Consider the following 144,179-nt stretch of genomic DNA (forward strand, 5'->3'; position numbering starts at 1 on the left):
ATTTCCTTTAATTTTGTAGAATAATTTATAGGTAAAGTTGCCTGCTTAGACTAATTTTTAAGTTTATATTTAAAAACTTTATTATCAAATCCTAAAAATCTGTTTAAAATTCAATATTATCTAAAAAATAAATTGAAAAGATCAAAATATAAATAAAAATATAGTAAAAATTTTAAAAATTTTGAATTTTGGTTAAAACTTTTATTTTTTTAAACAAATATACCAATTTTAAAATAAAATAAAAAGATTTATGTCATTTTAGCAGACTTTTTAAAAACTTCAAAATAGCTTAATAAAATCTTTAAATTAATAAAAAAATTCTTAATAACCTTCTTATTTAAAAAAAAATTAAATACTTAAAAGATTTTTTTTACTTAGAATAGAATATTAATTAATATTATAATAAAAATTAAACCTATAAGTAATTACTATATATTAAAATTAAAGTAAATTAATAATCTAAACTTATGGAATATATTTGCAGGCAGGTAGGATGTAACTTTTTTATAATAGGTTTGATTCTTGTAATTTTTTCTTTAAATAAGGAATACTGTTCCCTTTAATAATCTGAAAAAAAAATAAATTAATAATTATTATTTTTTTTTTAAAAAAAAACTTTAAAGTGTTTACATATACTTTATATATAGAATAAGAATATAACTATTACTAATTAAATACAAAATAAAACTCCATTCTAATTATTATTAATAATACCAATAAAAATAAAAATATAATTATATAAATTTATTAGTGAATTAAATATATATATTTATTATATTATTTTAATTAATTATTTTTTTTTTCATTTAAATTAATTTTATTTTTTTTATTACAAAATATTATCAAAATAAATAGAAATATTTTATTATCAATTAAAAAAAAATTATTTTAAAATATATTTTTTTTGTATAATATATTATATATTATAGAAATTTTCTAAAATTTTGAATTTTTACTGTAAATTATAATTTAATAGTAATATGAATTTATTTTTAATTTTAAAATCCTAAAAATATAGCAAAATACCATTATATATTACCTTAACAATTAATAAAAATGTGTAGGAATTTCTGTTATTATACAATATTCCAATATTTCCTGATTTTTTTAACAATAAACTGGTTAAATTTTCATAAAAATATTAAATATAAATAAATAAAATTTAGATTATGCAACTGAAATGTCATGTAAAAAAAAGCTTTTATTTTATTTAAAGTAATTTCTTTTTTTTTTTAAGATAAGCCAAATATACTTAATAGACCCTATAAAAAATTTTATCCGTTATTTCTATAAAAACTCCGTAAAAATGACTTTCACGGATCCATTCACGGAAAATGTAAATAAGTCGATAAATTCCGTGATATAAGGTTATTAATTCCGGAAATATGAGCCTTTTACGGAAAAAAAATGGAATATAAAAAACTGAATAACGGATCGACTTTTTTTACAGGGAGATTAAAATAGTTGTCTATAATTTTTACAGTATTCATAAGTTCAGATAGCTTCATCAGTAAATTTTTGGGACGCAGATTCCCAGAGATTTCAACAATCTTATAATTAATGAGGATCTTTAAGAAACCTCCCCTACCAAGCAAGCGAAATGCCAATTGAGGAAAGTCCACCCGCAACCTCTCCGTATAATGCCTCAAATTTGTAAGTAATTGTTATTATAGTTCAATTGTATTTTGACATTATAATTAGTGCTCTGAAAGATACGTGTCGACTTGGGTCGTTTGAAGTTCTAGTCAAGACTCCTTTCATATCGACCTTTCTTCCAACGCGAGCTTAACAAAAGGATTCGCATTTTCGTTTCTTGCTTCTTTAGAACCAACTGCTTGAACCTCTCCCCTCTATGGTCCATATGTGTGAATTACACACATGGTGAAGTTTTCTCTAAAATATTTAGTCAATGTCAAATATAATAATTTAATAGGGGCTGCCAGAGACCAGTCCATATGGTCCATATGTGTGAATTACTCACATGGTGAGTGATATGTGGAATGTTAATATTAATTATATATTTTGCTGTATAAAGTGACCCACCACATATCATTAACCAATAATGGATCCACGACTGCATTAAACAGAGGGTATATTGTTGTATATTTGAGTGATTCTTCAGTATTAGCTCCCTTTACGGAAGGTATATGACATATTCTGGTAAAGAAAAAAAAATCCTTACTAAATAAATATCAAAGGACTTCGCTCAAATAATTGATGAGCCAATTCTGCAAATTTAATATTTATGTGGAGGTTTTCAAACGCTGAATAGTCTTCAATCCTCTCAATCTTAGATGGATCGTAATTAGAATCGAAATGTTTTTGAAGGTATTTAGGAATAGGTTGTGGAGACCATTGGACATGATTAGCAAAATCTTGTGCAATTTTGTCAATTTCGTTCTGGGGAAACTCTGCATCCATGGAGACTCTCTTGTGTCAAGTCGAAAATTCCCCAGTAACCTATCAGATAGCAAAAAAATCTATGAATAAGCAGTTTCATGTTAAAATCGAAACAACAAAACTCACGTTATAATTCGACGTGTTTTAGAAATATTATTTTGATAACTCATAAATTTCTCAGAGATGCTTTTCCAAAAGCCATCTTGTCCTGAAAGCTATTAATTAGCATGCTGAAAATTAATTATAATCTCAACTGTAACAAGAAATTTACGTTGATTTTTTTTTTTTGAATTTTCTGAAGCAGGTAATGTCATTTCCTCTCTCAAACTGAATTCATCAATTGATTCAACTAAATCACTCTCATGTGACTCATCAAAAAATAACGATTTCTCCATTACATCCTTTGATAGTTCATCGTTCGCATTGTCGGTTTTTCTCTTTTGGAACCAACAACGTTCGTGGCCTTAGCATAAACCTTCTTACGTACTCGTTTGTGCATGTAACAAGTTCTATTTTGGATTTCAAACTATGCGTGTAAGTATTCCATTTAATTAGTACCAGTAAATGGTTACATCCACGAACCTTCTTTGTCCTGCCGTTCCCTTATTAGTGCTAGATATGTCTATTCAATGAATTCCATTTCCTAATTCATATTTTCATAAGCATCCTACAATGAATGAATAGATACAATATTGGTACTTACATTCATAATTTTTTCACATATGCTCTAACACTAAGGTACCTCTTGATTTTATTTATCGCACGTAGAGACTCGCAAAATTGTTCTACGCATGTGGGGGCTTGGCGTTCTCGAAAGCCCAAAACCTTGCCTGTACGGTACTAAAATATGAATGAATCTCCGAATTCTCTATATTAGTCTCAACGCTATATGACCAGGTATCATCTGGGATTTTGTTAGCGCTCGTAGAATTTGACATTTCGGGAAGTTAGAAAACTAAAACGCGAATCTTACCAACAAAAGCGCGATCTCTGCTCACGTGACGTTAACCAATCAAATCGTAATTATCAATTTGCGTAAAATGACACCGGCGGTCACTTGGGAGGCGAGGCTCTAGAATGTGAACTCCAGGTCGGCGGATTTGCGTAATCACATGTCAACCGAACATAGATTTTCCTATTTCTAAAATAAATTTATTGTAGTTAAAACTATTATAAAATGGTTCTTTAAAAATATTCTTAGGGATTCTAGGTTAATTGTGGTATAATAATAAATTTGTACAAATTATTTTGTGATGATTTTGCTAATACTTTGAACTATTCGTATGAAGAATATAACAATCCATTTAAATATTGACATTTAATTAATAATTTTTCTAATTGTAATAATAATAGGGATCATTCATTCTGCAGAATTTACAAGCATGCATATGTATAGAATTTTTATTTTGTATAACTTGCAATGTATAATTTACTGTCTATTCATCTACAACAGTATTTAGAAAATATTATATGCATACCATAATAATTTCATTTATGGAATTGTGGTATAACAAGTGCATCATTTAGTTCCATTGTTCATCCACATCTTAATATAAAATGTTCATTCCAATCTATTTTACAGTAAATCAAATTGATACCATTCCAGTAAACAAAATATGGTATATGAGTAGGTCTAACATTTGGAGGATTTTGAGAAGTAGAAGGGACTGATGATACTTCAGAATTCAGATTCTGATGAAAAAGATCTTGACTATCAAGTAATATGATGTTTCCAATAAATTCTATCCAAGTAAGATTCTGCTGAATCACAGCAAGTTTTTCATACATGAATTCATGATCAGAATCATGATTATAAAATACCTGTTAAAGTATTTAGATCTAATAAGCAAAGCCATTTGCAATTCAAATTTTTCTGTAATAATTTAATAAATTATATGCTTTAGCAAATGGTTTATGTAATTGTATATAAGTTGGCCTAATAAACTAGAAACCAACATCTGGGTTATATTTATTTCTCATCATCATATAAGATATACCTCATTTTACAAATTAATTTCAATTATGTACCTTGCCTGAAATTATCAAATTGTATTAAACTTCTGTCTTATAATCTAATATAAAATATATAGCTTGAAATAAAACTTGCTTTAATAAACAAGTTCTTCTCAATTTTTTAGTATTATATTTATCAAATATTGCCTATTATAGTGCATATATATTACATTCATCTAGCTTAGAAAAGGTAATTTTAACAATAAGTTTGATTTTGTTTTTGCATTAATATTTCATCAATTTTTATGTGATCTATTATATATAGTCGTTAGCCATGCATACTTCTTTGGTATTTTATATTTTACATTTTTTTTAAGTCTTTTATTATGATATTTATTATATATTTGATAAAAATTGTTAAATAAAAGCAAGCAGAAAATTAAAAAAATGTGCTATGTTTCCTTTACATAAAAAATCGCATACTTTTTCATAATATAGGTACATGATTTCTGTGATCTGAAAATAATTTAAAGTTTTAATTCCAATGATATGTTGTGCTTTTGCTAAGAATGGAAATCTCCAGAAAGATTCATTATCAAAAATCTGCTTAACAGCATATTGGTACTCAATTATTAATAGGATTTCTATCAATATGATTTATATATTCAATTTTTCTTTTGGAAACAAAATGCTAATGCTACCAAATGATAAATAAGATATCCTTTTCAAGCAACTTTTCAATAATCTATATACAATAAATCTTAAATGATTTTACCATTTACCTGAAAGATAAAACTCTGAATTTTCATGAATCAAGCCCTATTTCTCTTCATTCTTCATCTGAATTGAGTTTTATATAATCTTTATAATATATTCAGTTCCAGTTACCAAAAGTATTTGCTTTCCGTTACAATATTCTAAATTGCAAGATTCTGAAATTTTGAATGCAGTCAGATAGAATTTCAAATCTGAATAACATTTTAATTTAACATTTTCTGTATAGTTTTTCTGAATAAAATATAACTGTGATTTAAGAATATTCTACATTTAGCATTCTTTTTAGGAGTTATCCATTCCAAATTACCAGCCTGAATGCCTGATTATCATGGTTGATACCATTAATATGATTAATATGAGACTTATTCTCTGGGTAAAGATAAATGCTCATACAACTGAAATATGTATAGCGATAGTTTTATAAACAATGTTAACTTTCAGTTTAATTTGTAAATAACCTTTTCTTTTACAGGAATTTTGCCTAAATATTATACCTTTTTGGTTCTTAATGTGTCTAAGATTGAAAAATAATAAGTCTGAAGTAGCTGCTACTAGTAGCCAAACTTTCAATCTAACATTTGTTATTTATTATAATATCCACTTTTAAATGTGCACAGTCCTAAATTAATTTGATGGATGAAATCAAATTGTCCTTGGGAAGGAATTATTAAGCACCTGATTACTACAAAAAAACTAAGGAAAAGCACAAGGTAAAGAGACTGGTTAATGATGAAATTAGAGATCAGTTTCCAAAGAAGGTAATGAAAATTATACTCTGGAAGAAACAGAGCAGGCGTGAAAATTTTATGATTTTTTTTGTTGTATAAGTTCTAACAAAATACAATAACAGATAAGTAAGATCTTATTCTATTTCATGCATAGCAAAATTAAGCTGGGATAAAATTGATTATATAGTTAGCCAGATTTCAAAGAATACAGCATAGTATACATTTCATGTCACGTGTGTTATCCTTATTTTGAGTTGTTAAATAAAGTTCACCAATTGGGCTATCATATTAACCAATATATTTGTTTGCTAGTGTATATGTGTTACCATTAACTAATAAACATACATGTGCATCTTTAGCACATCCTCGTTACTTTCTCGTTACTCCTCTCATAATTCTCCCGCAATATAAATCATGTGATATTGCGCCCACTAATGAAAATGAATCCGCTTATAAATCAGCTATAAACCGCTAATTCTGCTATAAATTGTTATATCACCAGCAAATATGTCAGTCATAAACATGCCAATATTTATTAAGAACAAGTGGGTGATTCCTATTTCAACAGTAGAGGAATGCAACATTATTAGTTATAACAGCACAGCAAGATAGTTAGGTCATCTGAATAATGTAATGAGCGCGAGCGTCATGTTAACTTAAAGCTTACCAGTTTCGACAACAATAGGTTTATTGTAGCTCGTTGCAAATTTTTTATCAATCAACATTCTCTCAGCCAGTTTTTTTAGTTCGGACTTAATTTGTTTCTTCAGTGCATTAACGTTATTTCCCTTAAAAAAAAATTTCCACTGGCTTGCCTTTTTTATATTTGAACCAGATATTCATTATTGTGATATTTACATTTAAAAAAGAATGTAAGAAAGAAATAGGAGACAAATACTTTAAACTTTTTATCATTGACTATATTAGTAAAAAATCTATTGCGTAACTCTAATGATAAGAACTTTCCTAGATTAAATAATTTTGATCTTATGGGAAGTACCTGCAAACTGTTCTTAAAAGATTACTCCTTTCAATAATGCTTATACATTTATGAAAAGTGATAAATTAACAACATCATCAGTTGTTTCTTCGTAGGATGAGTCAGTTTGGTCCAAAAAAATTTAATGAAATAATTATAGAACTTCTTTGGATATCAGATGTGATACGAAAATCAAAAATCTAATGTGAACACCGGATTGGATTTTATGAGGATCCGGATCGGAAATATAGGCAATTCGGTGTCTTCCAACATTACAGGATCCGTCCAAATCTCGAAGCTCAGAATCCCTACTAATATTGCCGATCCAGATCAGATCCTAAATTGACATAATTACCGACGTGTTTTATTAAAAAAGGGGAGGGGTTTACTAAGTCTGTAAGTATAATAAATTTTTGGAAAATTTATAATTAGGGAGATATTTAAACTTATATATCATTATATATTTATTTAGAACAATTAATTTGGAACGGCCTTATGTATTATCTAATGAACAATCAAATTTATACGGAAAAATTAATAATAATGATTTTTGATTCTTGTAATTTATAATACTAATACAATGCACTTCAACATTATTTTTGACAAGAACATTATATTTGTTTTAGTCCAGAAAAAATAATATTTTGATGCAATTAAATGAATAATTATTTCAATAATTTGATAAAATATATAACATATAAATACTTAACATATAAATAATTAAATATCAGAATAAATACATAACGGATAGATAATTAAATATCAGAATAAATACTCAACAGATAAATGAAAAATAAATAAAAATAAAATAAATATTAAAGATACAGACTACATATTGTATTTACTAGGAAAACGGAAACCGTTTAACTAATGCAGTACGGCGGAATTTGAATTGAAGGTAAAATTATCACTAATTTTAATTGGGAAATATTTATTCGTAAAGATTCTTATTAAGTGATATTGCGGCAATTATTCAGGTATACATGAAGGTTCACATTCCAGACCACAATTGCTTCTTCCTGCTTTATCGCATTCACAGAAGCAAACGTCGCATTCAGTAGGAAGTAACACACATTTATCAAAAGAATAGACTTCCATAACAAATATTGTTAAGAAAAAAAAGTAAAAGAAGAGATTATTGAGTGAAGTAATAGAGACCATTTTTTATAGATGAATTTGAAGTTGAAAAAAGTTGAGATATTTTTTTTAATAGGTCAAAAAATCGAAGATATTTATAACTGTTATAGCCGATTGTAGTGATAATTTTTATATGAAGACAAATATATCAATTTTCAAAAAGGTGCAAGCAGATCATAAATTATTCGATTTTTTATTCACATGGTCAATTTCGCCATCGCAAATAGCAATAGTTGTATATTCCGATAGAACTCATTGAATCGCAAATCGCATATTCCTATAGAACTTACCATATATATATATTAATATCCGATATTCCATAGGATCATGTAAAGCAAAATTTTATAGCAATATCAAATATGAAATTTATTTCATTATTATTTATACACGCAATAAAATTATATTTATATACATTATCAATTCTATAAGCTAATTAATGAAAGAAAGAACATAGGTGATAAGATTATACTTTGTTAGACTATTACTAACAAGGCCTCTCGGATAATAATATAATATATATATATATGCTGACAAAAAGATTGACAAAAGATCTTAGCATTGTCAACCCATATGGTTTTAACGTAGCTTTAAAACCATTTTTTTTAAAGAATTTTTTTTGGATAAAAAAATTTCATTTTCTTATTGATAAGGGAATTGTTTTTTTTTAAATAAAATGAGAATTTTTTTATTATAGCTGTTTTCAAAAAGGTGTTGTTCGGATGCAGTCGACAGATATTTCAGTAAGATATTGGGTAAATCAAATTTGATTGGTTGGTCCAGGCTCCGCAGGAGAACTCCCCCAGCGTAACCATCAAAAAAGCTCGGGCACGTGATTCATGTGATTTGACTGTGGCTAAGTGTGGCTATAGAAATTGCAGTTATTGCTACTTACTTAACCCTAACGAAAAGTTTCAGCCTAAACTAACCTTCCTTACCTAACCCTAAGAAACTCCAACGTCTACGTTATCTTCAATAATAAGTATTTCTGCCTAAATCAACTTTCCTTACCCTAACCCTAAGAAACTCCAACGTTTACGTTATCTTCAAGGATATGTATTTCCACCTAAACCAACTTTCCTTCCCCTAACCCTAAGATACTCCAACGTCAATATTATCTTCAAAGATAAGTATTTCGGCCTAAACTAACTTTCCTTACCCTAAGATACTCCACTCCAAAGATGATTGCTTGAGAATATAATGAAATTTTATAGATGTTAATTCATAAGAGTAAAACAAATTCTTTTAAATTAATGAAATTTGAGTAATTATTTTATTAAAATAGAATGTAATATTAATTTAACAATAAAATTTATTCAATTTCAATTTATTGAAATACATTAATTTAAAATAAATTATTATAAATAATGAGTGATATCAGTATGCCCCTTCCATGTTAATGGCATGGGTCACTTATTTGATAATGTTCAACGTCTTCACCTAATTTATCAATAGGACTATGTGACTTCCTTACTACTTTATAATACAGACTAGTTTTGCTCTTTTAGAAGAGAAGGTTGCATTAATTAGGCTGTCAAAATAACAGTTGAAATTTAGTTTGTTGAACTGGTATTATTGCTTACTTGGTATTTCTACAGGTTTCATATTTTCTGCGAGTTTTGTTTTAAAAGATTTATAGCTATTGTAAAGAAAATAAGCCAACTTTTTATTTTTTTTAAAAAAATTGTATTCTTGGTATTTGGTAATGTAGACGCGAATAGAAAGCTTAAATAATAGCTTAAATAATAGCTTAAATAATAGCTTAAATAATACGCGATAAATATTTTAAATAGATCAGCCATAAACTGCGCCGTATGTAACAAAATCACATGCTCAAAAATCACATGCCCGAGCTTTTTTTGATGGGGAAGATTCCGCAGGAGCCCGAGATCAACTGATCACAAGCTACCTTTAGTTATTCGACTCGAAGTGCCGAATAAGTGATTTATCCGGTTTCCCGTGATTTGAATACACGAACCATTTTTAATTATAAAAATCACGTGATACCGGATAATACGAAATATTATTCAGAAGAATGTGAACTTGTATCTTGATTATGCAATATAATGTTTTTTTCATACAATTATTTATTTTGGCTGCACAAAATAGCAAAAGAGCGTAATGAATTACTTTGTAGTGCTTTTGTGGTACATATAGGTACAATATCAACGTGAAAAGCTAATCTTCTGCCAAAGATGAACATGTGGCTCAGAAATTAACACAAGAGCTATGGAAAACGTTAACACTGTACATGATAAAATTTTTTATTTGCTAGATTGCTGAAAATAATTCATTTAGTTGCAAATGAATCCATATCCACATGCAAGAAAGAAATTCTTTTGAGAATTTTTATAATATTTTTTTTTGAATTTTTTTTATAGGGAACACGTTTTCTTTGATAGTTTTTCCTGATTTTATTAATGTAATTGGTATAATATTTTTTTAATTTTATTCTTAATATATATTTTCTAAAAAATTTTATTTTTAATTAAGCCGCTCCAATAAATATTTTTTGTATTAAATATTATTAGTCAATTAGCTTATTAGTCACATGATCATACTTTTCCAGATGTTTCATCAATCCGTCCCGATGAATTTTCAAATCCTTAATTCCCCATTGGCTGGACTGCACGACACTAAAAAGTTCCCCGAGGTCTTTTTGAAATAGGTTAGTTATCCATAGTATGTAGCCATTAGGAGAATTAAATTCGTTTGATTTCACGTGGTGCTTCTGGTTTGATTATGGTTGGAAAAGCTTCGGTTGGACCTCCATGGGTTTGTTTTGTAGCACCCTGGTGGCACTGTCTTCGGGCGGTTTGATTACAGCTAGTTTAGGGTAACGTTTGACTTTTTTATGTATTAGTTCTTGTTTACCTTTCTGTAATCTTGATCACTTCAGAATTTAAAAATAAAAAAATAAAAAAATAAAGAATTTTCAAATCCTTAACTTTAACTAAATAATAATCATCTAAATAATATTCCTTAAGTAAAGTTTCTAGCGTTTGAACTCTTTCTCTTAAAGATTCTATAGACTTATTATCATCCTTTTCAGATATAACTTTAACTTTTCAGCTAAAGGAATACCACCAGAAGATGAAACAAGATTTTGAATATTTTATAATATTAAAAAAAGTATTTGTGCTTTTCCCCTATTAATATATGATATAATAATTGATAATTAATTAATAATTTTTATTATTATATCAGAATATTGAAATAATATATTTACCACGGTTCAAGTTTACCCGATCCAAAAATAAAAGAAAATATTCCTATATTACATACAAAAAAATGATATTAATTATAAAATTTATATAATACTTAATACTAATGCAAATGAACTCACCTTCAATAAAACTATAAAAACCTCCAAGATCAGATAAATAATCCGTAACTGTAAACCGAATAAACCGAATGTATAAAATTATTAATATTTTCAAAGAAATAATACGGCATATTACGATGAATTATATTACTTACAACCATAAACTTTATATTCTTCATACTTATTTGGTAAATTTACATAAATTCCTAATCCAACTTTATTAGTATCTAAATTTAAGGGTAATTGTTCTGATCGTAGATCTAGTTCTATTACACATTATAATTGATGGAGTGACATGTATAAAAGAAGCTTGATTCGGATAAAAATAAAACGCATTTGAATTTAGACTATAACAATTTTGTGATGTATCTGATAAATATAATGACATAAGTATAGTTAATTTCAAATTATTGTTGGGTAATATAGAGGATATGATCTTATTGAAGTTTGTTTTTTCGTTGTAAAAAGAATTTATTATATCGCCTAATTGATTATTATAATTGTGATATTATTAACATTATTAAAAGGAATATTAGCATTTACCCAAAGCCAAAAATGATGTATATTTGATGGAAAACTGGTATTGTAAAATTGTAAGGATATAATATGCAATTTTCGTTAGGTTTGGATGTACTTTGATAAAGGTAATTACTATTGAAATTGTCTAAGGGAAATTCTTGAACATCAAATCCCATTATACCGTTGGCGCACATGGATACGTATATCGTCAGTTCGGATCCTTTTTGAAAAATAAAAATGAGAGATTAAATCTAATTCGGAGAAATATCAAACGTAATCTTATTATCTTTTTTACCATGAGGAATTGTAAATTTTTGTGTAGTTGCTTCGTTAAGTATTTTACCAAAATTTTCGTAAAAACTATATTTCAAAATTAACAGTAAAAAAACGATGGCAAAAATACATCGTAAAATCCTAATTCTGGTCGAGATTTGAAAGATTCGTCCAAAAACATAATATCAAAGTTAATTTATTATTCAAACAAAAGGTAATTCGTTGTTCCTATACAATGAGTGTATAAAAGAGAATTCAGAAATTGTATTGTGACGTGCATTTATTTGACAAATATACAATTTTTAGGATTATTTGTTTGTAATGTTAATGGAATACTATGAGTAATGCAGTTACTGCACGTCCTAAAAATTGCACATCATTGTAAAAGTCCAATTTAATAAAGACTGATATACGCCCACAGGTTATTTGAAAGTCCTTTTTGAGTTTAAATAAACTCGGCAATGATGAATTGACAATCAGGGTTTTTTTATTGTAAATAATTTTTCAGGTAAAGTTAAAAAGTGCAGTGAAATTTAGATGCGTTACGCCTCATCTAATTACATGATATAAATTTGAATTGCCGCAGAAAAACTAAGATTTCATATTTAATTCTCAAGTTCTTTTTAATAAAATTCTCAAATTCGGCGAACTAAATATTCAAAAAAAAAAAATGGAGACAAAAAAAGAACAGGATATTATTAATAAACTATTTTTAGCAACACTTTTTATTGAAATATTATTTGCCATTATAAGTGTATCTATTTTACCATACGGGATGAGAATTAAATGATGAAAATTTTATTAAGATATTACTTACACTATAACTTAAAAATTAGTAATTAATAGATTATTAATGAAAATAGTTCCTTAGATTATTATATAGCTTTTTGTGAACAAATTTAGTCCCTAATTTAAATTTTATTTTCAATTTAAAAAATATTTTGAAATATGAAAAGAAGTTTATTTTATTGTAATGATATCATGTGAAATATTATTTATTATTTTACTATTCGCATATATAAATAAGTATAGCTAATGTGGTATTAAAAATTTCTATACTCAGAGTACTATACAACATCGGAGGTATATACCGGATCTACTGTACTGTTGAGTGGAGGATTGATAATTAATTTTTTATTATCTAAAAATGAGGTTATTGAATGAAATAATTTATCATGATTGTTTTATAGCTCAAAATGGATAGAGATTCATGATTGTTTTAAAGCTCAAAATGGATTATTAAATTTAGAGATGTTACAGTTCGGTTTAGTTTGGTTTCAGTTCGGTTCCATTACGTCAAACTAAGAAACTTATATTCTGACTATACAGTGTGGGACAAAAATGATCTATATCGCCAAAAATAGATATTACTACTTTTAATACATAAGCATTAATTCGTAATTCGTGCGTGCGCCAATCGGACCAACATAGATAAACCTACCGATTTTTAATGAAATAAATTGAAATTTTTTAATGTGAAATTTGATTTTTATCCAATTAATAAAAAAATATATTTAAGTATAAAATACTAAGTTGTGAATTAAAAAATAAATGCTGTACCTTGTCATTACGCGCAATGTTAAGAGTTCATTAACCAGTTTTCTTCATGACTTCATCACGTGGTACGACTGTTACGTCAAATTTTTCGTAAAAATGAGAAAAGGACAAACTAATTATTAAACTATTTAACCACAGTTCTCATTATGTGATATGAAAAAATCATGATCATTACCATTATTAGGCACTTCGTTATTCAATATTGCGGTCAATGGTTTAATGATTGTTGTCATATGCCACTGCGTGGCACAATGACAGCCAATCATTCAACATTAACCTCCACAAGCATAAATATTAACAAAATGTATTAAAGTTTTTGATTGTGATTTATCTATAAGTATGTGATTTGTTCTAATATCAAAGAATTTTCTTTCAAAAACCATTTTAGGACAATTCTAAATGTTCCATTTCTAGAAATTGATTGAATGAACGTTTTTTTATCTCGGTCTCGTCCGATGATTGTTTTTTTTCTTTTTTCTTCTTGTTAAAACATTACTTTATTGGAGATTTCTTAATTTATCTTAATTTGATTTTAGTTATAATCTAAAAGACTATATAAGCACCAGACAAAATATACAATTTACCCAAGTTACAAAAGCTACAAAAAAAAGAAAAAAAATAAGAAAACTCACCTAATCAATATAAATACATTGTTTCTACGCTTATGGGGGATTTATTTAGGCAAATAAAATATTTTATTTTTTATTTTGCGAACATAGAATTTATTATTGATAATGAGGGTTTTGAAAAATGTTGTGCAGAGTGTGGCACTATATACACAAATATACAATATAAATGGTGCAAACCATGTCAAACTAATCATCTTAAAAATAATTTTGTAAACTGGACTAGTGGGGATAAAACTATTGACCATTTTATTCAAGAAACGCAATTAAAAATCGATCCAACTGATTTAGTATTTGAATGGATACCGTATGATCAGTTTAATGACGTTGAAAAAATAGGCGAAGATAATTTTGCCGCAGTATATTTAGCAAAATGGGAAGATGGTCCGCTGATCTGGAATTCAGTAAAGTATACAAGAGATTCAAGCAAGGCAATTACTTTAATACGTATATACAACTCACAAATTATGGTGGATGATTTTCTAAATAAGGTATGAAATTTCTAAAAATTTAATTTAATACTTTCAAATGCAACAACGCAACCTTATTTTTTATATTTTAATAGGTCAAAAAATATAGAAGCCATAATAAATTTGAAATATGTGGAATAACTCAAAAACCTCATACAAAAGATTACGTTATTATTTCTTCCAATTATAAGTATTCTAATGTACACTGTTTAAAATGTGATGAAATTTATAAAGTAAAGTGGTGCAAGCCATGTCAGATAAAACTTTTAAATGATTATATAAACAGTGGAAATAAAAAAATTGATAATCACATCCAAGAAATGCAATTAAAAATCAATCTACCAACAGATTTAGTATTTGAATGGATACCGTATGTTCAGTTTAATATTGTTAAAAAAGAACGTGAAGATAATTTTGCCTCAGTATATTCAGCAAAATGGGAGGATGGTCCACTGATCTGGAATCCAATTAAGTACTATACAAGAGATTCAAACAAGATAATTACTTTAATACATATAAACAACTCTCCAATTATGATAGATGATTTTCTAAATAAGGTATTAAATTTCTAAAAATTCAAATTTTAATATTTATAATGAAACAACAATTTATTTTTTTATATTTTTAGATGAAAAAATATGAAAGCAATAATAAATATTTTGGAATATCTCAAGATCCTCAAGGAGATTACGTTATTATTTCTAATAATTATTACAATAATAAAAACTGTTTAAATTGTGATAGAATTTATACAAATACAGTAGATATGTGGTGCAAGCCATGTCAGACAAATTATTTAAAAAAAAATTTTAGTGACTGGACCAAGGAATTGATAATCTCATCCGAGAAATGCAATTAAAAATCAATCAATCAACTGATTTGGTATTTGAATGGATACCACCCCCACGTGACCGGTGATGTTTAAGGGGAAGTGAAAAATTTTTTTTTCACCACTAAAAATTTTCTAATGGGAGGATGGTCCACTGATCTGGAATTCAATTAAATATACAAGAGATTCAACTACAGAAATTAATTTAAACTTACAAGTTAATTTTTTAAATGAGGTATGAAATTCTTTAAAGATTAATACTTTTTATGCAGTAACGTCAACTTATTATTTATATTTAATAGGCCAAAAAGTATATAAGTCATAACATATATCTTAGAATATATGGAATATTCCAAAATCCTAATACAGAAGATTACATTATCATCTTTAATTATGATAAATATTACAAAGAATACTCTGAGACTTATTGTTCAAAATGTGAAAAAATATATACATATATATGGTATAAATGGTGCAAAATATGCACTATAAGTTCTTTAGAAGAAAATTTTACAAATTGGATACGTAAAGATGAAAAAATCTTTAATTTAATTCAAAACATGCACTCAAGAATCTTTTATCCGACTGATATAGTATTTGAATGGATACCATATAATCAGTTTAATAATATAAAGGTAATATACAAAGATTATTTATATTTAGCGATGTGGGAGGATGGCCCATTACTTTATGATTCAAATAAATATATAAGGAAATCAAAAAAAGTAGTCCTAAAATATTTAAATAACTTGACCTATTTTGATGAACTTTTAAATAATAATAAGGTATGAATTTCTATAAATTCAATTTAATATATTTTACACAAATTATATTAATTTTTATTATATTTTAATAGATTAAAATATATGGAATATCTCAAATTACTTATACAAAAAATTATGTTATAGTTATTGATAATGAAGATTTTGAAATTTATTTTCAAAAATATTGCATAAAATGTAATGAAATATATACATATATACAGCATGAATGGTGTAAACCATGCGAATTGAATTATTTAAAATATAATTTAACAAAATTTGGTAAAAATGAGAAAATTAATAAATTTGTTTATGAAGTTCAATTAAGAAATTAAATATCCATCTGATATAGTATTTGAATGGATACCATATGAACAATTTAATGATATTAAAGAAAAAGATGATTTAATATATTCGGCAATATGGAAAAATGGACCATTATATTGGAATGAAGTGGAATATACAAGAAATTTAGATAAAGAAGTTGTTTTAAAACATGTATATAATTCACAAAATACTATAAATGAATTTCTTGATCAGGTATGTCTTTATATAAATATATTTTATTAAAAAGATTACATTATTTTTTCAATTCAGTCCATTTCTATTTTTTGAAATAAATTTTATTTGGTGTTTTTTACTAGATTAAATATAATAGGAATAATGGCATTTTTAAAATATATGGAATATCTCAAAATTCTTATACAAAAAACTATATTATTGTTCTTGATAATGATTTTGGAAAATACTGTGTGAAATGCAATAAAATGTACTCAGATGTGCAGAATAAATGGTGTAGAACATGTAAAATAAATTTTCTAAGAAAAAATTTTACAAACTGGACAAGTGGAAATGAAAAGATTGATAATTTTATTCAAGAAATGCAATTAAAAATTTTTTTTATAATGATATAATACTTGAATGGGTTTCATACAATCAGCTTTATAATATTAAAGAAATAAAAAAAGATTGTTTTTCTACATTATATTCAGCAATATGGAAGGATAAAATAATATTTATAAAATATCTATATAATTCACAAAATTCAATTAACGAATTTTTAAATGAGGTATGATGATTTACTATTTTTTTTAATTTAATTTTTTTTCATAATAATAATTAATTTTCTGTTTTAACAGGTTAAATTATATTCTATTTACTTTGAAAGTGATAAGCCTAAAATATATGGAATTTCTCAAAATTCTGATACAAAATACTATATTATAATTTTTTATAGCAAATACTTAAAATATTGTATAAAATGTAATAAGATGTATATATTTACAGAATATGACTGGTGTAAAGTATGTCAGATGAATTATTTAAAGAAAAATTTAGCAAAATGGACAAGTAAAAATGAAAAAATCAATAATTTTATTCAAAAAATGCAGTTAAAAATAAATCATCCAAAAGATATAGTATTTGAATGGATACCATATAATAGGTTTAATGAGATTAAAGAAATAGGCAAAGGTGGTTTTGCTACAGTATACAGTCAACTCTCTTTATAGTCACACATTTGGGACAGTCCATATTTGGTGATTATAAAGAGATGTGACTATATAAAAAATTTCTTATATTTGTATATCATAATTCCGGCCAAAAATTAACATAATTTTAGCCAGAATTATACTTAAAACTTTATTGTATCGTAACTTCGCCAATATTAATCGTAGAGAGATGATCTTACCGCCATTCGATTCGTCTTGATGAGACGGTTCTAATGGTATAAAATACGTCGAAATCCAATCACTAGATTAATTTCCGAAATTAAAAAAATATTAATGGTTTTTGTGTAATAACTCTGCCAATATTGATCCTAGAAAGACGATCTTACTACCATTCGATTCGTCTTGATGAGACGAATCTAATGGTATAAGATACATCGAAATCCAATCACTAGATCAATTTCCGAAATTAAAAAATATTAAATGGTTTTTAAGTAATAACTCCATCAATATTGATCACCGAGAGATGAGCTTACCACCATTCGATTCGTCTCGATGAGGCGATTCCAACGAGCTATAAATCGTCTTTCCACAATCACTAGGTACCGAGAAATCTAGCAAAATGTTAAATGGCGCAGTAAACGTAAATCAAGAAATATTATAATGCCGATGTTTAACATTTTGTTGAATAACTCGTCAGCCAGTGATCGGAAAAGGATAAAACTAAAAAACTCTCTCCCGTTCTGCTCACTTGACAATATTTACAGAAAAAATAAAAAATTTTTTCGAAGTTTTTTATTACTTTTTCTTTATATTTTCTTTATTTTAGATAACTACGACACTTTACAAAATGACTACAGACAAGAAAAAGAAAAACAACAAGTCTAACAACGATACTACTTCTAAACGTCCTGCCTCTAGCTCTCCAGCAGGCAACGTTTCTGGTCAAGGTTCCTCTATATCTGGCCCTTCGAACTCCCCACCTTCGACCACCTCTACTAATAAACGTACCAGAGTCAGTGCTGAAGACTCTGTCATGGATGTTGATAAACCTCTCACGCCTCCTGGCCCTGTTGAGACAACTTCCGCTGAGATACCTTCTCAACCCGATACCTCCTCTCTCGATGCTTCGCAACACGCCCCTACTAACAACAACGATAAAGGCAAAAGCCCTGAAATTACTCCCGCAGTCTCCTTCCCTGAACGTGCTGCCTCTCCGGACGCGTCCCAAGCTGCAGTACAATCTCAACCTACACTTTTCTACGCCTCGGCCGCTCCTAATGACGTCGATGGCTTTTGGAATCACTTCGCTTCGAACCGCGACGCGTGCGACGCGGTTGATCGACAACTTTCCTTGTTCTCCTCTTATGGTAGTCGTGCCACGTGTAGTGGATCCAACGATTTGAAGAGGATCATCGTACATTTCCGAAAAAAGGATGATCTAGACAAAGCCACAGCCTCCCCTATGGATTCTTTGTTTGGTTTGCATTTCCATGCATATGACCCCCAGGCTATTAAGGCAGATGAACACGCGCGTACCCTGGTGGTTACCGATATCCCCCTTTTTCTAACTGACGCTCTTTTGCGTGGTACCTTTTCTCGTTACGGCAATATTACTCGTTGCCATACCCGTTTATCTAAACTTTATCGTACTGCATACATTACCTTTGAATCTACTGGTGCTTTACAGAACCTCGACTCTACCTGGGGCGTCCTTTGTGGAGGACATTGTTTGCGTATCTGCCCCGCTACTTTCTCACCTGAACAACGTGCTGAAAGACGCGCTTATGTTGCCTTACTTGCCGGTCTCCCGCGTGGCACTATAGCGGTCGATCTTGCTGAAATTGCCGATGAAATTTCCGCTAAATCTATTAATGTTCCCTTCTCTATGAATTCTTACAATCCCAAACCTTACGCCTATTGCCATTTTGCCTCTGAAACGGCTATGGAAAATGCTAAATCTATTTCATGTGCCCTCAAGAAAGTTGGCCTTACCTGGCATTCTCCGGATGAAGTCACTTCTCTTTGTCATCGATGTGGTCGCCCTAATTGTAACCCTGATCGATGTGGTTCCTCATCTAGACCTAATCGCCCTTCTCGCCTTTGGCAATCTAATGATAAATTACGTGCTTTATATAATAAGCATCTACCTCCTTCTCATCCTGCTAAACGACATAACCGTTTTGCCCGCCCTGATAACAATAATGATGGACAAAGCCGTACCAATGCTTCTCGCCATCGTTCTAAATCCAGACCTAATAATCGACAGCAATCTCGTTCTCACTCTCAACGTCGACCATGGAATCGCGATAATCTCAATAACAACAATAACAATCAACATCGTCGTATTCCTGATGCAAATGAACTTGATCACTATGCTGATGGCATGGATGTTACATACCCTGCTCCTCCTACTGTGCTTACTGATTGGAAATCTATTGGTGCTGCTCTTGAAAAAGTAGTTGAAGAATTAGCCCTTCTTACCACACAATTTGCTACCATGAACAGCCGCATCACTAATTTGGAATCTGCTATGGCTGCTCGTGCTCCTATTCCTGGCCCTTTTGTCACTAAACCTCCTTCCTACGTCCTTTCCTCTATGCAAGGATGGGATGATACAGTGAATCGAAATGATAATAATATCCTCGTTGATGTTAATTCTCCTCCTTTGCAATCAACAAGTGGTTTTTCCCCAATTCCTCATTTTGCTCCCATTCCACCTTCTAACGTCACCCCTTCCTCTCCTATTGATATGGAACAGCGACTCTCCTCTCTTTCTGACACTGTTGCCTCTTTGGCTGGCTCGATTAAAGAAGGAATCCAACAAAACAACCTCATCCTAGCTCGGCAACAAGGCCAAGCTAATCAATAATTGTTCTCTTTTTCCCTCTTCTTTATTACCGATTTATCGGGGTGTAATAATGATGGACAACAATAAATATAATTTTTCCCCTCACCCCTCTCCCCTTATTAAATTTGGTCAATTAAATGTTAATGGTTTATGTTCCCCAGTTCGACAACAACATTTGCTTAATTTTTTTCTCCACTCCTCGTTTGGTGCTTTATCTATTAATGATACGCGTCTATCCCCTTCAAATGCTAAATTTATTTTTAAAAATGAACACTCCCAACATCACTTTAAGTCCTATTGGGCTTGTTCATCTTCTTCTTCTCGCCCTCATGATGGTGTTGGTATTTTGTTACGTAATCCCCTTCATAAACATGTTCAAACAATTGATCCTTGGAACGGTCGACTTCTTAAATTAGACTTGTTCTTTCATCAAACTAAAATTTCTATTATTTCTATATATTATCCCCCTTCTGGTTCCGTTCATCAATCCATTTGCAATGATCTTATTGCCAAACTTCTTTCTTGGCTCGATTATGCCCGAGCTAATAATTATTTTGTAGTTATTCTTGGCGACTTCAATGCTGATGTAATCGCTCATTCTAATTATTCACCTAATCATTTTAAGCTTCTTCGCTTGCTTTCTTCTCGGTTTTTTACCGATCATCAAGCTCACTCCTCTACAAATGGTCCTGATCCCACTTTCTTTCATGATAATGGATCTTCTAGACTGGATTATATTTGGTCTTCACCTGGTTTTCCTGCCCCTGGTCTTTTTTCGCAAGTGGTTACTTGCCCGGATCTCCTTGATCGTCCTTTTACCGATCACAAAGTTCTTACAACTGTTTTTGACTTCAGCTCTTGCCTGGCTATCTTGGCTAAATCTCGTCTTAAACAAAAGAAAGAAATGCGTACTATTTTCTCTTACGCTTCCACTTCAGTTGAACAATGGAATAATTTTACCACTGAAGTAGATGATTCTCTTGGAGTTTATTTAGATAGACAATATCACCCTAATTTTGATTTCTCCTCTCTTTCTCTTGATCGTATGTGGCATGCATTTAAAGCTGCCATAATTAGTGCTGCAATTGAAACTTTACCCTTTCAAAAAGTCTCCAATACACACCGACATTCGTACTCTCCCTGAATTAACTAAACTTATTGCTATTAACAAGTTTTTAGATCGATTTTTATATCGCCTTACTACTCGTCGTTTTAATCGGCCTTCTTTCAGATTGCGCAAATGACTGCCGCTTTGCCCTCCCATCTTGAAAATCTTGCATCCTTACTCCCCGATTACTCAGTTCCTACCTATTCTACAACCCCCTGCATCTGTATTTAAATCGTTTTTACGATCACAGAAAAATTTAGTTTCTGCCTTTTTATCTACTAAATTCGCCCAACACCTTACGGACTCAGTGGAATATTATACCGCACTACGTGACGAACACTTTTCGAACTCGCTCGGCACCTTTATAGATTCTGCCTTATCAGTAGAAAAACGTTCAATTGTTCTTGACCGTGTTCTGGTCGTTTTGGACTCAACTCCTACTTTATTAACGGATCCTTCGGATATTAAACAAGCTGCTGTTTTTCATTTTCAATCGATTGTTTCTCCTCCGTTGGTCCGCTATTCTTCCGTCACTTCATTTCCCGCCCGATGGCAACAAGCTTACACTCCTCTTACAAATGTGTCTGCTTCATTATATGATCCTGTTTTGGCGCCTATTTCCCTACAAGAATGGTCTACTGTGATTTCCTCCATGCCAAATAACAAAGCTTCCGGCCCTTCAAAAATTTCTTATGAAATGATTAAACATCTGTCCGGGGAAGCCTTGGATTTCTCTCTTTTATTGGCCAATACCTGCCTTTCTCGCGGTGATATTCCTGCTGACTGGCGTGAAGCTGTGGTTTATCCTATTCCTAAACCTCACGAATTTGATGCTCAACTTAAGAACACTCGACCTATTACTCTTCTGGAAACAGTTCGAAAATGTGTAGTCAAGGTCGTCACTAATCGTCTCTCCAACATCCTTGCTGATAGTAAAGTTCTTCAAGGAGGCAACTTTGCGGGTTTACCTGGTGGTTCTACTGATGTCCCTATCAAAATGCTTGATGCGATTATCCATCAACATAAACATGACTCTACTGATGATCAGGAACTATGGATCGTTTCTCAAGATATCTCTAAAGCTTTTGATTCTATGGATTTAAATATGCTTAAACTAGCTTTAGATAGATTACATATCCCTGCACTTTTAGTGCGATTTATTTTAAATCTTTTTACACGCCGAAATAATAAGATTATTACTTGTCATGGCGATACAGCTGCTTATAGAGTACGTGTTGGTATCGATCAAGGAGAAATCATTTCCCCTCTTCTTTGGGTTATTTATTTGGATCCCTTACTCACTGTTTTGAATCAAGAAGCACGAGATCCTTTTATTTTAAAATCTTCAGCTCTTTTAAATTATTCTCCACTTGAATTTGAACAACATTCTTTAACAATTTCACATTTAACGTTTATGGATGATTCTACACTTATTGCTTCTTCAAAATCTGGAATAGAAGATCGTCTTTCTATTACTGCTGAATTTTATACTTTAAATAATGTTCAAGCTAATTCAGCCAAATTTGTTCTTCTTTCATCTTCTTCCCCTTCTTCAAAGGTTATTTTTGATCTTACACCTTCCTTTTTAGTCTCTGATTTATCTCTTTCCCTTTCTTCTCTATCTTCGCATGCTTCCTTTCGCTTTTTAGGCGTTTGGTTTTCTTTATCCGCCTCTTCTAATTTTGTTCTCAAACAAGCGCGCTCCATGGTTAAAGATATGGCAGCTCTCCTGGGACCGAAGAAATTATTAGCACAACATGTGGCCTATCTCTACAATGCCTGTCCTTCTTCCGCGATTGGAATTTCGTCTTCAAACTACCCTTTTCTCTGAAAGTACTATTCAATCAATTGTCAAGCCTCTGTTTTCAGTACTTCGAAGAAAAGCTGGTCTTGCTATGACTACTCCGTTGCCCCTGTTATTTCTCAAACTTCCCTTTTCGATTCAAAATGCTTTCTATCGCTTTCTTTCTTTCCATATTGCATCTTGGCAAAAAATTTTCACTCATCCTGATTTCAAAGATTTTGCCCTTTATGCTATCTCCTATCTTCAAGGATATCTGGGTGCAGAAAGTTGCCCGACTACTATTAACTTAGAACCATGGTCACAGATCGTTTCTTTGCGAACGCACACTTTGTTTAATTCGTTATTGTTTTCTTCGCGTTTGAACATCACGTGGTCTCTTTCCTTCCGGCCTCCGAGGCATGATCTACAACCTGCTCTGCCACTCCGATCTATTCTACCTCATTCCATTTTTCAATCGAGTTGGAAACTTTGGAAAAACTTGAACATATTTGTGCTTGCTCAGTTGGTTTCTCCTTGTGGACGTTATCTTATGAATTGGCTTGACCTTCGTTATCTTGGCATCGTTGGTCGTAAAGGACGAATCCCTAATTGGTTTACCTTTATCAATAATAATTTTCTTTCTTTTTCTTCTTCTACTTTACTTTTATCTTCATATTTTATTAACTCTTCTTTTACTTTAGCTTCTCCTTGTTTATTAGATCATACTGTTAAAGATTATTCTTTTTATCCTCAATGGGCTATTAATCTTGACTCTGCTACTCAAACTTTATCTGTTGGTCGTGTGTGTATCACTTACAAGAAACAAAACTCGGCTATTATGTCTCATTGGCTTCCTGTATCTACCTCGGCTGATGAACGATCCTATGACCCTTGTCCCGGTTGTGCTCTTAATATTCCAGCACTATCCAAGAAATCTGCCATTAAACAACGCTGTAATAGCGAGAAGTGTTTTTTTAATGTAATCCTATCGGATACTATGGGCTATCCTACCAGAAATGCCAAAGTTTTCGCGGCTTACCTTCCCATTACTCTATCTACTTCATGGAGCTATGCGACTTCCTTGGCTCTCGTTCAATTTTCAAAAGCGTCTCCTGCTCCTTCCCCTCTCTTTACGGATAGAATTGATAGAATTGAAAACACTATCTTACCACTTTCTGTGCAATCTTTGTACACAGATGGTTCGTTCCATCCTGCCAATGATCCTTCGCCTCCATCTATGACTTCTGCTTGGATTGCTCTTGATGATGTTGGACTTGTTCTGGAATCTTCTTCCATGCATCTCCCTTCTTACTTTCCTTCCGCTTTGCGTTCCGAAATTTCTGCTGTTCTATTAGGATTGAACGCCCTTTCCCGTGATTCATCAATCTCTATTCATACTGATTGTAGTCAGTTAATTTCACTATGGACACGGTTTGTTGATGCTCCTTTCTCACCGAAGTTGCTCCGAGAACCTAATCATCTTCTTTGGCTTTCTATTCGACAACTTATCATGGATCGTAATCTTAATGTCGATTTGATTAAAGTCCCTGCTCATGGCGATGATATCTACAATATACAAGCAGATTCTTTGGCAAAAGATGCTCATTCGTCTTTACAACCCACTACTTTACTTTCAACATTTTGTTATGCTCCATGCTTGTTGACTTTTAACTCCTTGCCTATTGACGTGAATATTCGACATTTTCTCCGCTCTATTGCAGATGCTCGTGCTCTTTTATCTTTCTGTTCACTAGCGCGTTTTACTGCTCTTGGTTCTCCTTCACTTTTTGATTGGGCTGGTATATATTTTTGCCTTTCACAAATTAAAGGTTTTGCTTCGCATAGGAATGGTCGTCCTGAATTTTGGATCTTCCGCATCAAACTTCTTTTGGATATGTTGCCTACCTTAACTACTCTTCAACAACGCAAACCCTATTTATACTCTCCTGATTGGCTTTGTCCGCAGTGTAATTCTGCTCCTGAAGATTTGAATCATCTTTGGACTTGTCCTTACATTTTACCGGAGTTAAATCCGTGTTTAACCCACCAATCTGAAGTCGTTAAGTTTAGAGACTCTTGTTTATCTTCTTTCCTATCCTTGAAATCTTTGGATATTTCTTTTCAAACCGAATTTTTTGCTTTGGATTGTTGGAACTATGAAGCTCCTTCTTCATCCTGTCTTTGGCTTACTCGAGGATTGTTGCCTGCGCATTTAACGGCATTTTTGAATCAACACTTTCCTCTCTCTGTTATATACAAGATTATTTCTCCCCTTCTTAATGACTTCCAAGTCGAATTGTATGGTGAAATTTGGCTGTGTCGGAATGTTCTTTTCCATGCTTGGGAAGAGTCGCAGGGTATCTCGGCTGCTTCCAAATTACATGGCCCATCTATAAATTCTTCTCCTATTGTTTCTTCTCCATATACAAATAACTCTTCTTTGGCGACAGTTTCTCAGGATTCCTGGATTTCTTGGATATCCTCTTTTATAATTCGGGGTGGATCATGGATCTCGCACTTGGATTTTCTGCGCCGCTTAACAGTTCAACCTCTTAGGATTTCTTTCTGGTAATGGACTGGATTTTTGGATGTTGGATAGTTGACTCACACTGGCCTTCGGGTAAAGTTGGGGTATGCGATTCTGTAATAGTCTAGTTTTTCTTTGCTTTAATTTTATTTTAGTTTAGATTTCTTTACTTGTATGAATTGTGAAGCTACTCTTTTTATTTTATTAGTTTATTTTCTTATTTTTGTAATATTGTTCGTTTGAATTTTCGATGTTTAAATATAAATAAAATAAAGTCATAAGACTGTTTGCACAGGAAAAGGATAAAACTACCACCATTCGATTTGTCTCAGTGAGACGATTCTAACAAGCTATGATACATCTTTGTACGATTATTAGATGCCAAGTTATTTAATATATTCTTTATATAACTGTGATTATAAACGGTTCTTTTTAATATAAGATTTTTGAGGATAGGTGTGATAGTGACTATAGATAGATTGTGACTATATAGGATAGATTTTAATAATAAAGTGTTTTGAACATTCAACTGGTGTGACTATATAGTAGAATGTGACTATAACGGGAGTGACTATAGAGGGAGTTGACTGTATACAGGAATATGGAAAGATAGTCCATTATATTATAATCAAAATAAAAAACAGTATACAAGAAATTCAAACAAAATAGTTGCTTTAAAACTTTTACATAACTTACAAAATAATATACCAAATGATTTTTTAAATGAGGTATGAAATTTTTTATTAAATTAATCTAATATTTTATTTTAAAATAAGAATAAATAGTAATTATTATTGTTTTAATAAATTTTAATAGGTCAGAGAATATTCAATAACTAAAAAAAGTAATATTATTAATATTTATGGTATATCTCAAGAACCAAATACAAATAATTATATTATAGTTCTTGATTATGCAGAAGGTGGAAAATTTGATAAATGGATGAATAAAAACTATAAAAATTTTTACTGGTTATGTAAACTAAATGTATTACTTAATATTATTAATAGTCTTAAAGAAATTCATCAAAAAGGAATGGTTCATTGTGATTTTCATACAGGAAATATATTATTTTTAAAGGATAATATATGCGATCTTGGTAATGATATATTAATTTCAGATATGGGTTTATGTGGAAAAGTTAGTAATATAAATAATACAAATGAAATAAAAATTTATGGAGTTATACCTTATATTGCTCCAGAAGTACTAAGAGGAAAACCATATAGTCAAGCAGCAGATATATATAGTTTTGGCATGATTATGTATTTTACAGCAACAGAAAAACAACCTTTTTCTAATCGTGCTCATGATGAATTTTTAGTATTAGATATATGCAATGAAATTAGACCTGAAATAAATGAACCAGAAGCTCCAAAATGTTATATTAACTTAATGAAAAAATGTTGGGATTCTAATTCAAATAATAGGCCAAATGCTATTGAAATAGAAAAGGAAATTAGTTCATTTTATACTTCATGTAATTCAATATTGGGACAACGTAATTATTTTAAAGTAGCAGAAGAATATAGAAAATTTTTTAAGAGGAATAAACAAATTACTCATCCACAAGCTATTTATACATCATCTTTATTGCTTAATCCTTTTACTATAAAAAATATTAGTGACTATTTAGACTGTGCAATTCCTGATTAAGTAAAATAAATAAAATTGCATTTATTAAATAATATAAAGTAAATTATTAATAGATTTAATATATATATTATATCATAAATAAACACAAATATAATATACTTTTATTAATAAAATATTTTAATATATAATAATAAATCTTCTGTTTTTTTTAATAAAAAAAAATAAGAACTTATAATAATATCTGTTTCTTAAATAAAAATAGAAGATGCCCATAATAAAATAATAAAATTTGTCATAATTATATATTAATGTTATCCTTTAAATAAGGCCATATTAATTTAATTTTTCATTTAATATAACTCTTTCCCCTCTGTTTTTGGATTTTTTATATAAAAAAAGTACATGTAATTTAGGCCGAAATTAGACAAATCTTTAAGTCTTAGCCAGAATTATCATTTAAAATTTTTACTCACTTTTTTGGTCAAAATTTTGGCCAAAATTAATAGTAATTCTGGCCATGTATTGTATTTTATGTATTATTTTTTGTCTCTCCCTCTTCCTACTAGATTAGAACCTCCTATGTTATGTTAAACAAAGAATTAGCTTTAGCCGTTTATGACTAAATAATATAATTATATTATTTAGTCATAAACGGCTTAGACTAGGTTATTTAGTAATAAAATAATCTAACTATAACTAAATAATCTAAGTATGACTATAAATAATCTAAATATAACTAAATAATCTAAGTATGACTATAAATAATCTAAATATAACTAAATAATTTAAATATATCTAAATAATCTAAAGTTAATAACCTAAATATGATTAAATACTCTAACTAAATAACCTGTTTGTGACAATTTTGTATACCTAGTTATTTTTCTTACTATATTCCTTCCCTTTGAATCCGCTTTTCTTTAGCTTTTTCCCATTTATTATTTGTGATCATGTGATTAAATAACCTAAATATTACTGTTACTAAATAATCGAAATGTACCTATTTTTGTTTGGTTCTCTGTGCCAATAATCGTTTTCTAATATAATTTATGTTATTGGGGTTCTATAGTTGATTGGTTATTAAATTCTATGTTGGAGGTCCAGCCTGTCTGCAATTATTTGGATTCTAAGTTTTATGATGAAGTTTTTGCCATTCTGCGCCTCTTTGGTTGCCTGTTAAGGATTCGAGGGTGCTTTTCTTTTTTACCTATTTTGTTATTTATCAAAATGCTGAAATATGGTAAAAAAATATCATGTTAGGTGGTGCAGTAGATCTGCGATTAATTTTGGCCGGCACTATATCATAATTTTGGCCGATCTTTTGGGCATGTGATTTGAGGATCCAGCTTAGTACCATGATGGTGACTTAATAGTGTCCTGGAACTTCTGTGAAGCTGTCATGGAACTAGTGAGGAACCATCATGGAAGTGTTATGGAATGTCAGCTTGGATGTCGACTTTTTATACCCAAAGTTCTGACCGAAATTATGGAATAATGCTGGCCGGTACTGCGCCAGACACGTGATACTGTTCCATCACCAGAACAGCCATTCATAGTTACGGGCTAGTAACGGGAACATTTCTGGAACATTTCTGGAATCCAATATATATGCATTTGTATCACATATTTTTGTATCCATATATTTCTGAAATCTTCACGCTCCAGTCTGGCGGATGGTTGGTTAGTAAAGAATTGGAGGTGCAATATGTAAACATATTTTTGAGATGGATTTCGTTCTAAAAATTCCGTCCTAGTTGTCTAAGTTATTGGGTCAACTAGGACGGGAACTAGGACGGGTTTTGATATGTGAGAAAAGCTAACAACTTTCTTTGATCAAGCTTTGTTCTTATATACTATGTCCAGATGTCTCAGTGTCCTAGTAAAAGTAAAGTTGTAGGAAAAAATTCGAAACTTTTCCTATGCTACATATGTATGCTATTTGTATGTCATTTGTATGCTATTTTTTGAGCGTCACTAGTGTCATAAGTTTCATATACTAACCTGTGACGCAACCTGTGACATGTTCATTATGCTTTTTGAGATTATTAGGCTATTTTATTTCTTTCTTGATTACTGTCACTAGTGTCACAAGTAAAAGAGTAATAAATTCTAGGAAAAAAATCAAAAATTTTCTATGCTATCCTAATGCTATATATGTATCGTGATATAGTATATGTATGATATATATGTGGTGTATATATGCTATAAAAAATAAAAAAAAGTTAGGATTTGGCCGATTTTTCCAGTGACGTCTATGCCACCTGTGACACTCATCAAGAAAACTTTCTTTCGGCCTAGAATTCCTAAAGAGCCTATCATCTGCGTCACAAGCTTCTGTCACAAGTTTTTTTTCTAGTGACAAGTTGTATCATTTTCGTTTACCTCTAAATTACCTACCAGTATCTCCGCCGAAGCTAAGTCTACTATCCTTTTCCGATGGTATTGTTCCCTTTTACGGTGCTTTCTAGCATGATCATCGCAATATCCATATCCGGAATAAGATAATTTTCCACATTCTTTGCAAAATACCTGAGAAGGAGAATTGCGATGAATAAAACATCCTTCCGGATGGTAGCATCCTCGATTGCAAATCTTACCACTCCTGTGGATATAAGTACATCGATAAAATACCATTTTTAATAACTATGGATTGTTGATTTATGTATCGATCTATATAGTTCAGAATTAATTTTCATTTTAAACTTTTTTCTCCCAGAGTATATAGTTTCTCTCGAACTGTATATTTGCGATATAATATTATGACCGAACAATCCTCGCTTTCAGAGTTCTTCGACGCCTCCGCCCTGTACTATCAAGGATACAGAGCCTCTGATATAGGTGCATCTCTATATAAAATTCGAGATGATAGTGTTAAACCAAGGCATTTCCTTGGTGCAGACAATGCGGATGAAATAGAAGCTATACTAACAGAGCGTGAGGACCACTCCTTACACGAAATTATTGATGGAGATGAGCCACTCCGTCCTGTTATAGACTTTGATTTGCCAATAGAAACATTAAATGCTATAACTCCCAAGCTTTCAGGCGGTCAGGCGAAAAATTCACTTTGTTGTGCCTTTAGAGATACTTGCCTAGAAATATTCCCAGAATGGGATAAAGAAACTTTAACTATTGCCGAAAGTAGTGATGAGAAAAAAATATCTCTCCATGTTTCAACCTTTGGCATGAGACTTCCGAATATTGCTCAGGTCGCGATGTTCACTGAGCTTATTCGTAAAAAACTTCCGACAGCTCTACAAGGAAATAGCATTATCGATAACATAGCAAACAAATGTTCATTCTCCTTGCGGATGCTTGGATCACCCAAATACAATGAAAAAACTGGAGAACATATTCGTGTGAAAAAAGCTATTTGTCCCAAAGATGGAACAATCTTTGACTTCATGATTCGCCCACCCAATGATGAATCAGAAGTCATCAAGAACAGTCCTCTCTTGGTTGTTCTGAAAGCAAAAATGGAGGGATATCCTAGCACAAATAATGTTATCACCGATGCTGAATTCGAACTAGTAGAGACATTACTTCAAGAAGCTAGCATCGAAGGGTATAGTCTCTCATATCCATCTGAAAATTTTCCTAACAAATTTCCACTATCACGCATCTCCCCATCGCACTGCCCAATATGTGACCGAGAACATGATAGTGATCATGGATATATTATTCGAAATAAAAAATCCTACAGCTTTTTCTGCTACCGGGCAAACAATGATAGGGAACCCGGCTCTAGAAAACCTTCGAAAAAGCTTACTATTAGTGAAACTGCCTTGGATCGAGAACAAAAGTTCCCAAGTCCTACAAAACTAGACCGATCCAGAATTTCTGACCCAAATGACCGTTTCGTATGGGGAGATTTAATTGATATGAGCACCTCTGGGCGAAAATTTTCTCGTAATGAAGTTTATGAAGCAATACAGGCAACGGTCGCCTGTATTCAAACAACATCAAGATTATGGGTGCTCAAAATAGAGGATACGAATGGTGGACTCTATTTTGATATGGCGCCAAAGCTAGATCTTGCCAAGTATGAAGTTAACTTGCTTGAGCTAGGTGGGGAGGGGGTGAAGTTAATTAACTTAATAGATCGGGCGGTTACCAAAGGTCTAATCCTTTACCACAATATTAATTTTCTACCGTATCTGCTGAATAGTCCAGTTCCCAATACAAAGTTCTTTAACCTTTTCATAGGATTTTTGGCTAAGCCAGCGGTGGAAATTAATCCCGAAATCATGGATCCTATTCTCTGGCATACGAAGAATATAATCAGTAATGAAAATGTGGAGCTTCATGAATATCTTTGGAATTGGTGGGCATATTTAGTGCAGAAGCCAGAAAAAAAGCCTCGGTCAATCTTAGTCTTAAAGTCTACACTACAGCAGTGTGGAAAAAATATTATCACTGACTTTATTGGTGACAAAGTCCTAGGGGGACATCTCCATTATGCTACATCGGATTTGGAGAAAATTCTTGGGCGATTTAATAGTGCTATTCAAGCTCGAAAACTTATTGTTATGAACGAGACTGAAATGTCTAGTGGGGAATGGCATAAATTTAACGGACATCTTAAATCCCTTATAACGGAAGGAATGGTGTCTATAGAGCGTAAGGGTATTGAAACAAAGCGAATTAGAGATTTCACCAGATTTATGGTTACAAGCAACCAGGATGCTCCGCTCAAAATAGATATAGGGGATTCTCGTGTAGTCTGTTTTGATGTATCTTCACGATGTAGAGGAAATACAGTATATTTTAAGCGACTAGGAAAAGTTCTTGACTATCCCGATGCACCAGGAGTAGTCATGAGATATCTTCTTAGTCGCGACCTCTCAGACTTTGAACCACAAGAAATTCCTGTAACTAAAATGAAGATAAAAACAATGCGAGACCAATTACCTAATCCCATCCGATTTATAATTGACTATATTTCTTCATGGTGTGGGGTTAAAATAGCCAGTCCAAGTCGTACATTATTATATCAGAAGTATCTTGAATGGTGTGGAGAGAATGGTGAAAAGCCATTTTCTAATAACATTACCGGGAAGAAATTTTCAGATATTGGTATTGAGAGCAAACAAGCGCGAACAGGTGGCGGAAAAAGGGAATGGCAATATATACTTGACCGCTCCAAGATCGTAGCCAAGCTCTGTGAATCTGGCCTAAGTGATATGGAAGAATTTTCCGATATACCTCAAGACGACTTGCCCGAAAATGAGACTACAGACATACCCATATTCAATGTGCCAGAAACGGTCCTAGAGGGACCAACTATTCCACAGAAAATAATCCCACCTCAGCCAGAGCGCCATAACAGAGTAGCCGATAGAAAGAATAAGCTTTCACCTAATACCAGTAAAGATAAGAAGGCCAGTAATCAGGATGATTCGACTCAGGCACTTTTCGACTATATGGCAGAAGATACACGTGCTCTGGTCGCCCCAACATCTGGTACATCCGAGACTTCTAAAAGACCTGAACCAGTAATCGATGAACCAGAGACTTGTAAGTCACCCAAATCTATTAAATCTAGTAACGAAGTATCATCTACCATACTTCTGGCTAGACAAGAGCGAGAAGAGTGTCTCAGGAAATGGGCTATCGATCATGGCGAAGATCCAGACGTATTCGTGACCATCACAGAAAAAGATATCAGACTATCTCATGAATATAGGGACAGAATGATGTCGGACGCAGATGCCATCGATTTCGTGAAAGAAGACGGTATGAATGTAAACGATATATTTTATATGTCTAGGAGAGAAAGGCTAATAAGTGAAGAAATATATCTCCGCAACTTCGAGAATGCAGGTAAGCTCCGGACATATGTTTATGACGATGAGGAGTGGCAAAAGGGTATTAGCATACTTCAAGAGAACGGTCACCTATGGTAGGTTTGATATCGACAAGAAATGACAAAAAATATAAGCATACTCAGCGCAAGCGCGGAGAATGGTATGCTTTGGTAAAGAGCGAATAAGAGTGGGTTATGAAATATTAGTAGGGATGGGACTTTCGTTCTTTACAATTAGGCGATATAAAATCCCAAATTATTATTATTTTTTTCGCATATCCTATCTACCCGCAATTTTCAAATATATATATAAAAGATATTCTGGCCGGAGCTTGTGACCTCATAGAGAGCCCGCAATAAGTTATAATATTCTTTTTGCCCACCGACCATGGATGTCAGAACAATTATTTATTTTTCGAATTGAACTTTCTCCGCATAGTATATACCAAACAACCTAGGTATAACCAAATATCCTACATATTACCAAATAATAACATGGCTGGCATCGCTACTAGATATGTAACAGAAAACGAGTTCAATAACGAGATGAGTATCGAAGAGCTCAGTCGACACGCACTGGCGTTAGACATCCTTTTGACAGATAAAACTAAGAGGGATCAGGCACGACGTCGTTTCAAGAAAGGATATAACTTTAGCGAAAAACAGGTATTTGCATTAATTCCTAAGCAGACGGCTGGTCAGAAAAAAGAAGGAGCCGTATCCAATACTCCTGATACCACTCAGGAAGTAGAACCAAAAGAGGGGACAGTGAATATGTGTCAAATTTCACCGAAAGAGACTATTAGAGATTTGGCCGAACGTATTATCCGAGATAATATTAGCGAAAAAGAGGTAGAAGTTATAGCCAAGGCCTTATCTGGAACGGCCTCTAATGCCAGCGCTGGCCTATCACGCCTCACTAGACTTCGAAGAGAACTGAAAGCCCCTCGGAGCCTCAAAAAAAATTATCTCGGCTACATTTATTCCAGACATAACTTGTTCGGCTAATAAAAATTCAAAAGGAGAATAGATTGTTACGTGAGAATGAAGGGATCTATTATCCAGACCACTTCTCATTAGAATCGGTTAAGGAAAGACTGGATTCATATGTTGTGTCAAATATACCCGATAAACAAGCCCTAGCCGATGTAATGATAATGCTTTGTATTCGCCCTGGCGAAATTAAAGACTTGCACATATTCAATGGAAACGTAACTGGGTATGGGAAAAATCGAGATCAACAAGACATTCCTCGAGTATTTAGATCACTAGAGAAGAATGAGGAACGGGCGAAGCAATTGCTTATATGGATTCAGGAAGCAATTTCTTCCAGACAGTTACGAGACCCAGGAAAGCCAGGCGTATTATGGTTCAATACATTCCTAAAAAAAGATGAATTTCTCCCTGAAATAGGTAAACCGCTACTCCCTAGTTTTTTACGCAAATTAGGGGCAGTATTTGCAGTTGTATCACATGGTTCAAAGAATTTATCAGAGGCTATGACTATCGCTAGTGAAGCACTTCGCCACAGTGCAGACAACCATGTCTCCCCTGCAAAAAACTATACTATAGTCAATTACAGGCCCCGTGGGGTACCTTATGATCAGGCAAAAGCATTCGAGTTCTTTGACGAAAACTAATCACATACTGTAAACGGGTTAGATGATTAGGATCGGGAGAGCGTTACCTCCGGTAACCCTGGTATCATTTATTAATTTTATTTTTTCGCCCAGGCAATATATAGCATATATAAAGTATCGTAAAAATGGTAACCGATCAAAATCATTCATCCGACGTATCCAGCGAGCAGGAAGTAATCAGATATACAGAGAAATTAGCCCAGTCATTAGGACTGGATGAGCAGAATACAAGAGCATATAAAGCACTCTCTGGACAGATTTGGGCATTAGAAAAAAAACTGGAAGATTATCATATCAAATATGTAAAGCTTAAAAGGAAGGTCAATTTATTGGAAGATGAATTGGAAGATGGATTGGATGATCTGGGCGAATGTGTAGATAGGGGAGCTGTGGTCAACTTAATACATGAAATAGTTCCCTCGCTAATTAGTAAAAAAGGGCCGAAAGGCAATGTGCATAAGGATTCCTACTATTCGTCTGAGTCTTCTGAAGATTCCGATTCGGTTGAGGTAAGAGAAAAAAAGGCTGTCCCTCATAAGCAACGAAGAAGGGCGTGACCAAAGAAAGTTAAGACCCTTCAATCAGGATGAAAGCTTTCCAATATTGTATTTCACTTTTTTGATTGAAAGATATTCTAACCGTATATAAATGTATACAGTTAATTTGCTAGAACAACTTCCGCCTGAACTAATACCATCCATTTCAAAGTACCTCCCAGAACGGGATCTAAAAAATGCCCGCAATATAAATAATATATGGGAAAGAGAGGTTAATCTTGAATGGACCAAAAGAAAGGAATTTTTATTTGGGAGAATAGTTCAAGGTAATTATATAGTAAAGGAATTTTATTCGAAACTGAAAGAGTGTAATTTAAGCAATGACTATCCAGAATGGCTTCTTAAAAATCTATTCATCGGAGGATTATCACCCGAGAATAAGACAAAAGTTCTTATGGATGGGTTACAAGCACTTGCGTTAGATGACATAGTGGAAAGGCTTAGTCCGGAGCAGTAATTGTGTAATTTTATTTTTTCGTTTAAAGATACAGCATATATTATTTATGGTCCATACAAGCATTTTTAATATACAGGAATTACTAGAGCAGATTTTACATTTCTTATTGATAGATAAATCTCTATACCCTGCTCTATTTGTTAGCCGGCTTTGGTACAGATGTGGTGCCCCTATCCTATGGAGGCATATTGAGCTAAAAGGATGGGAAGAAGAAGATCGAACTCGATTAGAAAGATTTTTAAAAATAATACCCGGAGGAGGAAGAAAACCAGTTTATAGCTCAAAACTAACCCATCTTAAAATAACACACTACTATTCACTTTCAAATAAAAAAATCAAAGGTATTGTGCATACTTTCCAGAATATAATTCATTTAGATTTTGAAGGAAGTACGGACTGTATTGGTAAAACTCTAAAGCTAATAGCGAAATCATACCCAAATTTGAAGTATCTCAATATATCCACTTTACGGGGATTACGGGGAAAAATGATATAGGTCTAACTGCAATCGCAGAATTATGCCACAAACTAGAATATCTAAATATCTCTAACCATACAGAATTTTCCGAACAATCAATTTGCAATATTATTCGTTCCTGCCCAAGGCTCCAGCATCTCTACCTTGGCTTTTGTGAAATTACCGATATAACTATCAAAGAAATTGCTAGATCTTGTCTTAACATAAAGTATCTCAATTTGGAAGGGTGTATTTATATTAGCAAAGAAGCCGTAGATCAGCTCATTTCTTTTAATCCAAATATCCATGTAGAGAATTTTATGGAAACTTTAACGCTTCCTGATCTCATTGGACTGGTTAGAAATCATCTTACACAGAACAACGTTGTTAGTAGACAGATTTTAGCTCGGAGTCTTCAGAATCTTTTAGGTCGAGGTAACTTGCAGTGGTATTCCGATCCAGGGTTGGCTAGATCAATAGTCCAGAGCGATGATCATTAATTAGATTTTTGCTGAGCCACATGCATGTACAGTGCTTCTGTACGACAAAAAATATAGATTAGCTAACCTGTTCTAGACATGGGCACTGATCAGTGTTAGCTGGATTTTTGACGAATATTTCGTGCAATTGCTGAGGAGAGAGCTTCGGAAATAATGGAAGCCCCTCTCCAGTAAACCGAATTTTCTTTACCCCCATTTCACCATATTTCGGTAATATCACACCTGGATCATCTTCTAAGGGACCGTGAAATTCCTTAAGCTTTCGTAGTTGTGCTCTTACATTCTCATCGACTTCTTCCGCCCTTGCTTGATTGGTATAGCCAATAATACCGAGTTTATCCTGAATTACTACTATATCATCTTCTAAAGATAAAAGCAAATCAAACAATCTAATTGGTTTATCTGAAGAGGTTTTATCCCTTCTAAGTTCCACTTCTAGAACAGGATTGAGATCAATACCAAGTTTCTCCTGTATCGGAATTAAATCCCCCACCAATTCTAACAATAGCTTGTAAGAATCGGCAAGTGTTTTCCCCATGAGCTCGGAATCTGAAGGCACTACTAATTCATTTGCATTGCCAGGGCCAATACCGAGTTTCTCCTGAATAGCTATTATATATCCTTCTTCTTATATAAAAACAGTCCATAAAACTGAGCAAGCGTTTTGGGATCATTATTTGCCATGATTGCTATAATAAAGTAATATATTTAATGCGGAAAATTTTACCGAAGGTGAGTCCGGAATACTGATCGTCAACCCGGGATAGTGATCATCAGCTCGGAAGAATTTGCTGGGCCACTCCTGTGCGACAGAAAAATAAGTGGATCATCAGTCAGGTCTTGTGCGACATATTAATTTTTGCATATATTCGAAAAAGAAAACATACTAACTAGTACCTATATTTTTTTCCCGAACAAATGTGAGAAAATGGCCTGCTTCACAGGCGCTTCGCTTGAAAGGAGGTCTACATGCAACACAGGATCAACTCTAAAAGTAAATAGTGACGACAAAAGCATATGTTATGAAAGGCTGAGGGACACGCAATTCCGAGATCGCCAGGCGTAAAACCAACTATGTCTTTCCGGTAGATCTACATGTGAAAAGGTATGAGAATTCTATTTGCATGTGCCTTCATAGAACTCTTGGCATCATACGACAATGCTAATCACTATTCTTATCTCCTTAACTTCGGCTTGGCGCTCTTTTTCCAGCAAGATATAAAGCATGTAGGAGTATGTGGAAGTTCAGCCAACTTTCCGCAAAAAAATTTAAGGTGCGTATGTGATAGAAGTTATGTATGGGAGCGAAGTGCGACATAAAAAATACTCACTATGGGCTCTTAAATTTAGGAAATTCGCTACACAATGACCGATAACAATGATAGGGATGGTATTGATATCACTCTCAATTGTCTTATCGTTCCCATAGGGAACCTCTTCGATCTTCCAAGCAACCAAGTAGCTCAAGAAATTACAATCAACACAGGTCGAACGGTTGGCGGACTTGAAATTGCAATTCGTAACCGGTTAAACCAGTTAGGCCTGTTGGGGGTACAATTTTCTAATCTTTCTCTAAGAATTCGTCAGATCCATCCCGGAACAGTTAGCGAAAGACCAATGAACTCTCATGCCTATATTTCTTTTTTTTTTAATGATCAATTCCAACCTCGAGCGGGTCACTTCCATGTCACCGTATATTCTCCATAATTTTAGTGTCATGTAGCGCTATAGTCGCAATTTTTATGTATTGTAAGCCGGCTTCCGGCAACGTTTTTATTTCATAAATAAAGTATTTTTATCGAACGTTATGAGAAACGGGTCACGTGTAATGATATGGGGTGCGAACCCGATCACTATGTAATATCGGACTATAAATCTAACCAATCTAGCCTATATAAAAAAGCGTAGCACTATATCAGGTGATAAGTGAGAAGAGTCTTCACAGTTAGGGAGGCGCAGTGATTAGGCGATTGTTGCACCTATGATGCAATGTGGCCGATCATACGGCAGGCTTGTGAAACAGATAATTTCTCACATATAGTACTCACTCAGTATTTTTTTCGCAAATAAAATTCTTTTTACTCTTGTCCTCACATACCGCACTTTGAGCCAATAATATTTCGCAAAAAATACTATATAAGCCGAAAACATGTCTATCACTTTACTATGTCTCGTCAAAGGAAATACGACCGCTAGTGCTTTTCCTGTCGATATTAATAAGGACCAGCTTGTAGGCCACCTCAAAAAAGTTATTAAGGCAGAAAAGGCACCAGAGTTCGACAATTTTCCTGCAGACAAGCTCAGGCTATGGAAGGTGACGATCCCTGGCGATCAGGACGATCAATTAAGAAATCTAATACTCCAGGACAGTGACGAGCTGTTGGCAATAAATGATATTGGAGACTACTGGCCCACTTCGCCTCCTAAAAAACATATCCATGTTATTGTAAAATTGCCACGTAAGTGTTTGGTATAGTCTGTGCAAAGCGCCTTAACGGCTAATTTTTCGTCATTTGTCCTAGTAATAATAACACATATTCGTTTCCAGTTCTCAGCTTGGAAGAGGCGTTGTCGTGTATTCCACCACCCATAACATATTCTCCGGACTGCGTTACCTCGAAGACCACTACTAAGGCTGTAGGTGACCCACCGGCAAGTGTGCAACTTTGGGATGACTTTTTCGATAAAGTGAATAGCTTTCATTTCGACCAACAGCCGAGATTCGAGAGGCCGAGGTTTGTGATGAAAGAGGTAGTAGATGAAGAGGATGTTCGTAGTGTTTTAGATTTCAATATTTGTCAGATATTGAATAAACTTATGGGGCCAGACTGCGTATATTCAAGGCGACCTACTGACACTCCCGGCATACCAGACTTCAACTGTCATCTCATAGGTTCATTGATCTTGGTGATGGAGGCTAAAAGAAAACATGTTTTAGAAGATATGGGGGAACAGACATTTCCCGAGTTTTATAATACAAGTAAGGGCAAGGATGTGATTCAGCAAATCTATAATTATATGGGAGGAAACGAACTTAGATACGGTATTCTTACCACCTATGATAATCACTGGTTTCTATGCCGAGAACACACGAAGCTCTGGATCTCAAAAACCCTTCCACTACAATCCGAATCTCCACCAGTTCTCAAGGCATATGCTTATCTAACTCGACAGGCGAAAGAGAATCCCAACTCTCCTAAACCTCAAGTACTAGTGCCGGCTCAAGGGGATAATAATTCACGAACTCTTCGATCAAACTCAAAATCATCATCCAGCTCTTCATTAACTAATCAGGCTTCCAGCACCTTTTCAAATCAACAATCATCTTCTAACGTCCCAGTAAACCAGCAAAATCTTAGCTTCACGGACTTCAAGTTTAAGGGTATACTAGGTGAAGGACGAAGTGGTAAAACGCTCCTATGCGAGTTTCGTGGTGATATGATTGCTTTGAAGAGTGCAGACTTATCTAAGGCCCCATCGTATGTCCTGGAAGAAATGCAAAAAGAAGTCGAGATTTATAAAGACCTAGCCGATATTCAAGGCAAGTATATCCCAAAGCTGGTCTGTTATGGATATTATGGAGGAGGCATGAGCTTCGTTATCGGCTTAACCATTGTTGGCACTATGTTGAGCGACCAAAAAATTACGGAACAGCAAAAGTCAAGGGCTATTAAGGGATTAGAAGCAATCCACAAGCATGGTATCCTCCACAATGATATTCGGGAGGAAAATATCTTAATTAACGATAAAGGTGCCCTATACCTGATTGACTTCGGGATGGCAAGCCGGGAGGACACAAAAAAGAAGAGAAAGCTTTTTGAGGAGGAACAGCTCAAATTATCCCAATTGCTAGATAAATATATTGTGTAAGAATCTATTATTTCGCAAATTCCTGTATCGTGGTTTTCTGTAATCCTAGTTTCTTATAATTAATAATCATGTATTTTACAGACATTTCGTAAAGAAGGAGAGGCAAATTACCAAGTCACGTAAATGTAAGGTGGTTAGTTAGACTGTAGGATTAGACATTAGCATAGACGTCATGTATCACGGGCTACGTCCCGATCTTGTATTTATTTCAGCATGTATTAATAAAAAATTTTCTTGGCAAAAACCGTTCCCTCGGGGAACGATCAAAATCACGTGAATTTTTTAAATATGAAAGTGAGCATGGATAATAAAGAAATGCCTTGTAATTGGTTATTAGTTGGAGAGACCCGTTTCTGTAAAAATTCGACACGAGAAAAATATTGTGCCTCCCATGCGTTCAAAATACGAAAGGGTGTAATAATCCCACAACCATGTAAAGGATGTGGTCGGGGCACTAAATCGAGCCTTCGGCTCTGTGTCCCATGTGGTCAAGGTAAGGAAAGAGCATATATATACTATAAACGAAAGTACGCGGAAGGAAGGGTCCCAGAGGGACCAAGTCGGCTTAGATCAAGCTAAAGATGTTTGAAATTAATTTACTAAAGTGGTAATTGAACATATCCATTTTCATAAGTAATAATCAACTATTATCAGTTTCATAAATGTTAATTTCGAGAATTAGTAATCAAGAATCGGTCACAACTAACGAAGTACTCAACCTTCTAACGGGGCGTTGGATCAAAACTAATGGTAAGCTATTCCAGAAGCTGATCCACGAAGGTTATAGATGCGCTAATAGACTTTCTGATTATTTGGAAGATATTGGAACTATATCTGTTGGTGAATTCGAATTAGATCCTTTAGCTGACTTTTACCACCCAGCCTTAATTCCGCCCTTATCTACCTTAGCAGAAAGAGCAGATATTCGCGAAAATTTCATTATTAGCGTAGAATCCGCCGTCGTGGGAGGAGTGAGTTTATTTACCCTCGAAAAAAATAAACGTTCCTCACTTCAGAATTTAATACAAAAGAATTACAGTAACTTGTCTGTATTAATAGGAATTACTTGGGAGCGTAAAGAGATGAAAACTTGGAGGGATGACTTACTCGTGAAATTTCTTCATCACTCAAATTTAGCTCCTGCGAAGTATAGACCAGAGGCCTTATATGATGCGTTTTCTAGAACGAATGTTTTGGGTCCGGAGCATATCTTAGCTCTAGCACGAACATTTTACTAAATATTACTATGAGTCTGATCATTCATAGCCTTGGAATGAGGGTTCCATGACTATATACTCCGTGGCTGAGGCCTATTTTTTGCGCTTATTCTATCTACCTGTAAATTTCAAATCGATGTAGCATGCCAAAAATTTTTCTTGGCAATTTAATAATAGAATGTATATATACTAACGGACTTTTGAATATTTCATATCTTCTATAAGAATATTATCGATCATGTCATCCGAGCTTGAATTATTGAAACAGCGTATCACTGAACTTGAGGCTGAGAATGTTGAGATTGCAGAGCTTAGAAAGGAAAATACTGATCTTAGAAACAAGCTCTCAGTGTCTGATGCTGAAATAGCTGAACTTAAGTGCAGTAATAACGAATTTCTAAGAGCGAATAGGGAATATAACGAGAGGCGTGATGCTGAGAATGCCAAACTCAAGGCCAGAATCGAGGAGCTGGAATCTGAGAATATTGAAGTTAGAGATAGACTCACGAAAGTGGAACAGAAGCAGTCGCAAAATGATATTACCCCTAACAATAACTCATCTAAGTTCAATTCGGGTGCGGTCCATCATGAAAAACTGTTAGAGGAGAAAGAGATGGATAGTTGCTTGCTCGAGGCTCATAAGAAAATCGTCAGCGAAGATATTAGGCGACGCAATAAGGAGAAGAAACTCCAGCGTGAATCAGCTAACCAGGATGTTACCTTTGGTAACGCTTATGTATCAGAAACTGTGGTGGTTGCTCCTCAATTGGTCATTGCAGATACCCCTCAGGAAGAAATTCCCACGGTGGATTCGAAAGTGACGCACGATATAAAAGCCGTTAACAGGCATCCTGAAAATTCATATGAGGATGCGCATCGGATGAGTTCGGAAATTTCGGAAAAGTTCGAAAAAACCGTTCCCTCAGGGAACGATCAGAGTCATGTGACTTCAGTTAAGCCAGATCTCGAAGTATCCATAGAGCAAGATGATGAGCAGGAATCACTAGATAAAAATCAAATCATAGAACAGGGTCTAATACAAGAGCTGTGTGGTACCTTGCCTTTAGCGCCTTCGGCTGACACCTGTTCACCCATATCCAGTGATGACAATATCAGCTCTACCAATACTAATTCCTCTTGCAATGGATCAGAGAATATGATTTCGGGTTCTGCCCAACACTTGTCCTATCTATTCGATACAGCAATAAAGTCTGGTCAGCAGGAAATCTTAGACTGGTATAATTATTCACTTGAATTCGAGAGCAGGGTAGATGCTCTTACTGCTGATGGTAGAATCAAAGATAAAACGGCAAGATCAAAGATTTACAAGGAAATGAAACCATTTCTCCCTGCTAAAATCACACAAGATAACTTGCGCAAGAAAACTCTTAGGGCTAGAAAACACCTCACGTTATTTGGAAAAAATGGAGTTGGGATAGACAAAATCAAGTTGGTCTCATATAGCGCAACTGAGATTTCGAAACTAACTAATGCACAAATCCAAAATGTCATAGATCAAGTAAAAAAATATATTAGTGATCATCAGTGTCATGTGACTTTGAAAACCGTTCCCTCGGGGAACGATCAGATTAAGGATGAGATGAGTACATCGGCAAGTGTATCATCTGCATCCCAATCCCGCTCTTCTGGAGCCTCTAAGCCCGATCATTCCTATTTTCGCAACAAGATATTGGATCAATATCCTAATCTATATAGAGAATGTAGTATTGAAAATTTCGACTATTATGGGATTACTGATGAGACAACATGCAGGGACTACATCTGCCCATTATGCAAATTAGGTCATGATGATGAAGAAATAGAAGGTACGTATAATACCAGATCTTACTTTATTAAATGTGAACAGCGTGAAATTGAGATAACTGCATAGTCTTACCCCCTCAATCAAAGATTTCGGGGTGGGAGAAAAGTGATATATTTCTTACTTGCAGGCTCGCAGGCTCCGTATAACAGGTAGGTTTTTTTCTCACCCTGCAGTTCGAAGAACAAAGGGGCGGGGATTTAAATTGATTGCAGTCATATAAAAAGGAAAATGACTGAGTCTGATAAAATACTAACCGCCAAATATCTGGATTGGCATACCAAATTAATTGGATTACCAAGTATTTTGACAGATAAGATTCGTTCCAAATTATACAAAAGATATAAAAAACAAACTGGAAATGAGCCATGGCAACTAACAGAAGTACATGAATCGGAAGTTATAAATTCAAAGCCAGAAAAAGGGCCTATCACTTTCGAAGCCAGACCCGATCCAGAATCAATTATCAAATCCGTCTTAGAGCACCTCCCATACTTGAAATTCCGAAATAGTTTTAGAGGGATTGACAATTATAATTTTGAATCACCTCAGCCGTGGAGCTCACCATGTCCTATTTGCGATGGAAAACATGGGAATTATGGATTACATGGCGAATGGTGTAGGAATGGAACAGAATATTGTCTTACTTGCTTCACTTCAAGCAATAAATTCAAATTCGCGATCGTAGCATAAAAACTCTGTCATGTGAGACCAATCACCTGAAATGCGCAGTATGATATTCTTGCCGAATGCGTTCATTTCTTCCGAAGTCTTGCAAATACAAAAATAGGGCATCGTATCGCAATATGAAAAAAGTGTCGGTGAAAAAGAAAATTCGTACGAAACATTGCGCAATTAAGGTGGGAGTACTCCGGTTGTGGCTATGCATTTCAATGAAGTGACTCAGGATTACAAGCTAATGGTATTTTTCGTTCCGGGATTTTTTGAGGATCACGAAGGCACAAATGAAACGGATTATGGAATTAATGATAGGATATTGTATTAGTACAATGTATAGGATAGTCCTTGTCATATATCACAGAATAGCTCTCGATTCTTGTAATTTATTTTTGTATAGATCATAGTATCTACAGTTATTAGTTATAACTTATTTATAACCGTAGTATAGCATTTGTTCTCGAACTTTCCCGCATGTACTCAATGAAATTTATTAATAAAAACTCTCCCTGACGATCTTTATATACTATTGTTAAATTAAGGAGAGGCCGTTGATCAGATTTTCGTGATTAATCATATTAACGTAATTTGCTCCAAAAGTGTATTCCAAAATCGATCCTGCGAATCATATAAAAAGGTGATGTCCCGGTTAGTGAACTCTTTTATCTGTCTTGCGCAACTAAAGCAAAAATCAAACGAAAAATAAAACTTACCATTATTAACATCATCGAAATCAACAATCAAAACGAACTCGCATATTCCGCAAAGTTATAATAAGGTAGGTTGGTTTTATTGCTCGGCTAGCTTCTTGAAACATGTCATCACGATGTTAATCTATTTTTCCTCCTCTATAGATGTTCCAAAATAAAACGGACACATTACTCTTCTTGTTATTTATCGGCATTTTGATCTTCGCCGAGAAAATCTTTGACAATCATCATGCGTACAGTATTACAAAAATAAATTCCCGGGATGAGATATTATTATCTTATCTAATCAACTCCATATTTATCATCAGCGTATTGATAACATGTCGAATTCTTAATACTTGGTGCAGTATTGTACTGGTCACAAAAAAATTAAGCGTCAAATTTCAGGCGGACTGGAATATTCTGAAAATGAATCATGGTAAGTATGAATTGGAAATATTAAATATTGCATTTCTTATTATTTTACCTCAGTTGCTAATCCCCGAATTTATGCTATAGATTCGATTAATCTCGTTGAAGTTCTCTTACATGTAATAATCTTTTATATAGTTTGTGCGAGTGTTAGTGATATAGATAGGCGTAGATATGGGTGGGATAATTTATTTGAAAAATCTAGTGTATTAAAAGAGTATGGGTGTGAGAATCTCGTAGTTAGCAGGCGTATAGATAGAGAAATAATTTTATTAGTTATAGATACTTTATGTAAATGTGAGAGCAAAGAAATAACTCGATGCTGGGACTCGCATTAAATGGCCTAGGATCCGCGTACTCCCTCCCTCTTTGATAGCATCATATATTTCATTCACTACCTCTGATCCATGTATCTGAAAAATTATTAATAAAGTTTCGCCCACTTCGGGCATTTGCAAAATTCTTTAATGTGCACGTGACTAAAAATTCGGATATGCGAGATATGATATAATTTCTAGGGTGGAGATAATTATGCTCAGCCACATTTTGTGCTAACCATGTGTCTGCCTTACGTAACTTGTAAGTTATATGTACGATTCATGTCCTCAAAAAACCACTATACAAAACGATTCAATATGTCCGCATCTACCACTGAACCTAAGAAGGTACGAAAGTTAAATACGGATAAACTTTGCAGTTTTGCAATTTCACGAATTTCATGCAGATAACTTTTTCCTTTCGTTCATTTTCAAAAAACAGATACATGAATACTTCGAGCGAAAAACGTCGGAATGGAACATTATTGGATTCCTCAATGAATGCAATATAGAAACGTTTAGACGTAAAATATACTGCTATCTTAAGTCCCTTGAGAATATCGCTAACACAGAAGAAGGTCGAAGACGTAATAAGGCACAACAGTTGATTAAGAACTATAACCAGGCGAGTTTAAACTTTTGTATAAAGGAATGAATAAAATAAATGGCGTGAGGACCCTTCGAGCTCCTCTATATTTCGACCGAGCCATAAGCTAGTGTTGAGGCATAGGTGACCCTTCGAGCTCGCCTGTGTTCAAGCCTTTCAAGCCGACTTGACACTAGCCCCTCCAGAACACAGATGACCCTTCGAGCTTGTCTGTGTTAAGTTTCGAGACAACCACGGATGCAGATGACCCTTCGAGCTTGTCTGATGTTCGGTCTTCGATCCTGCCTGGTGGGATTAAAATCGGGTAGAATGCATGAGAACATGATATTAAAGATAATACTAATTTATCATATTCTTCCTTTCAGGGGCAAGACGAAGATCTAGCAAAAGAGTGGAAGAATGAACATGAAGCAGACAACGAACCAGCTAATGAACCAACTAATGAACTTTCAATTTACGTTCACCAACCGAAATTTATAGGCTGTGCTAATAATGGAGGGAACATATACGGGGAAATAAGTGTGGCTGAAAATATAGAAAATTCGAGTATAGTTATGACTAACAAAAGAAATCAAGAAGAGGTATAAAAGTGCTTTTTGTTAGAAGTTGTGAGAAATAGGACTAATTATTTCGTGGTTTAATTTTTAGAATTTGGATGACGAAGGTGATCGATCATGCAAACGTAAACGTAAACAAGGGAACGAAGATGAAACCGAACAGCCACGAACACCAAAAAATAAGGTAATTGCATTTTTTCATCGTTTTTAATGCAAAATGCCTTGTATTTTGTATAGATCGTTTATTTTTATTATTTTTAAAAGCATGAACAGGATTTAGAATCAAGTAATGATTCGTATTTTAGTTCTGATGACGAGATCCAAGATAATAGATATGTGTCTCCAACATATTCTCTAGAAGATCCTTTCACCGAGGATACTGAAGACGAAAATGTCGTTATTACTAATATTCCTCAGAATTTTTCATTATCAAAGAGTTCAGAATCCGATTTGTTTGTAAATGGTGTTAATATATCAGAAAAATTTAGAACATATATTAACGAATCCATATTACACGCTAACAACAAAGGCCTGTACGTTGAAACACACTCTCACGAAATATTATCATTATCGTCAATTCTTGTGCTCATACCGAACTCTTACTCCACTAAGATGGTAGAATCGTTTGGTTTAGATGTACTAGAGTCAATTTACAGAGAATATACACCAAAATTATCTATACAACTGGATATAGAGATCGAAAATATGTACAGGAGTGTGGTTAAAACGTGTTTGAATGATTCGCGTAATAATGCCATTAAATTATTATGTGCAAAGATTGTACAAAAAAATGAATTGATGAATAATTTCTGCTTCCTAATCTTAGACTTGATAAGAAATCTTCCATATGATAAGATAAGGAATGAACCAAGTGAATTAACGTTGATAACAAACTATTTGGACAACATTATGAAAAACGCGTTCCATATACCTGACAGACACGTAGTCCGATGGCCAAACACGGCCTTAACAGAAAGCAAAGTACGAAAATTTGATGGATCTAGGGCGAAGCAACCAGATTTTGTTGTTTCAGTCAACTATCAGTCTCGGGCATCAAACGTGATTTATGTTGGTGAAGTAACTGGGCCATCTGAGCAAGGAAACGTATATAAAAATTGCCTTGATTTAGTGAGAATTGGAATTTTTATGAAAGATTGTATGGATTCGGCAGTTTCACAAGGGGCGGAGATCAAGATATTAGGATTTCAATGCATTGCATATAGAATAGATTTTTACATGCTTGATCTAAGAGGTGATGGACTTTACACGATGAATCATATTGCGCAGATATCAGTACCTGCAACGATTAAGGACATATATATTTTAATAGATGAAATTTATATTCTATTAAATCTACGGGCTATATTGTTGGAGTCTTGTGATACTTTTATTGAAAAACTTAAAAATCCGGGATTAGCTCCTTTAGAACTCAAATCATCCTTCAGAAAACAAACGTTAGATACCCCTGAATTTAGAAGACTTGTTAGCAAAACTCATTGCGTCAAAAGGGAATGTCCATTGTGGTTTGGAAGATATTAATATGTTCATTTATCTGACGGTTAGCTACAACAAGTAGTATTATAATGTCCTATGTAGTATATTAGTTGTGTCAATTTTTAACGTATTTTTTTAAAATAAAAAATATCGGGCAAAGTTTATAAAATTAAAATCACATGACTCTGATCGTTCCCCGAGGGAACGGTTTTTCATTTATACTGTTAAGACAAGAAAGAATATTTAAGTCATACATTAGAGATTCATTAGACCAGAAACGCAAAGATATGGATCAAAAAAATCATTACGCCCTCAAAGCTGGCCGGGGTATTATCATTGCCAATTATAGATAAGTTGATGCCACTACCTGTGATTATGAGGGTGAAATTAATTGCCGGGTTAAAAAGGAACTTATATTTTATATCAAGCATTACTTTGCAAGCGTTTCCCGAAATAGATATTGACTCGGTTAATTTTCGTGAATTAAATAACGGGATCATCAAAGCTGATGGTGACAATAAAAAATCGTTCTCACATTATTATTTTGGGAAAGGGGCGAGAAGGTCTAAGTTTTTAATGGCATTAGTAAATCGAAAATAGCACGAATTAGATCTTTTCCTGCTAGATTTATATTAAATTTATCTCATAATAATGTTGACCGTGTTATTGCTGGAGATCATTACTGCGCCACATTACTGCGCAATTAGCGGACACGCGTGTCCAGCATTTTCATTTTTGAGTAGTTATGCATAAATAATAATAAAAGTTTGGCCGTATCAGCCCTTTCTCCTTTTTAATTCATGTATATCTGCAGTATGACCACTTATCGAATAAATAGCAAAGCACCCTTCGGGGAAATGATAGACTGCTTGAATCATGAGGATCGACAAACTAATCCTGTATAAATAAAAAATTAACCGAATTTTGTTAGGCAAAGAAACAATCCAAAATCCGATTGGCCGATCGTCTCGTGATTTGAGTTGCGGGAAGATTGCGAGGAAGTGCCGGGACTGTCTGGGAGCTAGGGTGATACAAATTTTTATGTTATACATCATTCCGGCTAATCCCTGTTAATCAGCTATTAACTATATAATCGCTATATCTATTATAATCTATTAAACACCATTAGTCCATTATGGATTTAGATAGTAGAGCCGAATATAAGCTAATTTCTGTACGCTATGGTGATATAAACTTTAACAAATATATAGATATACTTGATAGATTAGGCCCTTTAACAATAAGACATGATCACGAAACACCAGAAATGTGGTGCTCTCGTATCCGTAATCCATTTAGGAAAATACTAGAAGAGAACTATTCCAGGGGAATCCTTTCTAAGAATGGATATATTACGATGTATGGAAATTTAATTGAAAGAAGTGATAGAGTTCATGGTCTTCCATCAAATTACATATATTGTAGTGTATGTGACTCCTTAGTTTTCATATCTGAAAATGGACGTGGTGGTCATGCCTCAACCTGTCGAGATAACCACTTGAAGAGATGCATTTCTGGAAATAGTATTTCGAATGAACATGCAAGAAGAAAAGAAATTCTCAAGTCTATTGATAGGAGGGAATTTCAGATCTGGCAATATAAGCAATACATATTAGAGGAAGAGGCAAATATTAAACGTCTCCAATTGGAACTTGCATCCCAATCTTTTTCACACTCAGAGAAGGATAAATTGGCATCCGTATCATATGATCATGATGCATGTTTGACAAGCTATGAAACATATAAGCAGGATAAAATGACTATAGCTGAAAATATTATGCCAAGTGCTCCAAGTTTCGAGCCAGCTTATATTTCACCTGCCAGACAAGAAATGGTTTCGCCAATTTCACATCAATCATCAAATTCCAAAAGTAATACAAGCGAAATATTTATCTCATCTCGGTATGCTAAACAAAATAACTTATTACCATCTATAGACCATCTTAATCAGCCCGCATTAAGATTGAGAGATGGTACAAAAATCACATTTGTTTAACGACTGAGAAATATATTAATTATAGACTATTGAAGATTAATATCATTTAGCTAAAAGCGCAATGTATAACTTATTCTTTATTTTTTATGCTAAATAATCTACATACATGATCGCCTAGTAAAATTGGTCGAAGGCACTATAGATGAAATGTATCACCTGCCAAATTTTCTAGATTAGTCCTTAACCCAGATCTCGAATATTGCCTTAATAAAATAATATATTGTTCACACCTTATGGCCTAGGCATGTGTGACATAAATTTTTGATCCATCTAGCGTGTCTCTTCTTATTTATAAAAAGGCCATAAATGTATTATTTGTATTATAATAAAACTGATCCTGGTGGTCTATTTTTTTGAAATTTCATGGAATTCCATTTTTTTTGCGCCATGTATAAATATATAATGGCATTTAACCAAGCATATTCTGAATTGCTAGCTAAGTTACCAGCTTCCATAATAAATGAGGCATGGATTCGTCTCACATCACGGAAGCGTAATCCATTATCTGAGAAAGAGGCCAGTGAAATTAATCCAATTGTAGAGTCGTTTTTAAAACATGAAGCTATTAGATATCAGAAAAGATTAATGCGCCAGAAACGAACTCAAAGTTGGCCGGAGTGCCCAACATTATTACCATTCAAAGAAATATCAACTATATACGTTGCAGATAATGGAACCCAAACTGATGATAGTACCTGGCGGGGTTCTTCGAACCAGACACTAAAGCATGATCATGAAGAAGAGAATAATCGCCAGGTTATGAATGAGCTTAAAGTACTATCCCAGCACCTGATCGATTATAATAGACGAACTTTTGAGAAATTTATGCATGACATAGAAAAGGAATATAGGGAGCGGGTTAATGCAAATAAGAAATTACGAGGCAGAATTGAGGATCTGAAGTTGCAGTTACAGGAGGCAGAAAAAGAGCTGGCATCTATGAAGTCAGATTCTACTCATTCAATATTAATGGCGTATCCCAACCTAGCCTAATCGCTAATGGATCATCTACTGGTCTAGTAAAATCGAAGACCACGAAATTCCGATCCCGCAGATGTTTGTCAATAATTTTGGATGCTTTTTTTGGATTATCTGTGTATTGGTGCACAATACGACTAATATCGTCCCGACTACCACTCCCTCGACATAGGGCTAAATGCGTAATATTTTCACGGATTATTTTAGGAGTTTGCGTATACTTCTGACTCACATATATGCTCGATATTCCTTGATGTCGCCCGCTAATGAAATATGGGACAATCTGATCCTGAATCTTTTTTGATTCAGCGCAAAGGTCCTCAAAGACAACAACTGTATTTCTGTCTGAGGAAAACTTAGTTACATCTGGAATAGCGTTCGCCTTTAAGGCCCGAAATGTAACATTCTCCCGAGTTGCTTCTGGAGCATTTGCAAATATCTTATAGCAGTTTTTGACCAATACCCATTTCGGTTCATGAATATGCTTCCGATAAGGACCAGATCATCATTCTTGACATATCTTTCCCCTTTTCTTTTCTTATGTAATCGCTGGATTTTATTACCAAGAAGAAGATTAAGGATCATATTGGTCTTTCCACTATCAGATCCACCGCAGATTAACAGACGAAAAGGAAATGCAGGACTTGCAGGGTGATTGGTGTTCTTCATACTTTTAACCTCATCGAGATGATAAATATAATATTCCATTCTTCTCATTGTGATGGGTCACTGAATTACTATATACTATAAAATGTCCGAACATTGTTTCCCAAATCATGCGACTTATTGCTTTGGTAAGAACCCTTTCTCGATTAGAGTATGCCTGATATAGGATAGGAGATCAGCGGTATATGGAATTTCGATAAGGCATATATTTTGCTTCTTGCATATATCCCGCTTCTTCTGATCACGAATCTTTTGTATTTCTAAAGTTTCATTCTCCCGATGATATAGGCTATTGTGATGATAGTGTTGAGGGCCATGGTATTCGAAAGTAAGACGCAATTCCTCATTATATCCATCCAAGTGTAGTCCATCTAAGAACTTAGCCCTACATGGTGGAAATTTCTTGCCTAGTAGATCCTTAAAAATATATCGTACAGTTCTTTCGGTAGTATGATGGCATAGAGGGCACCACTCGAATTTTTTCATGATATATTTTAGTGGATACTCCCACTGGTGTACACCATTTTCGCAAGACCAAAGATATACATCATGATCATTTATTTGACCAGTCCTTCCTGTGCACTGACCACCACGTCTTCTGGCATAATCTTTAGCATGATCAAACTCGCTATTGATAGAGGAGACATAAACGAAATTTACAGATAATATTCTTTGAGGGGGAAGCTCAGGATCACGAGTCAAATGCATGAGTTCTTCTCGCACAAATCCCCGCTTTGGAGCAAATTCATTGTCATCACTCCCGAGATAATATAGGACAGGCTCCTTTTTAGAGACCACATTTTTTCGGATTTTATGAATAGAAGGCGAGTATATGGGGTCTGTAGCCCTTTTCTGATTCTCCATTCCTCCCTCCCATTCAGCATTTGCAAGAAGATAGCGAACTGAATCACCTTTCTTCAAAGTTATTTCATCTTTGCCAATAGGTCGCTTTGATGATATTGATGGCTTAGATTCAACCTCTTCCAATAAAATGGCTTCTGAAGGCGCTAATCCCCATTTTGAGCTCTAATAAGGCGTGTGGGGTAATTGTTTAGGTAATCGACAACCTTTGGCAAATGCCTAACCCGTGTTCTTATTAATCTTGGATCAGAAGATATAGACTCAACAGCATACTGAATTTTATAGAGCATTTCCCCTTCTGTCTTATTGAAACGTTCCACCATTCCATTACCTCGATGGGAATATGGACCAATCACTCGAATAGTGACATTATGCTCTTGCATTAGCCTAGAGGTCTCGCCCATCCATTCTCGCCCATTATCACATTGAAGAAGTTTTGGCCAAGTTAATGGGTTATTTCGATCTCCATATTTTCTTTTAAATGCTTTAGTGACTTCTGAACTTTTCTTCGATGTGAGTGGAACCGAAGTCTTATATCGGGAAGCGCAGTCTATTATATTAAGTACCGCTTTATAGGTCTTACCTTTGTAGTAATCGTGGGTAAGGAACATTATATCGCACTGGTGGACACAATTTGGTCGTGTTATTTTCCCATAACTGACTCTAGGGATATGTTTTGGTGGGGGCATATAGATTTGGTGTGATTGCTGATTTTCTAAAAAATCTTTACATTCACTTAGGCGGAATTGGTACCCCTCTTTTTTACATGCATCTCTTAACGATTTGGGATTAGAATGATAGCCAGTTGGGTGATAATATATTCCACGCAATATGATATTTTTTTCAATTCTCTGAGCCTCAATAGGGTCTATCAAGATTTGTGGTTGGCTCATTCTGATTCTCTTTTATAATCACAAAAAAGAATGGCATTTCGGAGGCCCCATCCAAGGCAGAGAAGAACATGTGAAGAATATAAAGCTGAGTTGAAGGAGGAGAACTACCATCTTCATAGTGAATTGCAAGCAGAAGTTGATAATAACTGCCAAAATGAAAAGCAGATCAGGGAGCTGGAACGTGAATGTGTCCATTGTGAACAAGAAATCCAAACTCTTAACGGTGAGATAGAACGTCTTGAGAATGCTTCGAAAGAGGAGATAGCAGAGCTAAAATCCGAAATCTCCAGCCTAAAAAAGCAACTATATCAAGCTAAGAAGGATATTCGTGATAATGAAAAACATATTTCTAGTATAGAGAGTCTGTTAGTAGATTCCGAGGAGCAGGTAAAGAAATTGCGATGCTGGATCAGGACTATCTCATCACGAAAAAATTCACCGGAAAGAGGTAATTCTCCGGACTTGTATAATTCTGATGATAATATGGCCACAATCACAGAGCTAGCAAATGCTATAGATGGTTATCTAAATAATAGGACAACGACCAGAGATATTCTAATAGACCAAATAAAAAGGGCGACAAGGTAGATACGTCGAAAAGAGAATAATTTGCATCAGGATTTAGTCCGTGAGCAAAGAAGGCGCTATGATGCAGAAGGTGAGCGAGATCTTGCTATTACGCGAAGAGATCTTGCTGAAGGTGGGATGGCTAATGTTATTGGTGATCTCCATCAGTTGCGGACCAATGCTCAAAACCAGATAAATAGAATGATAGCTAATATAGCAAGAAAGCAAACCCGTATAGGTGTACTGATACAAGAAAAATTTGCCTTACAATTATTGTATCAGCGAAATACCCACCACTTACAGCTAAGTAGAGGGGATATAGATCTGTTAGAATTTAATCGAGACAGGTTATATGAGCGATATGAGAAATGGAAAAATAAGACCCAAGCAGAACGCCAGAATAATTTAAATTTGCAAGGACAAATATTCGCATTACAAAATAATCTTCCACATTTAAGGATGGCAGGATATGCACCAAAAAGATTCTCAGGTAGAGCGGATGAAGATATAGATGAATTCATAAAAGATTACAGACTCTATCTTACGGCGGCCAATATCACTACTGCTAATGCAGGTGGTAAACAGAGAGCTTTAGAGCTATTCTGGTCCTGCTTGACAGATGAGGCATCACGTTGGGCTGAAGATAAGCTTAAAGGTAAAAAATGGCGATTGAATCATGTAAGATGTGGGAATGCTTTAGCAAATATGGCCGCTGTAGTGGCCCTAAATAATGCTAACATAACGGCCGCCATGATTAATGCGCCTGATGGTACTCCACCACCAGGATTGCCAGCTGGAGCTACTGGCGCTACAGTTATCCCAGCACATAATGTTCACGCAGATGAAGATTGGTCTCTTGCTGGTGGGTGTCCCGTCGATGCTGGTACAGCAACCAATGCCCCGAATGGAGCTTTAAATAATAACAATCATATAGTCCTTCCTGATATCAATATTAGTCAGGTCATCTATTGGTTTAAAAGGAATTATCCTACAGTTGTTCGAGAGCAACAGGAATTGATCTTTGGCACTTTGACTCAAGGATCTGATTCAGTTAGAAATTACTATAGAAAGATAAATAAATATGCTAGCTGGGCTCGAATATCTGATCGTAAAAAAAGAATACAATTTATACGTGGCTTGACTCCTGAAAACAAGCTGGAAATGAAACGACTGGGTTTAAACAGACCTTTAAATGATAAATTGATAGTTGAGCACGCTCAAGGAAGATTGAAACAGAAAGGAATAATTTGCTTCTGGGTGAGGATATTTATAACCAGCCAATTATCAAGACAAAACCAAAAGCGCCTGCCCACCAGAATATTACTACAGAAGATATTGATAGGATTGTAAATAGTAGGATTCAGGCGTTACAACAATCGGTGCCAAATCTATCACCGGTATCTTCTTCTGGTCAGGAAAATATCACTAAGGCTGATTTACAAGAAGCCATAGCTAAATCCTTTCAAGAGACTATGTCTCGAGCAACTAAGACTCTAGATAATAGTAAAAAATCGGCCAATAAGAGAGGGGAAGACCTTATTATTAGACGATTTTTAAGTGAACTATTAAGAGGGAAAGGTAGCGTAGCCCCTAGCGATGATTATAATTATGATCCTGTGGATGATATTACTGACAGTATGGCTGGCATGACACTAAATAGTGCCACAATAAATGCTATCAAATCCGCCGTTAAAAGTGCCATTAAGAAATGTTCTAAGTGCGGTAGATTTGGACACACTTCTCGTAAGTGCTCTGTAAAGAAGAAAAAGAAAAGTAAGAAGTCTAAAAAGGGTAAGGTTAATCTCACTATAGAACCAGATTCAGATTCAGATTCTTCTTCCAATACCTCATCTAACGATAGTTCTGATTCTGATTCAAGTTCAGATGATTCTTCCGATTCTGGAGGCGATATTACTGTTAATATTGCCAAGACAAAAAAAAAGTGAAGAAGGGGAGTGAATCCGAGAAATTATCCTCTAAAGAGATGTCTAGTGCCAAGCTGAGAGAAATACCACTAGAGGAGACTATTCGTAAAGTCCTTCATAGTGAGCTTAAACTAATCTTCCCCTCACATTTTTTTCAAGATTCTGGTCTCATTGCGTCCAAACAGATAGTGGCTTCTACGGAGGCAAAGATAGTATCCCAAAATGATGTATCATCATCTTCAAAAGATTCGGATGAGTCCAGTCTGGAAGAGGAGTCTTTAGATGATCCTATGGAGATTGACTTCGTCAAGAAGAAGGAGCCGAAAACCAGTGTTGCCACTATAAAGTGCAAAATCAGGCGCTTGAAGATTCCAGCCATGACTCTAGACTCCGGAGCTGAGCCTCCAATTATAACAAAAAACATTGTTGATCGTACTAAGGACAAAATAGATAAATCTGAAAAACATGATCTTAGCGGTGTAGCTACTGTCCCGATTGAATCTATTGGTATTGTCCGCAATCTGCCCATTACTCTAGCTCCTGGATGCATCATTTATGAAGATTTTGTAGTTGTGGATTATCACAAGCCAACGCTAATATTTTCTAATCAACTCCTAAAGAAATATGGATGCGCAGTGGATTGGGCTACTAACGAGCTAAAGATCCCTCTTAATGGAAAGGATTATATCATCCCAGTGACTATGCATAAGATCAAGAATAAGCTCGAGGTGAATTGTGTGAGGACTACTCCCGAATGTGATGATCTGCCAGCTCCAGACAAGATTTCACAGGACTTGGATGCAGATGTGACATTAAAAAAAAAGTGAGTTATGAGGAGCTTGAAAGAATGTTATATAACACTCTTAAGTCTAAAGAAAATCTCAATGAATCATGTGAGGAGTTGTTATTACGTTATAATGAACTAAATGAAAAATATCTTTTACGTGGCTAGTATCCTATTCATTTCTTCTGTGATTTTTTCGCCTCTCTTATCTTCTTTCTCACAAAATGCTTTTAATTCCTCATTGCTTATATTTAAACTTTTTGAGCTTATTGAAGCTAGTGGTGTCTGAATAACAGGTAATTCAGAGATACGAATGGATTTAGACTTAGTTTTTTTTCCTCCAAACTTTTTTACCTTACTTCCAGAAATAACATTACATTCCACAGGGTCTGCTTGCTGAGGCGAACCAGGTTCTTCCGAAAATCGATTTATGTCTTTAGGATCTATTTGTGGATGGGCTCCTCTCCATATTTGATATACCCGTCATGATGATATTTTGTACTTGTTAGCCATGGCTTCCGATGCTCGCTTCATTGAATTTTTAGCTTTAATAATATCCTGAATATCTTCAGCTGATAGGGGGGTCACATCTGAACGTAGATACCGAAGCATTTTTTACAGATAGATATAAAAAAATCTTTCGAAAAATTATCGGTGTATTTTCAATATAATTTCGATATTCAATCAATTTTTGTTCGATATTATCGATTTATTTTTGGTAGATTCGGTACATTCGATCCATCCGATATATTCGGTATATTCAGTACTATCAATATATTTTCGGTAGATTCAGTCCAGAAATTTTTAGACACATTTTTTATATTAGCAACTAAGCCGAAAAAAAAAGGCTATGACCAATGTATATACCTTGAAAAATATCAATAATAAAGATAATGATTCCTTTAAGGGGGTCGGACAACGACTTGGTGGTACATATGAGCAAGAGTTTAAAGAAAAATTATATTCCACTATTAAATCTAAAGCCGAAATTAATGATCTTAGCGAAAAGCTGGTAGATAAGTACAATGAGCGAGAAAAGGAGTTTGAAAATAAAGCTAGCCAATTAATTGCATCCACTACTAAAGTTAGATCCCAACTTATTTCTGAACGAAAGTCTCATACTGAGAGTCAACGTGAGCTTGAAGCCAAATATACTGCCGAAATCCAATCGCTCAAATCTAAGATTAAAACACTGAAAAGAGAGGGGACTTTAGCCCGGAAAGCTTCGTCCGCCGACAAGACCAAGATTCTTTCTCTTGAAACTAAAGTACGTGAATTGGAAGGTAAGTTGGATGACTTAAAACTAGAACAGGTGCTCCATGATTCGAATGCAGTGGGAGGACTTCTAGAGGAGCCGGTCCAAACTGATCCCAAAGAAATCGATTCTCTCAGGCTTGAATTAGAACAGATAAAGGAGGACCTTAATTCAAAAGAATATGAAATAGAATGTATGGAAAAAGGGAAAGAGTCATCAGATAGTATGTACAAACGGGAAATAGATATTCTGTCTTCGGGGCGATTAAAGTTAATAGATGAAAATAGGTCCCTCAGGGACCAGTTAGCGTCAAAGAAAAATAATGAAGTAGATACTCCACCCCCGCCTATGAATGATTCATCGCAACTTGATCCTGAAGGGACCCTTTCCACTTTTAATCCTTCGTCCCAAATAATTTCTGTAGGTGGTGCAGAAGCAGTATCTTTACCGGTGACTGCTCCTATCATTGCGAGTTCCTCGATGTCGTCTATGTTAATATATTCTATACTTACCCTAGTACTTATTACAATTATATACTTCATGGTCAGGAAATGGCGGAATTCACAGAAAAAAAGTAACCAATTTTTCACCTACGAAAATTATATAAATAGAGAACATAGACCGGATTTTTATTATCTCAAATCCTAATCGATTACCGTATAAGTACTGGAGCTAGTGGAACTTCTTCGAATCTTTTTTCGATATGAGACAATATCGTTTCTGCTAAATCTTTGGGCGGATTAATTAAGATCTTTTCAGCATCGGCTACCGTACATCCTAATAACCATCCAATATGAATCCGGTCACCTCTCTTACCATTATGCCCATGGTGTTGTAAAAATCGATAGTCTTCCATTACAATGTCTGTCATTTTCTCCTGATCAGCTATTATTTTACAAAATTCCTGTCTATCCTCTTCTGTGATTGGGAAATGGATTTTGTTGGGTTCGAAGCCTATGTACTGGGAAACTTGGTCACGTAGTTCGGCCATTATACCAATAAAGCTTATCTTTAAAATATGTGGATTTTTCGTAAACTTTGATATGCAAAATACTAATAATTATCTCCGGGCATATCCGAGGTCGGGCTGTATGATCGGAGGGATGGATCTCTCATGTTCAGGGTCGGAAGATCGATTATAGGAATTGAAGTTAGCTAGTATTATTGCACGAGAAAAAAATATGCGGTCATAAATAATGTTGCAAGTATTCTAGCAGAGGTGTGGTAATTTCAGCTAAGAAAACTTGACAATATAACCTATCTAATAAGTACTTTCAGTCACATCCTCAAGATGGAAATACCATAAATTACTAATCTCGTCTAGCGCTCCAATTTCTGATATGTGAGGTAAGGCTGGTAGGTTAGCAATTATCTCATTTTTTCGCATGGATGAGACTGGTCCGATTTCTTCTGAAATTGATACATGCTCTTTGTAACGCATATGATAGACCAATTTGTGAAAGAATAAATTATACTCTTCAATGCATTTTACAAGCTCACTAGGATATCGAGCAAATTCAGAGCATATTTTTTCCTTCATTTTGTCATCTACCAAGAGGTTTTTATCTTTTGAAATTTTCCTAGCGCATTTCATAAATTTCTCCCATAATACCTCGATAGGGTTACTTACCATAAAAATCTCGTAGCTAAGCCATTCGCCATGAAATATTTCGTATAAGTACTCTATCTTTTGATACAACATTTCTTGTGCCTTTTTGACCGCAGTTCTGTAAGCACGCTTGTAAGCAATCCCACGAGATTCCATCATCTTGGAAGTAACACCATTGACTATGATATTTTCTTTTACGAATCCTTCAAGCCATGACTTGGCCTTGTTTTGAGCGTAGTCATCAATTTGCTTATATTTCTCATCTGGGTCTTCGATTCGCATGATTCGACTTGAGGGTTCTGGCTCATACTTCTTGTCGTACATGATAAATCGGGCACAAAGGCCAATAATAGTTTTTTCGAAATAATGGTATAAATCTAGTTCCTTTCCCAATTCCTTAGCTATATCGGCGAATTCCATTTTTTCGCCTTTAGTTGGTTTTAGCTTTCTGCCATACAAATCGAAAGTGGTCTCGGGGTGGGCCACTATATAACTAAAGCGTCCACCTGGTACTGGGATTTTACTATCATATTTCCCTTGCATTCGTACCATAAATCGCTGAACGGCTTTGTTGTCTTTATCGGGTTTCCATGCATCAGTCTCTATAAACTGCTCGAAATTCCATTGGTTGGGATTGATTATAGCATCCCTGAGAACATCCTCAACAATTTTATGGAGAGAGCGCTCGTTGTTGATATCCCTGACTTCACTCATAATCCGCTCACCTATGGTTTTAAAAAGCTGGGATATGCCCTGTTTCACAGTATCAATTCCTCTTATGAAAGGATCCTTCAGACCGAAGTTTACTGCATCTTCATGCTTGGTGCCAAAATATTTTTTCTTCCCAGTGAAGACTACTGGGAATAGCACTTCTTCATAAGCCATTTCGAGATAACCCGATCTGGTTTTTAGCCTAAGAAAACTGTTTACTTCATTACGCAATTTCTCCATTACGCCCATAGTAATTGTGACCATTTCGGTCCAATACTCTAGTTTCGAAATTGTGCCTTTCCCGCCATTGTAGGCCAGATCACATTTCTCATAACAAGAATCTGGGCAAGTGAGATATAGGGAATCAGTATCCCCGTATTTTATCCCAAAACCCTTCTTTTTCACGAATTCTGCGACGAGTTTGATATTCTCTCGCCCAGCTGAAGTAACACCCCCAGCAAGTGCTAGTGTATAGAACGGGGAATCACTTTGGCCGGTCACACCATAGAACGAATTCATATATAATTTAATCGCCTTCTGCTTCGAATTTAAAGAATTGTATTCAAAACAAATAGAACTATATTCTTTCATAAAATCATCATATGATAAATCAGCTCCATCAGAGCGCTCCTCCGGAACAATAAAGGGACTTAGGATCTTGGTCATCTCTGCGTGCCTCTCAGTATTTTTTACAGAGGATAGAACATCTTTGATTGCATCCACTACCAGGAAAGATCCGCCAGCTAAATCCATTTTACTTTTAACTTTCCCCATATATTCCTTTTTCTTTCTGAGAACTTTAAGTTGGGCCTTTAATTCATTCCGTATATTGAGCAGATTTTTCAATATTTTTGTAAATAGACCTTCCTGATCAGATTTATTTCCATGCCGTATGGTCCAGGCTCGCACAGGTTTACCGCCATACTTGAACTCGATACTGTGAAGCACTTTATTCTCTCTCTTTAACTTATCTACTTCCGAAAGTGTTGAGACCATCTTCTCGGGTGAGAGGTTGTAAGTCATAATTATGCTAGGATACAAGGATCTAAAGTCTAAACCAGTGACAGGGCGCTTATTTTCAAGACCCTTTTCTGGCGGGAACACATACGCTCCTGGAAACTTCCCAGATGCTTTCTGATTGGAAATTTTCGTGGTGTATAAAATGTCCTGCGTCCAAGCTTCAGCGCCTAAGAGATTGGATACTTTCGTTCCTATAGCATAATAATGTGAGTCGAATAATGATATATGAGCGATTGAGGCCACCTCTCTGTAATCATTTATAACATTAGATTTGACCATGAGCTCCTGACAACGTAAAGCATCTATAACACAATAATTTACGATTTCATGCATATGTTTTTTGGAAGAGTCGAAAGCCCTGTCTTTCGCTTCCGAATAATACTTCCATAATTTGCTCATGGGCATATCGGCTTTACCATCGAGACCATATTTTTCTAAGAAGTATTTTAGTGATGTTTTCTCAGAGCGGGGGTGAAGTTGCATAAAACTTGCGCGAACATCGATCGGTACACACCCCAGAAGTTTAAGAAAGGAGGATTCGAAAGTCAAAGAGGGATTGATTTTAATATTAATAGATTCGCGACCTTCTGTTTTTCTGAAATTCCTATCCGTTTTCTTCGCCCATTGGTCCCTATGGAAGTAACCACTGCTTAGTGGCTTTCCAGTTCCACCGAAATAATTCCAAGTGAGAGTGGATTGAGTATTGGCTGTCTTATACGGATTTGCTGACATTTGTTGGACCATCCAGTCGAAAACATTTAACTTGGTGGCCTTTTCTACGATAAAGGGCCAATCATAACCAGAGTCATTAAAACCGAGCTGGATGTCTGGAGCAAAAGATTTCCAGCATAAAGCGAAAGCTTTTAATACATTGGCTTGGTTTCCACATATAATAGTAATCCAGTCTGGGTCTGGTGCCGTCTCAACGTCAACAAGACATATCTGTTCTAGTGGTTTCGGGTCGTCTTTCCAGTGAACTGTCATACAGATCATAAAAACTTGAGCTGTATCATTTTCTGCTTGTGGGACATTACCTAACCCACGCGAATCGTATATTTCTATGTCCCATGTTAGAACTAATGCTCGGTCACGAGAAAAGAGAGAAGATGGATAAATTTTATAAAGTGGTCCAAAATCAACTATGGGTTGGAAATTACCAATGTGAACATAAAATGCATGCGGACAATGTTGGGATTTCGCATAATAAGGTGCACTGAAATTATATTTGTAGTCGCTTATTAACCCCCATCCAGAAAGTGGTATTCTATACTCTCTTGCGACTTTACGGTAATATGTGCCCGTATCATCTGAAGCGGTTTCTATCCTATTTTCTTGATCGACCTTCGAATTATAATTTGAAATGATATCGAGAGCAGTGAACCTTATATCTTTATTAGGTGCAATGATGCGAAGATAAGACTTTTTTTCCGCATGGTAGCCACGAATAGGATATGCCTTTATGCACTCCCTTCGGATCAGATTCATGTTTACTCTATTCCCCTGGCTGTCTTTTTCAGTAGCGAGTAAGTGCTTTATTTTGGACCAGAATTTAGGAATACTTGCATTTTCAGGAACGCGAATATCGAAAAATACCTTGATACCAGTAATGGTGACGACTGCCTTCTGGCCATTAACGAGATGTCCATAGATTCGAAGAACATAATGGGGGATTTTATTAACATTCTCTTTGGCTTCTTCTATGTCGTATGACACGAATGGAATATCTCGATGATTCGCTATCTCAACTTTGAGAGTTGAAGTTGACCCCTCATCATTTCTCATAGCTAATTTGTTACGGGTTGAGAAACCCGCCAAGTAATTCTCACCGCCATATCTGATTACCTGACCCAATGATGTTTTTTCTTTTTCAGCCTCTGGGTGAAAAAGGGCGGAGGCGTCGAAGAACTCTGAAAGCGAGGATTGTTCGGTCATGATATTATATCGCAAATATACAGTTCGAGAGAAACTATATACTCTGGGAGAAAAAAGTTTAAAATGAAAATTAATTCTGAACTATATAGATCGATACATAAATCAACAATCCATAGTTATTAAAAATGGTATTTTATCGATGTACTTATATCCACAGGAGTGGTAAGATTTGCAATCGAGGATGCTACCATCCGGAAGGATGTTTTATTCATCGCAATTCTCCTTCTCAGGTATTTTGCAAAGAATGTGAAAAATTATCTTATTCCGGATATGGATATTGCGATGATCATGCTAGAAAGCACCGTAAAAGGGAACAATACCATCGGAAAAGGATGGTAGACTTAGCTTCGGCGGAGATACTGGTAGGTAATTTAGAGGTAAACGAAAATGATACAACTTGTCACTAGAAAAAAAACTTGTGACAGAAGCTTGTGACGCAGATGATAAGCTCTTTAGGAATTCTAGGCCGAAAGAAAGTTTTCTTGATGAGTGTCACAGGTGGCATAGACGTCACTGGAAAAATCGGCCAAATCCTAACTTTTTTTTATTTTTTATAGCATATATACACCACATATATATCATACATATACTATATCACGATACATATATAGCATTAGGATAGCATAGAAAATTTTTGATTTTTTTCCTAGAATTTATTACTCTTTTACTTGTGACACTAGTGACAGTAATCAAGAAAGAAATAAAATAGCCTAATAATCTCAAAAAGCATAATGAACATGTCATAGTTCTTGCATTAAGGGCATTTAGTATATGAAACTTATGACACTAGTGACGCTCAAAAAATAGCATACAAATGACATACAAATAGCATACATATGTAGCATAGGAAAAGTTTCGAATTTTTTCCTACAACTTTACTTTTACTAGGGACACTAGGGACACTAGGATATAGTATATAAGAACAAGTTAGATCAAAGAAAGAAGCTTTTCTCCCATATCAAAACCCGTCTAGCTTCCCGTCCTAGTTGACCCAATAACTTAGACAACTAGGACGGAATTTTTAGAACGAAATCCATCTCAAAAATATGTTTACATATTGCACCTCCAATTCTTTACTAACCAACCATCCGCCAGACTGGAGCTGTGGAAGATTTCAGAAATATATGGATACAAAAATATGTGATACAAATGCATATATATTGGATTCCAGAAATGTTCCAGAAATGTTCCCGTTACTAGCCCGTAACTATGAATGGCTGTTCTGGTGATGGAATAGTATCACGTGTCTGGCGCAGTACCGGCCAGCATTATTCCACAATTTCGGTCAGAACTTTGGGTATAAGAAGTCGACATCCAAGCTGACATTCCATAACACTTCCATGATGGTTCCTCGCTAGTTCCATGACAGCTTCACAGAAGTTCCAGGACACTATTAAGTCACCATCATGGTACTAAGCTGGATCCTCGAATCACATGCCCAAAAGATCGGCCAAAATTATGATATAGTGCCGGCCAAAATTAATCGCAGATCTACTGCACCACCTAACATGATATTTTTTTACCATATTTCAGCATTTTGATAAATAACAAAATAGGTAAAAAAGAAAAGCACCCTCGAATCCTTAACAGGCAACCAAAGAGGCGCAGAATGGCAAAAACTTCATCATAAAACTTAGAATCCAAATAATTGCAGACAGGCTGGACCTCCAACATAGAATTTAATAACCAATCAACCATAGAACCCCAATAACATAAATTATATTAGAAAACGATTATTGGCGCAGAGAACCAAACAAAAATAGGTACATTTTGATTATTTAGTAACAGTAATATTTAGGTTATTTAATCACATGATCACAAATAATAAATGGGAAAAAGCTAAAGAAAAGCGGATTCAAAGGGAAGGAATATAGTAAGAAAAATAACTAGGTATACAAAATTGTCTCAAACAGGTTATTTAGTTAGAGTATTTAATCATATTTAGGTTATTAACTTTAGATTATTTAGATATATTTAAATTATTTAGTTATATTTAGATTATTTATAGTCATACTTAGATTATTTAATTATATTTAGATTATTTATAGTCATACTTAGATTATTTAGTTATAGTTAGATTATTTTATTACTAAATAACCTAGTCTAAGCCGTTTATGACTAAATAATATAATTATATTATTTAGTCATAAACGGCTGCTTTGTGTGCAAATTTGTACGTAATTTTCAATATTATTTAATTAATTATATACGAAATTCCAATAATTAACCTAGATTTTTTTTTATTTTTGTATAGAAAACATCATAAATATTATATTAAAAATATTATTTTATTATTTAAATCATTTTTTTGTATAGTTGCCTTATAGATAAATTTTTGCATTTGTAAAAATTGGCAAAATTTATGAAATTTTACAAAGTTAATCACATCGCGTTTCTCATCTATATATCCTAAAAGTCCAAATTTTATATATGTTATATATTTCACCTCATTATACAACTTTTATTAAGCTTAAAAGAAGATTTAAAAGACCAATTTAGGCCTTATATATAAATAAAAAGTTGCTAATAGTTAAATTATTAAAAAAAATTGCATGCAAAATTGCATGCAATTTTCAACATTATTTAATTAATTATATATGCGAAATTCCAATAATTAACCTAGATTTTTTTTTATTTTTGCATAGAAAACATCATAAAGTTTATATTAAAAATATTATTTTTTCATATAAATCATTTTTTGGAATAGTTGTCTTATAAATGAATTTTTACATTTGGGGATAAGCACAGCAAAACAAGGGGATAGCCTCAAAAAAAAATTTCTTAAGTTTATATGATAATTATGCTCCAATTTATCCAAAAATTACAGTTGTAATGAAATCTCAAAAAAAAATTTTTAGATCCTATCCCCTTGTTTTGCTGTGCGTATCCCCATTTGTAAAAATTAGCAAAATTTATGAAATTTTAAAGAGTTAATCGCATTGCGTTTCTTATTTATATATTCTAGAAGTCTGAATTTTACATATATTACATATTTCATTTTTCTTTACAACTTTTATTAAGCTTGAAAAGAAAGTTTAGAAGGTCGATTTAGACTTTACATATAAGCAAAAAGTTGCTAATGGTTAAATTATTAAAAAAAAAATTGTATAGCAAATTTGCCTAAAACTTTAAAAAACCATAAATAATAATTACTTGCCATTAAGTAATCATAAAAATTAATTAAAGTTTTTAGATTTATTACATCATGAATCAAATTTATGTCTTTAACATCAACAAATAATAAATTATCAATAAAATTTCATAAATCTTTAAATTACTATTACTTGTTATATATTAATGTTATGGACATATACTAGTACCATTGAATGTGCCTTGATGAGATAAATCTAATGAGCTATTGTATAATCTTGTATGACCACTGGATGATGAAATAATTGAATATTTCTATATGATAAAATTTTAGTATTATTTTTTATATTTTATTTTTAAACTGTTATATATAATAAACTACACTAAATAACCTGCTATTTTTTTTTTTATTTTACTTAGAAAACATCAGTAATTTTATTGAAAAAATGTTGTTTCTTTTTTAACAAATATTTTTCATATTAAAATTTCTAAATTATGTATTTTTTTTTAAGATTTCTAAAATTAAACTAGATGTGTACTTATTATAAAGCTGTCAAAATTAATATTATATGTAATTTCATTTTCTCTACTACTTTACTTAAAAGTAAAAAGTATATTTAGAATGTCAATTTTTATTTTTATATATGGTATATTTTTCTGATCAGCAAATTTTAAAAATGAATATCATTATTAAATTTGGTTGTATTACTAGTAAATTTTATGATTGAGCGTCAAATTTATTTTTATTAATTAAATATGATTTTGACTTTTAACATAAAAAAAATTTGTACCACCTAGTAGTATGAAAATGCCAATTCTGGCTCACCTACTTATCTCATAATCTAAACCGTTTATTAATATTTTCACCTACTTATATGCTACATATTTTATAACCTAAATCACCTTTTTTATATTTTTACCTACTTATCTCATAATCTAAACCGTTTATTAATATTTTCACCTACTTATATCCTACTTATTTCATAATCTAAATCATTTATTAATATTTTCACCTACTTACCCCCAACCGAACAAGAAATAGGATTTCAAAGCCAACAGAGCCAAAAAAAGTAAGGAAGTATTAACCCATCCAGGAAACCAGCCATGGAGTCAATAGAGCGGAATAGCAAGGCAAGCAATTTCCCTTATACCGAGAAAAAATGTAATTGAATAAAAGATTCATATATAAAAGGTTTACAAGATGTCACAATACAGACCATCACTAAGACGTATACTAGGCCAGTTTGAACTCAACATAGAAGAATGGGTAAAGGAAATAATGTGGTATTTAGATATAGCATATTTAAAAGCTTTAGATTCTGAATTTAGCAAAGAAAGTATGTTAGTATCTGGATTAGAAGAGCTAGTAGAAATATTTGATGAGATGTTAGAAGGTGATGATATATGGATACATCCATCACTTTTATCACGAATAAGATATTCTATTCTACCAGATGAGATGGCAATATATGAAAGATTTTCAGATATCATTAAGAACTTCTCAGAGGATAAAGAATTAGCATATGCATTATTAGACTTAGTAGAAATATTATCAAAAAAGAAACCTACAACATTCAACATTATAGATTACAATATACAAAGAATATTCACGAATCCTAATGATGAATATAGAAATGAATTTAGCATCTACCATATTAAAGGAGATGAAGATATGGACGAAGACACAGATGAAGACACAGATGAAGACATAGATGAAGTAGAGCATGCAGAATGAATTCAATGAATACTATCAGAATCTTGCACCGACCACCGAGAGTCAGCTGAATAGACTAAAAAATGAGTTGGCTATAACTCTATGTGACGAATGTCTTATACCAATAAGAAGCCAGGAATGTGATTGCTGGATTTTACAAATAGAGGGTTTCTAGTTCCCAGTAAAACCATTTTTTACCTCTCACAATCTGGAATAGGTACATCACAAATAAAATCCCCAAAATCATTCGGATTAGAAAACAACTTCTGTAAGAACTTATAAATCATATCAGCAGCCAATTCAGTCTTAGTGCCAAATATATTAACCTTACCAGATTTAGGCCAGATATGTACCCGAATCTTTGATGTGAAGACTATAACAATTTTAGAATGAATATCACCCGCATCATTCTTAATATACTTTATCGGAAAGGGGAGAATCTCACGAATACCATCTACAGATTCTAAAGCATATGCTAAGGTAGAAAGATGAATAAACTTATTACTCCCGATATTAATCACAAATTTGTAATTACACAGGAGAGCCTTATTTCCACCCACAAGTTCTACAGAAGAAAACTCAGGTAGGGAACATTCAGAAAGGTAACGTAAGAAGATAGCAACAGGATCAAAAGACCCGAAAACTTGTATACTACCAGATCTAGGAAAATAACGAATGGTATGTACAGAATCAGCTAAAATGATAACAAACTCAATGCAAGCATTAAAAGTGCTACCATCCCCAGTACGTCGCCGTCTATTTAATGGATTGTCAGGTGTACTTCGTCTGCATCGCCTCTCACCTTTTGGTTTAGACAAGTACTGTTCATAACCCTCAAAAGCTTTATGAATAAAGTTGCTATTAATGGCAATAACATCCTTAGTAGGTTCAAGCTTATGACCAAGTACGGTGTAATCAAGCCCTTCAACATTGATCTTAAATTCAGTAACAGTAAGAGATGGAGTAAGTTCACTAAAAGTAAGCATGTCTGGTTTTTTCTATTGATAGAAAAGAAATGTTCAAATTATTTTATCCTAAGAAAAATCTAATTAAATAAAACTTCTTCATCAATATCTCATATGAGATACCATGACAAACAATAGCTTATCTTTCGAACTTTTAGAAAAGATATTCAAAACTTCATATGAAGGTAATTACTCCCGTTGGCATTATCTTTGCAATTATGCATTAGTGTGTCGAAAATGGGCTGTAGTAGCAAACTCTCTCCTATGGGGTGAAACAGACCTTTATAACCGCTATAATATTAAGGAGTTCCAAATGTACAAACATCTCACAAAACCAGGGACAGTATGTGGAAAATATATCAGAAAGCTTAATATGGATGGAGTATTTTTATGGCCTATCTGTATTGTAAAAATGCTACAAGCTTGCCCCAATATCCAGGAACTTAGCATAATAGATTATCAATACAATGGTGGAAAAGGTGACGTTAGAGATTTGCTAAGTGAAATTCTGCATATATTACCAAACCTTCGAATGATAGATATCAGATATAGTCGATATTTTAAAAATAGAAATGCCATTGAAAAACTCATAGAAACCCGTAAAGACCTAGAAATCAGAGTAACATGGCAAATGTAATATTTGTAAAGGCTAATCACTGCCAAAAAATTTGGGCACTGCCCTGTTACTGCCTGTCACTGCCGAAAAAATTTGGGCACTGCCATGTTACTGCCCGCCACTGCCCATCATTACCGCAGAAGTTTGGAAAACACATGGATTTTTCCTAGCAAGATGACGCTTTAACTTAGAGGGAAAGTCAAAACTTGCTCTACATAGATGACAGGTTAATCTTCCTCGAGAGTGTAAATTTTTTTTAAGTCGATAGTATCCATCTGCAAGGAAGTCACGTTAGTTTTCCGTTTATGTAAAGAAATTGGAATGGTAATTTTTTTACGTGATGATAGAGGGATGGTCAGTTGCCGATTTTGGAAATCTAGAATGACATTAGCACAATCAATCCAAGGTACACCCAGTAATAAAAAGTCCTTATCACTCTTAACAACCATGAAGTCATCTTCAATTTTTTTAGAGTTCTCCCCATCATATACAAGAATACCAAGACCATATACTGTCCCAATAGTATCAGATTTTGTTGCAACACCACTAAGGTCAGGAGCATTACTTCTATCAACATCAAGATTTAGGCGCTTTTACAATATTGTTAGATATCAGAGAACTATCAGAACCAGTATCGAAAATTGTCGTAGGAATAACTAAAGATTTTTCACTCTCAGGTGCGACTACTTTGGTCTTAATAGTGACTACATCACTAGCAGACTTGCGGTTAACAATTCCAATACCTGCTATAGAAGACCATAAGTCATTATTACATATAACATCATCATTTTTACGGATTAAATTTGCAGCCATACTATTAGTTACAACCGAAATCATAGGATGAAGGATAGATGTGAAAAGGTCCTTAACATTATCCCAAACTTTTTCACGTGTTTTTATCGAGGGTTCTCCTTTAAGCTGACTGAGTACTGGTTCTTTATAATTAATGAATTCAGCATTCAGAGCATTGTAAGCAGATATAACAGTCTCTTTTGGTACAGCATTAACGAAGGATTGAACCAGAAGCTTTAAGAGTTGTATAAAAACCTCAAAGATAATACGCTGCCTTTCAAGTTGTGATTTTTTCTTATCAGTAGGCTTTTTATCTACACGTTTCCTTTCTGTAGGCTTTTTTTTTAATCCATAGCAGGCATGTCCAGAGTCTGAATCACTATCAGAGGAGTCAGAGGAGTCAGAGGCGTCAGAAGAGTTAGAGGAATCAGAGGAGTCATGTGCATAATTTGTTTTCCTCTTTCCCTTCTTAGATTTTGGACAGGAACTCTTAGTATGACCAGATTTTCCACAACTTGAGCATTTCTTTGATTTCTTTGGTTTGCATGTACCTGAACTTATACCAAATACCTGATTACCACGGTAAATATGGTCAGATGGTAAATTTTTATTAAGTTCTGTATCAATAAATATTTCAAGATCACTAAGGGTTACTTTACTTATATCAATATCTCTTGGAAGACCTAATTTATATGCTAAAGCAAGTAATCTCTGAAATGATGTATCATTTTGAGGACTTGAAAATGGACTAGAAGATGGTACTGGTACTGCAGATGATCTAGCCGTAGTCATAGGAATTTTAGAATTTATAAGATTCTCAATATCTGCTAAAGTTGGACCCTGATATGTAACTATAGGAGTAGGTGGCATATCTGTCCTGTATTTCTCAACTTCTTCCAATTTATTCAGAATAGATGCAACTGAATTTTCTAAACCAATACGTCGCGCATCCAACTTATTTTCACTGGAAAGACTATTTAAGAACTGTTGCCGTACTAATTCATTCTGATTTACCTCTGGAAGAGTTGGATATGCAAGTCTAACCATTCTTCGTAATTTAGAATAGAATCGGCTTACAGTATCACTACCCTGAACAATAGCATTAAATGCAAGCTTAGACTTTTCAGATGTTATAGTAGGGAAGTAATGCTTAAAACGATATATTAATTGTCCAATACGTATTCCAGGAGCCACAATTGTACCTCCATTATTAGCATTAGGATTATTAACAGCTATATCAGTAGGACGACCTCGGCTATTGACCAATCTTCATCCCATACAGTATGATCAGGTATAAAATTAGCACCAGTAATAGTATTAACTGCAGCTGCTTGTCCATGTAATACACCAGCCCCTCCACGAAATTGATTCGCCGCTACAGCCTGTATAGCGCCATTATTCAAAGCATTAAAAGCAGCAAGATTGGCCACACCAGTATTATCCAGAAGATTTACACATTCCCAATTTTTTCCTTTGATATGTGTTTCATACCAATCTCTAGCATCATCTTCAAGTAAAGTCTCAAAGACCTACGAATCCTAACACGAGGTTCTAGCATTAGCAGCAGGATCAAGTCCAGCAGACTCACACCATTGCCTGAATTCTTGAAGCCAAAGTTCTGGATCTTCACCAGATGCTCCTCTAAATTTTTTAGGTGCATATCCTGCCATTATCGGTTGTTGTATTACCGGAGGGTTATTTTGTAATGCTAGAATCTATTGATTCAAATTATTGACCTGATTTTGCAAATTTTGACCATGATTGTGACAGTTTAAAAATTGCCCTCTCCATGCTCGAGCTTGCTGAATGATACCATTAGCCCGCCTTCTACTTCGTTCTATTTCAGTATTATAGCGCTGTAATAATCTATGAGCATTTCTTCTACTCTCATCACGTTCTCTCTGGACATTAGCTAGTTGGATTTGACTGTTAGCATATTGAGCCTGGATGTTAGCCAATTGGATCTGAGTATTTTGTGCAAGGACTTCCCAATGTTGGCGATGACGCACTTCATTTGCATATGCATCCTCATGAAGTACGTCTTGTTCTCAGTATAGTAGCACGTGTATTATTAAGTTCATGTCTAAGATATTCTTCACGGTTATGTGCATCATCTAACAAACCTTCAAGTCTATCCTCCATATTATCTTGATCTTCTATAATATTTCGCAACTCATTAGCATATCGGATAATGGCATCAAGACTATCATTTGCAGTGTTAAATAAATGATTTATATGAGGGTGTGCTGCTATAGTTGTACGATCAAGGTGAATACGAATACCAGCTACACTATTTGCTATAGTTGTCCGATTATTTAAGATTTCTGTAATAGGGTCAGGAGGAATTGCTGCCATGTTTTTCCGTTGTCTATTAGCAAGTTCTTTTATTCGATCTTTAAGTTGAATATTTAGAGTATCAACTTCAATCAGCTGACGTTCTAATGCTTGAAGTCCTTCCTCCTTTAGTGATGCCGTTTCTAATGCTTTTTTAAGCTTTGCACGCAACTCAGCATTTTTTTGCCTAAGTTCTTCTATCTCAGATTCATGACCCTCGATTACACCATACAGGTATTTTATATATTGCTCTTGTGATTGCAATGTATGTGCAAGCTTTGTAATCTGTGTCTTTAACGATGTATCTTCCATTGCCAGTTCCACAGATTTTTATAGACCCTACATTTAATAAACAAATCGAATAAAATTATATCCTTCAACAAATCTATTACCATCCATGTGGATATTATCGTACTCCTGAAAAACTTTGGGCTAAAGTGCAAGCTGAGGGCCATGATTTTAACATATCTGATATTACAGAGTGGTTGCATAAACAGGCTATATGGCAAATACACTCACCTATACCCAAGTATGTTCCACAGGTTTCTTTTAATAAGATTACTCGACCAAATATATATCATCAAGCAGATATCTTATATATGCCCTATGATACTGTAGATAGAAAGCTGTATAAATACTGTTTGAATATTGTAGATGTTGCTAGCCAATATAAAGCTTCAGTACCTCTAGAAGATCGCAGCTCTGCACGTGTTGCTAAGGCATTTAAAAAGATTTATAGTAAAGCAGACTGCCCGCTTATTTGGCCAAGAGTTTTACAAGTAGATGGGGGATCAGAATTTAAGGATGAAGTTATCCAATTAATGGATGAAAAAGGTGTGCGTATTCGGGTGGGTACTACTCATAAGAGTCAGGCTATTGTTGAACGGTATAATCGAACTTTAGCAGAGAAACTTTTCAAAATACAGGATGCAAAGGAACTCCTTACAGAAGGTGTGAATACTGCCTGGGTTAAGAACCTTTCTGATATTGTGAATGAGCTAAATAATTCTAATACTCGTCTGCTAGGTATGTCTCCAGTTGAGGCAATCCAGAAAGATCAAGTGTATGCACTACCTTCAAAAATTCGGAAGGATAGACCTGTAGGTGCAGAAGAAATACGTTTACCGGCAGATTCTCTTGTGAGATACTTACTTGATAGCTCAGATTACCGAGGTAGGAGACGTGCAACTGATCCAATATGGTCTACTAAAGTTTATACAATTGAATCTTCCACAGTTGTTGATGGACAGCCGGTTATATATAGGTTATCTGATGGACCTAAAAAAATATTTACTCGAGAAGAATTATTAGTTGTGCCATCTGATACTATGCTGCCTCCTACTCATATATTATATTAATTTTTCAAGTTGTGGTATCCTATAATCTCCATGTGCATACATTGTGATATTATCTTGTGCAATCCATTTTTTATCATCCATAGGGGATAACCCCACCTTCGACATTTCTATAACATTTATGGCATGTCTATCAGATCGGATTGCTCTAAAAAGGTGACTGTATCATTATGTTTAGGATCGAAAGAGTGCCTTATTATACCGCTCATGGGTGGAACTCTTTTTTAACTACCTTTGAGGGGACACCTTTAGCTTTACGGATACCATGTTTTGGATTGGTAGTCTCATCCCCTACCTTGAGAATGGAGTACATTTTGGGACGGAGGCCAATAAATTCTGCTATAACTGCTCCATTACATTCATCCTTAAATTTCCCTGGGATTTTCATATTTATGTTAGTCTTATCACCTAATGCTTTTCGTACAGGATGATCTTTAGGATAATCACTGAAGTCAAATTGGTCTGCCATATCTATGAGGTCTGCATTGATATCCTCAGTTTGGATTTGTACAAGAAGTGAGTCTGTGTCTGTATAACATAACTGGATTTTTTCACCATATCGTACTTTAAGAGTATCATAGTAGAATTGATACATACAGAGCTTTGAGAGGTCAAGTACACTCATACCCACATATGTTGGACGGTTAAGCATTACCTCCACTTTTAGTCGGTGGATTGCAACAAGATTTTCTGAGAATATTTTACGACCCTTGAATGCAGGATCTGAGGTAAGCTTTTTATATTTCTTGGGATGGGTTTGGGGTTGTACTACTGAGACACGTACACGTTTCCTGAGATTTTCCATAGTTTTACCAAATACACTATTATTCATGAGTTTATAGAAGTCCTTCTCAAAATCATTCTTAGCCTTAGCACGTTCGGCGGTGTTAAATTCTATATATGGTTTCATCCATGGAGCCTGCTCGAATTTTATAGCTTCATAGACCTTCTTGATTACTAAGCCCTGGCTAACATAATACTGGAGATTTCTATAATGAACTACATATTCATCCTTATCAAATAGGTTAGGGATGAGCTTATCCGTAGGTGTATATCGTTGTCCTGAGCGTGCTATTATTTCCTGCTGCTTTTTACTAAGCCATTCCTTCTTAACCTTCATTCGTTCTGGTGCAAGGGGGTAATCTGTGTGTTGTGAATGGAGGGCTTGGAGATATTCCAGTTTAACTTTAAGGATATATCCTTCAGAAGAATCGTCTGGTATTTCATTACTCTCTATTTGTTTTTGAATGTTAGATAACTTGTTTTCCTCCTTTACCCAGTGGAAGTTACCTGTAGGTAAGTATTGCAACATGGCCCATCCATATAGGTTATTTGCATCTAAGTATAGAATAGATGACTTGGGCTTTTCTGCGGTCCATTTACCTTCTCCCATATCTGGGTTATTTGCACGAGCATATCGTTTACTTACCATAGAGATTCCACCACGTAATCCTTGTTCTACCATCATGTACATATCCTGGTCAGTTATAAGATCCAATCTTTGTCCTGTTATGAAGAATAGTGCATCCCATGCAAAGCCTGGTGTTGAGTAATACCAGAGAGGATCTAACCCATATTTTTTCAAGGCCATTTCTCGGAAATTCTGAAATATATCGGCTAGTAGAAGGACGTCAGTTTTGAGATAAATGTCATGATAATCTTGCATTGTTTTACATCCTGCTTTTTCCCATACATACTGTGCATATTCGTATTCTTTATTACTAATGTGGGTTTCATTAAGTTTGCTATAGAATGCTCCTTTAGGTGGTAAACTAGTTTTCTCGAACTTTTTCCAGTCATCCATGTATTCATACGGGTAGACACCTTTCTTAAGATAAATCTCGAGTAATTCAGGTGGTATTTGACTTCGTGTTATCTTAAAGTTTTTGGGATGTGCAAAGCATCTATCTGCATCAATTCGCCATAAGTGTTGTGGATTACTACATTCTTGTGCTCTACATTTTTCTGCGCCTAGGTTGGATGCTAATTTGTCGAGACTTGATTTCATGAATTGTAAGCTATCTATAAATCGGAGGGAACCTAACTTGAATGCCATATACTTTTCCATGTTATAAGGGATAGGATCAATATCATCCTCACATCCCATTGCACCAATTCCTTGCATAATTATGTGTCCATCATATCCTGATAAATTGTGAAAGATTACTGGGATATGCATTTCACGAGGTTTTATGGATAAGTCAAGATTGCATCCTTTATGTGCTGCACCTCGATACCTTCCTGTAATATGGCAGTGGTCTCTTACTTTATTTCCATCTAAGGGGTTACGACATATCCAGCAGTTTATTGCATTATCATAACTTGCTTGCTCTTGGGTTGTTAACGGCATCATTTCCATTGGGTTTCTGAATTCATTACGGATTGCTTCAGCCTCATTTAGCATTTCGATTACAAATTTTTGTGCTGCATTTTCTCCTGTAAATATCTTCTGTGATTCACTTACACCATCATATCTTACCTTAATATACAAGTATGAGCAGGGGATTTGCTCTTGTACTTTCTTGGTTTTCTTATCTTTGTCTTCATCTGTGGGTGGTATGTCCATTACTAGGGCTTCAAAGTCTGCAACAAAGTAATATGGGACTTGCATGCGGCGTTTCCAGTTCTTGAATTCATATATATCATTTCCTTTCTTTACTGATGGCATTCGGTCTGCTTGTGGGGTTTTCTTTAATCCTCGACATATTGCTACATGTTTGTCATGGATTTCTTGTTGATGTGTGAAGTGGGAGATACACCATCGGCAGACAAATATTGCATGTCCATTTTTTGTACGTTTATTTACTAAACGGCTCATATTCTTAATCCAGCAATAGTGCTGCTTTTCCCCGTTACTGATAAGTACTAAATCTATTATTTTACGGCCCTCTGCATCATCCCTATCGGTAACATATATTGGACATAGGCGGTGGTCACGCCATTCACAGATGCAGAGGGCAATAGTTGGGTTCTGTCGCTCAAATCTTCTTAGAATTACCTTATCAGCTTGTACTGGAAATTCGATACCTTCAAAGTTTAACTCATTTACATACTCCTTATACTTGGAAATTCTTTCTGCATTCTTTTCTACTGGATGTAATGCTGCTAGGATTGCCCACTGGAAGCATTTGTCATCATCATTAGCTGGATTTACTACTCCCTTTTTCGTGGCAAGATCTTTTGGGAGTGGTATATGTCCTGCTCCTGTGGGTGGTTGGAATTGCGAGATTTCTATAAATATTTTTTCTACACGATAGAATTCCCAACCTGATCCGTAATTTACATAGTCTTCTACTTTCTGCATGATTCTTGCTAATGCAAAGTTAAATGTACCATTAATATCTGTTGATGGTAGGATTGGCATATTGCGAGTTTTAAATGGTATGTTATATCTGTAGATATACTCTACTCCATCATCTTCACTAAAGTTACCATCTCTGAATAATCCCTAGCCTCAAGGTAAGAATCTAAACGTCTTATTGTGGCAAATATTCCAATTCTTACTTTTATTGATCCCAATCGATTTCTTTCATCCTGAAGAATATTCTGGATTGTTTGACTGTGTGCTGTAAGAAATGAAGCATAGTCATGCTCTCCAGGTGTTCCTATAGCAATATCAGCCGTAAAGTTTGAGTCTGTTAACTCCTTTCCTATACGTACCTGATCACGACGTTCAAAGACTACCTCATAATGTGTGTCTGGGTCAATTTGCATCATGCGGGTTATCTCTTCATTGGTTACCACCGCTTGTGCTTCACGGATTTGGCGAATCTCATCCTCATATTCCTGCAATTTTGCATTTGAGCGGGGATATGGGATGGACTTGACAGGTACCTGCTTGAGTTCAGCTAAAACTGATCGGATGACTTGTCTGTGTTGGGCACTTCTTGCTTGATGTGTTGACATCTTGTAAACTTTTTATACTCCTCTTTTATTCAATTAGATTTTTTCTGAAAAATAAAATTAATTGTCTGCCTACCCTATGAGGGTAAAAAAAGAGGGAGACAGATTAGTACTGTCTTCCTAAACTATTCCTCACCATCTGAGTCATCATCATCCGAGTCACCAAACACATTCTCGTCCCGATGTATTCTCTATCCTTAAGTAACTTATAGTTGTAAGTTACAACGGCGAATAGCTTCTTTTACTATAATATGCTTTACTGCAGCATTTGTTCTCTCTTTACAAGCCTTTTGATATGCCTCCCATTCAAGTTCACGGAGGATACCCTCCTCCTCCAATGATTGGCCAAGAGCATCATTTGCTTTTTCCTTCTTTTCTACTGCTCTGTCGTATGCCTCCTCGGCTTTTTTATACCGCTTCCAGAGTACTCGTTTAGCTTCAGCTCTCCAGATTGAACTGACTTCTAGAAGATGTGTCCCGAAATTTCTACTTGGAATGTATTCCAGGATATGGCCCACAAGTTCGGGGATTACTGATACTGCGTACGGGTTTTGTTGGCTTTTTAGGATCTCCCTATTGATAGCCATAAGATCGGAGACTGTGCAGCCGAAGATTGTTGCTAACTTTTCTGCGGTATATACCATGTTATGTACTATTTATCTGTATAGTTACTTGGTACCTACCTTTTATTCAATTACATTTTTTCTCGGTATAAGGGAAATTGCTTGCCTTGCTATTCCGCTCTATTGACTCCATGGCTGGTTTCCTGGATGGGTTAATACTTCCTTACCTTTTTTGGCTCCGTTGGCTTTGAAATCCTATTTCTTGTTCGGTTGGGGGTAAGTAGGTGAAAATATTAATAAATGATTTAGATTATGAAATAAGTAGGATATAAGTAGGTGAAAATATTAATAAACGGTTTAGATTATGAGATAAGTAGGTAAAAATATAAAAAAGGTGATTTAGGTTATAAAATATGTAGCATATAAGTAGGTGAAAATATTAATAAACGGTTTAGATTATGAGATAAGTAGGTGAGCCAGAATTGGCATTTTCATACTACTCCACCTCAATTATTAATAAGTTTATTTTTTTAATAATTAAATATTATTTTTAAAAATTGCATGCAAATTTAGGTACAAAATGATAAAACACTCTAAAAGATACTATAAAATACAATTTGACAATTTGAATATTAATTAAATAATTATAAATTCTGACTTTTTTTGTAAAATTCCAAAATTTTATTTCTTAAATAATAAATATCAGCTTTTAGTCTTTTATAATCATTATTATTATAACAATTTGCAGCATAATTTATATTGCAAATATTCAATTAATGACAATTATAAATTAAAGTAAAAGTTATGATATTTTAATTTATCTTTATATAGAAATAAATTATATATATAAATTAGAGTAATAAATATTTTATAAGTTTCTTAATTTGTAATTTAAATAAGCCTTTTTTTTATAAATTCATTTAGTTATTAAATTTTTTCTTAAAATATAATTGTAAAGTTAAATAAATATCTTATAAACAGAAGAATTTATACTGTTATATATACTTTATTAAGTAGTTGATTAAATTGTAATGCTATTTAATTTGTTGTTAAAGAAATATTATAATAATTGCATTTTTTTTGTTTTGTTTCATCTTAGTTATAAACTTATAGTATATTAAGAAAAAATATCAATTTATATAATAAAATTACAATGCAATAATACTATATTTACTAAAATAATTTTTTTTTATTTAAATAAAATGTATTATATAACTATAAAATAATTTACTAATTTTTTATTATTATTTTTAATTTCCAGTAATAAAATTTGTGTAATAGAATTTAATTAGTCTTTACAATAAAAAAAAAGAAAACTACCAAAAAAATTAAATTTATATTTATATAAAATTATTTTAAGATTTTTCTTGTAGGTTCTTATAAGATAATTAGTTAAAATCAAGTTTTGATATTATTTTTTTTAATAGAAAATGAAATAAATTATTTAAATATAGAATTATTATTTATCCTATATTTTTATAAAAATGAATTTATAAATAATTGGATAATAATAATAAAATTTATAAATTTGATAATAAGATAATAATTTATTTTTTTTTTATTAATTTATATAAATGTGATCTTATTTTAATATAACTATGCTTACTTACATATACTAAACTTATAAAAATAAGAAAAACATAATATATATAAGAACTAAGCATTATGAAAAAAGACTACTCCTTTGAAGAAAAAGTCAACCTGTCATCTAGATGATTATATCACTATTACAAACAATGATACAACCAAATTTTAGGTAACTGTTAAAATCTACCTAAAAATTTGCCCAATGATACACCCCAATGAAATGTTAAATCATTCTATTTATTCCAATTAGTTTTACTGAGCTGTTTCATTATAATATACTTTCCATCACACTTTTTACTTTTTAACTTTATCTTTTTTACACGCTATAAATAGCATGCATATATAATTCTTTCTTTATTAATAAAAGCTGTATGATGAAAAAATAAAAAAATACAATTTTTTTACCAAAAATAATTTGTTAAAACTACCTAAAGGAAGTTTATATATTTTTTTTTTCAAATAAAATTAACTATAATTAAATATGGAATGATGTAAAAAAAGTAAAAATTCAGTAGATTGTCTATCTATATATTTTTTTTTCTAACTAAATAGTCTTATGTAAATATTATCAAATAAAGAATGTTGTGAGATTAACAAATAATTATTCATTTTTTCCATTTTGATAATTTGTTTTTTAACAATTAGCCATCCCATAAAAGAAAATAAAAAACCAAAATAAGAATAACTAATTGTATATTTAACCTTCTTCAATATCACAATCTCTTTTCAATTTTACGACTTCTAATTAAATACTGAGTAATCATATAATTAAGAGTAACACCATATGCTTTTTTTTTTCTTTTAACTCCATTACAATAAATTTAATGTATTCAAATTTCTAACACTATTCAATCCTCTATGAAATTCTGATTTTGATATTGGTAACATTTTTTCTAGTATTTCTTGCCAGAGAGCAAGATTAACTTGTTCGCTGATTTTTAAAGCTTCTAGATCTTCTGTTACTTTGTTAATTATAACATCCTCACTGGTACTTATTAACTGTTCAGTTACAGTATTGTCTTCTAGATCAAATATTACTTCCTTTTTTCTTCTTATTTTAAAAAAATGCTTCTTATTGAAAAAATGACCAATGAAAATTTTTTTTTTCAACATATTGTAACCTGTTCTACTTAATACTTAGTCCATCAGAAATTCCATTTCCTTTACCGATATATATTGTTTTTTAAGGATATCTTCTCTACGTCTCAACCAATATTTGGAAATATATGTTTTTGATTTAAAACCATTACCTATATCCCGCCATTTGTTCTTATTACTTTTTAGGTTATAGAAGAATTTTTTTTTATATTTTTCCTGTTCTTTACATAAATAAACTGTTTATTAAAGCCTAAATTTGTGTATATAACTGCGTAATTATCTGTTATATTATTTTTTTTTTTTTTTTTTTAAAACTTTATTATAGATGCGATCATGTCTTATTATAATCACACTTACTTACATATATAAACTTACAAAATATAAGATAAACAAATACATATAAGAATTAAGCATTATGAAACAAGACTACTTTTCATAAAGAACAAGTCGACCTGTCACCTAAATGATCACATCATTGTTAAAAACCATGATGCGACCTCAAATTCAAAGGTGACTGTCATGATCTACCTAAAAATTTGCCCAGTGACCGCCACGATGGAACGCCAAGTCATTCCATTTATTCCAATTACTTTCTAACATATTACAGTCAACATTTTTAACACCCACTTCAGTGCGTTTACTATAGCCCTGTTCAGTTCTAGATCGTATCGGATTGACCGAAAAAATGTATAACCAATCAGATCATAGTTACAATTGAGCACAATTTTGATTGATCGGATTGGTTTATATATCCATAATAGCTTATAGGGCAAAAACACGTAGTTGTTGTTTATTATGTTTATTATAAAATCGATCAGGGAAAAACACCAATTTTTGTAGATCGGCTTGACTGACCGCTGACCGCATCAGTAACCAATTATTTTGGGGTACAAATTTGCGATCAATCCGGTCCGATCTAGAAATGAACAGGGCTTATGTGACTTAGCTTTTTTATCTTTACCGCTAATACCGCACCGCTTTTCTTCCTTTACTACACGTTATAAATAACGTGCATGTATGATTCTTTCTTTATTAAAAAAGCTGTATGTACATACTATCGGATACAGAATGATAAAATAAACAAAAACAATTTTCTAAATAATTCGTTAAAACTACTGAAGAAGTCTATATATTTTTCTTTCAAATAAAATTTGCCATATGTAAATATAATCAAATATGGAATGATGTGAAACTAAAAATAAATTCAATAGACAAAACTGACTATATATTTTTCTATCTAACCAAATAGCCTTATGTAAATATTATCAGATAAGGAATGATCTAAAATCCTAAAATAATTATTCATTTTTTCCCTTTTAATAATTTGTTTCTTAATAATTAGCCATCCCACAAAAGAAAATAGAAAAACAAAACAAGAATAACTAATTATTTATTTATGTCCCCTTAATATAACATACCTTGATCTAATTTACGAGCTTTAATTGCACACTGATTAACCACGTAGTCGTAAGTAACACCACGTCCACGCCTCCCTCTTCTAACCCCATTACAATATGTCGTTAAAAGACTTTTATCTCTAATACTATTCAAACCCCGATGAAATTCTGCCCTTATAATAGGTTCTCGTCTATTGAGTATTTCTTGCCAAGGAGCGACATTATCCTGTCCACTAATTTCCATTTCTTGAAGGTCCGTAATAATATTGTCTATCGTAGCACTTTGACCAGCACTACTCGACTGTTCTGCTAACTTACTATCTTTTTGTTCAAAAGAAGCGTCTTTTTTCTTTCTTAATTCGAGGAAATGTTCTTCGTTAAAAGAATGATTAATAAAAATATCATCTATTAACATTTTATATCCAACTTCACTTGTAACTTGATCTACCAGAAACTCCATTTCTTTTTCTGATATGTATTGTTTCTTAAGGATATCATGTCTACGTTTCAACTTATGTTTGGAAATAAGTACCTTTAATCCAATTCCATTATTTGTGACCTGCCATTTATTTTTATTACTCTTGAGGCTGTTTTTAAACCTCTTTTTATACTTCTCTTGTTCTTTCAACGTCTTAAATTGCTTGTTTATCTGCAAATTTGAATACGTAACTGCATATTTACGTGCTCCACCATCCATCGAAACTTTTTTTGTATAAGACACGCCAACACGTTTACTTATTACTTGTTTAACTTTACTAAAATCCTTAAATACATTTTGCGGCGGAGGTGTCGGAGTTACTATCACCTTCGAACGACAATTTTGACAAACTTTTCTATTTCTTGACATTACGTAAGCACAGACGTTACTACAAAATGAGCATGGGATGTAGAACCCCAAATACCATGTTCGTCTACCATGACTAAATTTAATATAAGTTGTAGTTTGCCTGTTCTTTTCTTGTTTCTTCAATCTATTTTCAATAACTACAAGTTTATCCAATAATAATTGACGTATTCTTAAAAAATACTTGTTTCTAGTTTCTATGTCAATAGGTAACCCACAAAATACACTCGTCAAGTATTTTGAAATTCTGTATTTAGTATTCATCATAGGCCGATCTGAATTAATCGAAAAAGGCTTATCATATTTCTTTATTATATGTCTATTGTTGGTAACAATCGTCAACATATCTTTCTCTTTTTGTAACGAGTCCACATGTAAAAGGATGTAGGACTTTCCTTTTCGGGTGGAGTATATCGTATCAGCCCCTGTGTACCGTTTCACTTTTTCTGGACGGAAAAAAGTATAGCCGATAAAACTTTCTTTATTCGGCATCTTTTATCTGATTGGTGCACTGTATTTACGCCTTCTTTTGAAAAAATTTCGCAAGAAAACAAAACTTTTATGTCTTTAAAGGACTATTAAGCCCTTGTACTAAACTGGTTCGAACTGAAAAGAGTGATAATAAAAAGTGTGTTGTTTAAACCAAGGAACACTTTTATCTTAATACTGAAGTGCTATTTTTCTAGTAATTTAACGAGAAAAAGCGTAATATTTCTTATATGAAAAATGGATGTGAACGGTACAGGAAAGAGTTTTTTTTTCTTTATCTGTTCTATTATATCTTGAAACTTTTTTTATATAAGTAATGCCTATACATACATTTACTTAATATATGTTTAACCTGACTATAATCTCTGAATATATTTTGCAGCAAAGGTAAAGGTGTATCTATTACCTTTGAGTAACAATTTTGATATATTTTTCTATCACGTGATATAATATAAGCACAAATAAAATTACAATAAGAGCATACATGGAATATAATATCCTAAATACCATATCCTTTTCCACAGCTAAATCTAATATGGTGCAAGTAAACTATACTCGATAATCACGTGATGATGTTTCAATTTTCTGGCATAAGTTTAATATCACGTGATCAGACATTATCCAATAAAAAATGAGAATTTTTATATGTTACACTATTTCGTACATAATATTTTATGTCAAAACGAAAAATTTATTCGTTAAAACTCTTCATATTTGAATTACATGGTATTGTAATATATAATGACATTTTTTTCTAGGTACTTTACTAACTTGTTGTTGTCATTTTATTTTACGTGGCATCAGTAAAGTCAGATCGAAATTTTCTCATTCACATGTGATGATTTTCTCATGAATCAAAAGGTTTTCTCATTGTTAAAGAAATTTTCTCATGATTAAGGTTGCTTGTCTAAACCTCTTCAAAATCCTACGATTAGTTTCGTCAAAATTTTACTATAGATTTATTATAGTTTCGGCAGAGTTTCGGCAGTTTCAGCATTTATAATAAGTTTCGGCAGTTTCGCCTTTCTCCAAAGTTTCGCCAGTTTTTTAATATAACTTTAATATAGTTTCGGCAGAATTTCGCTTTTCGGCGAAACGCCATCTTGCCTAAACCCCTAGGTTTCGGCAAGCAACCTTACTCATGATCAAATGAATGTAATAATTCGGGCCAGCATTGAAATATCATAATTTCAGCCTGAATTATAAAAATTTTTGACCAATAAGATAGGGCACATGTGATTCAATTTGTTTCAAATTTAGGCTGATCATATAAAAATCGGTTAGTTTTAAATGCCTATAACTTTTTATACAGATCTTTTTTCAAAAATCTGACTAGTAATTTGATAGTACTTGTCTTGAAAAATAAAACTACCAGTTTATTTTCTTTAAAATTTATTTTTTAAAATTTTATAAGATTTTTTAGTACTACAATTTTATTTATTGTTGAGTATAGTTTACTTGCACCATATATATTATAGTTTATTTGTTCTTATTCTACTTCTTTAATCTTGTCTCTATTGCAACAAGTTTATTTAATAATAACTGACGTATTTTTGAATAATATTTATTTCTGGTTTCTAAATTAATAGGCAATCCATAAAATACACTTATCAAATATTTTAAGATCCTATATATTCTGTATTCATAATAATCCTGTTTGAATTAACTTTAAAAGGTTTATCATATTTCTTAATAATATGTCTATTGTTGGTTAAAATTGTTAATATATCTTTTTCTTTCTGAAGTGAATTCATGTGTAAAAGGATATAAGACTTTCCTTTTTAAGTGAAATATAATATTAACTTCAGTATACCATTTTACATTTACTACTAAGTGGAAAAATATATAGCAGTCAGCGGTCATTTCAGATCACTTGCTGATCATTAATTAAAATAATTTCGTGTAACTATAATTGAATATTCCATCATATAGCTAAAAAAAGAAATTCTTAATACAACACTTATACAAATTAAGTAAATTAATAGTTCGTCATGTGTATTATAAATTTTCATCATCATTTCCTCTTTAATAATAATAATTTTTTTTTTTGTATATACAAGAATGTTCGTCTCAAAAATGAAGTTTTCCTTCAGATGCAACTTAAAAGTAGATGTAAAATATAGTTTAAATGATAAAAATATATGTAATTTTACGAGAAGAAAAAGATTTACTAAGTTGAAAAAGGTAGTTATTTAGGTAGTTTTTATGTAAACCGCAAAAAGTCAATTTTTATAATAAAAAAAAATTTTTTTGATTTCAATAAAACTTTTAGCAAAAGCTTTTTTTAACCATTAATTATTTTATTTTTAGCTATAATTTGGCGAAACAAACAACTTTTGTTAAGCTTAGAAGGGTGATTATTATACCAGATTTTTTTTTATTTATAAATTTTGTTAAAATTTTTTAATTAGAACGCTAATAAGAAATTTTTTTTTATTAGAATAATATTATTAGGTCTATTTGGATGTTATAAATAATTTTAAATCACAAAGCTAGTCAAAATTTAATGTTTTTTTGTTTATCTATATTAGACCTTTAATGCTTAAATCTTGGTATTGTAGTAATCATGTAAATTTTTATAATTTATTAAAAAAAAACTTTAAAATTTTTAAATTTTAATTCATTTAACAAAAAATAAAGCAAAAATTATTTATTTATAGAAAAATTCATATTGGATATTAGGTTTGCTTATCTTGTTAAATCATAAATACAAATAGTATAATATAAATAAGTAAAATGTTTTTTTTATGTTTAAAGTAATGTTAAAATAAAAGATATTTATAATATATTTAAAAAAAATAAGCAAAAGAAAAAAGTTAAAAAAGTTTTCTTAATACTTTATTAGTTTGCTATATCAAAATAACCATATAATTGACAACCTTCACTGGCCAGATGCAACTGAATAAAGTGAAGTTTTTGACTTTTAAAAGGTTTAAAAATATTTTTCAAATCTTGAATGAATATGTTTACTATTGTTGGAAAAAGTGTTACATTGCATAAATATGGTGTTACCTTTGACTAGTATTTGTATCCGGATATCATCCGGATAAATAAATCCGTCTCTGTTAAGAATTTTCAAATCCGGTTATCTGATAAAATATTTTTTACAAATCCGGATATCCATCCGGATTAATCCGTAATCTTCGTGGATGTCTAACGGGTCATTAGCGAGTTTATACCTGGATAAATTCCGTGAACTTAATATAATTTATTGTATTTATACATATATCATTAATATTGTATAATAATTTGTAAATATAAAAAAAATAAAATTTATCTCAAAAGCATGAATTTATTTGTGTAATTTATATAAGGTATAGTTTAAACATCAATAGGAGTAGTAGTTAATTGTTGAGCTGGGTGAATATTAGCAAAATGGGAACTATTCCGTTTTAAGAACATAACACGACTAAATAACTCAGGTTTCATTCGTGTTCTCTTAACAGTTAAAAGATTTCCCGCGTCGAGAACAGTCATTCTGAGGGAGTAGATGCCGCATTTGGAGAGGGAGAAGTCAAAAAAAGTAATATCGCTTTTGCGTTGTGTCGTACTGGAAAATGGAGTATTACAAATGACGATAAGCAAGATAAAAAGTGGTTTAACGCGTTTTAGTATTTTTATTACTTGGTGATTCATGTAGCGAAATATTGGACATTGAGACAATTATTACTACATTGTGCAGATTGGCATTTAATATTTCTTAAAATGTATTTGATCTGCTAACATAAACGGATATATCCAGAGGATCCGTTTAGACTAAAATTGTATCCGGATAACGTCAACTCAAAAAAACCTTTATCCGGATACCCACTTCTTACCGGATATCCATTAATACAACCAGATTTGCTATATCCGGATACAAACACTACTTTTGACCTGAAAATTCTGATTTTAATGAAATTTAAGCCAGCATTATGAATCTGGCCAGAATTAAAAAAATTTTGGCCAGAATTATAATTTAAAAATTAATGAATTTTAAGCCCTAATTAAAGCTAATTTAGCAATTTAAATATTAAATATATATTATATACTTAAAGACTATATCGTATTAAGAATTTTTATTATAATATTACTATAGTACAAAAAATCTCACCACTAATTTTGCTGAAATAACCAGTAACTGATAGCTGATAGAAATTTTTTTATTCAGCATTGTTAATCTAATTAGTATACTATATTTATATCTTTTTTTAAAGAAAAACTTTGCAAGAAAACAAAAATTTATTTGTTAAAGAAAATAAGTTCTTATGAACTCTTAATAACCTAAAAGAGGAATAATAAAAGTGTGTTATTTTAACTAAGGAACACTTTTATCTAAATATTAAACAACTAGTTTCTTATTAAACAAACAAGAAAAAAACATTTATTTCTTATGTAAAAAATGGATGTGAAGTTGTAAATGATATGGGAAAGAGTTCTTATTAAATTTGACAATAAGATATTAATAATTAAAGCACTAGATAATTATTATAAAGTGATAGTAATATGTATTAATAAAGGAAAATTTTATAACTTTTTTCTTTAATTCTTAATTTTCCTGAAAATATTTTATTATTGATCAGTTGAAAAGAATTTTTGAAAGGACTATTTGGCTAAAACAATTCTACATTCATTTCAAACATTAAAGTATAAAATAACAATAATAATAACAAAATTAATTTAGAAAATATTAATAGTTTTTTACTTAGTCAACATATATAATATAAGAAATAACAATAAATAAATTTAGACATGTTATATCTTATACTTTACATTAGAACTTACAATATTAATGAATTGGTAGGGAACTATGCAAAACTTTATAAAATATTAAATTGGATGCATGCAAAAAAATCAGGTGGATATTATAACCTTAAACAAAACTAATTTAGACCAAAAAATAGTTTTTTCAAAATGCCTAACAGTTTTAAAAAGCAATTTTATATTTATTGTTCAAGTAAATAGTATAACAAATATAAGGGTTCAGAAGTGATGTTAATATATTTATAGAAATAGAATAAGCATTATCAAGGATACAAAATTCATTTACCAACTTGTATTTGGAACTGTTATTACCTTGATGATGGATTTAGAATATATGGTGGTCTATGGTGGTAGTAGCAGACTTTTGAAATTTTTATATAAATCTGTTAGAGTTTGGTCTAGTTCATTAGTAATAGTTCTATTCTGTAAGAAAGGTCTTTATGAAGATGCAACCTGCTAATATTTGGCTCATACTTAGTATTAATACTAAATTAGTTTTTATCAATATAGTCATAAATAAAATATCTAAAAAAAATAATTAGAATTTAATCAGATGTTAAAGTAATTAGATAAAATCAGGTAATTTTTAATAAATTTTATTTATTATTATATTTATTAGATAATTTTAATTAAAATTAATATAATCTTATTAAATAATATAATCTTAGTTAGAATTAATTAAAATTAATATAATTTTAGAAGTATATAGTAGCAGAAATCAGTTGATTTGAATATTTGATAGAAGATTAGATTTTACAATCAGATTTTACAAGCAATATAATTTACATTTTTTATTAATAAATTATACATACAATTATTTTATTAAAAAAGTTTTTTGTGTATTTAGTAATTCAATTTAAAAAATTTTTTTATTTTATAAAGTTTAAAAAAAGCTATAAATTATTATTTAAATTAGGAAGGAGTAAAGTTTCCTTATTGCCTTAATTGAAAAGTTAAAAATTTATTTAATACTTTTAAAAGTAATAAAACTATTATGTTTCAGATTAAGAGTACTAATAAATTTATTTATAATGTAAATAAAAAGAACATCCATATAAATTAAAAGATCTACATACTTATTGCACAGAAAAAAAAGGCGACAAATACATGACCAAAAATAGAAAGTATATTTTGTGGGATTACTGCGTCAGTGACTCACTATGACCTGCTGACCCACTTACCCACTGTACTGTCCTTACTGCGAGTCAAATGTATCTGTGAGTATCCTTATAATATGAAAACAAACATATTCGGTCAATATGTCAACGTGGCTTATTCGTTTGCAAATTATGAGTGAAATACTATACATATGCAACAAACACTATATTGTATTAGTTTGAAATTTTCATATTGATTTAACAAATATGTTGCCATCGTCTTTTGCGACATATAATTTTTTAAAAAAACAATTCCAAATTCATTAAAGCACTTTTGTAAAATTGTCTAAAAGTGTCATACATGTCACGTGAATTACGACTCTCCACGAAAAAAAAGGACAGAAATAAATTTATTTTTGTGGGGAAAGTTACTATTAAAGAATCAAACATTCAAATATAGTTTTAGTTTATCCGAATGGTCGATTAAATAATTGACGCCACATTAAGCCCACCTTTTACCTGATAGGGAACAAGTATATTTATTTTTTTTTTTGATGGATCTGCGGCCAGAAAAAAAAAATTGGTTTTGTGTAAAAATGTGGCAATAATACAATAATATTATAGTAATGTAATAACCAGATAAAGTTAGAGTTTTGGAGATTAGGAAAGTTTGAAGAACTATATGTAATCATAACATTTATTCTGTAGCCGTAGCGCAGCAGAATCGCCAGATGATTCATTCAAAAAAAAATCAACCCGCTCGAGTGACACATTATTAATAAAAGTAGATTACACGACTCGTTTGTAATGCTATAATGTATATAATGTATATGACATCAAAGGTTGCCATAAAAGCCATAAAAAAACACTGCTCACATGGCTTACCTTGATAAATTTCTTTTATTTTAAATCTGGAGTCAACCATCCCGAAGTACACATGATCTTGCACGCCAATTATTCTATTCTTTAATTAGTTATAATTTTGTTAATTTGGCTGTTACAAATTTGTTCAAAAATAAAAAGAAATATGCGACACGTATACACATATAATATTGCTTGTGTGGAGTAAATTTAATGATGCACATGCCGGGTAAGGTACGGAAATTTGTGAAACCTTCATAATATTCAACTTCAGTATCCCAACAAACGCTTAAAAAAATAATTTCAACCCTTATTTTTTTTCCTTTCATTCACTTTTTTTTCGGAAAACCTTTTTTTTAGGTTTTGTTTTTTTTTTTACAATTTTTTTTTTTTTTTTTTTAAAAAAAATTTCAAAACGATTAAAAATTTTATTATTATCAACTTTATATTATTAAAAAAATATTTCATATATTTACCTATTCTTTTTTCCTTTTTTTTTTAAAAAAAAAACTGATTTATAAAAAAAAAAAATCTTCCTTTAACAATCTTGATTTTAAAAAATTACTTATATAAAGAATTTAGTGTAATTACTAATAGCAAGCCTGGACTTGGCAACATAACAACAAAGAAAAAAACCAAAAGATATTAAGAAATATTATATATTTATTACGTCGAGAAAAATTTACACTTTTTTATAATAAGATTAATTTACTCAACCAGCTTTGTTTCTTCATTTTTTTTTTCTTTCAGATTTATTCACTTTAGCCTTTCCTTGACATATATTTACTTGGTTTTTAAACTATACATTTTATAATAAACGCTTTCCCCTATTTCATTTATTTCTATTCTTTTTTTTTTTTTGAGGAGGACGAGTGGAAGAGAGATCGGTGTGTCTTGAGGTGAATCTTTATTATTATTAGTACATTTTTAAAATAGATCTTAAAAAAAAAAAAATCCTTTTTTACAATAAAAAGAATTAATTTCTGTTGGTGTGGTTCCAGTTCTGTTGGTTTCTTTGCGTTTATTATTGTAAACCTTTCCAACTCAGGATCCATACAAGGCAAGAAATTGTTCTTGAGATAGGATTAAAAAATAAAAATTCTTTTTTTTTTATAAAAAAAAGAAATAAACATTAGAATTAAAAATAGCATCAATAAAAAACTCTCCAAAATTTCAAATGCCTCCCCATACTTCATTATATTATACAATGCCACCTAATACAACAAATTCAAAGTCCACAGCAACGACAGCCAATAGCGGCACAACTCAAATGAATACCAGTAATAAATCTTCTTCCACGCCATCAAAAACATCCCGACAAAGGAGAGCAGTCTCATCATCTTATGTTTTTGCACCTAGTTGGTTAAATTTAAATAATAATAAGTCTGGAACCCCTACAACAGTATTAAGTTCAGCTTATGTATCAACAACTGAAGAAAAATCTGTAAAGGAGGAGGTAAAGGGGGTGGGTGCGTCAAAGAAGGAAGGACTTGGTGGTATTCGACAGTCCAAGGAAGGTTTAGTAAAAGGTAAGAATCATTTTTTCCTGGCCTATATTTGTAAGATCAAGAATTAAAAAGAAAATAGGAATTAGGAAAAAAAAAATTTGGTTGGTGGTTGAATTAGTTTCCAAAAAAATTTTTTAGGTTGAGAATCTTGGCTTTCCTTTATGGAATGCTCTTGTGACACGGACCCAACTCTTATTTTTTAATTTTTTATTCTCATACAAAATGTGAATTCTGTGAATTTGCATTTTCAGATGGCAGTTCCTCTCTCAATCGTTCAGCTACCCCACTTTTGTCAACTCGATCAAAATCACGAGATTTATCTAGTTCTCGGTCATCAGCTTTTGGCGAAACGGAAAATCACGAGGTTGTACTAGTATTATTTATTATAATTTTTTTTTTTTACTAAAAAAAGGTTATTTATTAACATAAAACTTTTAATTTCACGTTTAGTCATCAGTTAAGTTACATGGCCGATCCCGTTCTGTTTCTCAAGTTAATCAACCTACTTCATCAACCTCATCAAGCTTTGATAAGAATTTTGTAAGTTATTTAATTCTATTATTATTTTATTCAAAATAAAAATTTTTACTAAACTTTATATAATTATAATTATTATAGCCGACATTGGCGAAAAAGAAACAATTGAATTTGTCTGTAGATCTTCCGGCAAAAAATGTTGAAAATATTTGGGGTAAATTTCTTATATATTTGAAGATTAGAAATTTCATTGTATTTTTTTTATTTTTTTTTTTCGATTCGTACTTAATTTAATTATTTATCAATATTAGCAAATTTAGAAGCAAAATCAAAGTTACTTTCACCGACTTCTACACCAAATGCTGAAGAAAATATAAAATTCAGTATTCCCAACATAGATAATGAACCGGAATTGGAGAGACGTATGTCCCTGGTACCCAAAGTAGAAAGCGGTAAATTAGATGGAAAAAGACCTAAGCACTCCATTAAACGCAAAACTAGTCGATCATTGTCAGTAGATAGTGTAGCTCGAGGTACCAACGGTAGTTCAGTTTTTGGATTTGGTGTAGGGATTGGTATACCAAACGGCCGATCCCTTGGACAGACACAGAATGCTAGATCTTATCTTAGAGAGAATACAGCTAAACCTATTAGCTCCCAACCTCAAAGACAAAGAGCGGCATCTATTTCTGCATCAAATGGAATAAAAAAGATATCAGTTACAACTCCTCGTATGGGTAGTTTTGGTCAATCAACTATAACAGGGAGAAAATCGAGCATTGGGGGTAATTCAAAATATTTATGGAGTAATGCCACGATGGGAAAAATGGGATCTTTCAAAATTTTTACAGAGGAGGAGGAAGAAGAAGAAGAGGAAGAACTCTTGAATGATAGAAAAGAAGTTAATGTTAATGATTGTGATCACATTGAGGAGGAGGAGGAGGAAGATGAAGAAAACATTAACAATAATACAGGTGACAAAAAAGCTTCGGTTAAAGTTAATCAAAATAATTATCATACCGATGAATCACCATCATCATCACCTACCTCCTCCTCTCTTGAACGTGAAGAGAAATTTCTTCTTGAATTAGGATGGAAAAAACCATATAATAAAGATACTGATAGCAAAGAATGGGCCATTACAGAAGAAGAAAAACGATTCTTTGTGAATTTTGTCCGAGCTTTGAATGGCATTTCAGTTTCAGAAAAAAATGAAGCTGAAGAGTTATCTTATAATGAGATTAATTATGCAAAAAGAAAATGGGCGGCTTTATTAAAGAATTTTAAGAATATGAATAGGGATAAAGTTTTTATGGGATGTTATCAATCCAATGGAAAACGCGTCACATTTAATGATGAGAATTAAAGAAACAGAAATAGCTAGCTATTAATACAAAAAAAAAATTATATATATTTTTTTATTATTAGGAATTTTTTTTTTTTCTCTGAGAATGTGTAGTAAAAAGATTTTTTTTTTATTAATTGCGGCCTAAAAAAAAAATCACCATTTTTGGAAAATTTATTTATTTTTTTTTTTAACATGTCTTTTAACTTGATTTTGCATTAAGATTAATTAATTAGTTGAAAACAAAAAAGTCAATTAATTAATCAAAGTTTTTATGATTTTTTATTATTTAAATAAAATCAATTTTGCAAGTGGCACAGTAAATGTACGAAGTGCTCACATGATTTTTAAAAAAAATAATGCGCAGCGCAGATAGATTTTTTTTTTTTATTATTTGTAATTGAAGTTAAAAATGGCTTAGTCAAATATTAATAAATATTTGTGGCAGTGTGCTGAGCCACAAGAAATAAAGACAATTTGGCTTTGGGCAGCCCGAATGGCTGTTTTTTTTTTTTTAAAAAAAAAAAAAAAAAAAAAAAAAGCAAAAAATTTAATTGTGGCGAATGAATTACCTATTTAATCGTGACCCTTATATCAAATGGAAAATTCTATTATAATCAAGTTGTAAAACGTATTACTATTTATTAGTGTTAACTGTATTATTACTTTCCTTGATCCCCCCTTTTTTTTAATTTGGAGGATAGGAATGTTTGTTTGTTACTTTTTTGTTATCACATTAAATAGATAATATTTAAAGATCGACATTCGGAATCTATTTTCTCAAAAAGATATTTGGCTGAAAAATAATGTAGGACGAAAGTTTATTTATGTACAACTTATACAAGTTACCAATAAGTACTCTTAAAGGTTGCAAAAATTGAATCATTATGCAATGCAACGAAATGCAAACGATATTTTTGTCCTTTTGAAAATGTTTGTTGAACATCATATTTTTTTTTTTTTTTTTTTAATAATTAAACTTTCTTAAAATATGAAAGTGTAAGTGTTTCAGATTCTTTTATTTATCTTTAAAGTAGGGAAATTAATTAAGAAACAATGTAAAATTTAAGAATAAAGTTATTGCACCTTGCATTTAATACATTATATCGTCATATGATTTTAAGAGACGAGTAAATTTTTTATCTTTCGTTTCGAAATTGAAAAGATGACAAGAAAATTTAAGAAGATTAAAAAAAAAAAATTTAAAAATAGTTTAATCTTAACTATAATAAGAGGAATGAGTTATTATTACACAAAAGTTATGCTGTGGCTAACAATTTTTTTTTCTTTTTTTCTACGGTAAAATGGAAGAACCATTATGATTATTTAATGATTATCCTTTTTAATTAATTTATTTAGTAATTTTAAAAGAAAACGGCTAAAAATATTTTAATGAATTTTAGTTTTTTTTTTTTAATATCAATGAAATCATTAAAAATTTCATTAAATTAACAATTTAATTTACCAAATCGAGAATGGATAGAATGAACCCTTTTATAAATTTAATATAAAAAAACCAATCATGGTAATATCATTAATTCTAAGAAAAGATACAAATCAAATCTAAACTTTTTAAAGTAATTTTAAGTCGATTTATATAATAAAAAGTGAAAAAGTTTTTTATTAAAAAAAAAAACAATTGTTTTACAATTAAAGTTACACTTATTTATACAATAATTATTATTAAAAACTTAAAAAAAAAAATGAAATGAAGTGATCACAAGAGAAAATTCTTGGAAAAAAATTTCAATATAAAAGTGAGCTCGAATTGACCTTCTCTCTCTCATAGTCCTTTTTCAAAAAAAAAAAAAAAGACTTTCAAAAAAAATAATTATAATAATAACATTAATAATAATCCCCATTTTAAATTCTTTTTACCTTTTAATTGTAATATTTTTCTGTAAGTTTACATTTACATTTATAATTAATACCGTTAATTTGATAATAACTTGTTGACCTCTTATTTTTTTTTAGACAAAAAAAGATCTCGGTAATAATATAAAAATATCAAAATGCAACAAATTCTCAAAGTATTTATCGTGCTCGCTTTCATTATTGCTGTAATAGCAACCCCAGTACCTATTCAAAAACGTCAAGGTAAAACACCTAAATGTCCAACACCTCCAAAAGAAAGTTCACAATCAGATAGTTATCCAGTATATTCAACTGGCGATGAGCTTATGCCAGTCAATTGCCGACCGGCGTAAAAAAAAAAAAAATATTTTTTTATTGTATTATAATCAGATATTTGTATAAATTTAATTAATAGTGTCTATTTTCGGTTTTTTATTTTAATTATTTGTAATTATTTATTTTATTTTTTTTTCTCATAAATAAAAAATATATTAATTAAATATTTTTGATCTTTTTAAAAGCCACACTTTTACTTTAATGTGTAACATATTTTTTTTAAAATAAAAAGTACAAAAAGAAATCGTATAGAAATAAATATAAATGAACTATGGAGAAACATAGAAATTCAATTTTTAGTAAGAAACTTCCAAATGAGTGAATTGATTGACAGCTATTGAACAATGATTTTTTGAACATTTTTTAACAATGTTTTTGCATTAAAATTTACACAAAAAAAGATAAGAAATGATGGAATGATATCATTCATAAAAAAAAAAACCTGCATTAAGGTTTTTTTTTTTTTTTTAGGCATTTTTTTAAAAATACTTTTTTTAATACTTTTTTTAACTTTTTTTAAAATTTATAAATTTTTAATTTTAGATCAAAATTTTTGTATATATATGAGTTCAATTTGACAAAGTCTTTCATTATAGTCTGAAGACTTTTTTTTTTAAAACAAAAAAAAAATCCCCGAAATTACGAAAAAAATAACAAACAATTAATTTTAAAAATAATTAATTAATTAATTTAAAATAACGTAATAACGTAATAACGTAATATTATAATACTATAATAAACCGTAAATATCATAATATCGTAATTATTCGGAATATCCATATATCGGAATATCGGAATATCAAATAATCTATTTTTTCTTTATAATAAGTAGGTACCCTTTTTTTATATTAGACAATTTTTTTAAAAAAAACTAATTCTAATATTTCCTTATTTCCTTTTATTTTTAGACGAAAAAAAAAATGCAACAAATTCTTAAAATATTTATTGTGCTCGCTTTCATAATTGCTGTAATAGCAACTCCAGTACCTGTTCAAAAACGTCAAGGTAAAACACCTAAATGTCCAACAACTCCAACAGAAAGTACAGAATCAGATACTTATCCAGTATCTTCAGATGGTAAAGAACTTAAGCCAATCAATTGTCCGTGATTGAATATATTTTTGTAATTATATGTACAGTACTAGTTGTATTTATATATATATATGTATATGTATATGTATATTCTTTTTCTTTTTTTTGTTTTTTTTTGTGGAAAACTTATTTTAATATTGTTAGAATTATATGAATTGTATCAAATAATAAATTATTTTAGCCACACTTTGTGGCATAATTTTCTGTGTAACGTTTAAAAAAGAAAACAATTATTTACTGTGATACTAAAGAATCATTTGGAACTTTTTGATAAAAATAATTTGATTTTTTTTGAATTTTATTGAATTTTATTGAATTTCAAAAAGTTCAAATTCTCACTATTATTCTGATATTATCTAATATAACAAAAATAGCTACATACAGAACAATGAAATGTATTTAAATATCCGGAATTTCGAAAAAGATCATCTCTATTAAATGAATTTTTTTTTTAAAAAAAAAATTTATCACCATATTTTTTTTTTTTTAATTAAAATATTACCGCCACATACGCCACAAGAAATGATCAATTCATGCGATAACCCTTTTTTTTAGTTCTTTTCGAAAGATTTTCTAAGCCAATCTAAGCTTTTGTCATAACACCTTAAAAGCCAGTTTTTGGAATTATACGTATTATTTATGTTTTTAATGAAAAAAATATGAAGAGAAAAAATATATATATATATATATATATATTTTAAAAAAAAATTTCATATATAAGCGAGCGCGAATCGACTGATTTTTCATTATAGTCTGAAGACTTTATTTATTTTCGAAAAAAAAATATAAATATAAATAAAAAATATTAATCAAAACACCAAAAACATCAAAAACGTCGAAACATCAAAACATTGAACATCAAAAATCGAAACATCGAAACATCGAAATATCGAAATATCGCGTATTTTTCTAGTAAGTTTCAAATTCACATTTCACATATTTCACATTTGGATTTTTAAAAAATTAAAATTGTTAACTCTACTTTTTTTATAGAAAAAAAACGTAACAGAATGCAACAAATCCTCAAAGTATTTATTGTTATTCTCGCTTTTATTTTTGCCGTAATTGCATTACCTATTCAAAAAAGATGTTTCCCATGTCACCCACGAAATTGTGGTAGTTTACTATCAGATAAATGTCCAGTAAAATCATGTCGTAATGGCAAACTCTGCTATTATTAATTACTATGTAAATTAGGAATTTATAGGAAAAAATTCATAATCATTTATGATTTCATCTTCATCTTCATCTTTATTTTTACTTTATTTCTTTATTTCCTTCTTTTTTACTTTTTACTTTTATTATTTGAGAAAACATTTCATAAATTAAAAAATATTTTCTCAAATCGCGTCAATAATTCTGTGGACAAGACAAGCCACATTCTTATGTGGCATAATTTTCTGCGTGTAACAATGTGTAACATTTAACCTTAATAAAAAGCAACCAAAGGAAAAACCGTACAATACGTAATATTAATAATATTCAAATAATATCTAACAATACTTAATAAATAATAAAATTATTAAGAAAAGTCACTTGTCACATGAAATATGAAATAACATATAGGTCATACACCCATTACACCTTTTTGATTTTTCTTTCATTTGTTTACATAAAGATGCAAGCCATTTGCTCTAAGCCAACCTAAGCTTTTTTTCAAGGGAAGCCATTGAACTTTTCTCCCCATGTTACACTTATTTTATTCAAAAGAAATAAAATAAAATAAAATAATTTAATTGTAATTTAATTATAAAAATAATAAAAATAATAAAACGAAAATTTCGTATATAAACGATCTCAAATCGACCAAGTTTTCATTATAAGTCTGAAGACTTTTAATACAAATAATAAAAACATTGAAATTTGAAAAATTTGAAAAAAAAAATATCGCGCATAAATAATAATATATGTAAGTTTAAAATTTAATATTATTGTTAGACGCTTTATCGGTATACATTTAATGTGATAACTTTCTTTTTTTTTTGTTGGACGTGTTTAGAAAATCAAAATGAAACAAATTTTCAAAGTATTTTTTGTGATGCTCGTTTTCATTGTTGCTGTAATGGCAACTCCGGTACCTATTCAAAAACGTCAGGAAGCAACTGAAACAACTGAACCAACTGAACCAACTGATCAAGGCGATCAAAGTGGTCAAAGTAATCAAAATAGTCAAAGTAGTGCTGATCCATGCAGTGAATCCGCATTGGATGATAACGTCCCTACAACATCAGAAGGACAAGATGTTAAAGTATACGGTTGTTCATAAGTAATTATAAGTATTATTTATTTATTTATTTATTTTTTTACTTTTTTACTTTTTACTTTTTTTACTTTTTATTCCATGTATAGAAAAATATTGTTATTAATTTATTTTTAAATCAACGTCAAATAAATATTTTTATTTTTATTTTTATTGCTTTGCTTATTTTAAGTAATTGCTGTGGACAAGCCACGATTGATTTTCACTTTGTTTGTGCAACATATAAATATCCCAATTATTAATTACAATTATTAAATTATCGAACAACCGCAAATATAATTTTAAAAAGAAACTGAAGCTTTCAGCTTGTGAATTTCATTTTTCAAAAATTCCAACTTCCAAATTACCTTCCAATCGAATTAATCGAATTTAAAAAAAAACTATATATAAATATTCGCGCATAAAACAATCAATCTCGTTTATTACTATGTTTTTTTTTATTGGTCACAATGCCGCATGAATAATGTTATGCGGTTATACAATGAACTTTTTTTAATTTTTTTTTTCATTAATGGTTTACACAAAAAGAATGATAAGAAAGAAAAAATGCATTATCATATTTTTAAATTATTCTTTGACCAGCCCAAAAGCCTCAACCTTTTTTTAAAAGCCGAGTTTTTTTTATTGAAAATATACAAAAATGTGTATTACATATGCCGCATTTTTTTTTTTCTTGTTAAAAAAAGTAAACTTTAATTAATATCTAATTATAAATTTAATTTTTTTTAGATCGAAATAGATCGAAATTTTTTTGAAGAAATTTTTTTGTATATAAATGTGTTCAAAGTTGACCTTTTGATTTTTTCTCTACAGTTCTTTACAACCTAAAGAACTTTTTTTTCAAAATAACAACAACAACAAAAAATAATAAATAAAAAAATAAAAAACGAAATTAATAATTTAACGAAAACAAAAACGAAAAATAATTAAAAATTAAAAATACGAAATACGAAATACTAGTATTTAGTGATAAACATTTTTAGTTATACGTAAGTTTTTCAAATCCTTTGAATCTGATTTTTTTTTTTAAAAAAAAAATTCTTTTGTTACAACTGTTTTTTAAAAAATTTATTTTTTTAAAAAAAATTTCCTCAGTTTTCAAGTATATTGACATTAAAAATTTTTTTCTTTTCAAAAAAAAAAGATAAAGAAACGAGACGAATCAAAAATGCAACAAATCTTCAAAGTATTCATTTTGTTCGCTTTCATAATTGCTGTTATAGCAATTCCAGTACCTGTGCAAAAACGTCAAGGCCATAATTGTCCACCATCATCACCGGAAATTAATCAATCGGATACTTTTCCAGTAAGCTCCGATCCTAAGTCACCCGACGGACTTAAACCTTTTAATTGTCCCTAAAATAACAAATTATTTGTAACAAATGTACATTTTCTTTTCTTTTTTTTTTTCTCTTTAATTTTTTGTATTAGAATTCTAGAAAATACTTATCTATTTTATTAATTAATAATATTGATTGAGAATATAATCGTTAAATAAAATAATATTTTTTTTTACATTTGAATTTTTTGAAGTCAGTGTGTAACATTTGTCCTTTTGTGTAAATACCGCCAAAGTTCGGTTTCTTATAAAACAAGAGAATTAGAAAAAATTATTCTTTTTTATTTTCATTTATGTGGAATGTTGCAGTAATGTTGCGGTAAAAAAAAAAAAGAATTATGTAAATAATATATTCATTCATTTATTTTAAATAGGGTTTACTAAAAATGAATAATTATTTTATTTATTTATTTTATTTATTTATTTTTTTTTTTAAACTTTATATTTTTAGGAACTATTATTGGAAAATTTAATTTTTTTTTTATTTTTTTTTTTTCAGTCCAATCAATCTTTTTTTGGTATAACCGGAATTAACCTTATCGTGAAAAGAAATATATATAATATATATATATGTATAATAGAAATATATTATTTATATATATATATGTGTTTATTACGTAATATATGCAATATCCATTCATTCATGCATTTTCATGCAATATCTTGACATGTTACACTTATCTCAAAGTTATTATTTCAAAGAAAAATAATAAAAAAAAAATACCATTTATCGTAAAATGTTGTACATAAAAGTAATAATATATTGATTGCAAAAATAACAATTTTTTTTTATTGTATTAGTTTTATTGAGCTCGCTTTTTCATTCCTATTCAAAGAACGTTCAACTCAAAAAGCAATTGTTATACAATATATACCAGTCAATTTTATACCAGTCAATTTTATACAGTATAATAATTATGACAGTTTAATTCTTGTATTCAAATAATAATACTGTTGTGACAGGTCTGTTCTGTTTATTTTAATGTTGTTATCTCTCTCTTTGTGTAATTTAATATTACCCGAATCTCAAAAATAATATCTTTTCGTGAACATGTTACACTCCATTGTCTTGGCATTTGTTGAATCGAACCATACATAAACTTTCCGAATCTTTTTCACATTCATGTGAACCCGTTGCTCAAATGATTCGATTTTTTTTTAAAATTTATCGTTGCCTTGTTGTCATACCAGCAAATACAGCAAATACTCGGGCTAAAATTCAGGGTACTTACGTGATTACAGTTGCCACTGCACCTGCTGTTAAATAAATATGGAATCATTTATTACTTTTTATTAATGCTGCCTAATTAGTCGTGTGAACTTTTTACCTAATATCTTAAAATAGAATACAGATTATAATTAGAAAATAGTACGATCAGCATCGATCATCACTCTGCAGATGATATCATTCAAATATTGTTCATATATATGTTGAAAAATAAATATTATTTATATAAATTAATTAATTTAATTAATATTTTAAATCTAATAAATTATCTAATCTCTATATCGACTATTAACCATATTACTTAATTTCATTCTAAGAAAATCCAGAAAAATCAGAAAAATCATTCTTCAAAACTATACTAGGTCCTTTACTTAATTCTAATTGTTCATTAACTTTTCTTTCCCTTTCTTGTTGTAAACGTTGTTGAGTAGCTTGTTCTTGTAATACATTAAATCTTATAGCACTCTCTAATTTTGTTTTAAGTTGAGGTGATAATAATCCTATCGCTTCTTTAAAATTTAATGGTTGACTTGTTGCTAATGAAAGAATATGTTTAACTGAAATTGTATGTAATTGTGGAAGTTGATAATATGATTCCAATGGGGGATTTTCTAAAAGATTAATTAATGTCGGTAATATAACCGCTATAACCAATGATTCTTTTTAATTAAGAGAAAATATGTAATTAATTTCATCATTTTTATAACAAAAAATTATATATTCTTTTTTTGAAAATGTACTTACTTTGAGATTCATTAGCAACTGTATTTATCGTTAATAAAGTTTTAATAATTTCTTCGACAATATTTGATTTATCATCATTTTGTTCTAATCCTGATTCTTTAATATTTTGTAAATAAATAACTAGTTGTGGTATTAAAGCTTTAATAAAATTATTACTAATTTCCATTGAAGCTGATGTTGTAGTACTTTCTGTTGTATTGATCAAGTCATTTGTCGATTTCGTTGAAAGTAATATTAAGGTACGAATACATTGTAATGAAGTTACGGAGACCTAAATCAAGTGATTTAACCAATTGAGCTTTTTTTTTTTTGAATTAATGCTCCCTTATAATTGCTTATAGTAATTACACTTACCGTAGCATCATTAGATTGAAATCCTTTTTTTAACATTTCAATTGATCTATCTTGTAATTCCTTAGATCTTAAACATGATTTAGGATTAAAAGTGAATAATAATGTGATAGCCAATAAACAATTTTTTATTGTTGATACTTCTTCTTCCTTATATACTACTTTTTCACTATAACGAAAAGAAAAAAAAAGATTAAATATTATGTATTCAATCAAAGTTAAAAAAAAATTAAACATACCTGACAAGCAGAGAATTAATTTTAGTTAAAATAGACCAAATAGAAGAATGAATTATTTTAGAAAAATTATTAACATCTTTTTCTTCTCTAAATGATTTTTCTAAATTCCCTCCATCACATAATAATTTTACGTTATATAATATATTTTGTATTATATCATTTTGTTGAAATTGTGAATCTTGAATTATAGCTATATTTTGAAATAAAAGAATTTAGATAATATATACAAACAGACATATACATACATGTATATACATGAATACTTACATATAAATATATAAAATGCTATCGCGATAAAATCATTTTTATATTTAATTGGTGCAACAATAATAAGTGAAGTAAAGGCTTCTATTGAAGCTTTTAATATTGTACTAATTTGCTGAGAAGTTTGCCCTCTAGCATTACCTATAAAAGAGAAAAGAAAAAAAAAACAATTATTATTTAGTCATTCCTTATATTAACCTCTATTTAATACTAGTAAAAAGACATATTTTGATCAATACCTTGAGGAGGTCTAAATATTCTTAGAGATGCGGGTCTTGTAGAAAGGGATGGGACTTTTTGGAAAAATATATTAACAATTAATCTTAAAATATAAAATACTACTGTTCGTGATTTGTCATCAGTTTCATCATTTGTAACAGTATCATCTGAATTTCCACTAATCGTTGCACTATAAAGTAAATTAAATAAGTTAAATTTGATAAATAATTTTTTTTTTTAAAAAAAAAAGAATAAAAATACCTCTCTTCTTCCGTCGATAATAAATCTTCACAAAGATAAGTACTACCATAATCATTAATAATATTAGCAACGATTTGTATAATATCATATTGTACTTCAAATCCTTCAGTTAGAATTAATCTATCAAATAAATTAATTAATTCAATAACCATTTCTTTCTCTAAAAATACGGTTCCAGCTACACTTGGTCTAAGGAATGCTTTTAAAGCATTAATACAAGTTTTAACAACTTTATCATTTTCATTTGTATTATTAGGATTATTTACACTTGAATTGACACCTAATCCACTTGATCTATTACTACCTCCAAATGTTTTTGATAATGCTTCTACACAAAGACCAAATAATATAAAAAAATCTTTTACTGCCTCTTTTTTTGTTGAAGTTTCCGTTGCAGTAGTGAAATCTGTGAAATCATCAAATGATTCATTTTCCTTCTCATTCTCGAAATCTGTGAATTCTTCTTCATTAACATCACCACTTGACGTAGATGAAGAGTCGCTCCCATTTAATGCGCTAATAATTAATGGATTTCCGCTTTCCAATAAACTAGCAACTGCTCCTAATATTGTCAACCAAGACATATTATAATACTACACCCCCATCACGCCCAAAAAAAAATTTATATGAATACATAATAAAAAACGCTTATAAACTCAAGCTTGAATATACATACCGGAAGAATAACTTCCCTTGTTAATCCACTGTACATAGAATCAAAAACTTCAGTTTGTGCAGAACCACCACCAAAATTCCCCCCGCTTCCTCCAATTTTTCCATTTCCAATAATATTAGTTTGTGCCTCAGCTACATCAGGCTCAACTTGTACTCGAGCATATTCTTTTAATGCTGATACCCATAATGGACACAACAACGACAAGTTACTATTAAAAAAAATTATTATTAATTAAGGAAAACTTGATATTGAACAAATTTGTTATGTAATCATTAATGTAAGAAAGGATACGGTTCAATAACTTGTATTAAATAAGATTGTTTAATACTAGAAACTTGTAATTCAGCCCATGCATTTAATACAGATAATTTAATCATTATGGCGGCATGAGGACTCAAATCTTTAACGTCACCAACGGTTGTAACACTAACATTATCTAACATGAAAAAAAATTTAGTAGTTAATTAATAATAATAGATCTCGCCAAATATATAATATTTATAGTTACCTTTACAATTTTCTAAGGCAGTAGTTAATAATTTCAGTATACGACCCATACGATATAATTCTTTTACTATACCGCTACCAACAAATACAGCACATACTTTTACAGCAGCTGATAGAATTTCAGGTGAAGATTCTGCCGTGAAAGCTGGTGTAAGTGCTGCTCCTATTTGTGCCTATTATAAAGAAATCTCTTGTTAGCACACATAAATGAGCAATTTTTTTATAAAGTAAGTCCTAACCTGATATTGTTCTAAAAGAGCAGCTTCTTCAAAGTCTGGATCAGGTGTTGCGGCAAATTTCTTTTTTTTAAAAAAAATAAATAAAATAAAAAATATAATAAATAAATAAAGAAAAAATAAATAAAGCGTATGTTTTATAGGGTGTGTTATATAATGTCCCAGAATAAGTGGTAAAAATGAAACATAGATAGTGTAACACATTAACCCTAACCCATCCTTAAATAATTACCTCAATTACGTCTCTTAATACAGTTAATCCTTCTAATCTCATTTCACTAACAACAGCAGTACTAGCAATAAAAGCCATTTTAATTAATTCTTGTACTCTTAATACTAAGTAATCTTTTCCAGTGGCTCCTTTTTTCTTCGCAATAACTAAATCAAAATGATCTTTATCACCAGAACTACTAATAACTTCAACAACTTGACGTAAGCATTGTAAAGCAAATAATTGAGTACGCCATCTTGGTGGAATTTGTACAGAATCTTGAATTAATTTAGTATTCTTTTCTAATTCTCTATTACGAACTTGGAAGGTGTTGGTTTTTCCTTTTTCTACCTTAACTTCAAAACCTTTGACTTCATCACCGCCTTCATCTAAGTCATTTTCATTACCAATTCCATCTAAATCATCATTACCAGATATATCTAAAGAAGGAGGTTCGATTGGAGCACCTGCACTTGCAACGCTACCAGTTTTTGACATTACTTTTCTGCATAATTCAACCCAGAGAGAAGGATTATCAATTGCTGTTTGATTTAACCAACTCTTTACTATATCTTTAACACCATCAATAGTTGGATCAGTATCCAATAAGCTAAATAATTGATTATCTAATCCAGGTACTGCAACTTCAAATACATGTTTAGCATTTTTTTGTACTAATTGATATAAACAAGTAACCGCAACTTCTTTTAATGGTAAATGTTTACTACTTAATTGAAATTGTAAAAATGCCACCAATCTAGGTAAATCAACAAATTGTTGAGCAAACATAATAAAATGTTGTAAACATCTAATTGATTCTACCACAACCATTTGTTCTTCATCATTTCTCAATTCAATCATCAAATTTAAACACAGATTTCTTACTTTAGCGCTTGATTGTAGTTCTGGACCCAATGTACCAATCAATCCATATATAATTTTACCAAATTGTTGATAAGCGGAAAATCCCAACCCAACATTTGTTGTCCCGACACTACCACCACCTGGTTCATGAGTATCTGCCATATATAATTTAGCAATAATACCCAAAGTACTACTGACATATTGAGAAAACATTAATCCAGCTGATTCAATTACTTTTGCTAATGCATATAATGCCCAAAAATGTACCACCGGGTGAGGATCACTGCTCAATGATAATAATATACCAACTAACGTTTTGAGGTGACTACCAGCCGCCATTCCTCCTACATGACTATAAATACATCCAAGTGCCAACGCACTACCTGCTCTAGTGTCAGGTTCCCTATTATTAACTACTTGATCAACCAATAATTGCATTTGTGTAGTTACCAGATTACCTCCAACGATGCTTAGTAATCTTCCTAATGCTTCGCTCGCCGCATTTCTCAAGTATGGATCAGGATGTATAATGGCTTCTTGTAACATGTCCATTGCAATACCTCCAATTCTCTTGTCTGCAATACCATTATTATTTCTATTACTATAATTTTTATTCATTATATTCTTAAATATTGCCAATAATCCAATTACCATATTAACTTGTACTGCCATCTTTCTTCCTGGACTTTTCTCTAATCTAGGATGTTTTGTTGATTTAATTAATTGATCCAAAATAACTTCTTGTACTTGAGCACTCTGTGCCGGGAATACTAATCCGAATAATTCTAAACTATAATCTACTAATGCAGTTGCTGCTGGTACTGGTTTTGGCATTTTATTATTGTTGTTGTTACTATTATTATTATTTGATGATGATAACCAATAAGTTGTATAAATCATTAATGAATCATATTCAGGTGCTCCTATAATTGGTTGTTCTAATTGGTTTTCAACTCTACTTTCAACTAAATCCCTATTTAACCAATCTCTTACTCCTACTTTTCTGCCATTTCCTTCTTCATCATCATTATCTACCAGATTGGCGATATCAATATTCATTCCCTGTAATCTGCTTGTAACACCGTAAGCATATTCATCTCCTGTTGTCCATACACTTGTAAAACTACCAGAAACTGCTGCAGCGATTGCTGCTGTAATCGCACTTCCAACATTCTTTTCAGGATCCGCAAATTGTGATACACTTAATTTCAATAATTGTGTGCTTAAATTATCATAAGTGCTGATTGGCCTTATGACTACAAAACATTGAAATATCCTTCGTTTTAGCATATTTTCCCTATCCGAGAATTTTAACGATGAAAATGGCAATTGTGGTGCAATTGAAATTGATGATGAATTTGGTGTAGGATTATTTGGAAATGAACTTGGAACCAATAAAGTGAACGTTAATGCATTATTTAATAAAGCTACTAATCTTTTTGATACATCTGATGTAACTAATTTAGAATTATGTAATAAGAAACTTAACATAGCACCTAATACGCATTCTCTAACATGAAACATGAATGACCATTCAGTTTCACTTCTATTTGATACTGACTCTTTATTACTATTTGGTTTAGGTAAAGCCATCTTCCATAATATTAATAATTGTGGTAAATGTAATTTAACAAAATTAGGACCTAATGACATTAATGATCCGATGAGTATCCATGCTACTTGTATTTGTATGCTCGCAACTGACAAATCTTTATTCGCACTTGTTTTAATTAACTGAGTTGATAATGAAAATATCCTTGCGCTCACTTCAAATGATACATCCAATGGTCTACTTGGTATAACACTTAATAATGCTGCTAATCCATAAGCATATCCAAGTGTCCTTTTCGGTAATTCACTCGACGTCACTTGATTTGATAAATTATTCAGATCTTTACTTAACAATCCATGTACTTTCGTAATTAATCCCGATAATTTTATTGGTAATGAATAACATAAACATCTAAGACACCATGCTGTTGCTATTTGTACCGAATAACTTGAATGACTCAGCAGTGTAACCAATGGATCCGCGACTACATCAAATACTGTGCTTGCTGCTCCTCCTAAATCTAATAATAATCCTGATATTTCATTAGCTGCACATACAAGTGATAACTTTGATGGCTCAACTTGATTTGCCGACCATTGTTTTAACCATCCATTAGCCAATTCACGTACTGCTGTAACTTGTCCTTGTTCACTTAATAATCTAGTACCGATAACATCACGTAATAATAATTCACAATGTTCCCGAACATTAAGTGCTTCATACCGTGATGAAGAATTTTTTGGGTGTGATACAAGATCCTTTAATAAATGTTGTGCGATAAATGAATAATTTAATTCAACGTATTTTGTACCCAATTGTAAGAATAATGCTGAATATGTTTCTATTATTGCTGCTCTAACTTCTCTTGATGTTGATTGTTTATTATAAATTGTTGATAAATTAGTTAACATTTCTTCTACTGATAATATTACTTTTGTTGAAGATGAAGAATCTGATTGCTGTAGACCATCATCACCTGATATTTGCGATGGTAAAGTGGATGATTTTTTCTTTGATGAAGTAGTTGAAGATATTGCTAAAAAATCTGCTTCACTTTGTGTTCCCGCTAATAATGTTGCAATATATGATGAAACTGAACGACGAATTGTTTGATTAGATCCGTCAAGTAATTTAACCATTTGATTAAGTAAGTTATCTAATTCATTAGACGTAATTGGATATTGTTGATGTGTATACTTTGCTATAGCATGCATACACTGTTATATTATATAATTAATAAAGATGAGAAATGGTAAGTAAAGTTAAAAAAATAATTTCATTTACAATTAAAAGTCAATGTATAACTCCAAGGATTCTATATTATTGATTTGTGTATTACATATACCTGAACTGAAGCTACTTTAATGATCAATGCTTTGTCATTTAATCCTGATCTCATTTGTTTCATAATGTCTTTTACTATAGATTCTGTTACTCCTTTACTTGCTCCTTCAAGCGATCTATTTATTGTATAAATAGCTTCCAATCTAACAATCAATGCCTAATAATGAAATTAAAGGGGGTTAGATAATCGATAAGTTGTAAACCAAATTTCTACTGAATAAAAACAATTACATTACATTGGATGAATTCTTGATTGTTTTCAAACAAATATTAACAGTTTCAGGAACAAGTGATAATATCTTATCTCCTAAAGATTTTAAAATTATACCAATACAATGTAATGCGGCTCTAAATAAGAATTTGAAGTCCCAATCAATATAAAAAAAATGTAAAAAATATATATATATATATATAATAGTTGATGAAATACTCACAATTTAGTCTCTTTTTCTCCAACATTTTTACCTACACCAACTAAACTTTGAAGTGCTGTGATAGTATCAAATAAAGTTCTAGAATCACCTTTAATATAAATAATAACAAAAATTCTTGCTATAAGTTGTCTAATCGGTCTCTGTGGTTTTGGTGTTATTGATGATATAAATTTTAATAATTGTTTCTCAAGATTTGTCTGACATTGTTTTATTGTATCCTTGATGAAATCGAAAATAAAAAAAAAAATTTAGTTTAGTTAAGAGAGGAATTTTGATTGCAAACAAAAAAAAGTTAAATCAATTACTTTATCGATTTTTTTAATCTCCCTTTCTAAATTAGCCAACCAATTAAAAACATATAATTCCTGTTTTTCAGGATTAGCAGCGTAGGATGCAAGTTTATGCTCATCAAATTGAAAAGGTTCATTAAATGTTGTTGGGTTTGGTGAATCTCTTCCTGTTGAAGCCGACGATACTCTTGGCGAGGCCATCAACTTTAAAACTTGTACACTGTAGAATCAAAAATTGAAGGTTTTAAAGTTGATGGGAAATTATAAAATATCTATTAAATTTCTTCAACTCTCAAAATATTTAAAAAAAAAGCAAGAAAGAGTAATGAAAAATAGTTAATGGTCGATATTTTTTGTGGCTTGGATGTGTTACGCAGATCCCTCTAAGGAAGAACCGGTTAATTACTAAATCTAAATCCAACCAAAGGAGCTGCGCATATAAGAAATAGTTGACGTTAGACAAACAATCAAACTGGGTAATATTTAAATTAAATGACGCGATTTGTCAGAAATTATGGGGATTCAATTATTATTTTTGAATTTATGGTAATGTCTTTGCATGCACCGTAACTTTTCACAATAGACAAGTAGTCGACAATCCACGGATGAGCATATTTTGGGTAATACAATGCATGCATTTAATCAATAACTAATGAAATCCCAAGACTGTATCTTTAATAATGAGTATGAAATATTCAATTCGCTGTTAATTTATTTTTTTACTAGATTCTGTCCGGAAAATATTTCTTCTAAATGCGTATTTAAGTTTCCGAAATGCGGATCATCGGATTGAACATGGAACATTGCAATTTTTTCATTCAGAGTTTATTTATTGAGTTATAGACCAATAATTTTATAGGATCGTATATGACAATTGCAACCTACGAAATGAACTACTACTTTGTAAAGGTAATATACAAACTAATTGAAATGAACTACTACTTTGTAAAAATAATATACAAACTAATTAAACAAAAATTTCTGGTGCCTTTATAGTTGCGATAGTCCATATGAAGCAAAATACTACAATATAAAGTTCAAAGTATTGGATTATGTACTTTGATTTTTGCTTTGATTTAATACGAATATAATTATTATAATAATACGTAACCAATTGTAATTTCCCAAGATCTTCATAGAATTCTAATGTGTTTAAGATTTTCTTCATTTTTAAAGGTTAATTCAGAAGGTTAATGAATTACTTATATGAAATAACTTTATTTCTTTATTTGCAAATGATTCTTGCAAAAAATGTTTGATTGGTTGTATGACGATAATTAAAGAATTTTCTCACTTGTTTTCTCAATTTAATTATTACCTAATCTTGATTTACAATAGAAATTTTTAGTTAGACCGTTCTCATGTGATTATGTATCTGTATGATCTTACGGTAATTTATCACCTTTTTTAGTCAGAGAATTTCTGCCTTCTTGCCAAAAAATTAAATTCCTTTTTATTTTATGAAACATAGAATATTTATATAAATTAACGATTTTAATCAAGCGATTTATATAACGATTATTTAATTAATTAATTAATTAATTAATCGCTTAGTAATATACTGTTGTATGTACAGGTACAAAAAATAATCTGATCGTGAGAATCCGGAAATGATGATTTTTAGAATTCAGATCTAATTTCAAATATCTCGGGAGATTACCTTTTTTTGGAGTGGGTGGATCAGACAATCATAAATTTTAATGGGATCATTTAATAATGTAATACAGAATCCAGCCCACTGATTTGTTAATTTAGACGTGAAAATCACAATAGTTTAATTAGGATCTACAATAAAGTTTCGTGTAGACCGTAAAAAAGTAAAAAAAAAATCATTTTCTTCGGTTTTTTTTAGAATTGCGTAAATACGATATTTTCATTATTTTTGTTTTATAAACAAATTAAAATAAGTGAACGTTTTTACTTCAAGATCAAGTACAAAACAAACGGATTAGAGAAAATAGAAAAGAGCTTCTATTACGATATAATACTTGCATATTAAGATATTCATGATGCATTGTAAATCTTTTACAACTTGCAGATTTTGAATTAATTATGTGTTCTATTATTAGATTTTACTCTTGGTTTATCCATATAAAAAGTCTTCATTTTATCTCTCTCAGGGTCTGGTACTTTTTTTCTGACGACTTTAAAGATTTTCATTCTTTCTTTTTTTTATCGCTATAACCCATAATCAAAATTTTTCATATTTACGACATTTGTTACATACAATAATCTACATTCTTCGTTAATGAATATAAAATGAACGGACGACTTTCTTTTACATCTTTTACATTTTTCTTGTTTTCGATCATACTTGTAATTTTTGCAAGTGTCCCTGTAATAGCTATTGATTATCAAGCTAAAAGTTCAATTATAGAGAGTCCACTATCAATTAACGGAGAATGCCCATATCCGTTAGTATCATTGAAATCAACGGGATTATCAGAAACGAGTACTTCATTTTGTCAAAATGGTTGTTGTTTATCATGTCCTATAGCGAATAACTTTTATAAAGAAAATCAAATTGATTTGATATTTTACGCATTAAGCGTAGTTAGAGCAATATCTTTTATTTGCGTATTAATTATAGTCGTCAGTTATATTGTATTACCTAATAAACGAGAACATCCTGCTATAACTGTTCTCTGTTTTAATATAAGTCTTTTAATCTTTACCAGTGTGACTTTCTTTTATATGGGTGATATAAGAAAAATTCAATGTGCCGATTTAATAACTCAAGCAACTATGAGAAATAATGCTTTATGTGGTGTACAAGGTAATGTTATAAATAATTCTTACTTTATTAATAATAATAAATAATAAATATTTATTTATCATATATTATATACAGGAATGGTCGTAGTGTTTTCAACGTTTCTTCTCATATTATGGTGTTTCCTTTTAATTTTGCATCTCCATTTTCAAACTGTATGGGGATCAAATATCGTTCAAAAATATCATTTAATATCACACATATTTGTGATAGCTTTGTCGGTCACGTTTACAATTTTACCATCTGCGATGGGGAAAATTTCATTTGGTTTTGGTGCCGTTTGTTTGGTCTCACCAGGTTATGATAACACATTATTTTGGTATCCTTTGGCGATTTTCGCTATTCCAGGATTTTTGATACATTTTTGTACTTTTTTATTTGTCGGAAAGGTAAAAGAATATTACTATATCATAAATTTCAATTATATCTATATCTTAACAATTTATATTTTTCATTTTGTAGTCTCAATTTATGAGTTCCCTAGATTATCATGATGATTCTACAATGTCACAAGATAATTCAAACTCATCAAGATTAATGACAAATGTCACAGGTCAAGAGATAGTAAGAGCAATTAGGATTCAGTGGCGCGCCCTAATGTTAGCCTTAATCCTTCTTATCACTTATGTAATATATTGGGTATGTATTCTTTATAGTATAATAAAAGATTATTCATGTTACGTATCTAATTACTGACGCGTTAAAATATTTTAGACTTATGTTACAATTGAAATAGGTAAAATAGCACCAAAAAATTTCAACCCTCCGCAACCATGGATCCTAAATTGGTTGAATTGTATTTACGAAAATGGAATGAAAAGTAAAAACGCACAAAATATATGTTCAAGTTACGCAATAGATAATTTACCAAAAATTTCACATTTAGCTGTTGCTGAATCTGCAACGGCAACATTAGGTATATGTGTATTTATCATATTTGGTACAAGTGTCGATCTTTGGACAGAATGGAAATTATACTTTGTTAGAAAATTTAGATGCGTAACACATAAAAATTCAGATGGGGTTACTTGGGCATAGACATTTGTAAATTTTGGGTTTAATACACGAAAATTTAAGGCAATCATTGCATATTTGTATCATAATTAAAAGTTGAAAAAAAATATAAAAAAAAATTGTATTATTTTCATCACACATTTACAATAAATATATTTGTTACACAACCACTTTCACGACTAGTTAATTTATATAGTTTTTATTAAAGAACTGGTAGAATAATTTTATCAAAAACCGAGAACATAGTATAAATTATCTGAATGAGCTAATTATTTATTATAATAAAAAAAAACTTTTATTAATAAATGTTATAATATAAGACTATATTAAAGGTTAAAAATTTTATATAAAAAAAAAGTTCTGAAATTACGAAAATGAATAAAATATTATTTACAGTATATTATTATATATATATAATATCTACTTTTTAGTAATACATCCAATTATAATACTAAAATAACTACTAAAATATTTATTTAGCTTAGTTTAACTATTTAATTAATTTATCAAAATATTCAAATTATAAAATAATTAAATTTTTGGATGCTATCCAAAATCCTAAAATTCAAAATCCTGACAGATTCAAAATCCTAATAGATATAAAATCATAACAGATCAAAATCCTGATGTATCAAAATTCTAATAATATATTTTTGTTATATATATTAGATTTAAAGTAATTAGATGTATAAATATAAATTAGAAAATGGAAAAACAGCATATATATAGCAGAGTAGTTCAGAAATTTTAGCAAGAATTTTCATTAGTTTTTAGTTAGTCTTCAGTTGATTAGAATTAAATTAGTATTATAAAGTAACTGTTGGGCAGTATTAAAATTTAATATAAGTTAATTTTTCAGTATTTTGTACTTATTAGAATTTTGAATCTATTGGGATTTTAGATTTTAGGATTTTAAATTTCAGGATTTTGAGTTTTGGAATTTTGTACTATATCCAAGATTTTGATATTTTAATATAACAGATAATATATATAAATTAAAAGTTTTGAATGGAAATTATAAATATATATTAAAATAAATAAATAAAACAATGTAATTAGTTTTAATAGGATTTTGAATATTATTTTTACAATCTATAATTGATTTACATTAAAATTAATATTTTTATTTTTTTATTATCTTAAAATTTAGTAATAAACTTTTTTGTTTTATAGAATTATTAATAATTATTATTTAAAAAAAAAATTAGCTAAATTGAATTATAGAATGATAAAATAATTGCAAAAACTAGTTTTTAAATTTTTAAATTTGGTTAAATTTGCTTTGTTTTTATTAATAAAGTTAAATTATAATTTATTTTATATATATTTAAATATTAGATAAAATTTAAATAATAAAATATAAGTAAAAGAAAAATACTATTAAAAAATTAATTTTTTTTATAATTTTTATTTTTTTCTTATAAGTATATTTATATTAGTTTAAATTATAATAAACTTATTAAAAAAACTTTCTTTTTAATTACACTATATATATATTATATTTTTCCAAAAAAGGGAATTTTAAATAAAAGTTTAAGAAAATATTTAATTTTAAAAGTTTTTTTTTATTAGTATTTTAAAAGATATTTAATATTAAAAAAATATATTAATATTTTTATAATTGCACTATTTTTTTTTTGATTCCAAAGGATATAATTATATAGAAAATCAACTATATTATAATTTTAAAATATATAAATATTAAAATTTTTAATATATTGCAAATATTTTTTTTTAGTTTAATTTAAATACTTTATTGAAATATAATTAATTTTATATAAATACATAAAAAATTAAAAATACAATTATACACAAATTTTAAAAAGTTAAAATAATATATTAATAAGTTTTAAGTTTTGTAAAAAATATTTATAATTAAAAAATAAAAACTATTATAAATTTAAAATAAAAAAGATAAATATAAATTTGCAAATTGCAATTTTATTAAATGATATTATGTAAAAGGAATATGTTTTTTTTCGCACTTGTGATATGTCATATCTCACTTTTTTGGTAATTTTTATATATTAATTATATCGATCATTTTTATCACATGACTTTATTAAGATTTTCCATTTTTTAAAAAATCCTGGCATGAAACTTTATGCACTTATTATATACTATAAGAAACCTTGCTTATACTATGCATATTTTTAACTATTTTACAAGTTTTCTTAATATATCAAAAAGGATTTAGAATGTTATTTTTGACTTTTATATGTAACATATTATAGAGGTGTGACATAATGCAAATGTGATAAAAACAAAACCCTATGTAAAAAATAGAAAAAATTTATACAATTAATTATTTTTTTATAATATATATTAAGATTAATATCTCAACTGTTTTTCAAATAGTTGTATAATTATAGCTATATAAAAAACATAAAATTGCAATTGTAAATTGCAGATTATGATTAGTAAGATCTAGTTGTTATCATATTTTTAATATATATATAAATATATAAATATATATAATTTTTACTTTATTCTAAATAATTAGATATTTTACTATTAAATTATATTAAAATAATTAAAAAAAATATAAATTAGTATTAGAAAAAATAAATAAAGTAAACTGAAATAATATATTTAATATTATTAGGGCACTGTCAGATATTACCTAATATTACTTTAATATAAAAGCTTACCCCCCTCCTCTAGGTAAGATATGTTATATATATAATTCCTTATATAGTATTGTATATAACCTAAGATCTTTAGTTACCCCCTCCTCCTAAAATATTAGGTAATATCTGACAGCACCCTTATTATAATTGGTTATTAAATGTAAATAAATAGGTTTTGAAAAATACTTAAATAAGTAAGAATATAAGATTTAAATAATAATACTTAAAATAAATCTAAAGATTTTTTTTTTTAAAATAATACTAGTATGTTGTTAACCGATTCTGTATGTTGAATAGATTAACTATGATTTGCAGTTAGGGAGATTAAGTACGTTTAACTATGACTGAAATCCAATCAAACAAGACACGCTTAAAATAGGGAGTTCGTTTATAGTGTAAAAAGTTATACTTTATTATAGAACTTTATAATTACAAGAATAAGAACTAATAGGAACTAAAGGTAAACTAATTCGAACTGAAGGAACTAAACTTATAACGAAGGAAAATACCAACGTTATTTATATAAAAGTTACTACATATAAAGATATAATAAATATAATAGATATAATAAATATAAGAAATATAACTAATATAATAAATATAACTAATATAATAAATATAATAAATAAATTAAATATAACTAGGAAAACGGAAACCGTTGAGGGTCCGTCGCTTAATACGTTTACATACATATATAAATGGTTACACAAAATGTGTTGCTAAAAATAAAGCGTTACAAAAAATGTGATACAAACATAAAAGGAAATAAGCAGGGGCTAAATTATAGTGACGTAGGTGGAAGGAAGGAAAAATACATGGGTTAAACCGGTACTGCAAATTTATCTAGTTCCGTACAATAAATAGTCCTTCGCTACGCTCCGGACAATAAATAAAATAATTATATCGATTATATTAAATATAATTAATATAATAAATATAATAAAAATAATAGGCTAAGTAGGCTGCAGCTAGATCGGCTTGGCACAGTTGGGCACAGTAGATCCTAATTTTCCACATGATCTTCTGGCGCAGTAAGTTGTAACTCTACACGTGACTAGGGGTAACAATGTAATTTATTTATTTTTTTAAAAAAAGTAATTAGTATTATTATAATTTAGCTTTGAAAAAATGTTTAAAGCTTATAATAATTTTTTTTTAGTTAGATTTTATTAATATTTTTTTAATTACAATACATTTATAGATTTATTAGTACAGGAAATTAGCCAAAAATTATATTAAATAAATATAAATTAAGCTATACTAATATTATTAATTTATGAACTATTTGTTATTTATATTAAAACTTATTTTGATATAGTAATTCTTGCAGTTAAAGGATTTGGCTAGGTTTTACCTTTATGTATTTTCTGGGATTCTAATAAAATATTAACTTTTGTATTTTTTATAGTTTGTATATTCAATTTTCTATTGATTTTACTTTAATATAATTGAAATTTAAAAATTTTTAGTTAGAAAAAATTAGATTATAATAAAAGAGCAGATTTACTGGTTTAATAATATTAAAATAGCAATTAAATATTTTTTTAATTAGATGCAAAATAGGTTAAAATAAAAATATACTTTACTTTATAGATTTGAATTCAAATATTCTTATTTTTGGCTAATAATATTTTTTATTATAATTACTTCAACTAATCAGTAAATGATGTTATATGAAATATTACTTAGAGATATAACAGGATATTTTACAAAATATGTAAGATAATTATCTAATTCATCATCTATTTTGGAATCAAATATCTATTTTATTGTTTAGTAAATTATTAAAGAAAGGGTTTTTTCATGATTAGCAGATTACAAAATATAAATAAATTGGAAGATGGTATACTTTATTCTTCTTAAATGTTTAGAAGTTTGTAAGAAACCAAGATCTGATATGGAAAGTTAATATATCAACTATATCAACATGTAAAGATATGGTTGCATGATAAGATGTTTGTATGTTACAGATCTTTTTATTATATTATGTTGATTGACCTAACTAGAATGAAAAAGCCAATATAACTGGATGAGTGGAGTTGGTATGCTTCAATTCATTAACAAATTTGACCTGATCTGGAGAATTCCTTTGGGACTTTATAAATGAATCCAAAAAAGTAAGGAAGCTATCATAAAATGGGAAGATGCACATGTATGGCCTGCGTTAGCTTTTTTAAAAAATGAAATCTAATTTCAGATGGTATATAAGAAATGCTGAATTATTTCAATAAATTACTTGGGTAGTTTAATGAGATTATAAGCAACTTCTTCATGACACCATCAATAAGACATCATACTTGCCTCCTTGTATTTGTTGAGTGTCCAATAAATATTCTGATCATTGGACACTTATGTGGCATGTATTACCTAATTTTTTCCAATGCATTTATGGAAATTGTGGAAATTGCCTTATGTAAATATATCTAGATCGATCCACTTATCGAAAGTCGAAACTAACTAATAATATAATTTGATTTCCGAGTTTATGAAAACGTCATATATCTCACCAAAGAAATCTTACACAATGACATTTAATGCCGCCTAAGTGCTATCACGTGATATAAACCAATAATTTTTAAGAAAAAAAAAATTTCATTTTATAAACTTTCTAAATTGAAAGAGAGAAGACATGCATGATTTACTATTTATTCCATAATTTTTCATATGAATTAAATAAATAATAATATTATTATGTGATAATTTTGACAAATATTGTTCTATTATGCTTTGTTTATAACTAAGTCCCAATTAATTACAATCTAAATAAAATTTTATAATATTTAAGAATAGGTTTTTAGTTACTGAATTATATCTATAAATTATTTTGAATTTTGAAAACATCCCAAGCATCATTTAGTGCAGAAAATATACCATTTGCTAACAATCTTTGTTCTATTGTGGTTGCTGAATTTAACTAGAAGAAATAAATTCATGTTAGTACAGTCTTTATAGAAAATCAAATCAAGAAAGAATAATAATATGAGAATATTAACCTTGTCTGGATGCACTTTAGCAATAGCTTTTATATATCTAATTTTAACTTGTGAAGATGTTACTAATTCATGTAACCCTATTGTCTTCCATCCAATTCCGTCCCATAAAACAACATCAAGACTACTTATTAAAGCTCTAAGATTTGTCTCTTTGCCTCCTTTCCATTGCATTATCTTTTGATCAACGTGATCTTTCAACCTAAACCTTTCTGCATCTTCAAGTTCTTGCTGTCGAGCTTGATCACGTAATCTAACGACGGCTGGATTATTTGGATCAACATAAGTCGAAGACGTTGACGTGGACGATGTAGGATCAATAAATCCAAATGCGTTTAGAGGCACTCCAAATGTACTCTGAGATGTTGATTGTGTGGGCACCGAAGTATCGAACATGAACTCATTAAAGTCGTATTGATTTGATGACTGATTCGATGATATTAGAGGAGAATCATTTTCATCCTTAATTTCTGATTTACTGTCTGTCGCCATTTTTATAGCTTTTTGGCACCGTCTTAATCCGTCACTTACACTTTTGCCAATACCTGGATCAGCGTTAATCAACTTTTGATAATCATCTTTTGCGCTATCATATTTCTCCATGGTTTCATAAGCAGAGGCTCGTCGAAGTAATGCTTTAGTATATTGATCCTTTAAATTAATTGCTACTCCAGGTGGCGGGGGTAACGTATAATCATCAATTAACTGAAGTATTAGAGTACAGTCTTCCACACATCCACGATGATCACCATTCTTCAATTTAGTAGCTGCTCGATTATTATATAAAATAGCACGTAATAAATGCTTAGTTGGAAGAGAATCTACAGCCAAAGAATAAAATTTTTCTGCTTCACCAAATTGACCAAGTTTAAACAATTCATTTCCTTTTGCTTTATGAGCCTCAGATTTATTTAGTTGTTCAGGCGAAACATGAACCACAAGTCTTGGAGGTTTTGAAGGTGTTACACGGGTTGGAGAAGAGTTGCGAACAGGTTTTTGAGAAGGCGGACGTCGACGAGCAGGTGAGATATAAGCTGAATCCGATGAATTCACATCTGGCTTTGTAGACCGTGAAGGTACAGCTGGCTTCGGTGGTTTTTTTGATTCGTTCTGATGCAAAGAACGGTAATGATCTTCATTACTTTCTTTAAGCTTAGAATTTATTGAAACAAATGTATTTCGTCCTGACAATATGTCATTATCACTATCTTTAAGTTTTGATGAGACCGGTATAAATTTATTTCGACCAGGATTTGGTAGCTCATCATCACTACTGTCCTTTGTTTTTGAAGAAACGGAAACGAATCGATTCCTCCCAGGTATCTGATGATGATAATCATCATCATCGCTGCTGCTATCATCATAACTATCCTGAAATTTTTCTTCAACCTTAACATTTGGAAAATCATTATACCCGGATTGAAAATCATTATTTTGCATCCATCTAGGTCTTCTGCTACTATCCTCCTCAGAATCTGGTTGTTGTAAATCTTCCAGCGCCTTATTCACCACTTCTTTTGATTGCTTATAAAAAGCACTTGCTTTTTTGAAAGCATGTATTCCAAATTCACTTGCAGTAGAGATAAGTTTTTCTTTTTGCTGTAAAAAATTAGATGATACTGACGACGAAGAACGATCACTACTTTCTCCATCAGAAACACTTATACCATAAACGTTTCGCCTCGGTACATTGAGAGTATGATTTTTTGACGAAAAACGTCCTTTCTCAATATAGCCATGTTCATTATCATCGTCTTCTCGATGAGGATAATCAGCAGTGTTTGATCTTCGACGTCCAAAGTCACTTTTTTGTTGTTTAGAAGTTTGATTCATAGACATATTATTCACAACTTCACGTTGTTGAAAGAGGATTTCAATAGCAGATGAAACATCATCGTCGTTATCTGTAACAGCCAACGCAGCTTCCGCCTCATCCGCTGAGAAACCCATATCGACAATTTGTGCAATAAGATGATCCTTCAATTCGTTTCTTGATGTTGAACTGTTATTAGAATTCCTTTCACTATGCGGTGAAGCATCTCTTTTTTCCGAAACTGGTTTTTCCAGTTCACCCAAAGGATTTTCATCATCCTCAGCATTAAGGATATCACTTTTTGCCGAAATTGGTTTTGCCAGTTCACCCAAAGGATTTTCATCATCCTCAACAGGAATTGATGATGAAGAATTATTTTGTTTTTCAAAAATTCCAAAATCCATTAAATTATTATTTGCTGCTGCTGAAGAAATCTAAGATTTTAAATAGAAATTAGTAACTTGCAAATAAAAATATTAATAATCCAAAAAATCATCGTTTGCACCTTATTGTTATTTGTATTGTTGGATAAAAAGTTCAAATCCCACTGGGTTTCCTCAGATGAAGGCTTCCTAATTAATTTGTAATGATAATTTGAGTTAATTATATCATGGATATCAATAAATAAGGGAAAGGTAAATATTACATACATCTGACTACTTGAATTTCTGGATATCGATTCAGAAGTTCCGTACTGATTTGCTCCCAACAAAATATCATCAAATATATCTCCGGTTGGTTGCCGAATTCCATTATTCCCTGATGAATTTGAACTTTTACCTTCTAAAGAATCCCAAAAATGTGATTGGTCATAATGTTCTCTTAATTTTTCATTCTCTTCTTGTAATTTACGTTGTTGTTCTTGTTCTTGTAATTTACGTTGTTCATCCAAAGATAAATTTGTCGGTTTCTTATTAAAAAGTAAAAAAGTATCATCCAATGAATCTGTACTATTATTGTTGGAAAATGATGTTAAGCTTGGTGAAATATGTGGTGATCTATTGTTCGGAGAATTTGAAGAATAAATTTTCGTTCCACTTGTAGATGATGATGAAAAATTTTGATTATTAACAGAAGTATTTGAATCAGAATTATTAATTTTATTTAATCTTTTAAATACAGGTGAATTAGCATTTATAGCTTGAGAAATAAAAATATTTTGATCAGATGAATTAACTGTTGTAGTTTGTTTGATTGGTGGTGTAGGAAATGTTGTCGAATTTTTTGATGAAAGTTCTGTTGTACCTCTCATTGCATTTAATGGAGTATTGTTATTTTTTTGATTCGAAGATCTATTGGATCCAGAACCCCAAATTAGTTCATTCAAATCATCCATAACTTAAAATGTAATATATAAATATATTTTTTTTTATTCGAATAATTCGATTATTAAAGTTCTAAAGAGAATAAATATTTGTAATTTTGGATTTTACTTTCTAATAAACTGTTATTAAGGTATGAAATTAAGTTATAATAATTCAATGTTAACTCAGATTAATATTTGTTATAGCCATAGAAATGTTAAAACTATATATATATAAAAAAAGAAAATGTAAAAAATTAATTGAGAAACATAAAAAAGCAATGAATAAAGCTTTATGTCGTGGCTAAGTCGTACAGAGTTAAAGCCACGTTTTTTGAATTCTAATTGGATATTTTTGATTAATCGTTTTATAAAATAGTAGAAAAATACGGGAAATTAACTACTCCAGTTACTCCGCTATTGTGCGTATCACGTGAAATGTTGTAATTGCATAGCCAGATTCTAAGCCTCAATTGAATTCAAGAATGGCCCAGAACGCTTACGCCTATCAACACGTGCTCTATTGAAATATACAGTCATTATACTAATATCAAATATACAGCTTACTTAATATATATATTTTTTTACTATTTTTTATAATATATAAAGTTAAGAAAAAATTTATCCAATAGCAAAACTTATGTTTCAGTTATTTACTAAAGTAATTTAGAATAAATTATAAACTATGCAAATTAGTATAGTTTGCAAGGATCCCACTTACTTATAAAATAGGTCACCCCTAGGCCTAAGGTAAAAATCATATATAAAATTCTTTGAAGATCCTACTATAAAAGGAAATTTTATATTATATTGTTATGATTTTTTTCCTTTTTAGCTAATTAACAAATAGAATTTAAGAAAAAAGTAAAGTAAAAATCATCAGTAAAGGGTCAATTTTCTATAGTGACTTTTATTATAAGTAAGTGGATCCTAGTTTGCATTATTTTAAATTATTTATAATTTGCAAGTATATAATAGTAATAAATTAATTTATTTTAATAAGTTTTAATATTAAAATATCAGTATAAATAATATTAAACCTTTACATAACGATATGTCAGGACCTATATAAAATTTTTAAAAAATATCATTATATTAAAGTTATTCTGATATTTATATATCCTTATATATAGTAGGAAAATAAAATTTTATTGGTATATCAAGTTTTTAATAATATATCGATATATCAAATATCAGTATATTAAGGTTAGACTGTACTTTTTCTATTAAAATAATTAATATTTTTATTATTAAATTATAATTAATAATTAAATAAGATATTTAAAATAATTGAATTTGTATAATTTTAAAATTTATTAAATAATTTTAGTAATTTTATTTCAAAATTAATATATATTTCTTATATATTTTATTATATTTTTATTATATTAAATATATGTTACTTTTTAAATCTTTTTAAAAGAAAATTGTATTCTGTTTTTTAAAATGGCAGTAATTTATTTTAGTATTTTATAAAATTATTAAATAAATGTTTAATTAATTTAATAGTTTATAAAATCTTTTATAATTTAGGAATTTTTATATTCTATAGATCTATAGTAATGGTAGTATTTTCAAACAATATTTGAATTATACTTTCCAGTAAAATAAAAGACATTGTTAAAATATTAGTAAAATCAATTATATCAGTTATAATTATTATTAATAAAACATATGAATTACAGTCAAAAAATTAATTCTGCTAGTAAGTATAATTTAAATATAGATATCACTATAATATTTAATAGTATAGATAGTATATATATTATTGCCAATAATATTAGAATATATTATAAATATTTTTTTTTATAATCTAAAGAATTTGAATATATCATCTAATTATTAAATTCCTTCATAAAAAGCATTTTTAGTTTATTCAATGAATTCATTCATGTTTAGTTAGCATAAGTTTTTATAGTATTTTCGATAAATAAAAAATTTAGGTTATAATTCTAATACTTCATTTTATTAGTTATATTAGCATGTATTTTTGTTAATTATTATAAGTTGCTTCAAAATTCAAGTGGATAACCAACTCTATTTCCAAATGTGATCTCAAAAATGAAAATTTCAGTAGGTAAATCTATTTAAAAACAGAAGAGAATGCTTTTCCTTCAAATTATTAAGAACTATAAGTACTTCTTTTTATAAAAAAAAATTTGCTTAAGAGTTTTCTAATAGCTTAAGAAATATGAGAATCTTGGTTGCCTTATTTTTAATTCAAAAAAATTCAAAAACCTGAGTTTCACAAATTAAAGAATAAAGAATAACCTTGAATTATTAAATTATTCATCTCAATTAAGAAGACCATTATATATTGTTAATGTCTTAACTGTTTGTCTTACTTTATAGTTCTCTAAGTAAAATATACAGTATAAAAATGTATGATAACTGTTCGAAATTATTATTTTCAAATAGTCAACAGGACATAATTTGCACTTGTTTTTATTTAACAGATAACAGTTTGAATTTCGGTGATATTTAAATTTGATTGGATAGCTGAATAATCACGTGATCACAAAAATTTTTTGAAAACTGGTCAAAATTGGCATTGTGGATCGGATAGTCAACGAGAGGATAGCAGGAAGACTTCTTATAGAAAACGTATATGGCTTAGATGACCTAATAGAAAGAAATGTTCATGACATATCTAGGTTGTACAGGTGACCAAAATTACGAGCATTTCCTTTTACTTTTTTTGTATAGTACAATTTGACTGTCACGTGATCGAGAAAAAAAGTGGAACGAAGGACATATAAAAATCCAATAATTCCCTAGTTTTTATTTGTGTAAAAATTTTTTAACGCTTAAAATTATGCAATATGTCGCACTGATCAAATGTGATATTTCTTACTTTTCCATAATGTAGACCTTAGCACACGCGGGTTTATTTTCTTCACCTATATTATACGGCGCAGCCGTGAAATCACCCACTTTAAAATTGCCTTTGACTTTATTGAATTTCAATAAAACGATTAAGTGGACCTACCGGCTACCGATAAATATAATAAAGCTAAAGCTAATGATTAATTTACCATGATCGTTACACCCAATAGTAAGCGTAACCAGAGGTATAATACCCTATAAAAAATTTTTATCCGAATATTTCCATTATTTCTCCGTGTCTTCCGTAAAAATTCCGTGAAAATGATACATTCACGGATATCTGTGTTAGCGAGATGAAAATTTCCATGATTTAAGGTTATTAATTCCATGAAAATGATACATTCACTGAAAAAACATGAAAAGATAAAACACGGATCAGATTTTTTACAGGGATACTTAATTTTTTGACATAAAAGTCGTTTATTAAATTATATTGAGAAATTTCATTTGAACTAATAACTTGGATTTTCCGAGAGCTTATTTTCAAGAAAAAATTTTTCATTTAATTATTAATAGAATAATGTACGATTTATCACAATTAATTTTTCCCTATTGAACAATAGTAAATTTTTACTACTAAAAGTGTAATAAAGAGGAAAGAAAGAAAAATAAAGACCTACCGCCATCATACTCTAGGATTAGTTACAAATTTAAAATAAGGTCGGAATAAATCAAGATCATTTTTATCTTATCGCGTTGCTAATCTATTACCCCACGTAATATATATATAGGTCATAGGAAATTTTGAAAATTTTATAATAGCGCTACGCAAGAGTTTTTACTAAGATAAATAAGCAAATTCAACATATGACCTCAAATTTTGCCAAAAAATAAGCAAACTAATCATATGACCGATATTATTTATATTTAACTATATGTACAGATCACTTCTAATATATTTATTTATTTATCGTATTATCTTAAATTTAAGAAGCTTTTTTTTAATTTCTATAACTACTACTGTATTATGTATATATTTAAAACCTCCTCATTTTTTCAATAATATCATCCCGACCATAATATCTTTTTTCATCCCCTAATATGTTACCATAGAGATCGGCCAAAATTATCCTAAAAATAAGCAAACAAAAAATATGACAAAAAAAAATATGCCGAAAATATGCAAACTAAATATATAAGTATAATGAAAATTTTTATTGATTCTAAGCAAATCCTTCTTCTAACTATACCTAAATTCACACATGGCTAAGCAAACGTTCCTATGACCTATATATATATTACGCGGGGTCCTATTCTATCTACCATCTTTGTATTGTGGATTATTAGGCCGTTCCAATTTAATCTTTAGTTTAACGTCCTCCCCCCCCTCTATTTTTGAAAAATTCAAGGGTGATTTAAACATATATGTTTGATATGTTTAAATATGCTTAAAACACCCCTTCCTTTACTAAAATTTAATAGTACCGAGAATTTCCGATTTTACCAAAAATTTCCGAAATTTTTAATGTTTAATTTTCATGTTTGTTTAAATTATCCCCTCCCCCCCCCCCTCAAAATTTTTGGCCGGAAAGGACGTTAAACTAATTATTAATTTGGAACGGCCTTATGTGTAATAACCTCTTTTCTATCTTTTTTATTATTACTTGTGCAATTCCTTTCTCATGAGCATCTTTAATTCCATATATTATTATGCTTTCGTCACGAATATATATGATTTATCATTTATGAATTATGACAATTTTATCATTTATGACAATGTATTCATCAGTAATTATAACAAATTATATCGAATTATAATACTGAATTTTTACTTCATCTTGAATATATATATAATAAATTAAACTTTATTTTAGTATTGTAGATGTTTTAGTAAATTTTTATCCACGTTACTTTAATATTTATTATTCTGTTACTTTCAGGATTTCCGATCATCGAATCATTTGCAACACCTTAATCTTGGATGTTAATTTGTTAGACATGATAGAATTGAAATAAAGATTATTTTTTTTTTTTTGATTTTATCTCAAGTGGAAGTATCCTAGTGAATTAGAACTGAAATATGTATGAGAAATTTTACACAAAAGATATTATCCGTAATCTGTAAAGAAAGAAACTAGGACCTAGATATCTTCAACATTTTAAATAACAGCAATAATATTTAGGAAATTAACTCATCCCAGAAACTGGACACAGAACTTGTGCATACTTCTGCTTTGATAAATTCTGATTTTTGAAAGAAAATTTCTTCAGTATCAATCGTTCCATTATTATATAAATTCGAAGAGTAGCAAACACTTGAATTAAACTTGTTATTTTTTTGAAACACTTTAAAGTCTTTAATATTCCAAGATACAGTAAATGTGGTAAAAACTTACAATAGTTTTACAACTTTTTGAAATAGCACATAGTGACGATGATTGGTTAAAGAAATCAATGGTTAGATAAATAGTTTTTTTGCTTTTCTTGATAAAATGAATGTTGGAAATTGATAAAAGAGTATCAAAGTATCAAACGCAGATGACTTATATGTTTTTAAAGGAATTGCCGTATATGATATCAAAAATTGATTGATGGTGTTGAAAGATTGATCGCTTATTCAAATCAAGCATATTTTATTACCTTTTTATGAGCAATAATAAAATTGAAATATTCCTGGTTTTTTAACTTCGCCATCAAATGTTATAGGCAGAAATCCCACTTTAGGGAAAATATTGCCTTTAAGTCCTAATGATGCGGACGAATTTTACACAATGTTCGAAATGCTTGTTGGTGTTCTGAATTTCGTGTGTTTGTGGAGAAAATAATGATGCTTCCGAATTGGTTTGTAGTATGAGGAGAATACTTTTAATTTCTTCTCCTTACACTCCTTCTTAATATTCTAAACCCATAATCTTGTTTGACCATCTTGAGGAAATCATGACCATTATTTCTGCTTGACAATAATCTACAATCTACTTCGTTAAGTCACAAGTTTTTCTTAGATATATCAAATTAATTATCTAGTTATGTTTATATATATTGAAATCAATTTAAGTGAACAAATCGATTTATGACTTATGTAATATGTAATTACTATTTGTTGCTGACTTAGCCAAGTCTTTTAAAAAACTTGTTGTCACCTGATCACCACGTTGAGGTGCAGCAACATTGATCAGGGGGAAAGGGGAAAGCGAAGGGAAAGGGAAAGGGGAGAACGAAGGGAAAGGGGAGAGGGAACGTAAGGGAAAGGGGAGAACGAAAGGGAAAGGGGAGAACGAAAGGGAAAGGGAGAACGAAAGGGAAAGGGGAGAACGAAAGGGAAAGGGAGAACGAAAGGGAAAGGGAAAGGGAACGTAAGGGAAAGGGGAGAACGTATGGGAAAGGGGAGAACGTAAGGGAAAGGGGAGAACGTAAGGGAAAGGGGAGAACGTAAGGGAAAGGGGAGAACGTAAGGGAAAGGGGAGAACGTAAGGGAAAGGGGAGAACGTAAGGGAAAGGGAGAACGAAAGGGAAAGGGGAGAACGAAAGGGAAAGGGGAGAACGAAAGGGAAAGGGGAGAACGAAAGGGAAAGGGAGAGGGAACGAAAGGGAAAGGGAGAGGGAACGTAAGGGAAAGGGGAGAACGTAAGGGAAAGGGGAGAACGAAAGGGAAAGGGGAGAACGAAAGGGAAAGGGGAGAACGAAAGGGAAAGGGGAGAACGAAAGGGAAAGGGGAGAACGAAAGGGAAAGGGGAGAACGAAAGGGAAAGGGGAGAACGAAAGGGAAAGGGGAGAACGAAAGGGAAAGGGGAGAACGAAAGGGAAAGGGGAGAACGAAAGGGAAGGGGGAGAACGAAAGGGAAGGGGAACGAAAGGAAAAGGGAAAAGAGAAAAGCGGAAGAGGGAAAAGAGCAAGGAAATACAAAACATATATACCACCCACACACAAACTCACGCACAAACCTATACACAAAAACCTAACTACAACGTATCTAAGAATAAAGGGAAGACCTACAGACCTAAAAAGAAGAAGATAAAGAAGACCTAAAAAAAAAAAGAAAACCTGACATATTTATATTATTTAAATTATATATTCATGAGTCATAACAAACCCACATCAAGATTATGTATTACATGTCATAAGGAATTATTACATATTTGCATGAGCAATTTTATTCGCGTAATTATATTTATTAAGTCCGAAGTGCTGTTCAAATATATCGTCATGTGCTGGACGGAATAGAAGTTATATAGTCCTTCGTCAGTGTTACAAAAAAAAGAAGGGAGACGTGAAGTTAATATAAATATTTCGATTCTTATTATCGAATAAATTGGAGGTTTACCATATATTAGGCGGAAATTATTCTTGATTCTTTTCAATATTGGCCCATCAACAATATTATAATTTTGAAATAAGAAAGATCCTATTATCCTAATTCTACGGACATTGTACGTTTATGCGAATTAAGAAATTTCTCAATATCTATAATAGCTAATTGGATTGAGAGGAAAAATGCAAAAGCGATTCATTGTAGAAAGGATTTGCAATCAATTTAGACCTTCTTTATCGCAGTAGTCGGGTAAGCATATTATTTATTAAAGATAAATTACTTGAAAGAAAAAAAATGAAGAAAAAAAAGAGAACTCAAAATTTAAATTATGCAACCTAGTAATACCGCTCCAATTTCCAGTTTAAAGATCATTATTAGGTAATCTAAAACGATGGTATCTGGAATTTTGAATTGATTCACGTGATGGCGCAATATAACCGGTTAATGTAGGCCAGAGATGTATCATAAAAAAGTTTCTGTAAAAACAATTATAAATAAAATTATTAATTTTTGACATGGCTACGCAGGCTACGGTGCGTGATGTAAATCAATGACGTACTCTTCTTGTATCATAATTTTTTATCCGTTTTGTGGACAGATCCAACCTCTATTTGGTTAAAATTAAAATAATTTTTCCTGAATTATAAATACGATCAACACGACTCGAAGTTTAACATCTTCCGCAATTAAAAATTTTTTTCTTATTAAAAAACTTATATTCTTAAATATTATCTATTATCGCCGCAATTGAAAAAGCCGATACATTAATAGATTATAACGTTCATTATGACATAACCAAAGAACATGAATTTCTAAAGCTTATGATAGATGAAAAAATGGAAGCAATAAAAAGAATAACGAAAAAATTGTGACCAAAAAAAAAATTTTATTGAATGAAGGAACAAAGAGATTATATGAAAATGTTTTTTAAGAGTGTTTTTGTACGTCATATTGTGAATATTGCATTCAAACCTATTTAAATAAGAATTTTTCAAAGTGGACGTCGAATAATTGAATGGATACCATACAATAATTTATAAAATATTAAATATATGACTAAAGGTACATTCAGCGAATTGGATCATGGCGGATGGAATTCTAAAGAGTAACAATTAGAAAGGCCAGAGTAAATGAGTAGTACTTAAATAAATTGGAGAATGTTAAAAATGTCAATAGAAATTCTCATAACAAATTTATGATCCTCAAAACTTCCTCAAACTTAACCTCATAACAATCTCACCGAATCTCTTATTTTCCCTTGTAATTCCTTTTCTTTCGCCAAACCAACTTAGCCGCAGTCCAATTTTCTTACTTTGCCCATTATGACCTTACGTTCATTATTTATTATGTTATACTTGTTATGATATTTATAAAATTCTTATTTGTTTTATACACAACTATCACAACAGGATTAACTGGCCAAGGTTGGTTCGAAGAAGTATATATTTTAATTTTATTTACAAAATATTAACCCATAACTAATAACTTAATATAATTATAGGCAGGATCGCATTTGATACTATGTAGTAAATATATAGACTTTGTCAAATGTTACGGTTTAACTCAAGATTCAAAGGGAGACTATATGCTCGTACTACATATAATGGATACAGATTTAAGAAAATATTTGCAGCATCAACATACATGGAAAGAAAAAAATAAATGTAGTATGTCATGTGAGGTACTTTATAGAATTCATGATAATAATGCGGTTCATAAAGATTTGCACTCAAAAAATATTTTGTATTCATAATATCATAATTCCTGTTATATGAATGATTTTTGATTTTGTGGACCCCGCTGATAAACCATCAAAATATATGGGAATCTTCCTTGTATAGCATCCGAGTTATACAGTAGTTGGAAAAGAATATACTTTTACATCTGACATTTATAGTTTTCGTATACTTACGTTGGAAATTTCATCAAATCAGATACCTTTTGAACGTGATTATGATCTTGCAATGAAAATAGTTTATAGCATGAGATCAGAAATCAAAACATTTCAATATATACTAGTATCTCCTATCGATTTTTCTAAAAATGAAGAGAATTCGTAACTTTTGTTCAGTTGAAAGAGATTTATCTGTCACTAAATCCTGTAATCCATTTAGAAGGCAATTTAAGCATTTCCCCTATATTAAAAGAAAGTGGATAAGATCCAAGCTTATTAAACAGAACAGAAGTTTACATAGCTTGTTAATGTTGAAGTTTGGCTTAGGTGTTATAGTAATATTTCTGATGTGATAAAAAACCAATTTTGGTGTGGGTTAATTTTTTAACCGCTAAAATGAGTTTTAGATCAGGTATGTTGTAGCGCACAAAAAAAACATAATAATGTGATAATGTGATATTTAATATAATAAATATAAGTATATTGTGCAAAGTTGAAATTTAATTATAAAATGAATAAAAATGTGTTAGAAAATTTTTTCCATTAAAACTTGTTTTCCATAAGAGAAATACTAAGATTACATATACATACATTTTATAAGAATAAAGGGTCATGACTTTGATGTCTTCTGTAATTAATTATAAAACTTTTTATTTGCATATATTAATATTTATTGAATGCAATTAATTTATTCTATGAAAATGAGAGACTTTCATTCAGTTAGCATATTATCACTAATCTAAATTTCTAAACAGACCGGCAAGGCGGCAATCATTATTGGACATATGGTCTACTAACTGTCCATTAATAGACCCTCCGCAGGTTGGACGTTACATTATGTATATACAACTGACGCGAATCATTTAACTGTTTAAAATATATTTATTAATTTAATTTTTAAAATTTTTCTTACTTTAAGAATCGAACAAAGACCTAAATACTTATTTTTCGATTTCAATTATTTCAATTATCATCACATGATTGAAAATGGGCGTCATAATCTAATATACATTTGTAAAAATTTTTTTATACCAGTCTAAATTAGTGTAAATTGTAATCGAACTTTGCGTCTCTTAAACGTCTATGTTTGAAAATTACGTAAAAAAGAATGTGAGAATCACAGTATACAGTATGTAATACAAGTATATTATTTCTATATAATTTTATTATATTGATTTTTTGGTTTATAATTAGAAAATTTGGTACATTTAATGTTGATACTCACGTGAATGTTTAGTCATTCAAATACATAAAAAATTTTAATTAAAATTTGTAACAAAACTATAAAAATCATAATCTGGAGTTGGATTTTAATTATAAATTTAGAATATATATGAAATTAAAGTCAAACAAGATTATTGGTGATAAAAAAGCAATGTATGATTTAGCCATGTTTCATTATAATTGAGAAGAACAATATTAAGTATGATTATAATATATGTAGTAATTAAAATATAACCTAAAAATATATATATGTGTGTAAATAAAAGCTTTTAGAATAAATCATAACTATTTCCTAATCCTAACCCTAATCCTAACCCTATTCTTTAAAAAAGTATGCAGTTAATTGCTACGCGACGAAGAATAATGCATGCAATGACCCACAACTAATGCGAACAATATCTTTGCCTTCCCCAAGTCCATTTAAATCTGATATCTGAAATGGTGATGTCACTTCATTTTCTAAGACCAAAGTCTCTCCAAACCCCCATGCATAAATTTTGTTAACTGTATCAATAGCTATTGAGTAATGTTCTCTAGCTCCAATAAATTTTATTGAAGTAAGATTCGGAATAACAGTTGGAGTCACTATTCTTTTATCAGTAATAACATTATTACCCAAACCAAGTTGTCCACTATCAGAACGTCCAAAACTAAAAACTTGTCCATCATGCATACGAACAAGTGTATGATGTTGACCAGCAGCAATTTCATCAACATTTTGGTCAACTTCATTAAAAAATGAATGCTTTTTAGGAGTAATATATTTTTTTGACTCTTCAAGACCACATTGTCCCATATTGTTGAGGCCAAAGACCCATACATTATTATTATCATCAATCGCAAAGTTATGATACGCACCAGCATATAATTGAACAATATGTTTTAATCCTAGGTTGAATGGCACGAGCAATTCGCATTCCTTTAATCCAAGACTACGACCTTCATTACTTCCCCATGCATATACATCTCCTTCCCTGGTAAGTGCTAAAGCATGATTTGCACCTGTTACTATGTCAACTATTGATAAATGTTCCAAAGGAGTATACCGTGTAAATATTGGTTGTTCGATTTTATTATTTTGGGAAAATCCAATAATTCCATCTTTACCCTGATTTTTATGAAAAAAAAAAAATTTATAAAAAAATCACTAATTTGGCTGGAATTATTGATATTTAAATTGTACAAACCTTAAAAACACCCGTCGCATATAAATGACCTTGATCAGATATAGCAAAGGTAATATTATCTCCACAAATTACTTTTACAATATTGATATTATCAAGACCTTCAGCATATGCGGGTTCATTTTCCTCATATATGTTATAATTTCCTTCTTTTAGAATTTTATTCGCTGCTGTTGAATTAGGAAATTTGGTGAAGCGACCAAGCGTACCTGAGTTTGAAAATATAACTATATATTTAATTGAAATATAATGAAGGCGTTACAATAATAACATTAAATGATTAGTTTTACCATGATCATTACATCCCCACGTTACAACTTTGCCATCAGAAGTAAGCGCAGCACTATGAAGAGCTCCTGCGCTTATATCAACTATGTTGAATTTTTCCAAAGGAATAATACTTAATTTTTTTATTTCTGATTCTTTTATACCACCACATTGAGACATATCATTTGAACCAATAGCGTAAACCTGACCAATTCGTTTAGGAAGAGTAGGAATCGGTACAATAAAAGTGTTCCACTTTCTACGTTTAGAATTCAGTATTTGCGTGTTATCATCCTCTACGACATTATTGCCACGTTTTCTAGTAGGTAACAAAACACTTGAAGTTGCTTTACCCCACTTTTGCTCAGCAATAGTAGTAACTTGGGGAGCTGCATCTTGAATGTCGACTGAAACAACTTTTGTTTCATGAATAGGAATGATAGCTTTTCTTGAAGTAGATGTGATAGCCTTTCTTGAAGTAGTTTTAGATGGTTCTACTTGTTTAAGACGTTTATCAATATTCCGATCAGATGTACCTTCTTCATATAGTTCAACTGAAACAACTTTTGTTTCATGAGTAGGAATGATAGCCTTTCTTATAGCCTTTCTTGTAGTAGCTATTTGTTTATGACGTTTATCGGTATTCTGATCAGCTTCGTATAGTTCAACTATACGCTTTCTTTTGTTATTTCGTGCAGCTGTAACGTTACGTCCGTGATGGGCTGACTTAGAGGTAACACTAGCATTGGATGATGTAGTGCGTGCAGCAATTCGAGCAGAACGTCTGGTAGCTTGTTGTTGGACAGTTTTGTTATTCTTAACCATTTTAAATATAAGGATAAATAAAGGAAAAAAAGTAATTGGTAAGTATATTATTTTGATAATTTTTTTTTGGGGTAAAAATACTGAAAAATCGAATTTTTATGTGAAAATTTTAATAACATAATTATAACCATATCATTAATAAGAATGACTATTCATTAAGGAAATTTAATCATAATTATATGAATCTATACAAGAATACATTATATTAGTCATAACGATTAATTTGTTATAGATTTTATAGATTATAAATTATAACCGCGACACCAAGAACAAACACTTAAAAAAGATTTCATTTTTTTTTAATTTAATTGTTTCACATTTATATTATTGGTTATAATTTGTATAATACAAATACAAGTTTACGTAATTATAGTGATATAAATAAGTATTTCCTTTTTTGGATAATTCCAGGCAAATTACAAAATATGTTTGGATCCTTAATTTTGGTTATTCTTAATAATATTACGTTAGGTTTTATTTATGTATTTAAATTAATTTAAAATCATAATATATTACCTAATGAATAAGTCGTAAAATAATCGAAAAACATAATTTCTATCGTTACGTAATCTTATCTAAATGGTAGGTAATTTTATTATATTTATTATTGTTTAAGTTTTTTAATTTTTAGACAAGTTAAAAGATACGGTATATAAAGCGATTGAATATTATCCAATAAATGAACATCACATGATGAGAAGTTTTACAAGTAAGCATTTTTATACAAAAAAAAATTATTAAATGACTAAAGAATGTTATTTTTTAAAAAATTCCAGCATAATTTTACTTTAAAGAAAAAAAAAAAATTTTCGAGATAAATTGGAATTTATTGATCACCCACTGTATTTCTTTCAATTATAATGCGATTGTATCGTGTTTTTCTAAAATAAAATATTCTCAGATTTGTCAAATTGCCATATTAATCATTATTTTAATTGTTAACATGCTTCTTCACGTTAAGTTAAATTAGTAATTGTAACTGTAATTCAAATTCAACTGTTCTAACTATAATTTTTCATTATGATAATTAAATAACGAAAATTTGCAAATTTCTATACACGTTTTATAGTTATAAGTAAATATGCCTCAATTAAACTATCCTATGCCAAAATCTGAATGTTTTTATAAAATAGAAAAAAAAAATTAGAAGTTAATAAATGAGAAACTAAAATAGTAATGAAGAAATAAATTAAAAATCGCCAACTCTTAAGATGGTATCTTTGATGATGATAAAGATAAAATCGATGATAATAATGTGGTAATGATGAAAGTGGTAAAAGGTATAAAAAAAGAAATTAAAAATTATACAATATAGTAAATATAGTATAAACATTTTTTTGACGATTATCGCAAAAGATTTCAATTCTTGCTACATGCAAAAAAATATAATTTTGCAGATTATTGTCGATCATTTTGCAATTCCACGAATTAGCCATAAAAAAAATTTGAATATAACTTTTTAAATCACTTGAAGAAGTCGTCCATTTGCTATAAGTGGGATCAAAAATAATTATTTTTTTTTTTTGAATGGACTTAGTAAAATGCTTTAATTATTCTTTAATAATTTCAAAATAGGAGAGTATCACATGATATATATATAATATGTTACTTGGCTCAAGTTTATTCAACCTTATATTACATAATCTGGTATATCTACACACGTAGTATAGATTCAGTATATATATTTTTATTTCCCATTTCCACTAGAAGTAGGGCGACTTTTCATTAATTTTTATGCTCTACTTGTAGGAATTGTTTTATATAGTTTCTTGTAGACTGTTTAATGATGAAAAAAATATTGTTCAACGTAAGTGAGGTGTAATAAGCGATAGAGGTTTGGAATTGATAAAAATGTTAAAAAACAACATTTTGGTAAAGAGACAAAACGCGCATATCTAAAATAAGAAATACTTTAATCTACAAAAGAGGTAGTACAGTAGATTACTATAATATTATTGATTACGGTAGTGTTTCATAGTTTTTCTTAGTTTGTTGTAGTAGTTAAAGGTGTTGTAGCGGGTTTTTATATAACATTACCGAAGTCCATACGAATCCTATTTGGGTGTGCAGGATGGTAGATAGTTCTTTTGAACATAAAATCTTAACATTATAGTATTTTTCGATCGTGTTCTTTACTAAATGTTATATAATGTAGATCTTTTCTTTTTTTGTAATTTTTCTTATTTCCTAATAAAGTAATAAATTGACTTCGTTTAAAAAAAAAAAATACAGTACGTCATAGTACGTCACATACGTCAGTCAGCATTATGACTTCTAAAATTGGGCTTATAATAACCAAATTTAACTCCGATACTCCGATAAAAACTAACAATTCCGATACTCGTACTCGTATTTTTCCTTTCTCTAAATTTCTTAAGATGACATTACCTTATTTAATAGATGATTGTGTTTATAATATTTTACAATACCTTCAAAATGATGGATCAACTCTATTTAATTGTTTATTAGTTAATCGATTTTGGTGTAAAACGACAATTCCTATACTTTATGCAAATCCTTTTGCAACAGGATACAGAAAAAAACACAAGTTAATCTCAACCATAATTTTACTTTTTAATAAAGAAGAAATTTTACAATTAAAGAATCAATTAGGAACAAATCAAATTAAAAAATTTAATATTGATGATGAACACAAACCATTATTTGAATATTTAAAATATTTGGAAGATTACAATTACTATAAAATAAGTTCTTTTATGACTAGATTTATATTCTGTAATATTACTTTATCAATATCATCTTCACTCAAAGAATGTAAATTCAATATTTCCCCAATATTTCATCAAAGAATTTTATGTCAAAGTAGAAACATTAAACAATTAGATATTTCATTAGATTTATTTAATAGTGAAGCTTTTAAAAATTTTAATGTTCAAAATTTCATTTCAAATTTAACAAAATTAAAATCATTAACATTAAGTTTATCATTAGGTGATACTAATAATAATGAAATTGAACAAGAATTTTTAGGAAGTATAGCTAATAATAATTTTAATAATTTAAATTTGAGAAAATTAATAATTGACCTTACTTCTAAAAAATTAGTTGGACAAAAGATTAATACATGTGAAAAGATTTATAAAATTATTCAAGGACAAAACAAACTTAAAATATTTCAGATACGGAATTGTTGTTATTCTTTATTAAATAATATTCTTTTATCCTTAGAATTTCGAAAGCATTCTTTAGTTCATATTGAAATTGTAAAATCTGACTTCATTAATGTTAATTTAAAAAGTTTTAATAATTTATATAATTTAGAATATTTAATATTTGAATCTTGTGAAGGTATATTATTAAGTCAATGTGAGATTTTAAAATTTGCTTCATTTAAGCTCAAGGAATTATCATTTATACGTAATGAATGGAATGCTGATGTCACATCATTAATGATCAAATATCTAGGAGAATCATTACAAAAATTATTAATTGAAGATCCTACAATTCAACTTATTGAAAATATATCAATGTATTGTCCAAATCTTATTTTTTTAGAAATAAGAATTTATTTATATGTTGATTTATCAGTGTTATCATTTTTAAAAAATTTAAGAATAAGAATATTAAATATTAAAATTTCTTATAATATTGATAAAATTTTTTTTATAAATTTAGCAAATAATATACCTATTAATATTAGTAAAATTTCTTTTTCTATTTATTTTTGTGATTTTCGTCTTTCAAAACTTAAGGAATTTTTAGAAAATTGTCATAATAGTTTTGAAATAATTAATTTAAATCATATTATTGAATATCAACTTCTTGAAATTGTTTTAAATTATATTGAAAGAAGTAATAATAGTTTAAAACTTCTTGGTATGATGAAATTGAATGAAAAATTGAATGATAAAGAATTAAAATTATTGAATCAAATTGAAGCTAAAGGAGTTAAAATAGTGGAATTTAATAGTATTGCTATGTTTAGTATTTAATATTTAGGATTAATATTTAGCTTTAGGTTATTTATTATTATTATTTTTTTTTTTGTTTAACAAAATAAATAAAAATTTTTATAAAAAAGGATACCGATTATTTATGTGGCGTATTGGTTATAAATTGTTAGTCCTTTTAGAATATCAATTTTTTTTAAATGGAGCTCAACCTTATATGAGACGATGAGGTATAATACAATTACATTTAATTTCTAGGTAATGATTTTGATGTTGATCGAATTCTCTACGTAGATGCATCAAATTCCTATGAAACTAGAGATCAGTCTGACCACAGTATTTTTTTACGTTAATTAATTAATTTACTTCTATTTATTGTTTGTTTTTGAAAAAAAGTATATTTTATAATTATGAATAAATTTCAGGCATAATAAATTTAAGTTACTACTTAGTACATGAGGACTAATTATTTTCAACTAATTATTATCTTTGAATTTTTTTTAAAAAAAGATCAATAACCAAGAAAGATACTTTTTTTCAGATTGCAACTTTTATTCATTTACTTAATTTATTGTGATATTGTTCTATTAGCGCTTATAGTTCGTCTAAGACATATTTTAAACGTGGCGATATTATATTTTACTCAATGTATTTTGTTTTATCAAATAAGTTCATGCCTATGTATGTTTTATGATAACTAGCTGTAACCTGTTGCGTTTGCAACAAGATTAGATCAACATGAAATTTCTGAAATATATTTAGGAAAATTAAATATAATTTTAAAGTTTTTATTTGTTTATAATTTGGATTATAATGTGAGCGGGTGAAAAAATAAAAATTATTAAAATTTAAAATAAACTAATAATAATTAAAATATTAAAAGTATTAATTATACTAATTATTTAAAAAAGTTATATAATTCATAAAATATTTATAAATTTTATTGGATATTTTTTAAAAAATCATATTTATTTTAACTAAAAAAAAAATTATATAAAATATAATTTATTCAAATAAAAAAAAAATACATATATATATTTATTTCGATTACATCGCAACACTGGCCCGATCCAAACCTAAAAAGGTAAAAGAACAAAAAAAAAATTAGGAAAAAAAGAGGTATTATTAATTTATTATAGTCTTCGGGCATAAACTCTTGCCAGAATTAAGCGGTGATAATCGCCGGTGGTTAGAATCACCAACTGGTGAACTTTAGCAATACTTCACTGATGATATGTATTTTTAAATTTATCTATTAAGATCAAATTCACATAAAAGAACTAGCAATATAGCAAATACTATAATATCCACATTTATTTCTTTTTAAACTTCATAATATACTTAACAATTCCAACAACTGAAAATCTGTAAAATTTTTCCTAATATAAAATTTTTATTTAGGTAATTATATATACATATATATTTGGAGCGTAAGATAGAAATAAAATAATGATGATATCATTTAAGTTTTTTTTTTGTTGATCTACCAATGAAAATTCCTTTTCCAATAAACTTATTGAAGGAAAAGTAATAATACGGAAAGGGCGTTTCCCGTTTTCAATAAAAAAGACTGATAAGGATCGTGGTATATATTACAATAATATTATATTGATATGATAAAAACACATAATTTGCGGTTGGCCATAGATAAATAAGTATCTAAAGTTAACGTTAAGAAAATACAAATCACTTTGATTCAATCTAACTGCAGAAAACATGAACCCAATCTATTCATATGTCAAATTCAGATACATCAATGATGCAAACTTTAAACCCGTACAATTTACGCTTTGCAAATACTTATCAATTTACAGCCTTTGTCCCTACTCTTTTATAATTTAATTCTTCTTTAATGATGTTTTATGTATTAAACTAATATGATAATCCATCAGGGCTACAGCCATGTTTTGACCTTTTCTTTTTCAATTTTGATGTTAAAAGAACCATTGGAACCTCTTTAAACTAAATTAAAAGGTGAAGTAAGTAAAAAATTTGAAAAAAATTGCATTAGAAAGATTGAGACTTACAAAAAGATATTTATCAGATGGAACTTTTAATATTTCATCTTTATATGAATAATTACATGACTCTACCAAACAAAAATATTATTATCCATACAATTTATGCAACCTATTTTTTATAAGATAAGATATCTTCCTTTTCAAGATAATCTTAAAATCAAAAATGTTAAATAAATTATCTTTTTAGATTCGCAAAATGAAATCATTCATACGTCATATTTGTAGTAATTTTTTATCATTAAAATTTCACTTACTGTACAAACAAAAAGTACTTGGAAGTTTTAATTTATTGATTTTTCTTGGGAATTCACACGGACAGTCTGTTTAAATTTTGTGTTACCTTAAAAATGTATGTTTACCAAACTTCTGGTTTTTTGTGTAGTAATCAATTTCCTTTTTCAAAAATCTTCTTTTATGGTAGTAATTTGTACCATCTAAATGACCGGCCATTTTTTTTAAAAAATAAAATTATTTATGTTTTTATATTAATTCCTATGTCGATTTCCATATTGTTTTATAACTGGAATATATGCTATTTGGAGACTTCGTCCCCAATGATTATGTACATAATATAGTTCCCGGTGAAAATATAATAATGGTGGTATGAATATCACATGTTGATTTGACAGATGATTTTGACAATTCAAATAATCAAAATTATTTTCACATTTTTTTCTATTAGTGCGAATAATAGTTATTTTAATTTCTTAATTTATCTGTAACGATTATAAATTTATAATTATTAATTGTCATTGAATAATTTTTAGATGATAGCGAAGAATTATTCAAATCATTTAATGAATTATAAAATAAATTTAAATGAAGGTAAATAAATAATACTATTTTGATTACAAATTTATCCCTTGAAATATAATATATATTATATTTTATTTTTTATATTTAATCAAATTAATTATGGAAAAGAAATGGTGGAGCAACAGCGATTAAAAAAACATAATGTTGGTATGTATAGATAATAATAATTGATTTTTATGAAATTATAATTTTATTATTTAATTCTAAAATATTATATATAATAAATTTAGTTAGTTTTTTTTCTATGTAGACATGGCAAGTTAATTTGAAATTTTTTTTTCAAAAAAAAAAATTTTACGTAGTTATGTTACTAATTTATATTTTATATTTTTTTTAGATGGATTTTTAAATTTTTTATTTTACTAAATTATCATTATTATTTAATTAATATTAACAATAAATATTTATTTATTTTTTTCATATTAGGATTATTCAAACACTAAGCTTTAGAGTAGAAATCTTACTAGACAAATACTTAGTTTGTAATTTAAACAATTCATTCTGTTTCAGATATATTATATTGTAATTTATCCAAATATTAAACTTGTAGCTTATCAATTTTATTGTTTCTATCAGCAGTGAATGTGTGATTAAACATTTATATTAATTATAAAATTCTATTTAATCGATACGTTATGTGGCGCAGTAACTAATAAAGGAATCGAAGTAAAATCATCCATCATAAAATTATCAAGATTGTGAGACTAGTACTTTAACGTAATACATTATTAATTATCAATTATTAATTTATCTATTTATTTTAAATCACACAGTGAACAGTAAAACATCATATAGTATATTATTAGTTTAGGCCAAATTTTCATTTTTTTTTTATTTATTTTTAGGACGTGAATCTTTTTTTTAAAAAAATACTTTATTAATAATCAATAAATTCGAATAAATATAAACTAAAATAGTTAATTAATTTATTTATATAAAAGCTAAAGCCATACGTGCCAAGAAAGTTTTTCATTAAGAAATCGTCATAACTTTCATAATTTGTACTGTATCTTTGATTTTTTTTTTTTTAAAAAAAATAAATTAATGATTCTTAAATGCATCCCGAAGGAATTGTACATCATAACATTTTATAAATTAAATTGTGCAGTGCTTTTTTGGTATAAAATAAATAGCTAATATCATGGAAAATATATTATTTCTACTACACAATAAGTGAGATTTATTATTTTTAATAATTTATTTTTGATATAGTTTTAACAAAGATCGTTTAATAAAATTAGCGTCAATATTAACAACATCATTGTCATGTACTGTATTCAATATTAGTCAAGCCTGCTGATTATGTTTAATATACTTCTTTTATATAATACTCATATTTATTAATATTACCTCTGTAA

The 144,179-nt window shown here is 30.5% G+C and overlaps 31 protein-coding genes across 31 annotated transcripts; 20 read left to right on the forward strand and 11 right to left on the reverse strand.

Moving 5' to 3' along the window:
• Positions 1–2,243: 2,243 nt before the first annotated feature.
• Positions 2,244–3,338, reverse strand: OCT59_025828 (uncharacterized protein; the record flags this gene model as incomplete). The annotated part of the gene is made up of 6 exons (XM_066142747.1): positions 2,244–2,460; positions 2,527–2,608; positions 2,672–2,727; positions 2,799–2,909; positions 2,983–3,012; positions 3,226–3,338. The coding sequence occupies 6 exons, from the start codon at positions 3,336–3,338 to the stop codon at positions 2,244–2,246; spliced, it is 609 nt and encodes a 202-aa protein (XP_065992329.1).
• A 598-nt stretch (positions 3,339–3,936) lies between these two features.
• OCT59_025829 (uncharacterized protein) lies at positions 3,937–4,188 on the reverse strand (the record flags this gene model as incomplete). The annotated part of the gene is made up of 1 exon (XM_066142748.1): positions 3,937–4,188. The coding sequence occupies one exon, from the start codon at positions 4,186–4,188 to the stop codon at positions 3,937–3,939; it is 252 nt and encodes an 83-aa protein (XP_065992330.1).
• A 10,550-nt stretch (positions 4,189–14,738) lies between these two features.
• OCT59_025830 (uncharacterized protein) lies at positions 14,739–15,600 on the forward strand (the record flags this gene model as incomplete). Its single annotated transcript, XM_066142750.1, has 3 exons — positions 14,739–14,762; positions 14,837–15,298; positions 15,370–15,600. 3 exons carry the CDS (start codon positions 14,739–14,741, stop codon positions 15,598–15,600), a joined length of 717 nt encoding a protein of 238 aa, XP_065992331.1.
• A 635-nt stretch (positions 15,601–16,235) lies between these two features.
• On the forward strand, positions 16,236–16,946 carry OCT59_025831 (uncharacterized protein; the record flags this gene model as incomplete). The annotated part of the gene is made up of 4 exons (XM_066142751.1): positions 16,236–16,355; positions 16,427–16,613; positions 16,684–16,871; positions 16,929–16,946. 4 exons carry the CDS (start codon positions 16,236–16,238, stop codon positions 16,944–16,946), a joined length of 513 nt encoding a protein of 170 aa, XP_065992332.1.
• A 10,137-nt stretch (positions 16,947–27,083) lies between these two features.
• OCT59_025832 (uncharacterized protein) lies at positions 27,084–27,704 on the forward strand (the record flags this gene model as incomplete). Its single annotated transcript, XM_025309594.2, has 1 exon — positions 27,084–27,704. One exon carries the CDS (start codon positions 27,084–27,086, stop codon positions 27,702–27,704), a length of 621 nt encoding a protein of 206 aa, XP_025167946.2.
• A 2,292-nt stretch (positions 27,705–29,996) lies between these two features.
• OCT59_025833 (uncharacterized protein) lies at positions 29,997–30,278 on the reverse strand (the record flags this gene model as incomplete). The annotated part of the gene is made up of 1 exon (XM_066142752.1): positions 29,997–30,278. One exon carries the CDS (start codon positions 30,276–30,278, stop codon positions 29,997–29,999), a length of 282 nt encoding a protein of 93 aa, XP_065992333.1.
• Positions 30,279–33,945: 3,667 nt separating this feature from the next.
• OCT59_025834 (uncharacterized protein) lies at positions 33,946–35,090 on the forward strand (the record flags this gene model as incomplete). The annotated part of the gene is made up of 2 exons (XM_066142753.1): positions 33,946–34,302; positions 34,473–35,090. 2 exons carry the CDS (start codon positions 33,946–33,948, stop codon positions 35,088–35,090), a joined length of 975 nt encoding a protein of 324 aa, XP_065992334.1.
• A 125-nt stretch (positions 35,091–35,215) lies between these two features.
• OCT59_025835 (uncharacterized protein) lies at positions 35,216–35,647 on the forward strand (the record flags this gene model as incomplete). Its single annotated transcript, XM_066142754.1, has 1 exon — positions 35,216–35,647. The coding sequence occupies one exon, from the start codon at positions 35,216–35,218 to the stop codon at positions 35,645–35,647; it is 432 nt and encodes a 143-aa protein (XP_065992335.1).
• Positions 35,648–35,738: 91 nt separating this feature from the next.
• OCT59_025836 (uncharacterized protein) lies at positions 35,739–36,104 on the forward strand (the record flags this gene model as incomplete). The annotated part of the gene is made up of 1 exon (XM_066142755.1): positions 35,739–36,104. One exon carries the CDS (start codon positions 35,739–35,741, stop codon positions 36,102–36,104), a length of 366 nt encoding a protein of 121 aa, XP_065992336.1.
• An 844-nt stretch (positions 36,105–36,948) lies between these two features.
• OCT59_025837 (uncharacterized protein) lies at positions 36,949–37,599 on the reverse strand (the record flags this gene model as incomplete). Its single annotated transcript, XM_025311831.2, has 2 exons — positions 36,949–37,029; positions 37,129–37,599. 2 exons carry the CDS (start codon positions 37,597–37,599, stop codon positions 36,949–36,951), a joined length of 552 nt encoding a protein of 183 aa, XP_025167950.2.
• Positions 37,600–39,229: 1,630 nt separating this feature from the next.
• Positions 39,230–41,073, forward strand: OCT59_025838 (uncharacterized protein; the record flags this gene model as incomplete). Its single annotated transcript, XM_066142756.1, has 3 exons — positions 39,230–39,520; positions 39,610–40,927; positions 41,013–41,073. Exons 2-3 carry the CDS (start codon positions 39,804–39,806, stop codon positions 41,071–41,073), a joined length of 1,185 nt encoding a protein of 394 aa, XP_065992337.1. The 5' UTR covers positions 39,230–39,520; positions 39,610–39,803.
• A 1,688-nt stretch (positions 41,074–42,761) lies between these two features.
• Positions 42,762–44,039, forward strand: OCT59_025839 (uncharacterized protein; the record flags this gene model as incomplete). The annotated part of the gene is made up of 1 exon (XM_066142758.1): positions 42,762–44,039. The coding sequence occupies one exon, from the start codon at positions 42,762–42,764 to the stop codon at positions 44,037–44,039; it is 1,278 nt and encodes a 425-aa protein (XP_065992338.1).
• An 85-nt stretch (positions 44,040–44,124) lies between these two features.
• Positions 44,125–45,139, forward strand: OCT59_025840 (uncharacterized protein). The gene has a single exon (XM_025328145.2). It carries the CDS (start codon positions 44,202–44,204, stop codon positions 44,661–44,663), a length of 462 nt encoding a protein of 153 aa, XP_025167955.1. The 5' UTR covers positions 44,125–44,201; the 3' UTR covers positions 44,664–45,139.
• A 1,247-nt stretch (positions 45,140–46,386) lies between these two features.
• On the forward strand, positions 46,387–49,607 carry OCT59_025841 (uncharacterized protein). The gene is made up of 5 exons (XM_066142759.1): positions 46,387–46,434; positions 46,529–46,711; positions 47,059–47,274; positions 47,342–47,434; positions 47,515–49,607. Exons 1-5 carry the CDS (start codon positions 46,405–46,407, stop codon positions 48,787–48,789), a joined length of 1,797 nt encoding a protein of 598 aa, XP_065992339.1. The 5' UTR covers positions 46,387–46,404; the 3' UTR covers positions 48,790–49,607.
• Positions 49,608–49,879: 272 nt separating this feature from the next.
• On the forward strand, positions 49,880–50,740 carry OCT59_025842 (uncharacterized protein; the record flags this gene model as incomplete). Its single annotated transcript, XM_025321783.2, has 1 exon — positions 49,880–50,740. One exon carries the CDS (start codon positions 49,880–49,882, stop codon positions 50,738–50,740), a length of 861 nt encoding a protein of 286 aa, XP_025167958.1.
• A 1,657-nt stretch (positions 50,741–52,397) lies between these two features.
• Positions 52,398–53,535, reverse strand: OCT59_025843 (uncharacterized protein; the record flags this gene model as incomplete). Its single annotated transcript, XM_066142760.1, has 3 exons — positions 52,398–52,541; positions 52,820–53,410; positions 53,470–53,535. 3 exons carry the CDS (start codon positions 53,533–53,535, stop codon positions 52,398–52,400), a joined length of 801 nt encoding a protein of 266 aa, XP_065992340.1.
• Positions 53,536–55,164: 1,629 nt separating this feature from the next.
• OCT59_025844 (uncharacterized protein) lies at positions 55,165–56,651 on the forward strand (the record flags this gene model as incomplete). Its single annotated transcript, XM_066142761.1, has 2 exons — positions 55,165–55,962; positions 56,022–56,651. 2 exons carry the CDS (start codon positions 55,165–55,167, stop codon positions 56,649–56,651), a joined length of 1,428 nt encoding a protein of 475 aa, XP_065992341.1.
• Positions 56,652–56,689: 38 nt separating this feature from the next.
• Positions 56,690–57,457, forward strand: OCT59_025845 (uncharacterized protein; the record flags this gene model as incomplete). Its single annotated transcript, XM_066142762.1, has 1 exon — positions 56,690–57,457. One exon carries the CDS (start codon positions 56,690–56,692, stop codon positions 57,455–57,457), a length of 768 nt encoding a protein of 255 aa, XP_065992342.1.
• Positions 57,458–58,264: 807 nt separating this feature from the next.
• OCT59_025846 (uncharacterized protein) lies at positions 58,265–59,289 on the forward strand (the record flags this gene model as incomplete). The annotated part of the gene is made up of 2 exons (XM_066142763.1): positions 58,265–59,089; positions 59,281–59,289. The coding sequence occupies 2 exons, from the start codon at positions 58,265–58,267 to the stop codon at positions 59,287–59,289; spliced, it is 834 nt and encodes a 277-aa protein (XP_065992343.1).
• An 8,943-nt stretch (positions 59,290–68,232) lies between these two features.
• OCT59_025847 (uncharacterized protein) lies at positions 68,233–68,766 on the forward strand (the record flags this gene model as incomplete). The annotated part of the gene is made up of 1 exon (XM_066142764.1): positions 68,233–68,766. One exon carries the CDS (start codon positions 68,233–68,235, stop codon positions 68,764–68,766), a length of 534 nt encoding a protein of 177 aa, XP_065992344.1.
• Positions 68,767–78,916: 10,150 nt separating this feature from the next.
• OCT59_025848 (uncharacterized protein) lies at positions 78,917–79,297 on the reverse strand (the record flags this gene model as incomplete). The annotated part of the gene is made up of 1 exon (XM_066142766.1): positions 78,917–79,297. The coding sequence occupies one exon, from the start codon at positions 79,295–79,297 to the stop codon at positions 78,917–78,919; it is 381 nt and encodes a 126-aa protein (XP_065992345.1).
• Positions 79,298–81,670: 2,373 nt separating this feature from the next.
• OCT59_025849 (uncharacterized protein) lies at positions 81,671–81,973 on the reverse strand (the record flags this gene model as incomplete). Its single annotated transcript, XM_066142767.1, has 1 exon — positions 81,671–81,973. One exon carries the CDS (start codon positions 81,971–81,973, stop codon positions 81,671–81,673), a length of 303 nt encoding a protein of 100 aa, XP_065992346.1.
• Positions 81,974–83,362: 1,389 nt separating this feature from the next.
• OCT59_025850 (uncharacterized protein) lies at positions 83,363–84,691 on the reverse strand (the record flags this gene model as incomplete). The annotated part of the gene is made up of 1 exon (XM_025330272.2): positions 83,363–84,691. The coding sequence occupies one exon, from the start codon at positions 84,689–84,691 to the stop codon at positions 83,363–83,365; it is 1,329 nt and encodes a 442-aa protein (XP_025181013.2).
• A 6,999-nt stretch (positions 84,692–91,690) lies between these two features.
• On the forward strand, positions 91,691–95,068 carry OCT59_025851 (uncharacterized protein). Its single transcript, XM_066142768.1, has 5 exons — positions 91,691–92,918; positions 93,149–93,261; positions 93,348–93,437; positions 93,516–93,588; positions 93,686–95,068. Exons 1-5 carry the CDS (start codon positions 92,567–92,569, stop codon positions 94,738–94,740), a joined length of 1,683 nt encoding a protein of 560 aa, XP_065992347.1. The 5' UTR covers positions 91,691–92,566; the 3' UTR covers positions 94,741–95,068.
• A 1,173-nt stretch (positions 95,069–96,241) lies between these two features.
• On the forward strand, positions 96,242–98,018 carry OCT59_025852 (uncharacterized protein; the record flags this gene model as incomplete). The annotated part of the gene is made up of 4 exons (XM_066142769.1): positions 96,242–96,244; positions 96,534–96,619; positions 96,694–96,709; positions 97,818–98,018. 4 exons carry the CDS (start codon positions 96,242–96,244, stop codon positions 98,016–98,018), a joined length of 306 nt encoding a protein of 101 aa, XP_065992348.1.
• Positions 98,019–100,009: 1,991 nt separating this feature from the next.
• On the forward strand, positions 100,010–101,621 carry OCT59_025853 (uncharacterized protein; the record flags this gene model as incomplete). The annotated part of the gene is made up of 3 exons (XM_066142770.1): positions 100,010–100,249; positions 101,245–101,250; positions 101,406–101,621. The coding sequence occupies 3 exons, from the start codon at positions 100,010–100,012 to the stop codon at positions 101,619–101,621; spliced, it is 462 nt and encodes a 153-aa protein (XP_065992349.1).
• A 1,214-nt stretch (positions 101,622–102,835) lies between these two features.
• OCT59_025854 (uncharacterized protein) lies at positions 102,836–111,319 on the reverse strand. The gene is made up of 16 exons (XM_025316272.2): positions 111,036–111,319; positions 110,731–110,948; positions 110,533–110,644; positions 110,298–110,453; positions 106,558–110,169; positions 106,329–106,388; positions 106,091–106,262; positions 105,874–106,018; positions 105,583–105,790; positions 104,907–105,499; positions 104,666–104,835; positions 104,430–104,567; positions 104,163–104,352; positions 103,927–104,092; positions 103,573–103,843; positions 102,836–103,487 (listed from the first exon to the last, which is right to left on the reverse strand). The coding sequence occupies exons 1-16, from the start codon at positions 111,219–111,221 to the stop codon at positions 103,141–103,143; spliced, it is 6,744 nt and encodes a 2,247-aa protein (XP_025181009.1). The 5' UTR covers positions 111,222–111,319; the 3' UTR covers positions 102,836–103,140.
• A 1,960-nt stretch (positions 111,320–113,279) lies between these two features.
• On the forward strand, positions 113,280–114,831 carry OCT59_025855 (uncharacterized protein; the record flags this gene model as incomplete). Its single annotated transcript, XM_025316271.2, has 4 exons — positions 113,280–113,796; positions 113,872–114,182; positions 114,256–114,432; positions 114,508–114,831. The coding sequence occupies 4 exons, from the start codon at positions 113,280–113,282 to the stop codon at positions 114,829–114,831; spliced, it is 1,329 nt and encodes a 442-aa protein (XP_025181008.1).
• Positions 114,832–120,057: 5,226 nt separating this feature from the next.
• OCT59_025856 (uncharacterized protein) lies at positions 120,058–123,576 on the reverse strand (the record flags this gene model as incomplete). The annotated part of the gene is made up of 4 exons (XM_066142771.1): positions 120,058–120,351; positions 120,431–122,674; positions 122,746–122,812; positions 122,891–123,576. The coding sequence occupies 4 exons, from the start codon at positions 123,574–123,576 to the stop codon at positions 120,250–120,252; spliced, it is 3,099 nt and encodes a 1,032-aa protein (XP_065992350.1). The 3' UTR covers positions 120,058–120,249.
• A 10,567-nt stretch (positions 123,577–134,143) lies between these two features.
• On the reverse strand, positions 134,144–136,073 carry OCT59_025857 (uncharacterized protein; the record flags this gene model as incomplete). Its single annotated transcript, XM_066142772.1, has 3 exons — positions 134,144–134,905; positions 134,985–135,190; positions 135,272–136,073. The coding sequence occupies 3 exons, from the start codon at positions 136,071–136,073 to the stop codon at positions 134,144–134,146; spliced, it is 1,770 nt and encodes a 589-aa protein (XP_065992351.1).
• A 2,378-nt stretch (positions 136,074–138,451) lies between these two features.
• Positions 138,452–140,026, forward strand: OCT59_025858 (uncharacterized protein; the record flags this gene model as incomplete). The annotated part of the gene is made up of 1 exon (XM_025325499.2): positions 138,452–140,026. The coding sequence occupies one exon, from the start codon at positions 138,452–138,454 to the stop codon at positions 140,024–140,026; it is 1,575 nt and encodes a 524-aa protein (XP_025181004.2).
• Between the last annotated feature and the right edge of the window lie 4,153 nt (positions 140,027–144,179).

The sequence above is a fragment of the Rhizophagus irregularis genome, chromosome 6, assembly GCF_026210795.1.
Source record: "Rhizophagus irregularis chromosome 6, complete sequence".
NCBI classification, from domain to species: Eukaryota; Fungi; Glomeromycota; class Glomeromycetes; order Glomerales; family Glomeraceae; genus Rhizophagus; species Rhizophagus irregularis.

Excerpts from the sequence above, each read along its gene's own strand:
- OCT59_025854 (XM_025316272.2), bottom strand. The coding sequence starts at position 111,221 with ATGGCCTCGCCAAGAGTATCGTCGGCTTCAACAGGAAGAGATTCACCA. Across the intron at positions 110,645-110,730 it reads GGAGAAAAAGAGACTAAATT|AGCCGCATTACATTGTATTG; the intron begins GTGAGTATTTCA and ends ATTCTTATTTAG. Across the intron at positions 104,093-104,162 it reads ATTAATTCTCTGCTTGTCAG|TGAAAAAGTAGTATATAAGG; the intron begins GTATGTTTAATT and ends TTTTCGTTATAG.
- OCT59_025840 (XM_025328145.2), top strand. The coding sequence starts at position 44,202 with ATGACTGAGTCTGATAAAATACTAACCGCCAAATATCTGGATTGGCAT.
- OCT59_025851 (XM_066142768.1), top strand. The coding sequence starts at position 92,567 with ATGCCTCCCCATACTTCATTATATTATACAATGCCACCTAATACAACA. Across the intron at positions 92,919-93,148 it reads CAAGGAAGGTTTAGTAAAAG|ATGGCAGTTCCTCTCTCAAT; the intron begins GTAAGAATCATT and ends TTGCATTTTCAG. Across the intron at positions 93,589-93,685 it reads AAATGTTGAAAATATTTGGG|CAAATTTAGAAGCAAAATCA; the intron begins GTAAATTTCTTA and ends TATCAATATTAG.
- OCT59_025841 (XM_066142759.1), top strand. The coding sequence starts at position 46,405 with ATGTCCGCATCTACCACTGAACCTAAGAAG. Across the intron at positions 46,712-47,058 it reads TGATTAAGAACTATAACCAG|GGGCAAGACGAAGATCTAGC; the intron begins GCGAGTTTAAAC and ends TCTTCCTTTCAG. Across the intron at positions 47,435-47,514 it reads CACGAACACCAAAAAATAAG|CATGAACAGGATTTAGAATC; the intron begins GTAATTGCATTT and ends TATTTTTAAAAG.